Source organism: Pantherophis guttatus, chromosome 4, assembly GCF_059756535.1.
Source record: "Pantherophis guttatus breed Tessera chromosome 4, ASM5975653v1, whole genome shotgun sequence".
Lineage (NCBI taxonomy): Eukaryota > Metazoa > Chordata > Lepidosauria > Squamata > Colubridae > Pantherophis > Pantherophis guttatus.
Genome location: NC_142066.1, coordinates 35,451,882 through 35,596,060, shown reverse-complemented (window position 1 = coordinate 35,596,060; position 144,179 = coordinate 35,451,882). Strand labels below are relative to the sequence as shown.

Below are 144,179 nucleotides of genomic sequence, written 5' to 3'. Positions count from 1 at the left end.
TGGTGCAGGACAGATTTCCTGCATGTTCCAGTTCAAGGACACCAACAACCAGGTGAAGAATTCTGGTCTCAGTAATGTCAAAGATATAGGTAAGAATTAAACTGCTCCAACAATCGAAATTGTTTTTTTAAAAAACTGGTGAAATAAAAATGTATCTTCCTTCCTTTACTGTTACACAATATAGATCTGAAGTTCATATTCTATTGGTACTGTTTAATCCTAAACATCAAGGTACACAACTTTTTCTGGGTCAACAAGGCCATTTTCTGTTTTAATATAAAATCTCAGACACTAGAATGCGTATTCAACATTTTGTTTTATTATTTTTTTATGCATTAAAATATAATTTAAATACAGGTAACATGATTGCTGTCCAAGTATGACTGTATTATTCATCTTTTTCTAACATAATAATAATGACAATTTGGTAATTATTACTAGTTTCTAAAAATTATATCTAAGATATTCAAAGACTATATGTGGCTTTGAAGCCTCTCTTTGTTTCTATGGAGAATCACTTCTGGATATGTATAACTTTTGTGAAGTATTTTTTAAATAAGAAATGTAACAAATAATAAGAAATGTAACAAATAATAAGAAAATAATCTCAAACAGGTATTTCTGAACAAACATTCAAACAACAAAAATTCGTTTATCACTAAAATTGAACTACATGTTAGAATAATTTTCAAATATACGGTAAATCAGTAAACAATAAACATTCATTTATTCATTCATTCATTTACTTTTCAAATTTACATAGCCACTGAGAAGCATACAACAAAGTTAAATGTGATACCCAAACAGCAAACAATAAAAGTTATAAAATGCAGCTAAAAATGAGTGAAGGGATATTATTAATAATGGAACTATCTCACTCATTTGCCAGTTCCCTGACATCCCCAGGCCTAAGGGCAGAGCCAGATTTTGAAAGACCTTCAGAAAATCAGGGACAATTGTGCTAGTCTAACCTTAGAAGGGAAGATATTCTACAATGGGGACACTATATACCCGTGATGGCAAACCTATGGCACAGGTGCCACCAGAGGCACGCGGAGCCATATCAGTGGGCACGCGAGTGTTGCCCTACTCTGGGCCCACCTGAAGTCGGGAAATGGGCTGTTTCTGGCCTCCAGAGGGCCTCCCGTGTGGGGGGGAAGGCAGTTTTCCCCCTCCCCAGGCTCCAAGAAAGCCTCTGGAGCCTGGGGAGGGTGAAAAATGGGCTTACTAGGCCCCCTGTGCTATCACATGCCAAAAGCGGGGGTAGTGCAGGGGGTGGTCACATGCGCATGCGTGGGGCACATTGAATTATGGGTATGGGCACATGCATACGCAATCCCCCCCCATGATCTCCACTTTTGGCACACAACAGCAAAAAGGTTAGCCATCACTGCTATATACTCTAGATTGCATTAATTTAATCCAGTTCTTATTTAATAGAATGAACTGATCTGGGACAATTTAGTATAGTAAAAATTGAAAAACTAGAACAATGTATTCCAAGGATGCATATTTCATGTCAAAGCCTTTTACACTTCATAAAGCTATATGGCAATTTTAGTAAAATGCCTTTATCTAGGATTTTTTTTTTTAACAGGAAAATCATTTTAATTTTTAAGAGAATAAAACCAACAAAAACGGACATGTTCTGAATTTATGATGTGCTAAATCTAATTAATGCTAATTCTATTTTATTTATTTATTTTATTTATTTTATTCAATTTGTATACCGCCCTTCTCCTAGTGGACTCAGGGCGGTGCACAGCCAGAACTAAAACACATACCAATACAAAATTTAAAATTTTTAAAAGAATTTCATGACTTTGGCCCAAAATTTAAAACATTCAAACTAAAACCCATTGACAATTTAAAAAACTTTAAAAGGGGGGGGGGGTTCACGCCAGCCCTGCTTGATGGAAAAGAAAAGTTTTAGGGCACGGCGAAAGACCCAGAGATCTGATATCCTTCGTATCTCCGGGGGCAAATCGTTCCAGAGGGCAGGAGCTGCCACAGAGAAGGCCCTCCCTCTGGGGGTCACCAGCCGACATTGCTTGGCTGACGGTACCCTGAGGAGTCCCTCTCTATGGGAGCGTACTGGTCAGTGGGAGGCTATCGGTGGCAGAAGGTGGTCCCGCAAATATATTATCATGTAAGCTTTTTGTGAATCCTAATAATGCAAATTCCAGGTTTTCCTTGCTAATAATATCTCTTTTCTTTTATAAAGGCATTCACCTTACAAGACAAGACAGCTGTAGTGCTCCAGGTGAGTTTTGCCCCATTATATTCCCTTATTATAAGAGAAGTAGTTCTTTCTCAAAAATTGTTTCACACTTCATTGTTTTACATTTTACTTACTATTTTCTGTTTTAATATTATCAAGCTCAAACACTAGAATGTGTATTGAGTACAAAATTTATCAATGTTTATGCATTTAAATTTAATTTAAATATAGTTAACATGATTGCTGTCCCGACATGACCTTATTATTTGTCTTTTTTTAGCATAATAATAATAATGACAGTTGGTAATAATTTACTAATTTCTAAAAAATTTATTTAAGATGTTCAAAGATCATATGTGGCTTTGCAGCCTCTATTTGTTTCTTTGGAGAATCACTTCTGGATGTGTATAATTTTTGTGAAGTTTTTTTTTAAAAAATAAGAAATGTATCAAATAATATGAAAATATACAATTGGAAAAATGAAGAACAGAATGAAACAGAAATGAATATCTATTATCATTATCTTCTATTTCTATCTGCTTCAAGATTCATTGAATCTTGAAGAGATTTGGTAGGAGTTATATGTCGTATTTAGTGCTGCTAGTTTTCATTGCTACAAACAGCTTTCTCAGTATTAGAAGGGGAGTAGATGTGGCTTTAGTCTCATCACCAGCATTTACCTGTGACAATTTAAAGTTTAGAATTCTATTGACCAATTTAGGCTGCTGAAACCATGACCCTCTATACCCTCCATTATTGGGGTATTATCCTTCATGGACACTTTGCTTTGGATGACAGGAGTGATTGGATACTGGATTTCTTCAGGGAACCTACCAACATTAGAGTTTGACTAGTTTTATGTGGACTTCTACATCTATGTGTGAGAGGCACAGATGTAATGGTGATAATTATTATGACAATATGCTTGAAGCTGAAAAAAATCAGGTTGTGACTTACATTAGATTGTTACTTTCATACCTATTTTCTACATTTGATAATGCCAAAGATCAAGTCCAATTTTTGGAATATAGGAATAACCAAATTTAAAGCAGAATTGAAGCTTGTTTTGAATTTGTTTCCTCAGAAAGCTATGCCCTAAGTGATTTTCAGTTTGTCTTTGTGAACATTGAAAATTCTATGTAGAACTTTAGAAATTAAGCACTTTTTTTGAAAAAAATCTGATATGGATGTTTATAAGATCTTATTTATGTGTAAAACAAAAGTAGAATTACATGTAAATATAATAAACTTCTGTTCAAATTACAGGTGTTAGATCACATGCTCTATGTAAGTTATTCTCACATTTTTATAAACTTGTATTTCTTCTGGCTGGATTGGTGTTTACTTTCTTGTCACAAAATAGATGTATTTCTAAAGATATCAGATCCTAAAGTTGGGGAATAATCAAATCCCTACTTATATAGGCGTCGGCTACTGAAAAGCATTGTCGTTTTTTCATCTTTTTGTGTCTTTTTCTCCTGTAATTTCTTTTGAATACATGAATTTAATTCAATGTGATTTTTTTTCTATTTTCAGACTTAGGATTTGGAATTTCAACTTCTGCCATTTTGATGTTGGTTGTAGTGTTCTACTTGTTGAAGAAAAGAGGTGATTTTTAATTCAGTTGTCAAATTTAAAATTAAACAGTGCTGTATCTAAAGAGTTGTTTGCTTTGAACAGCAGATTTTTCCCTTTGTTTGACTGGATGTAAAGTAGAGATGTCTCTGCAAAGGCTGAAGACATCATTTTAAAATATTTCTGCTTATTTTTTTAATAATTAAAGAGTTCAACCCTATCTATTCTAGCACCTCCAAAGGGATGAAGGTTGGTTGCACACTTTATACCTAATTTAATGTGCTGGAATTAGAGACAAATCAGAGATAATGCAGTGAAAAAATATTCTTTTCCTTTACCCAGGTGTAATAAAATGGAGATCAACCAGGTAAGTGTAATGAGAACCTGGAGCTCTTTACTTATATTACCAATTTAAAGACCATCTCCATTAAAATTGTATACAGATATAAATTAAAAAAGTATTTAAACATAAGAAAATCCTTGCTGGTCAAGTCAAAGGTCCATATCTTCTAGGATTCCATACCACAACGATTAATCACATCAATTTGCAAAGCTCACAAGCATGGGAAAAATAATAACTTGGTGCCTCTATTGTTGTTGTTGTTAGTTGCGGACCCATGTCCAACCCATCATGAGCCTATGGATAACTTTCCTCCTGGCCTTTCTGTCCTCTACCATCCTAAGATCATGCCTACTGCTTCATTTCCTCCATCCAGCCACCTCATTCTCTGTCATCCCCTTCTTCTTTTGCCCTCAATCTTTCCCAGCATTAGGTTCTTCTCCAGTGAGTCTTTCCTTTTCATTAGGTGGCCAAAGTATTTGAGTTTCAACTTCAGGATTTGGCCTTCCAAAGAGCAGTCAGTGTTGATCTCCTCTAGGACTGACCAATTTGATCACCTTGCAGTCAAAGGGACTCATAGGAGTCTTTTCTAGCACCATAGTTTAAAGGCCTCAATTCTTTGACACTCAGCCTTCCATATGGTCCAACTTTCACAGACATTCATTGCAACTGGGAAAGCTATAGCCTTGACTATACACACTTGTGTTGGCAGGCTGATGTCTCTGCTTTTAGAATGCTGTCTAGATTTGCCATAGCTTTCCTCCCCAGGAGCAAGCATCTTTTAATTTCTTGGCTGCAGTCCCCATCTGCGATGATCTTGGAGCAGTAAGGATGCCCTGTAAAAAAAATTATCAGGATTTGTGTAGAATATGATAGTTTTAGAATATGAACAGATACATATATACAAATATAACATAATGGATATTGTTTTCTACTATAAAATATATTTTAAAACAGTCATTACATTTTACCTATTTATAAGAGAGGCAGTCCCCTTCATGGATTACTGCCTTGTCATGGCAAAGGGGCTTGTGTAGTTCAAGGAAGCTATAAACTATGCTGTACAGGGCCACCCAAGATGGACAGGTCATAGCAGAGAGTTCTGAGAAAACATGATCCATTGGAGAAGGAAATGGCAACCCACTCCTGTATCTTTGACATGAAAACCCCATGGACAGTACCAAAAAGAAAAAAGATATGATGCCAGAAGATGAGCCCCTCAGGTCGGAAGGTATCCAATATGCTGCTGGGGAAAAGCAGAGGGCTAGTACTAGTAGTGCCAAAAAGAGTGAAGTGACTGGGCCAAAGCTGAAAGGACGCTCAGCTGTGCATGCAACTGATGGTGAAAGGAAAGTCCAATGCTGTAAAGATTTTTTCTCCATAGGAACCTGGAATGTAAGATCCATGAATCAAGGCAAGCTGGATGTGGTCAAATAAGAGTTGACAAGACTGAACACCAACATCTTAGGAATCAGCAGACTAAAATGGACAGGAATAGGTGAATTTAATTCAGATGACCATCAGGTATATTACTGTGGGCAAGAATCCTTCAGAAGAAATGGAGTAGCCTTCATAATCAATAAAAGAGTAGGAAAAGCAATACTGGGATACAATCCCCAAAATGACAGAATGATCTCAGTTTGAATCTGAGGCAAACTATTCAATATCACAGTAATCCAAGCCTATGCCTCAACCACTGGTGCTGAAGAGGATGAAATTGACTGGTTCTATGAAGCCCTACAGCACCTTATAGAATTAAAACCAAAAAATGATATCCTTATCATCATGGGGGATTGGAATGCTAAAGTAGGAAGCCAAAAGATAACCAGAATAACAGGCAAGTTTAGCTTTGGAGTACAAAATGAAGGCACGGTTGATAGAATTTTGTCAAGAGAATACAATGGTCATAGCAAACACTCTTTTCCAACAACCCAAAAGACAACTCTACACACAGACATCACCAGACGCTCAACACAGAAATCAGATTGACTATGTGCTCTGCAGCCAAGATAACTGTTTAGAATCACATGAGCACAACTGAATGAGGGACTGTGAAATTCATATGCATCAAAAGGTTTCAGGTTATCTCAGAAAGTTTTCATAAATTTAGTGAGTTTTTATCATGCTACAATTGCTAATTACATGCAATGTGTATTAGTTGTCACCTTCTTCTGCATAACTATCTTCTCCCTCTCTCCCATCCTATCCTTTTGTCTCATCCTAATTTAAATGTCCCATCAATTTAGCCACTCTGCATCTGATGGAGTGAGCTACAGCTCACAAAAGGTTATGTTTTTGGAATTAGCCTGAACTATGCGGCTACTTTCCCCTCATATCAGTATTCTGCTCATTTGCAATTTGAAATTAACATTTCCCATCAATCTGACTTTCCATTCCAACTTCATTAATCTAATATTTACTTTTCAGAGAGCAACATGGATCCAGTACTGCCATGGAAATGGAAAACCAACTAGGTAAAGATGAATGATGAAATCCACTCTTTCTTCCTATACTTTTAGTTCACATTTTCAAACTGTTATTACACTATTCACAGTTTAAACAGGAAATAAACTTGTGAATTTCCTTTAAGTCTTCATCATGGGAAGACAGAAATATATTAGGCCCTGTGGTCACATGTTGAAGGCATAACTGTTTCTCAAAAAAGAAAGTGAAGATTGGCCTTATGATACAGATTCAGACAGAAGTTCTGTTTCTTGGAACTTAAAAGCTTGAAAACAAAACCCCTCATAATTTCGTTCAACTGGTTACTTTGTGGATGGAAATTTTTCTTTCTTTTTTTTTAAACAAACTTTATTAAACATAAAAAGATAAAATACCATATCAAGTACACACAAAATACATTTATATTAATCCAAACAGCATTACTTACTCAAAACAAAAAACAGAAAGAAAAAAAAGAAAAAAAAAGAAAAAAAATGAAGAAAGTGACTTTATCACTTTATCACATCCTTTATCTTATTGAGGGTGCCTGTTTGTTAATTTTATTGTTTTACAGAATTTTACATTTTCTCTCATTTCTTTGAATTATCCAATTGTACCATCTATTCTACGCCGTGTAATATTTTGAGTCTACCTTATCTTTTATCTCAAATGTTAATTTATCCATTTCTGCACAATTGTAAATTTTTTGGATTATTAGTTGATCTCTTGGCAATTGATCCATTTTCCAATATTGAGCTAGTGCCCGTCTGGCTGCCATGATTATATGTAATATTAAATATTTTGTTTCTTTCCTATGGTTTTCTTGGATCATGCCTAATAGAAAAATTTCTGGTTTAAGCTCTATTTCTTCTGCTGTTATTTCTGAAAGCCAAATTCTTATTTTTTCCCAGTATTTCCTAATTTTGGGGTAAAACCAACAGACGTGGAAGAAAGTGCCCTCTGCCTGTTTGCATTTCCAGTAAATTGGACTTAAATTCGGATACATCTTTGCTAATCTCGAAGGGGCCAGATACCATCTATACCACATTTTATACTGATTCTCTTTATAAATCACTGATTTTGTCATGATATAATTATTTTCCCACACTTTTTCCCAGTCCTCCAATTGTATGTTATGTCCAATATTTCTTGCCCATGCTATCATTTGTCCTTTTACTAAATCCTATGCTAAGTCAAATTCCAATAAGTATTTATAAATTTTTGAAATTAATTTTTCTTCCTTGGATTCTAAAAGTTTATCTAATCAGTTCGGTTTTAATTCAATTCCCCTTCCTCTTGATCCTTTTTGTATCTTGTTTTTATCTGTAAGTAGGGCCACCAGTCTATTTGTATTCCTTGTTCTCTAAGTCCTTCTTGTGTTTTTAGTATTCCCTGGGACTCCAATATTTCATTGTATCTTACCATTTTTTGGATTGCTAGCGTGTTGGGGTGTATTATTGCCTCCATTGTGGATAACCATCCAGGAACTTTTATATAATGTTTGTTTTTGATTTCTTGCCATGTACAAATTAATGAGTCTCTTAGTAAGTGATTACTAAAATATTTATACGTTTGTTCCTGGTGTTCCATAAGAAGGTGTGCTACCCCATCAACAAATCATGTCCTTCTAAATTTAGTAGTCTTTGATTTTCCAAGTTCACCCATTCTCTAATCCATGTCAGACTTGTTGCTTTATAGTATGTTTCCCATGCTGGCAGTCCAAATCCACCTCTGGCTCTATCATTCTGCAAAATACTTAATTTGAGTCTTGGTTTTTTCCCTTCCCATACAAATTTTATAGTTATTTTATTCAAATTAGTAAAGATTTTTTTATCCAATTTTACTGGGATTGTTTGAAATAAATAAAGCAGTCTCGTCAGAAATTCATCTTTATCGCTGCTATCCTCCCTAATAGTGATAATTTCAATTTGCCCCATTTTTCTAAATCTTTTATTTGTTAGACTAAGATTCCATAGTTATTCTCCTTTCTGGTTGCACATCTAGCTGTCAAATTTATATCTAGATATTTCACCTTTTTTACTATCTGTAATCCTAATTCTTTAACTAATTCCTCTATTTGTTTTCCTGTTATATTTTTCGTTAACATTTTGGTCTTATCTTTATTAATTTTTAAGCCTACTATCTTTCCAAATTCCTCTATCTCTCTTATTAATATTGGTCTTGTTTTTAATGGTTCTTCTATGAAGAATACAAGGTCATCCGCAAATGCTTGGGCCTTGCATTCTTCTCGTTTTACATTTAGTCCTTTTATTTTTTTATTTGATCTAATTCTTATCAATAAATTTTCCAATGTTAAAATAAAAAGTAAAGGTGAAAGTGGACATCCCTGCTGTACTCCTTTCGTTATTTCAAAAAATTTAGTAGAGTCTCCATTTACTAATATACTTGCTTTTTGTTTCGTATATATAGAGGCTATCATTTTTTCAAATCTCTCTCCAAATTTCATGTTTTTTATTTGCTGAAGCATAAATTGCCAATTGACCTGATCGAAAGCTTTTTGTGCATCCAGAAAAACCAGTGCTACCTGCCTCTCTGGATGCACCTCATAATATTCTAATACATTAATTACTGTTCTTACAGTATTTTTTATTTGTCTCATTGATAAAACCCGTTTTGGTCTGAGTGTATTCTACAATTCAATAATTTTTTCATCCTATTTGCCATTATATTCATAATCAGTATTTAATAAAGAGATCGGTCTATAATTTTTTATTTGTGTTATATCTGCTCCTTCCTTCGCTATTAGTGAAATGTATGCTTCCTTCCATGAGTCTGGTAGCTTTGCTTCTGTCAATGCTTCCTTACACGTTTCTAATAGTATCCAATTCAATATTTCTCCTAGTCCTTTATAAAATTCACTTGGTAATCCATCTGTCCCTGGGGTTTTATTATTTTTTTGTTTCTTAATCACTTCCTTTAGCTCTTCCATGGTGATATCCCTGTTTAATATCTCTTCTTCTTCCTCTGTTAATGCTGACATTTCCTCCCCACTTAGATATTGATTTATTTCTTCATCTGTCTCTTTATCCTGCTCATAAAGTTCTTGAAAAAATTGAGTTACTATCTCTTTTTTCTTTTCTAAACTATGTTGCATTTTATCCCTTTCATCCTGTAGTTGTTGAATTATTCTTTTGTCCCTTTCTTTTCTCAATCTATAAGCAAGCCACCTACCTGGCTTATTCGCGTGTTCAAAATGGTTCTACTTTATACATTTCAATGCCTTTACATAATTTTCCTGTTCTAGTATATTCAATTTATGTTTAGCTGCTATCCATTTGCCTCTAATTTGCTCAACCCCAGGATTATCTTGTAGTTTTCCTTCCCAATTTTTAACTTCTTCTTGCATATTATTATATTCTTTTTCCCTTTCCTTTTTTTGTTTTGTATTATAAGCTATTATTAATCCTCTCACATAAGCACATAAGTTGTGTCCCATAAATTCTGAAGAGAGCTGTGATATTTTGTATTATCTCTGAAAAACAACTTTAATTCCCTTTCCATTTGTTCTATATATTCCTTTTCCTTCGGTATCTGTGGACACATCAACCATCTACTCTTTTTCTTTTGTTGCCCTTTCCATATCAACATTACGGAGTTATGATCAGCCCAATTGTTTGACATTTTTTCTACTCTTTCTACTTCTTGTATAAGTATTTTGGTTATCCATGCCATGTCTATTCTAGACCAGAACTTATGAGGATTTGAATAATATGTGAAATTCTTTACCTCAGGGTTATAGAATCTCCAACTATCCACTAAGTTTAGTTCTTCTGCTAGATCCATAAAAGTTCTAGGCAGTACATTTTTCTTTTTTTACTGCTCTGATCACTTCTATAATCCTTTTTTACATCTGCAATTGCATTGAAATCACCAATCAAACATATATTCTCCATTTTTGTTCTATTATTTTTTCATATACTTTTTTGTAAAATTCTGTTTGTCCACTATTTGGCGTATATATGACCACCAGTAAAATATTTTTATATTTAAATTTTACCTCTATCATCATATTATTCCTACTGAATCTGCATACTTCAAGTTACTCTCTATTCCTTCTTTAATGTACTATTCCTCTTTTCTTTTCTTCTGCTAGTGTTACAAATGATTTGCCTAATTTTTTGCATTGTAAGTATTTTTCATCCTGTTTTCTTATGTGTACCTCTTGGAGGCACACAATATCCATTTTTTGTTTTGCTACTTTTCTAAAAATTTGATATCGTTTGGCTGGAGAATTAAGACCATTTATATTTAATGATAAGATTTTTAAATTTTGTTCCAATCCTTAGTGGTTGTCCTATACATTCTTTCCTATTACTTCCTCTCCTTTCTCTTCGCTCTTGTTCTCACTCCTTCTTCCTCTTTATCTCCCTCCTCTAGTACTTTTTCTTGTTCTTCTTGTCTCTGTTTCCCTTTAATTCTCCGTTCCGGCTCCTCCCTGTTACTATTTGCTCCTTCTATGCCCATCACTTGATCGTGTAGATTCTGTGCTTTATTTTGTGAGTCCACTTTTATTTTTTTCCCCTGCCACGACACCAATATTTCTTCTGTCGTTATCCATCTGATATATGCCGCTTGATTAGTAATGTGGCTAGGAACCAGTATTCCTTTCTCAGTTCCCTTATTCTCTTCGGGATTTGCTTTAATGTAATTATTTCCTTACTTCTATAAAACATAGGTTCATTTTTCATTATTTTATAAACAATATCTCTTACTTTTCATCGCACAAATTTTCCGTGGACCTCCCTTGGTAATTTATATTGTCTGGCGTAATTTGTGTGGACTCTATAAACCTCGTCCATCTCATTTATTATTTCATCCTTATCTTGTTGGAGAGCCTCTGCGATCACTTCCGCCATCACTAATGTTAGGTCCTCCTCTCTATCTTCAACCACGTTCTGAAATCACAGGTAGAATGCAGCTCTCTCCATCTCTAGATGTGCCACTGTGTTTTCCAGTTCTTTATTTAGTCCCATCATTTTCTGGTCCAGTGAATCCAATTTTGCTTCTGTTTATTCTGTTCTTTTTTCTATAACTGTTATTCGTTGGTCATTTTTTTGTATGATTTCTTGTATTGAATCCATCTTTTCATCTAATTTTTGAATATCACTTTTAACTTCTTTTTTGACCTCATCCATATTCCTCCTCGTTTCTTCATGATTCTTTGTCATATATTCCTGCATTTTTATCATAGTCTCTTGAATCGTTACAAGGGTAGCCTGCATGGTTTGCATACTCAAAGTAGGGAGTTGTTTTTCTGATAGGAACATCCCTTCTATTGTTCTCTGTGCTGCAGGGGAAGCCGCTGATCCAATCAATGTCGAGGTAGTTTTCTTTCCCGTTTTCACAGTAGTTGTGGTAGTGCTAGTCATTTCCTTTAGTATTCTATACTGTTCTCCTAAAATCCTATCTATCTTTTCCCAAATTACCATCCATTTCGTATTCAACTTCCTTTCCCTCTCTTCTCTCCCTATCTTCCACTACTAGATTGTAAAGTAGTCCTCTACCATTCACAATGTATTATATCTCAAAAACTTATTTTATAATGTGACTCTTACTTAATTAATATATTTTCCATTAAAAAGAAAAATTCATAAATACCTTAATTGATAGTCTAATTCCTAAAATTATTCCACTTTCAATAGTTATATAATTACTACTTAATCATTTAAAAAGATCTAATATTAACTTTATATATTTGTTTGAATATTAAGTAAACAAATCAAAAGGAGGGGATAGAGAAAAAGAAAAAATTGAAAAGAGAAGAGTAGAGTTAAAAAGACAATAAATAGTCAATGATAATTTGCTATTAATTAATTATAAATATAAAAATTACTCTATAAATAAATATATCGATATATAAATTATATATAAATATACACAATACTTTCAGTTCTTATATGTTTTAAGAGTTCAGATTTATGTTTAAGTGTTCAAGTATAGTCTTTCCTTTGAGGTTTAATCTCTCACTCAAAAGTTGGTAATCAACTAGTCCTTGTCTTCAAAATGGCGATTTCCAATCTGCCCTGTCACTTTCGTGCATTCTTTATTTTTGCCTGTCCGTACTTCTGTTTCCGTTGAAGCAGCAACTGTAGGGATAAACACCAAACCTCTTATTCAGTTCATCTCTCTTTCCCAGCTTTCTGGAACACTCACTTTTCTTCCGATCGTCTCCTTTTCCACTCCCCTGGTGCTCTTCTGCTGGTCTAAGGTTCGCCCATTTCATGTTTTGCTCTCCTCCTTGTTTGCCGCCCACTCACTTTCAGAGTCTTTCTTTCCTGTTCGCTGCCCCTTCGGACTGTTTTTCTCAAATAATCCAAAAACTTAAAACTTTTACTTTTCTGCTGTCACTGCCAAGTTCTGCACCTTTTTCACTTTCTGCTTCCTACTTTTCTCAATCCGGATGTCAGGTCTCTGGGTAAGCCATGCCAGCTGTCTTCTTCCGCGTCTCGATTGAGGGTCCTTCTTGGTGTGGTAGCATCTCTCCACACCTCCTCTGAAGTTTCCCCTCTTTCTTGCCGGTCCCTCCAGGACTGATCTTCCCCCTTAGGGGTTGCCAAAATGCCAGAAAATCAGCAATGGGAACGGAGCAATTTCCCCCCGTGCTGCCTCAACCCCACGTCACCTTCAGAAGTTCGGATGGATGGAAACTTTTCAACTGGAAAGTAGATGAAACAGTTATACTCAGAAGAGCCTTTAATAACTAAGCTATCTTTAATATAGGAAAAAGAACAACACCAGGAGAATTTCTAGTGACTCAAAGTAGATTGCTTTTCTTTAATATAGGATGGGACACAATGCAAATTGCAACTGTGTTGGACTTTTGTGAATGTCTTCCATGAGTTTTTGGAATCTCTCCCACCCCTCCTCACTTACTTCCTTTTTCAAAAATTAATGAAATATTTTCAAAAAGAAAAACTGCCACATGCCACAAAATGGGAAAAACACTCTGTAGAAAAGAGCTAAAGAGTTCCCTGACATTTTTGGATGATGGTGTTGGCAACCTTGCAGATGACAGAAAGAAATTCAAATGGCTGAATCCAACCTATTTTTTCTATAACAGCTTCTTCTAGGAATAGGCACCACACGATATACTGAAATTATTGATTCAAGGTCCTGGTGCAATTCCTCAAAAATTTCTCTGAATGCCATTATAAATTGCTTATCTTGTTATATCTTCAGTAGGAAAAATAAATATGTTTCCCACAAAAATGAACTTATTCTTTAAATTAATTTCAAAATTTTAATGTTCAAAAAGAAATATTCTAATATTTTAATCCATTTAAAATTTTCTGTAGTCAAATCTTGGCTAGATTTTTGCAGTTTATTTTAAATTCTTAAAGCTGGAAAAATTTCCATTTTTTTATACATTAAGGATTGAAGACACTCATTCAGTGTTTCCAGCCTTGTCATCTTAAAGGTATCTAACTTCTTGAAAGATGTTAATAAGCAATTTTCTAAAGTGATATGCAAAGGAAGTGCAAACAGTAAATTCCATCATCTCCTCTTTCACCCCACTCTGTCACCACTGCTTTGCAATATCCTTGTAAGGAGCAGCATCGCAGCACTGTAGCACATTGCATGTAATGTTATGTCCTCCCTCTCCAGAAGGAGAGGAAGGAGAGGAAGATCCCTTCAAAGGAAGGGATCTTCTCATTGGCTCTTTTTTTTAGCCATAAACATCAAGTCTTGTTGTGAGAAACCATCTTCAATCCATCATATTGCTGAGGAAATTCCTCACTAAAATGACAAATTGTGACTACATACGGATGACGGTGCACACACTGTATGAATCACATAATGGGAAAAGATGCATAGTTATATGTTTAAAGAAAGAAAATGTTATTTCAAAGCTTTTCCAAGACTCCAGATTCTATGTAATCTGGAATCTAAGCTAATAAAATGACATTAAGTCATACTATTTTAGGATGTACAACTAAGTATATGACTTCAGCAACACAGTGGTCGATGTCTGGAATGCACTACCTGTTTCTGTGGTTTCATCCCCAAACCCCCAAAATTTTAATCTAAGACTGGCTACAGTTGATCTCAGCCCATTCTTAAGAGGTCTGTAAGGGGTGTGCATAAGCACAGCAGCATGCCTACCATCGGTGTCCTAACGTTTCCTCTATTTGTATCTATTTTATGTATCCAATCCATCCTTATACAGAATAGAATAGAATAGAATAGAATAGAATAGAATAGAATAGAATAGAATAGAATAGAATAGAATAGAATAGAATAGAATAGAATTTTTTATTGGCCAAGTGTGATTGGACACACAAGGAATTTGTCTTGGTGCATATGCTCTCAGTGTACATAAAAGAAAAGATACGTTCATCAAGAATCAATACCTAATACATTCTTGACAAAATAAATAAAAATAAAAATAAATATTACAGTAGGTGATTGTTAATTATGTTCTGACTGGTTCTAAAATGCATTCATATTTTATTCTACTGTGAAAGAATTCAGATGACCTGGAAAACTTTTAAAAAGTAGCATACATATGGGATAGACTCTACAAATTGTTTCTTTTTCATTGAAAAAAAAATGATTTAAGAGGCTTAATCAATCATAAGGAATAAGTAAACAAGTTAAATGTTAAATTCCCATCAAAATGTTTAGTGTTTAGTGTTTACTAATAGACGTGCTGTCTTATTCTAGAGGACCAGCTAACGAATACTTTTGGTGAAGGTGATTTTCATGGAAATGCTCCACATACATATGCAGAAGTAACTTCCAATCAATTCAACAGTGCTCGTTCTCATGTGAGTACTATATGTGAATACTCCAGCATTGGTTTGTTCCAAAACTGATTACATTTGGGCAAGAGGCAAGAGTCATGTGTAATGGAAATGCAGAAAGCAGTCAGTTGACCAGAGGAGCAATCCCTAGTAATCCAAATCATCTACAGAGTTAAGCTACTTGATTAAGATCCACTGAAATGTTTTGCTTGTATAATTATCCAGGAAAAGTTGCTGGAAGAGAGAATTGTAAAAGCAACTCATTCAAGGCCTGGCAGCACAGAAGTCCAAGCATTAATGAGCTAAAGCAGATATGCAATATCCGCTACTGCTCACTTGGGCAATGGCTAGGTTACATAACCTAACATGACCTTTGTCATTACTGTACTACTCTAAGGAATCATCAAGATATTAGCCATTTTCTGGAGGAAGTGGGAAGTTTTATTTTCAGAATGAGGATTTTAACAATTAACATGATTGTGCACTGTCAGAATCATTAATAAAGCTATTTGATTGAATTAGCCTTTGACTAAATTAAAATGACACCCACTGCTGTATTTGTAACCTTCACCTTTGGATTTGGAGTTAGCAAAAAAGCCTGTAAGAAAGGAAATTGGAGGGGACTTCCAGCGGTGATGTCAGCGTGTTTGGAGCTAGAGAATGGGGCTCCGTTCTTGAAACTCCAAGATTCCCATCTAGGAAGCCGTTCCAGGCACTACTGATCTTGGAGAGATCAATAAATTAAGGAGGAATCTCCAAGGACCTCAGGGGGAAGGCAACCATCCCGAAGGTTCAGGAGAAACCCCCTAATTCCGGAGGGGAAAAAAACAGCCATTTTGGCTGGCCCGAAGCGTTGAAACCGCACAGCAAGAAGGCAAAGATCAAACTGAAAGGATCGTAACTGTATCCAGTTTAAATTGAAAGCAGATCGAGACAAAAGCAGAGTAAGTAAAGCACAGCAATAAGTGAAGCAGAGAGTGGAGAGCAGAGAATTTGAGACCCCAAAAGAAGGCGGAACAGCAACTAAAGAAAGTGGCGATGAAAGACGATAAGGGCGGAAGAAGAATTGACAGGAGGTGACTGCATGAAAAAGAGAGACTGCTTGGAACGAGAAATTTCAAAGGGATCTATGTGAAGGAGATTGAGACCAGGCTGTAGATTTGAATCCAATAGAGAAGAAGGGTGTTTGGACTGAATAAAGAACCACAGTGAACTAGACGGAAGTATCCAGAAAGAAAGAACAGGAAGACAGCAAAACGGTGAGAGTGAGAGTGAAAGTGACGGAGTGATGGAGGCCATTGAAGCCGGGAGGGTGACTGAAAACTGTGCAACAGATCGGCAAGCGGAGAAGCAGTGTTTTGAGAAAATAACCGAGAAGTCAATACGAAAACTAATTAACTGATAACGGTGATTGGGCTATATCAAGGTGCTGAAACTTGGACAGTTGGGCTTTTGGTGATTTGGATGCCCCTGGAGAGAGAGATATTAAGATATTAAAGACTATAAATATAAGACTTTGGACACAAGAACTTTACAAAAAGAACTGTATATTAACTGCAAAATAACTTTATATATATACCTGATTAATTTTTGTAAAACAGTATAATATTTTTTGATTGTGAGACATTTGATTAATTGATAATTAATTAACTAATGGATGATTAATTATGAACTAATTAGAATAAATAGTTTAAGTGGATATTAATTTAAACAATATTTAATTCTTACTTATATATTTACACTAGTGATATTTGATTTGATAGATTTGATTATTATATTATATTAGTTATATTGAGACTTAATGAAGTGCTAGAACTATCAGTTTTTCCCCACATCTCCTTCACCTTATCCTTCTTCTTCCTCACTTGAGTATATATTTATATATTTAATTATTTATTAGAGTGTTAAGTGTTAAGGACATCTATAGAAGTAACTTATAAATTAACAAGATTAACTAATATTTGAAGATCTACACAATATAGACTCTAAATACTATCACTGACAAAAATACTACTATAGATAACGAAACCGAAACATAATAAGAGTAGTTCAGTGCATGAAATTTTGGGAGAACTTACAAAAAATAGTTAAGATGACAAGTACCATAACAACCACTATAACCAAAGCAAGCAAGAAAATAACTCCAAATCAAGCCTCCCTTACAGCATCCCCTGCTCAACAGAGATCTACAGAAACGATGGTTGGAACAGAAAAAGAAAAGATAGGTTCCATTTCCAGCATACAAAATATCCAGTCAGTCTTGGCAATGATACAGGAAGCGATGAATAAAACTCAGGAATCAATTGCTAATAACCATGAGGAGACAAAAAGAAATCACGATGATTTGAAATCTGATGTGGGAGAGATAATTGACAACATAAAGAAAATGGATGACAAGATAGAAAAGATCCAACAGAACATTGCCAAAAATGAACAAAGGATTCAAAAGACAGAACTTAAAATGGAACAGACGGTCAAGAAAGTAGAATTGCTGGAACAACAACAAATGGCAAGTAATCGAGAGCTGGAAGACTCACTTACCTTCTTGGAAATGGAAAAGGCATCATTTTATTTAAGGTTCCAGAATATAGCAGAAACCAAAGAGGAAGACCTGGGAGAGATTATGACGGAGATTTTCGCTGAAACAACACAGAGAGATAAAGATGACATACGAAGGGATATAGATGAAGCTTACAGGGTGCACACTAACTATGCACGTAGGAACAAACTGCCAAAAGAACTGCACGTTCGATTCACAAAGAAAACAATAAAAGGAGATATACAGGAAAATGAGAGAGGAGGCAATCTTTTACAAAGGGACAGAAATAATAACATTGAAACAAATTCCGAGATGTCTAAGGGACCAGAGGAAAAACTACAACTTCCTCACATCACAACTAAATAAACACAAAGTGATGTTCCGTTGCCTACTATCCGAGGGCATTTTAATTTCATGGCAGCACAAGGAAGTCAAGATCCTGGTGGCGCAGCAGACTAATAGCCTGTTATTATCATTCAGCTGCCTGCAATTACTGCTAGTTCAAATCTCCCCAGGCTCAAGGTTGACTCAGCCTTCCATCCTTTCTAAGGTAGGTAAATTGAGGACCCAGTTTGTGGGGACAATAAGATGACTTTGTATAAATATACAAAAGTATGAAGGCTATTGCTTAACGCATTGTAAGCCACCCTGAGTTTCCGGAGAAGGGCGGCATATAAATCAATTAAAAAAGAAAAAGATAGGCAACCTGGAAGGAGCCCAAGAGTTTTTTGACCAATACTTTGTCCTTGAAGAGGATCAAGAATCCAGAGAGGAATCAGAAAACAAAAGTCATGAAGAACAACCCATAGAAGAAATAGAAGAGGAACAAGAGGAGAAGAGAAGACTGGAAAGAGAAAAAATGGAGAGAGAAGGAGCAAGGGGGAAAACGCAAAGAATAACAAGAAACACAAGGAAACTAAAGACAACAAATAGATAGGAAGAAAAATGGAACAGGAAATAAAAATGATTTCAATCAACATAAACGGATTAAACGCCCCAATTAAAAGAACCCGGACATTTACCAAACTACAAAAATTGGAGATGGACATTATTAACCTACAGGAAGTTCATATCAAAAAACAACACCAAAGGATAATAGAAAATACAAGATTAGGAAACCTTTACACCTCACTAACAGGACAAAAAAAAAGAGGCATTGCAGTTTACATTAGGAAACATCTAAAAACAAAACAGGTGTCAGACTTCGATGCTATCTCAAAATAAATGAATTTCAAAACTGCCAATCTTTAAGGAAATCTTTTCTTTAATTGAGCACAGCCATCGGATCATGACTCGATGCAGACAAGACTGACCTTTTGCCCCCCAATCCCTCCCTTTCTGATCCCCAAATCTCTGCTTCTCATTGGCTATCTTCCAAGTCATTCTTCAGACTTCTTGCCTCATCATTTCTCAGAAATGTCTCCCCCCCTCATTTCCACGACAACCCGACTTCAAAGGGATTTAGCAGGCAAAAGTTCAGAGTTTATCTCTCTCTCTCCTCTGCTCTCTATGCCAGCATTGAAGCACTGACAACAGGTATATGCAGATGATGAGGGAAGAGTTCTAATGATTGAAATACAAACAGAACTAAAAACAATATTATTGATCTCGATTTATGCCCCAAATGAGAATCAACGTGCCTTCTTCAAAAACATACATAACAAAGTAAAAGATCTGGATTACGAGAATATTTGTCTGGTAGGTGACTTTAATGCAATTTTGGACACAGAAAAAGACTATTTGAGTACTAGGAAAAATAAAAGTAGGAAAAAGACCCTTCCAGATACCTTTAAGGAAATGGAGCAAGAATTATGCCTTCAGGATGCTTGGAGGGAAATAAATAAAGAAAAAAAAACAGTACACGTTCTACTCCAATCCACATCTATCCTGGTCCAGGATAGATATGGCTTGGATAACAACGGATCTCAGGAAAGACCTAGAAGAAATAGAAATAATGACAAACATATGGGCAAATCATAGTCCGCTAAAAATAATTTGGAAAGGCTATCAGAAGAAGAAGACATGGATGATGAACACCGAAATCTTAAAAGACAAAGAATACGTACAAATGATAGAAAAAGAAATGAAAATATTTTTGAGATCAACAACAAAGAGCAAACATCCCTCCAAAACCTGTGGGACACGGAAAAAGCCTACATAAGAGGTCTGAAAATAGCATACTTGGCAAAGAAAAACAACAGAAAAACAACAGAAAAGAAACAACTTGTTGAAGGAACTCAAAGAGTATGAATCCAAGTTACAGAATGAACCTCAAAATAAAAGGATTAAAGAAAAAATAAATCTGACACGACACAAAATAAATTTGATCACACAAACAGAAATAGCCAGGAAAATTAAACTAGTGAAACAAAATCACTTCAAACATGCAAATAAGACAGGACGATGGCTGGTGTACAAATTGAAGAAAGAAAAAGAGAGAACGACAATACATCAACTACAGGATGACACAGGAGAGATACATTACAGGAACAAGGACAAAAAGAACATAGCAAGAACATTTTTCCAAAAATTATATGAACAGGAAGAGCCTTCAGAAGAAGACATTAGACAATACCTAAACGAAGCCGATATCAAAGAATTGGAAGAAACACAGAGAGACTTATTGGACAGGCCAATCACAATGACAGAATTAATAGAGGCGAGAGAAAAAACAGAAAATAAACAAAACCCCAGGACCGGACGGAATACCTGCAGAGTTTTATAAAAATTGCCAACACTCAATAGACGAAATTCTACTCGGAGTATTTAATGACGCAATTCTGGAAGCCACAATCCCTAATTCCTGGACAGAGGCCATTATTACATTGATACCAAAAGAAGAAACTGACCATACACATATTAAAAATTACAGACCGATATCACTTTTTTATTTTATTTTTTTTGCTTTAATTTATATGCCGCCCTTCTCCGGAGACTCAGGGCGGTTTACAATGTGTTAAGCAATAGCCTTCATATTTTTGTATATTTATACAAAGTCAGCTTATTGCCCCCACAATCTGGGTCCTCATTTCACCTACCTTTGAAAGGATGGAAGGCTGAGTCAACCTTGAGCCTGGTGAGATTTGAACTTGCAGTAATTGCAAGCAGCAGATGTTAATAACAGTGCTTTAGTCCACTGTACTACAGGCTCTTTTAAATGTGGATTAAAAATTATTTACATCGATTATCACAGAAAGAATTAAGAAAATAATTAATGAGTACATCTATTCGGACCAAAACGGTTTTATCCCAGAGACAGATAAGAAACAATATGAGATTAATAATTGATGTATTAGAATACTATGAAATGAATGTAGACAAACAATCAGCCTTAATTTTTTTAGATGCACAGAAGGCCTTCGACAATCTAAATTGGAAATTTCTCACATTACAACTGGAAGTTATGAAATTCGGCGACAAATTCATAAATATGATAAAAAAATTATTCTTCCCAAACGGCAAAAATAGCAATAAATGGTGACTTGACAGAACAATTTCCAATATCAAAAGGGGTGAGACAGGGGTGTCCACTGTCTCCCCTGTTATTCATACTAGCTTTGGAAACTCTCTTAAAGGAAATTAGACCAGATAAGGAAATAAAAGTTCTAAAAATAAAAGGGAAGAATACAAACTCCAAGCTTTCGCTGATGACATCGTATTTATTATAGAACAACCAATAACAACCGGCACTAAATTATTAGATCAAATAGAAAAATATGGGACAGTAGCCGGACTCAAAATCAATAAACAAAAAACGAAGATATTAACTAAAAATCTCACCAGTCAACAAGAAAAGGAATTAGAAGACGAATTAGGCATACAAACGACTAAGAAAGTAAAATACTTAGGAATATGGCTCACTAGTAAAAGTTCATCAATTAGAGAAGATAATTATGACAAGTTAACAAGACAAATTAAAAAAGATTTAGAAAATTGGACAAAGCTACAGCTGTCATTCCTGGGAAAGATTGCTTCAATAAAATGAATGTTCTACCTCGAATTCTATACCTATTCCAAGTGATCCCAATAAAACCAGGGAAGAATTTCTTCAAGGATTTCAATAAACTAATAGCAGACTACATCTAGCAAGGGAAGAAAGCAAGAATTAAAATAAAACATCTACAGGATACAAGAGAAAGAGGAGGACTGGCACTACCAGACTGGGAAACATACTACAAAGCATCAGCACTAATCTGGATCAAGGAATGGATGGAACTCAAAAATAAAAGATTGCTGAATTTGGAAGGATTCGAACTAGAACGAGGATGGCATGCATTTCTATGGGAGGGTATCGATAAACGACATGGATATTTCCAGAGGCATATGGTCAGACACGCACTATATCAGACATGGCAGGGCATTAAAAAAACACACTACAATAAAATTCCGGAATGGTTATCCACCATGGAAGCTCAGATCTACCCTAACGCCATGGATAACACCAAAATGAAAACCTATAAAGACTTGCTAAACAACCAGGGGGAACTAAGAACGAGACAAGAATTGAAGGAGATGGGTACAGACATTGACTGGTGGCCATACTTACAAATAAAATCAAGGTATAAAAAAGATTCAGCACAGTTTGGATTCCAAAAAGGCCAATACGAATTAGATAAAATTTTACAAGGACCACAGGACAAATTGATTTAAAAAGTTTATAATTATTTACGAGGATATAAATTAGAAGAAGAGGTGGTTAAAAAAAAACATGATAATTTGGGCAAAGAATTTTGGCTATAATATTGAATTAGACAATTGGGAAAAATTATAGAAAATAAATTATAAATTAACAATGTCTGTACCCTATAAAGAAAATCTGTACAAAATGTTTTATAGGTGGCACCTCCCACCAGCCAGACTGGCAAGAATGTTTCCTAACACTCCCCCAACATGCTGGAAATGTAAACTCCATAAAGGAACCTATTATCACATGTGGTGGACCTGCCAATTGCAAAACTATACTGGCAAATGATCAGAACACAAATAGAAGAAATAGCACATCAAAGAATAGAAATGAGGCCAGAAACCTTTCTACTAGGCATAATAAATGAACAATATGAAAAGGAAATAAAATACCTAATCATTCATATAACAACAGCAGCACAAATAATTTTTGCACAAAATTGGAAGAGTAGTGACATACCAACGAAATCTAGAGTAATTAGCAAAATCATGGAATGTGCAGAAATGGACAGACTCACAAAGGAATTACGAAATAAAGAGGGGCATATTACTATTTAATATGGGAAAAGTGGTGCACCCGGTTGGAAGATAGAAAAGGGAAAAAAGATTAGGAAGTAAGTGGAGTGACCTAATACAGAAATAGGAACATAAACTACGAATACAGGTTAACAAGGAATTACAAAGATAGACATAAGAGAAAGACCAAACAATGAGGAGTCAAAAGCACAAATAAGACCATACAGTACAGTTGCGATAAACTTGATATATATTTGAATTTTTGTTTATATGTTTACATGTTTTGTATGTTTTGTTTAGTTTGTATTTTAAAATAAAAAATGAATAAAAAAGAAAGAAAGGAAATGGGAAAGTAAAACATTCAGATTAACTAGAGCCTTGGTAGTACAGTGGTCTAAAGCACCCTGTTATTAAGACCAGCTGCCTGCAATTACTGCAGGTTCGAATCTCACCAGGCTCAAGGTTGACTCAGTCTTCCATCCTTTCTAAGGTAGGTAAATTGAGGACCCAGTTGTGGGGGCAATAAGCTGACTTTGTATAAATATACAAAAGGATGAAGGCTATTGCTTAGCGCATTGTAAGACGCCCTGAGTCTCCGGAGAAGGGCGGCATATAAATCAAATTAAAAAAAAAAAAACTTTGCCCAATAGGCTCAATTGAGCATAATCAAAAGCTCCATGATCTTTTAAAAATGCAAAGATAGCCAGAATGTGAAAAGAAATGAAATGCAAACAATTTAGGGATTGTTCTGGATTGTTATACAATAAGTCATACAATGGAATATATATGCAGGGACTGGTAATGGTGTTGAAAAGGGAGGGTGTATACACAAATAGAGATGACAACACAATTTCTACTGAGCTTTTCACCAGCATATGATAAAAGATAAAATGACATCATATACTGTATTCATTCATTTATATAGAAAACTTGAATAGCTGCCCATATTATGCACCACAATCCCAGACAGTTTATGAAATGATAAAAACAAAACAAGAAAACAGGCCCATGATGTCTTGATGACAGTGTATAAATAATGTAATCTGCATTAACTGTTGATGACACAAATAATATACAGATAGTCCTTGATGTACAACAGTTCGTTTAGTGACTGTTCAAAGTTACCACAGCACTGAAAAATGTGACTTATGACCATTTTCATAGTTATGACCTTTGCACCATCCCCATGATCATGTGATCAAAATTCACATTTTGGCAACTGGTTCATATTTATGAACTTTGCTGTGACCCAGGATCCTGTAATCACCATTTGCAACCTTCTGACAAGCAAAATCAATGGGGAAGTCAGATTCATTTAACAACCAGGTTAATAACTGCAGTGATTCACTTAACAATTGTGGTGAGAAAAGTCGTAAAATAGGGCAAAACTCACTTACCAGAGAAATTTTGGGCTCAACTGCGGTCGTAAGTCAAGGACTACCTGTACTGTAGGTAAAGTGTGTATTTTGAGCAATTAAGTTATTACACAACTAATGTTAATTCAGACCAACCCACTTACTTAGTATCCCCACAGAAGTCTATATTCAGCTGATAAAATGATTTCCTAATGTTATAAGCAAGAAATAATGAAAAATTCTAACTTTATTGGACCTGGGGTTCAACAAAGATAATTTCTTTGTGTAGACTGGGAAAATATCTACAATCCTGGTCTTGAGGAAATAATTCAAATTATTTGTTCTTTTTAAATTTTGTATTTGTCTTTCTACTCTAAAAAATGTCAATATGTTTATCAATATGTTTATAGTGTAAGGATTTATTTCTATATAACTATCATGTGGGTTCTTTTTTTCTTGAGTTTTTTCTATTCTATTTATCTTATTTTAATCTTATTTTTAGTATTTATTGTACTGCCATTATTGTATTTTTATTATACTTCCAAAACAACAAAGTAATGTGTGTCAGATTGTGAATGTGTATTAAATTATTTTCCTAGATTTTCTAAATTTATAGGGTTTACTATTACATATTAGCTACTGGTTTCTGTGGTTTGTTCTCTGATATACTTTTACATTTTTTTTTCCTTTAGAAGAAAACCCATCATATGACACACTTCTACACTAACATAGGATTAGCCTGTAAATATGTAGATTCATATAGTTATGGGGATGGTGTCTCCCATATTATACAGACCATACTTTCCCTCAGGTTTGCTTTGTTTTATTTGTATTTTTGGTTTCCAAAGTTTAGCCAAGGGGACAAACGCTCACTTGACATTTACTTGATTCATTTTAAGGCAGAGAAAACTCAAGAAACACCAGATCTGCTTTATAGTTCTGTAACAAAAGTAAAAACTCATGATGTTCCAAGATTCTGTGAGGTCAGTATAATGCACTGCAACTTTGAACTTGGTTTGTTACATTAAAGTATTAGGATCCTTAGACTGAAATTATAAAAATGTTCTTTATTTCATTATTAGTCAGACAGATGTTGGCTTTTGAATTTTCATCCACCTACCAAATCTTTCTCAAGAAACTGGGATAGGCAGATATTGTTTTCTGATTATATTGTTTGTTATTATTGTTACATATTAATTATGTATCATATATAATGTCCTTTTGTTTATTATTTAGGAAGAACAATGATTTTCAGCTACCTGGGTTCAATCGCATAATCTTGTGGCTATAAGAGGGCAATAGCAAACCTTTTCAAGTTTTGTCAAGAAAACCAGAAGAATATATTCAATAGACACCAGGATTTGAATTCAAGAGTTTTAATTTAATCCATTGCAACTCTAAAAGCTGGATTTACTACTAGATGACAAATGGAGCAGAGCACAAGGAATGCAAAAATCATGGACAATATGAGTAGAACAGAAAGTACCCCTTGATTTCTAATTTTAGCTAATGGCATTTATGTATGTGTGCATCAGTTATAAGACAAAGTTTTAATTTTAGATATACTTCTTTATAAAATTAGAGTACAATCCTATTCATATTTACTTTGAGTAACTCACTTTGAGCATTGTGGAATTATTTCTGTACAAATAAATTATTGTAATTGTGATTATCTGCAACTTTGAGTGCTTTTGTGTTTTTGATGGTAAGATAATAACAATAATTTCTTATTATTTCTTAATAATAATTAACAGTGCTTACTCATCTTGTAATATCCTCCTTCCTTTTGAAATTTCTTAGTTTTTGAATCACAACTAAAGAAACAATATATAATATTAAATATATAATAAATTTGCCAATTATATTTTAAGAAATTGAAAACTAAATAAGTAATTAATCTAATATACAACTTTAAAGAAAATGAAAACACTGTTTATTACATTCTTAAATTCGGTAGTTCTGCCAAACAATTTAATTTAACCTGCTGGGATACAGGTTGATGGGGATGTTGTAGATTCTTAAACTACTGCAATGCAATATAATGCACAGTTCAATTGTTGCTTAGTTTTTTCAACTCTTTCTGACCCAATGGGCATCATTTCAAACAGGCTGATTCAGATTTGTGTTATCAGTCACAGTATCTAATCTGCCTTGTCTTTTTTGAGGGCCTTCAATTTTTCCAAAGATGGAAAAGAGTCTCCAATGATTCTTGTCAATGAATTATGCATCCAAAACATTTAAACTTTAATTTCCTTATTAACGTATCTAGATCCGTTCCAGTCGGGCTTCAGGCCCAGGTACAGCACGGAAACGGCATTGGTCGCATTGGTAGATGATCTCTGGAGGGCTCGGGACAGGGGATGCTCCTCTGTCCTGGCCCTGTTAGATCTCTCAGCGGCTTTTGATACCATTGACCATGGTATCATGCTGCACCGGCTGGAAGAGTTAGGGGTGGGAGGCACTGTGTTGCGGTGGTTCTCCTCCATTCTCTCTGACCGGTCACAGTCTGTGTTGACAGGGGGGCAGAGGTCAACCCCGAGGCCCCTCATATGCGGGGTGCCGCAAGGGTCGGTCCTCTCGCCCCTCCTGTTCAACATTTATGTGAAGCCGCTGGGCGAGATCATCCATGGTTTTGGGGTGAAGTACCACCAGTACGCTGATGACACCCAGCTGTACATCTCCACCCCAGACCACCCCAACGATGCCCTTGAAGTAATGTCCCGGTGCCTGGAGGCCATGCGGATCTGGATGGGGAGGAATAGGCTCAGGCTCAACCCATCCAAGACCAAGTGGCTGTGATTTCCGACATCCCAATATAGTCAGTTGGTGCCATCACTGACTATTGGGGGCAAATCATTGGCCCCCACAGAGAGCGCGCAACTTGGGCATCCTCCTGGATTCGCGGCTGTCTTTAGAAGAGCACTTGACGGCCATGACCGGGAGGATTTTTCATCAGGTTCGCCTGATTCTCCAGTTGCGTCCCTTTCTGGATCAGGACTCGTTACGCATGGTCACTCATACCCTTGTCACCTCCCGCCTGGACTATTGCAATGCTCTCTACATGGGGCTCCCCTTGAGAAGCACTTGGAGGCTCCAACTGGCGCAGAGTGCGGCCGCACGGGTGGTAATGGGAGCGACATGGCGTTCCCATGTAACACCTCTCCTGCGCAAGCTGCACTGGCTCCCGGTGGTGAAAATAGAGCTTGCACCCCTCCTAAGCTTCGTTTTCACTGGCAGAATGCTAGCAAAACAAACTTGCTTGTCCTCCTCTGCCTAGAGCTCTGGACCGCCTATACCATTGTCCAGGGGTCCTCCACATGGCCTGAGAGGGACGGCAAGGCTCCTCTGGAGGACAAGGGTTTGGTGCTCTCCCTGGTTTTACCTTCCTCCACTGGAGACAGTGGATTCCCCCCAGACCCACCCGGGCCAGCCCACAGGCACCCCCGACACAAGTGACACCAAGCTGGCCATGTCCACCCCACCACATCCACCCTGGCCATTCTCACCTGGCCCCCCAAGATAAAACACAACCCTAATAAGGCCCATAATGAAATCAAGTTTGACACCCCTGGTTTAGGTACTTCCAGTCTCTAGATGACTCCAGATAGATATTTGAGCATTGGTGGCGCAGCAGACTAAAGTGCTGTTAAGTAGCACCAGCTGCTTGCAATTACTGCAAGTCCGAATCTCACCAGGCTCAAGGTTGACTCAGCCTTCCATCCTTTTGAGGTAGGTAAAATAAGGACTTGGATTGTGGGGGCAATAAGCTGACTTTGTATAAAAAAGAACACTGCTTAGGGGGGCCCGAAAGCCCTACTAAGCAGGCATATACAAAAGTACGAAGGCTATTGCTTAACGCATTGTAAGCTGCCCTGAGTTTCCAGAGAAGGGCGGCATATAAATTGAACCAATAAAAAATATTTTTAAAAAACCTTTTACTTTTAAAACCATTTTTTCTAAAATGCTTTTAAAAGCCTCTGACGATCCCAGCAGAGTTGCCTGTTCGTCAAAAGCTTTTTTTTCTTTTAAAAGCCTCTGATGATCCCAACTGAGTTGCCTGATCGTCAGAGGCTTTTTTTCTTTTAAAAACATTTTTTCTACAACTTCTTCTGCCGAAGAGGTTGTAAAAAAAAACTTTTAAAAGCCTCTGACGACCCCAGCTGAGTTACCTGATCATCAGAGACGTTTTTTTCTTTTAAAAACATTTTTTCTACAACCTCTTCAGCCAATTTTCTGTCAAGCACAATCAATGGGGAAGTGATCTGTCCCCCTTCACACACACACACAAACACAGCCAGCCGAGGGTTAAGAAAGTACTTGGCACACACACAGGTCGTTATCTCAAACTTGGCAGCAATATAAACACCGTCTGCCAAGAGCTTTTACTGCAACAGATAACACAAAATTACATACGCATTGCAAATAGTCCAGCAAAACAATTTCGGCAGCTTCAGACGTTGTTCAAGTGACTAGCCAAAGTTCGTTTTTGTTCGTCACGGAGTCTTACCAACCACCACCCTCTCTTATATAGTCTCTGGGATGTGGTCCAGTGACTCAGTTCTAATCCCTAGCACGCCTCCTTAACTGCTGCAACCGTCTATCACGCCTTCGTTGGCATGCATCCAGGAATGACAGCTCTCCTTCGCTCTCATCCGAGACACCTGGCTCCTGGCTAATCTCCTCTCCCTCGGCCGGCACCTGAGACAGTGCCAGAGGGGAGGGGCCTGGAGAGGGAGGCCTGGCTGACTCCTCTTCCTCCGATGAGATAGGCTCAGAGGGCGGAGCCACAACAGGGAAGCCAGATTTATTTAACAACCATGTTACTAACTTAACAGCTGCAGCGATTCACTTAACAGCTGTGGCAAGAAAGGTCATAAAATGGGGCAAAACTCACTTAACAAATGTTTACAACTGAAATTTTGGGCTCAATTGTAATCATAAGTCAAGGACCACTTCTGTACTCTAATTACTAAAGGATAAAATTAAAAGGTGTCTTTAGGACTGCTAGAAAGCAATTTATAGAAATCAATCTGTTTGTTTGGGCAATTTCTTTGTTCTTTTAAATTCTAAGATAACAATAGCACTTCCCCAATATGCCTCAAAAGAAATTTAAAATTGCAATGGAAGCCTTCTGCACCATTCAGAAGAAAAGCCATGTTATAGAAGAAACAAAAGAGATCTTTTCTGCTATGACACCCACTTTTGGATTGCTTTTACCTAAAAACCAGAAATGTGCCAACAATATATGCCATTCAATATCTGGTGAAAGTCAGATTTTGCACTATACATTGGTATATGGACATCGGAAACTAATCATATTTTTTATCCCTGATGTATCTCTGTTAGCATTATTTTTTATTACTGAATGTGCTCTAGAGTAAATAGGCAGAATACAAATCAAACTAATAAATACTGTGCCTGTTAAATTTGTAGTTTTACCTAATGCAGTGTTTCATTTTACTTGTATTATTATTCTGTTGTATCTGTTTTTATGTTCTATAACCCATCAAAAGATCCTATATATAATGGATGGGCTATAAGCATTTGCTAAAAATAAATTAAATAACTATATTTATAGACTAGACTAGACTAGTTAAGCCAAGCCAAGCAAAGCAAGCTACTTGTGAAGAAATACACATGCACAAAACATGTATTAATTGCTTTAATTGCACTAACTTTAGAGCTAAAAGATCAATACAGCCTTTGTACTTTAGAGAACAGGGTGTGGAATTCCACCTTTTCTCCACACAAGTATTAGAAAATGAAAGTCAGTACTTTGGGCAAGAGAGAAAAACAAATGAAGTACAGAATCTAAAGACTATATCTTGGACTTCTGCTTTTCAGGTAAGAAAAATGTGTTTTTAAAATTCAAAAACATAGCTCAGTCTTTCAGGAAAAAGAAATGTAAATATACTGTAAATGGATATATCACTGTGAAATATTTAATTAAGCAGTCTTCTCTGTTAGCAAAGAAATGGCATCTTCTTGATTGTTCATGTTATGTACTAGCAAAGCTTACATCTTATGCTTTCTCTCTGCCAAGGAATGCAGGTCACTATTCATTGTAGGTGGGTAAATTAATCATTAAAAGTACAAAATATTTCTTAAACAAATTGATTACTATTCCTCAATCCATAAAACTTAAAATTGTTTGAAATTAAAGAATTAATAACACACTCTTTGAAACTCAGATTTTTCATCTGCAGGAATCTCTTCACCTTTCCAATCTTGTGCAAATATTCTCTTTGTATGCAGTTGACATTGTTAACTTATAATTTCTATCCCATAATTGCTGCCATTTATCTAACTCTATCATATGTCCAATATTTTTTGCCCATTCTATCATTGTTCTTCTTCTAGTTTAATACTCAATAAATAACTCTCCAATTTTCTGATCACCCCCTCATCTGTTCCTGTTCCTGTTAATATCTTATCCAATTTTGTCAGTTCCATATAAAAACCATATAATTTTGCATCTTTTTCATATCTAGATTGTATTTGCAGTTGTGTATACCACACCATATCAATCCGTTGCTTTTCCAAATCTTGTTTCGTTTTAAGTTCCTCCTTTTCTGACAAAATATCCTTATATTTAACAATATTTCCCATATTAATATTTGAATGTATTAGTGCTTCCATTGTCAAAAGCCAAACTGGTATCCTCAAATAATGTTCTTTAATTTTCTCCCGTACCAATAATAAAGCATTTCTTATATAATGTCTTTGAAAATAACCATGTATCTTATCTTTCCCATACCATAAAAAGGCATGTCCCTCCAATGTCAATAGTCTTGTATTTCTCAATTCAATCCATTTTTTTCAACCATGTTAATGTGCTGCTTGGTAATACAATTCCCAGTTTGGTAATCCAAACCCTCCTCTGGTTCTTGCATCTTATAACAGTTTTAAGTTAATTCTCGCTTTCTTCCCCTGCCATATGAATTTCACTATTATTTTGTTCAAATTTCCAAAATAGTTTTTCCTCCAATTTTATCAGAATTGTTTGGAATAAAAACAATACTCTTGGTAACATGTTCATCTTAATTGGTGCTATTTTTCCTATTAATGATAAATGCAATTTTTTCCATCTCTCCAAATCTGTCTCAATTTGTTTTATTAGTGATTAAGAAAATATTGGAATGTGCAGAAATGAGTAGATTAACACTTGCAATTAATGGAAAAGAAGAATCTGATTATTACAATATATGGGATTTATTTTATCAACGGATAGAGAATATACACTGCTCAAAAAAAATAAAGGGAACACAAAAATAAGACATCCTAGATCTGAATGAATGAAATATTTTTAGTAAATACTGTACTTTGTTCATTACATAGTTGAATGTTCTGCAATGCGTGCATTTATTCTCCTATTATATCTGCCTAGCCACATACATTGGACAAACTAATAGGAGAATAAATGCACGCATTGCAAAACACAAGAATGCAGTCAGAAAAGAAGAAAAAACTTCCTCTCTTTTCCAGCACCTTAAAGCTACAGGACATGAAATTGATTTTGAAGAAACCAAATTAATCTCCAAAACTGAACACCTCAACAAGAGAATAATTATGGAAGCCATTGAAATAGAAAAACGCCCCCATAACATGAATAAACGTGACGATACCTCCCGCCTACCAGACATCTGGAAACTAGCCCTTGTCAATAAACGAGTCCCAGCACCCCAGACAGAAAAATCTACACCCCAGAAGCCAGACACACATACCCCAAGACCTCCAACCAAATCACATTCCAGCCAGCCACAAAGATGAAGCCCTGCCACCTGGTGGAGAAAAACTGACCATACACCCGAAGCCAAGCCAATAGATACAGACTGGGACTCCCAACCAATCAGAATGAAGAGATGGGGCCATCCCAGCAAAGCAGACTACCAGCACCAGATTTGAAATAGTAACGGTAGTTGCTGCAAAAGACCCCTTGCATAAGCTTGATGATGGCAGATGAGATTCTGTCGAAACATTGCCAAAGTGCTCTCAATCTTACTAGTTTTTTCTAGTCTGAAATCCCAGGAAAATTGCTATTTCATTTAAGGAGGAACTTTCTCACAATAATTAAAGAAAAAATAACTAAATTAATTCAATATATACCATGTTTTTTCAAAATGTACTTATTAAAATATCAATGAATTTTCACTATTAATGTATTATGTGGGCAGTGATTATATTAGCAGTTGAGCCAATGCATCTTGAAACATGGTATTTTATTTTACAGAATCACACCTGAAATCTTGTCTTTCTTTCTCCAGCTCCATGTATTCCTTCTTTTCTGCAGTTTGCATCTTGATACTTATACAGATCTCACATACAGCAGGTAAACAATTGGCTTGTAGAAAATCCATGGCAATGACAAATTTGATTTCAAGTAGCATATGAATGTGTTTCACCAATGGGAAGCAGCCTGAGGATGAATCTCCTTCTTGTTTATATTATACCACCTCACCTGGAAAATATGACAATGATTGTGAACAGGGGGTCATCACATCAAACTTCATTCCAGAATCTATTCCTGATAGTGTTTCATTCTTGCATCCCAACACTGAAATTCAATTCAAATGTGTGTTTTTTTTAAATTTTAGTTGTTATCAGTATTGTATTACACAATGAACCTGATATTTTAATCAGAACAAAAAGTCAAATTTCTCCATAGCAGTGAAGAACTCTGACCCTAAAATCAGTGGAGTAGTAGAGGTAGATGTTTCTTCCTGGGGAGCTGAGATACTGTCAAAGGGCATGGACTGGTTCACACTCCCTGAGTTGCTGGTTCAGAAGCTTGGGTGAACTACTCAAACTCTGACATCCTCTATTAGTTGAAGGCTAAGAATCCCAGAACCCAGAATCAGGCTGGGATTTTTTCCCCCTCCACTCTAATAGCACGTAAGAGTGAGAGGTGTCTCCATCCATTTTATGAACACTCACTGATCTGAAACCACTGTCATCACTGCTTGGAAGATTTGTTCTTCTATCCAAGCATCCCCAGGAATGTCAATCGTTTCACTTGATTCCATCTGGCCATTTTGTTCCTCACACCACATGATAATGGTGGTGGAGTCTATTTTGTCTCTCTCACTCATTTTTCTGGGTGTGGTCATCACTCTTGCAAAAGGGTTAGAAATAATTCTGGATGAAGCACCCACTTATAGCACTTCCCCCAAAAGTGCCACTGCCAATCAGGTCTTTCCATCCCTTTCACAAATGACCAGCCCAATCTGACCCAGACAAACCAACATACCTTGGAGGGAGTTACAAGTTTTAACTAAAATAATGACTGTTAAGATAAAAAACATCAAATCAAATTAAGAATCACAATAATATAAAATATTAAAACGATGAACCGAATGTTCCAAAGACTGTCCACTCTGGCCAAATGATCCCTCGCTAATCCTGTTGCCTCTCAGGCCCAGCAAGAAGCCCATCTACTTTTCCTCTCATGATAGCCAGGATATAGTTTCTAGGCTGATGGTAGCTGTCGTCTTTTTCCCTGGGCTGGCAAACTCAATCTTTCTTTCTTTCTGAAGGAGAGCAGAGTCTTTTTCTCATTGCAGCTTTGCTTCTTCTGTTCCCTGTCAGTCCTGTTTTTCCTCAGTTCCCTGAAGCTGTTTTTTACCCCCCAGCCGGGGTCTATATCTCCCAGAAAATAAAACTCCCTCAGGACCTCGGGCAAGGCCCCAACCACCCGGCCTGCAAACAGGGAACACTGCTAATAGAGCAGGCTATATTTGTATTTACCACATATATATTTTATTACTGTATTTTTTTCTATCTGGAATTACATCATGCATTTTATTTTTATTTTATATTATTGATATGGTCATAAGATTATACAATAGGTTCAATCACACAATAGAATCAGACAGAAATGCTTATTTCTGCTAATGCTATAACTCTTAAGACTATCTAGTCTATCTAGTATCTAGTACTGATACTATAACTCTTTAATTTCCATAAAATCTATATTTTTGTGTATAAACTGATGGTTAGCTCAAAAAGGCAAAAGCCAAGAAGGAAGACTTGTCTAAAACTTTTACATTTATAAACCCAGAAAAACAGTTGCCTGATTTTTAACAGTGTTGGAAGTAAAATCTGGTCCAGTTCCAAGCTGGGAGAAAGATGCAGGAGAAATGAATTGGAGGCAGGTTGAATTTGGAAAGGAGGTCTCCATTTATTTGGTAGCTGGAAACAACAGTGACAGCAGCATGTTTCTGGGGGACTGACAATGTGGTCTGAAGAGTAGATAGGTTTCTTTGTGATTTAGATGTCCAGGTTCATTGGGAAATTCACTTTAATCTATACAAGACTGTGTCTTTTAATATTCTAATTGTTGTCGCCTGACTCCTATTGTGGCTGAGAGGTCATGCCCTGTCCTAGGGGACTGTAAACTTAAGTGTCATTGTTTTAGTATCCTTAATCTATTCCTTGTGAAACCGCAGCTGGTAACACTTTGTTTATGAATGGGGCATTACCTCCCTGATACGCTCCTTCTCAAGGTTCGGGGAAGATCATCCAGGAACGGGTGGTGGTCTGCTTCTCTGCTTGGACACTGAGTCTATTTTTCTTGACCATGCCTCCCTTGCCTGGGTGCACCCCAGTTCGACGAAGGCGTAGCATCGATGAGGCTCATGACCTGTGAAAACAGTAACCTCTCCCAGATGCTGGACCAGATGGTCACCGGGGTGGGGCTGGATGATCTTCCCCGAACCCTGAGAAGGAGTGTATCAGGTAGGACCAATGCCCCTTTTCCATTGTGTCGGGGAAGATCATCCAGGAATGGGACTTACCAAAGCCGGTCAGTCATATGGGTGCAAACCGTCTGGTCCCAAGTCCCCCACTCAGCATGAGCCCTCCAGAGAACTTACCTGCCCAAGGTTGTCCCAGTCTGACAGAGGAGACCACACATTCAAAAGACCGAACTTGATTGGAAGGCATGCATTCCACACCACCAGCGTATCTGTGTGTCAGGTGGAATCACTGTGATATCTGAGGCAGTGGAAGGACCGGAATCCCACATGTAAGGCCATGTCCGTCTAACTACAACAGACCATAGCCAATGGATCGACCATGGTGTCGCTGGAGGACATCTGGAAGCAATAAAAAAGAACTCCATCCCACCAAGGAAGGAAGACACCGTTAGATTCAGAAGGTGAATTCCCCGACCAGTCAAGGATGGGGCTGCCAACCCAAAGTCCAGAGGCCTATGAAGGTCCTGCCAGGAGCCTGTTGAGTGCTGAAGCACCCTGGAAGGGAGCATGGTCACCTCGTCTCTGAGGTACCCGCAACCACCTGCCACTAGGAGAGGAAGTACCAAGTCATCTGGCAGTACCGAAAACCTGAGGCCCCCAGCCCCCTGAAGGGGCCAAGTACCCTCTCCGAGTACTATCACCCTGATAACTAGCAGAGGATTCCACCGACAGGTCTCTGCATCCCATGACAGCCTGACTAGACCTAGGCATAACCTGCTCCCATGGGAGACTGTCACCCCTAAGCAGCCAGTCACAAGCAGCAAGGGTGGCTATTACCTCTCTCTAGCTATTGCCCAGCAGATTAATTCGCCAGAAGCAACTGCAGCCAGTGCACAAATGGTGTAAGCCCACCTCTCATGCTATCACTGGGCAGACTAACTGGGAAGGCTCAGCAGATGGCACAATAAAAATGGCACCAATATTCCTGACATTTTACTCTCTTGCTGTGGCTCCAATAGCACAAGCGCATCTGCTGTGTAACCATTAGGCCACCTTGCTCAAAGGAAGCTCCCTGGTTGCGACTGCTATGGTGCTGGCCACATCCGCCCATTTACCTCCTGTAATAGGGCAGACTGGTCCGAAAGGGAATGCTCCTGCTGCAGCTGCTAGGCGCTTGGTGCTACCACCGAATTATCTCCCAAGATAAAGCAGTGTGGCTCGAAAGAGCTCTCCCATTGCGGCTGCCTTGGGGTTTTGGCACTTTTGCCAAGGTTTCCCCTGCTTATCTAGCCTACCGGCTTGAAGAAGCTCTCCAACCGCAGCCTCACTGGCGCTTGCCACTGCAGCCTCCACTATCTCTCCCTCTAGAAACTAATCAGAGTGGCTCAAAGGGTGTTCTCCTGCCACGTCTGCTATGTGCTTGGCGAGTTCTCTTATTTCCAATACAAGGCAGACTGGGTCATGGATGTCACAGCGTGTACAGTGCCGCCGATTCCTCCCTCTTTCACTCTGATATAAGGCAGACCGGCTCGAAGGTAGTACTCCTGCCGCGGCCACCATGGCACTTGGCGTTTCGGCTGAATAATCACTCTTTGATACCATGCAGACTGGCCCGAAAGGAGCTTCCCAGGAGCTGTCAAAGTGCCTGGCGCTGTAGCCAATTTACCTCATGATCGAGGCAGAGTGGCTCGAAGCTGGCCATCTGGAAAGGCCCTGACCATGTCACATAGTGGCAGAGAACAGCCTGGCTTGAAAGAAGCTCTCCTGTCATTGCTGTGATGTTACCTTGACAGATAGGGCAGACTGGCTTGCCAGAGCTCTCCTGCAGTGGCCGCAATGGCGCTGAGTGCTGGCAATGCCATTTCGTTGGCAGATGAGGCAGACTGGCTCAAATCGAGCACTCCTGCTGCAGCTGAAAGATGCTGGCACTTCCATGCTCGATAAACTGAAAGGGAAGCCGGTGATGCTTTCGAGCGCTTTCGCCGCTTCTTCATGTGGATTCTGACAGCCTGGCTCACAAGGAGAACTCCTGCGGTGGCTATGGTCATGTCAAAGGGGGCAGCCACTTTCCACTCACAAATCAGGCAGAGCACTATTGCTGTGGCTCTTGAGGCACTAGACACACTTACCAGTGTCAGTGTGCCTGGACGAAACCAAGTAGGGACTGCGTCCCTCTCTGCATTCACAGACAATTGCCAAAGGCTGCCCGAGGAAGGCAAACCCCCCTCTGTGGAATTGCAGGACTGGCAGGGACCTCTGCTGAACTCCAGTCTGGTAGGGAGGATTACCAGCGGACCGGTAACCTCCTGGATCGCTCTCCAGCGATTGCCGAACCTTGCTCACCACAGAATTAATATTGTCCTCATTGTCTTTGAAGTCATGAAGAATGGGTGAGCCTCATTTTCTCAGTCTCTACTCATGGAAAACCAAGTCGAACTGGGCTACACCCAGGCAAGGGAGGTGTGGTCAAGAAAAATAGACTTGGTCTCCAAGCAGAGAGGCAGACCACCACCCATTCCTGGATGACACAGTGGAGAAGAGCTGCAGTCAACAGCATTTGGTTTATGAAAGGGGGTGTCCAGATACTGAGTATCCATTCACAAGAAGTGCTTAGCCTTTATGAATGGATACATAGTATTTCATTCATGGGCACTTGGTTTATTTAAAAAAAAAACTGCTTCAGATTATTTCCCTGTTAGCGAGAAGATGAATTGGCTTTTATTTCATGGGAGTCTTCTTCCTATTTCAGGGAGACTGTTCCTCCACTGATTTTTCAGAAACCCCAAAAGAATTTCCATAATCGCCCATTTTGTGCTAATATATGGAAAATATTATAGAGACTCTAATCTCCATATAAAATTAGCAAAGCAGTAACACTTTGACAATAAATTTGCAACACCTCTGTCACAGAGACATCATCGAAAAGTGCATAGCACTTTCTTCTGTCTTCCTTCCAGAATAGCTAAGAGTAAAGTATTAAATCAAGCCAATATACAAGGAATATTGGAAACTGTGATGAAATTTAAATCTGATCAGAAAAGATTGACTGTTTAGGAAAATATTTCAGGACAGGAAGAGCTGCTGATGTCTCTCCATGTCCAGAATATGTTGTGTGAGTACTGTTTTGACTGCTTTGACTCTCTAAGAGAGAAGGACCAGGGGTGAAATGTTCCCAGTTCAGACCGGATCGCCCGATCCGGTAGCAATGGCGGCGGGTGATTCAGAGAACTGGTAGCAAACATCCCTGCCCCGCCCCCATGCCTAGCTGAGCCATGCAATCATCAGAGAGTTTTTTTTAATTTTTAAAAGCATTTTTTCTACAACCTCTTCCGCCGAAAAAATGCTTTTAAAAGTTAAAAAAAGCCTCTGCCGATCAGGCAACTCAGCTGGGATCGTCAGAGGCTTTTAAAAGAGAAAAAAGCCTCTGCTGATCAGGCAACTCAGCTGGGATCGTCAGAGGCTTTTAAAAGTATGTGTCAGATGTAAATGCCTTATTCTCTAATGTGTAAATAGTATATGAATGGGATATCAGGGGTTAACTTATTCTTCAATTCTTAATGTATTCATGATTCACCACTCCCACTTATAGCTCCACCCATTGTATATATAAGGAGCCACATTCACCCTTCTACCCCGCTTCTATCTGTGAATATTCAGTGAATATAGAATGCCTATTGTAAATAAAAGGAAGTATATTTGAATCTTTAATTCTTACTATCATTATTGAGTCTGATCCAGAAAATATTGCAACAAGCTGGTAGCAGAGGATGGTTAATTGACTCAATAAAAACTTAAAAATGTCTAAGAAAGATAGGCCCAACACCAGGGCCTACAGCAAAGAAATGGAAACAGAACAAGAAATGATCAATGAATCCACAAACGCAATTTCAAGAGAATCCGAAGAATACACCACTGAAGACGAAGATATAATAGATGAAAATGATGACCAGGAGGAAATCGAAATAGAGAATAACGAACTCAGGTCAGAGATATTAAAACTATTAAAAAGCCAGAAGAATGATGAAAGCCTCATCGCGAACCTCCAAGAAATGCTGAAGAACAGCGGAGCAGCGAGAGAGAAAAACATCACTAATGAGAAGCCTAAAGAACCAAAAACAGTGAGTGATATGACTACAGAGAAAGTCGTTACGAAAAAGAAAAAATGTGATCCCGCGCGAAATTTTGAATGGCAGCCATCTTGGTTTCAACGGACCTCCAAGGTGGGCGAAGCAGAGCCAATCAAAATGCTCGGTTCAAAATTTCTGGCGCGAAAAATGTTATCAGACAACGAAAATGAAAAAGAGGATTCAAACTCCTCGGAAGAGTCAGAATCAGAAAGTGAAGATGACTCAACAAAATCCCAAGTAAAGTCAGCGATGAAAACGCTTTTTGCTGCATTTGGGCCAAAACTAAAAATTACCAAAAAGCCACCGAAGAAGAGAGCGATTAAGCCGATACCTCAAGACCTGCCCGCTCCCATCCTGACTTCGAGAGCGACGACGCCCGAACCTAGAGAGCCTTGTCGATTCCGCCCTACACCCAAGACTGAAGCAAGTGACTACGCTCCCAAAAGAAAAAGAAGAGCAGCCGCCGCCGCCAGAACTCCCAAGGCCGATCCAGAGAACGACTCGTCTGAAGAGGAGCAGAGCGAGCGAGCCGCGATGGAGAGAACCTTCCTCAACGACGTCAAAGAAGAAATGGACAACGCGCATGCGCGAAACTACGCAGACGGTCCGGGAAGACATGAAATGGCGAGAGAACCACGCAGACTTGTTGCGAGCATCCCCATGCCGTTTTGCAATTTTCTACACTTGCGAGACCACGGACTACCTCAGGTTGTAAGTAATGGACAAAATAATATGGAAAATTTACCCGGTGACTTCCAGAAACTAAGGGTTGATGGCGTTAATTTGCAAGAATGGTATCAACAGATCCAGGTGGTCTTTATGAAGGAAAACTTACTATTCTTTATCACTAGTCCCCCAAAAAGACCTTGGACTTTAAAAATAGATTGTTTACACCATAGAGCTTTTTTCTTAATAATATCTAGTGTGTCTCCTGCAATGTATCATAGCATCAAACCAAATCAGACTGTTTCAGAAATTATTCAATGCATGTTTAATTTGTTTCACAGCGACAGTGTAGCTACCACCACAAGAATGTCTAAGGATTTCTTTTCATCTAGGGTAAAACCAGGGGTTTCCATAAGTGAGCATTTAATATCTTTAAACAAAATAAGAGCTGAACTGCACTTGAGGGGGGAGGTGATTTCAGACCAAACAATGAAAAGTGTTATTATCAACTCACTTGATTCATCATGGGATGGTTTTATGTCACATTTAGACACTATCAATCTAGGGTATTTATCCATAGAAAGTCTATCTAACAAATTGATAGCAGAAGACAATTCAAGAAAAAACCGTTCTAGCAATCACACAGAACACAAACCTTTTAGGAAAGTAGCTTTCCAAGAAAAATATAATGAAACATACAAATGTCACAATTGTGGATCCAGGGAACACAATAGAAGAGATTGCCCCAAAATTTCAAAGGAAAGACATAGGTCAGAATATAGGAACAAATACAATTATAGGCAGTCCTCCATAGATAGACATAGATATAGAAGCCCACCAAATTACAGAGAAAATAGAGGGGGCAGAGAAAATTCAAAGGATAGAAAATCTGGTTCACTGAATGGACTAAACAAACAGGACAACACAAAATTACAGCAAAATGAGAACAATAATTGGCTCATTGATTCTGGAGCAACTAATCACACCACTAATAACAAAAATATATTATCTTCATTTACAGAAGATAAATTTGTAATAAAGGTAGCTAACCAAGAAAAGGTTCAAGTATTAGGCAGAGGGAATGTAACATTGCCTGGTCTAGGAAAAATAGAGGGGGTATTGTTAATACCTGAAATACCTCATAACATACTAAGTGCCATAAAACTAAGTAGAGATTCTGACATTAATATAGTTTTCTCAAAGGGAAAAGCGACTTTGGAGAAGAATAAAACAAATGTAGGCACTGTAATGATTAAAGGAGGCCTACCTTATCTGATAACAAAGGAAGAATGGTTGCATAACATTGATTCAAATATAGAAGATTGTATTGAAGCAGACGATGAAAATATTAGCAACAGTGACAATGATGAATGTAAAATATCCCATGATCATACAGATGCACACGATAAAAAAAAAACAAAGATAGGTAAGCCAATTCATGATGAGTGTGCTCACATTTTACATAGGAAGTTAGGACATGCCAGTTTTCCTGTAGTACAAAAAATGACTGAACACGCAGAAGGTGTCAAAATAAAAAATTGTGAAAACTATTTGGAATGCTCAGTATGTAAATCTACAAAACTAAAAACTAGTCCCAGGCCAAGAAACTCTACTAGATCAACTAACAAAATTTTTGACTTAGTACACATGGACCTAGTAGGCCCATTAACTCCATCGATCACTTATAGAAAACGCTACTTCCTGACAATAGTAGACGATTATAGTCGTTATGGGTTTGTTTATACGTTAAAACATAAAGATGAAACTTTTCAAAAATTTAAGGAATTTTACAAACGCATAGAAACACAACACAATATCAGAATAAAGCAAATTATGACAGATAGGGGATGTGAATTCATGTCTAAAGAATTCTCCCAATGGTTAAAGGATAGAGGAATGCTACATTACACGTCTAGCCCATTTTCTGCGTTTCAAAATGGGATTGCAGAGAGGAAAAATTCCACATTACAAACCATGATTAGGTGCACATTGGAGGATGCTGGCTTAAGCAAACAATTTTGGTCAGAAGCCTTACACTATTCAAATTACACACAAAATAGAACCTGGTCCAGTATTGTGAATAAGACACCATATGAAGTAATGTATAATAGGAAACCAAAATTAGCACACATGCACATATTTGGAGTCACTGCAGACGTACACATACCTAAACAGTTGAGAAGAAAGGGAGAAAACGTATCCAGAAGACTCAAATTTATGGGATATGAAACTGGCACCAAAGGGTACAGATTCATTGATAATAATAACAAGTTTATAGTTTCCAGAACAGCTGTGTTCCATGAACAGGCCAACTGGTCTAAATTACATCTTAATGAAATATTTCCAAATAAATGCAAAGAAACAAAATCTCGTGAGGAAGGAACCATAGAAAAACAAAATATCGACAAACACAAAAGCAAAACCAAAACCTGGACAAATAGCCAACACAAAATAAAGACAGACACACTAACAAAAAAGGAAGCAAGATATTTGCATGATAACAATAGCAAACCTGAAAGAGTAATTAGGAACAATAGGAATCAAATGCCTAATAAATACAGGGATTACATAATGCATATGGATGGTGAACCAATAACACCTAACACATATGAAGAAGTGTTAAAACTTCCTCGTAAAGAAAAAGAAAAATGGGAACTAGCTATGAAGAAAGAGATGGAAAGTTTACAAGGATTAAATGTATTTACACCTGCAATTGCACCTAAAGATAAGACAATTATTGGTACCAGGTGGATATATAAAATTAAGAACTTAGAAGGAGGCAATACGCTATACAAAGCTAGATTAGTTGCACAAGGTTATGCACAAAAATATCCGGAGGACTATACTGACACGTATTCCCCCACAGTAAGAACAGAGAGTGTCAAAACAGCTCTAGTGGTAGCATCAGCACTCAACCTTGATGTATTTCAATATGACATACAAACTGCGTATCTACACGCGAAACTAGATAAGGAAATATATGTAAGAGCACCTCACAGTCAATACACCAACAAAAATGAAATTTGGTTGTTGAATAAGAGTTTATACGGATTAAAACAATCTGGTAAAAGATGGTATGATTGTTTAGTAAAAGTACTTAAGACCATGGATTTCAATGCTACCACTGCTGATAACTGTTTCTTTGTCAAAAAGGGTGATGATTACATTGAGTTTGTATTGATCTATGTAGATGACATTTTATATATAGGAAAACACAAAGAGAGAAGAGAAACTTTTGTAAATAAGTTAAATGAACATTTCTCGTTGAAATCCCTAGGTAAAGTGAACAAATATCTTGGTGTCCAAATTAATAAGACCAGAAGGGGATTCAAACTTACTCAGAGAGATAAGATTATAGAACTTTTAAATAAATGTAATTTAATCGATGCCAAACCCTGTGATACTCCTATGCAAACTGATTTTCTTAGAAATACTGATGAATCTTCTCCTGAATTCAAGGATAACACATTTTATAGATCAATCATAGGTTCACTTCTTTATATATCTAATTGGACTAGGCCTGATATCGCCTTACCACTCAATCTACTATCCAGACACGTCAGCAAACCAACTATGTATCACTGGGAAGCTGTTAAAAGAATTTTAAGATATCTGAAAAATACACTAGATTTCTGCTTAGTATTAGAACCTAGTGATAATAAAGAACCAAAGCTTGTATGTTACGCAGATGCAGATTGGGCTGGAGACACGTCATGCAGAAAAAGTACATCTGGCTATATTTTTCTCTTAAATGACTGTCCAGTTTACTGGTACACTGGTAAACAAGAACTTGTAGCCACTTCAACGACAGAAGCGGAATAGGTTTGTTTATCCAAAGCTGCAAATAACCTTGTATGGTTTAACGATTTAATTTCAGATGTTTGGAGAAAACCTGCTTTGCCTTTTGTTATGCATGAAGACAATAAAGCAGCCATTGAAATATCTAGATCCGATGCCATTGGACAAAGGTCCAGGCATATAGATATAAAATTTAAACATGTGAGACAATTGTCTCAGGATGGATTTATTAAAGCAGTGCACTGCGATACTTCAGAACAATTAGCTGACATATTGACAAAGCCTCTACCTTCTAAACAGCACAAATATTTGACTTCTAAACTGCATATCTTGTATTGTCCCGAATCTGAATGTAATTGGTGTTGTATAACGAATCGGCATTTAGAGGGGGATTTGTCAGATGTAAATGCCTTATTCTCTAATGTGTAAATAGTATATGAATGGGATATCAGGGGTTAACTTATTCTTCAATTCTTAATGTATTCATGATTCACCACTCCCACTTATAGCTCCACCCATTGTATATATAAGGAGCCACATTCACCCTTCTACCCCGCTTCTATCTGTGAATATTCAGTGAATATAGAATGCCTATTGTAAATAAAAGGAAGTATATTTGAACCTTTAATTCTTACTATCATTATTGAGTCTGATCCAGAAAATATTGCAACAGTATGTTTTTACAACCTCCTCGGTCAAAGAGGTTGTAGAAAAAATGCTTTTAAAAGTAAAAAAAAGTTGGCCACGCCCACCCAGTCACATGCCCCCCACCAAGCCACACCCACAGAACTGGTAGTAACAAATTTTTCATTTCACCACTGAGAAGGACTTCATAGGAGAAACCATAAGAATGCAATTTTCTATTACATTAACTCAGTGCTGGTATTCAATTTTCCCCCTTTTTTAAAAAAATTTTTTTTATTTTTTTCAGACACACAAACATAAAATACATAATTTCTGAACAGAGTATTAACTGAGTCAAAATTTCATACAGCTTATTTACTATATATACTCCAATTTCTGCCAATATTCTACTTCCTCCTTTTATCTATATTTTTATAAAATATATAATCAATATTACTATCGGCCCTCGCCTCTTTATCTTAACCTATCACAATTTTTTAATCTATTGAAACCTTTACTTTAAGCACAGTCATTCAAACATTTAGTTTTTCACAATTATTTCTTTAGTGTCCATTTTTCCCAAAGATGAACCAATATTTATCCTATCTTACTACTTTATCCATTATTTGACTCTTTTAAGTATATATTTCATTATATTTGTTTTACATCATCTTTATCATTAATCATTTTACCATTTTACCCAAAACAATACAATTCTTCCCATTTACTTTTATAACCCCCTTTTTAAGTAAACCTAACTTCCATTTCAAATGCATTCCAACTTTCCCCTTCAAATAATTCCTTTTTTATAATTCAATTTTTACAGTCCCAGTATTACTTCATCTTATTCAAATACTATAATCATCAATATTACTTCTATCATAATTATTTATATGGCTATTATTATACTTGTGTATAATTTCCCCTTCTAAATAAATCATTTTATATCAAATCAGATATATATTATCATTTGGAAAAAACAGTATTTTTAATTTTATTCATTTCCATTTCATTTATCAAATGTTCTCTTATTCAAATAATATAGTCACCCCGATGCTATTTAGCTGATGTTTCCACGTCCAAATCTTCACTCCTGCACAATTCTTATTCCAGATGCCCTGGTTTCATGGCGGTCGCAATGGCCGCCACGCCCCGCTGCCGGATCAAAGAGTTTTCTCTGGCTTTCTGAGGAACTTGCCTGTTCCTCTTTAGCTGTCTGATATGCCTCTCCTATTTCACCATCCCTACAGGACAGTTCCAGTCCAAAGACACATGCCCCCTCTCCCCTGACAGCGGTTCGTCTGGCTGAGTTTCGCCAGACTCATTAGAGCCAGTCTCACTGCAACACTTCTGGTCTGCTCCCTGCAAGAAGTGGCCAGCCAGGCAGGTGAGGATGGGGCAGCAGAGAAGCTGTTCTCCAGCTCCAGTGCTGGGCTCCAGGAAATCTTAGGGATCATTCTCGCCTTGCAATTCCCTTTGCCAACTTTGTGCCCCAGCTGCGCCTGGCTCGGTGCTTGGCTGCTGGCATTTTGGGGAGGCAAGGAGCAGTGCCGCCACCAAATTGCAACTCTTGGGAGGGGGGAGGGGGACTGACTCTTTTCTCTGATGGGTAGGGGTGGGGCAATGATAATATCTCTTCCTTTTTTTTTAACCTGCTTCCAGTTAAGATTACAAGAACACAGAGTTTTTAGTGCAGTTGCAGATTTGAACTCTCTCAACTCCCCCCTGCCCCCCATGATCTGAAATGACCCCCGGCTTTCTTTGCCTCCCTGGTTGTCTGACATGGTGCTTTGTTCAGTGCTCCTCCTGCCTGGCAGAAAAGTTTGGCCAAGTTTTCTAGCAGTGTTCCTGGTTGCTTCTCTCTGCTGCAGGATTTAACCTGGCTGCTTCTCTCCTCTTTCTCATGTTTGCTCTCTGTGTGTAAGGCCGAGAAGGAGGAGAGAATCAGCCAGATTAAATGCTGCAGCAGAGAGAAGCCAAACTTTTCTCCCTCTCTTCGCAGTGGAGCTGCACAGAAGACAGCTCCTGCGGTTGCATGTTTCATTACGATTGTCACCACACACACATATACGTCAAAGTACCTTAAAGGGACAGACTGTGGGGGCTGCCTTCCGAGCAGCTCCGCTGAGAAGGGAGGCAGAAAAGTTCAGCCAAGTCTTCTCCTCCGTCTCGGGCATACACACACGGAGCATGCACATATCTCATGGCACTGGTATTTTCTGTGAGGAGACGGCACATGGGTGAGTCCCTCCAGTGCTGTGAGATGTGTGTGTGTGTTTTCTCTGTGTGTGTGATAGACTCCTAGGGACAGCGTGAACGAGCTGTCTTCCCTCCAGGGCAAAGCCCTGTGCCACACCAGGAGTGTGGGAATTTCTTCTCCCCTCCGCTCCAACCCGTGCATACCTTGGCATCCTGTTTGTTTCTCTCTGTCCCGCTGTCCTGTTTCTCTTGCTGGATTGCTGCAGGGAGAAGAAGAATCTAGCTTTGCTGTCCATTGCAGCTAGGAATCTCAAAGTGTGTGTGGCTCAGGTGCTAGATCAGCCTGGCCAAAGTTTTGCTGATGTGCCAGGAAGATGGAGGGAGGGGCTGGCTGAAGCTAAGTGCCTGAAGGATCCCATCCTATTGTCAGGACTCCTGGCTGAGGCATGAGTGCAACTTCGACCAGGCATCTAGGAAGACATATAATGTATTGTTATGTTTGTCATGCTTTTTACTCTGTTTTTGTACTTGTTCTTTTTTTTCCTGTTTTTAACAGTAAAAAACTATTATAAACTTAATAAAAACTATTTTTTAAAAAAAGGAAGACAGGAAGGGGCCCTGCCTATCTAGCGCCCAGATTGCCTACAACACAAGTGTTCATTCTTGGCTTTATTTGAGATTCTTAGCTGCGATGCACAGCAAAGCTAGGCTTAGGACTGACTCCGGCTGCGGCTTCCAGCTCCAAGTCAAAATGGAGAGAATTGAGATCTGTCTTAGGCACCACCAGCTGGCGCAAATGTATCGGAATGGGCAGGGCAAAGGCAAGTTGCACTTCACTTCTGCACACTAAGCTTCGGCATCACTACGACTGCCTCAGTCCACCTGCACAACCATCCCTTACTGCATATATGCTGGGGTGTGTGCTGTGTGCCCAGATGGACCAGGTGCTTTCTGTTGGGCCTCCTCCCAGAGCTGGGTCTGAAACATGGCCGAGCCTCACTGTGTCCCTCCCCCCACATCCCTTTGGCTGAGCATGGTGGGCCTGCTCCCCCACTGTCAGCCTTACTTTCTCAGGCCAGATGAAGAGCGGCCACATGGGAGGAAGCTGGGTGAGTGAGCAAAGGAAGCCTCACCAGGCAGAAATCAGATGGGCCATGTGGTTGAGGCAAGAGCGGGAAACAGTCCAGACAGCAGCAGCAGCCATGCCGCTGTGCTGGCATGTCTCTAGGCAGGCAAAGCGCAAAAAGGATTGACTGGGTAGGCGAGCGAGTGGGTGGTGGTGGGGCCAATCAGAGGTCATATTTACCGGTTCAGCAAACCATTTAAAATCACTGTTACTGGTCCATGAAAACCAGTCCAAACCGGTCAAATACCATCTCTGCATTCACTTAGAACCAATGGATCAGTAAAAGATTCCAGTCTCCAAAACTGATTCCTGGCCATTCATATCTTACAAGTAAGGCAATAAAACTTGGAGGAAATGGGGGAAAGACAGCATATTTCTTCATCATGATGATCCTTTGATTTCTTTCTGAAGGTAAATACTCAATCAGACGACCAAATAACCCTGTAATTGGATACCTTGGAAAGGAAATAATCCTACCATGTATGGTAGAAACTCAAGAGTCACTTGCAAAGGCCAACATCAACATTCAATGGATTTTGGAAAAATCAGAAAAAATTGAAGTGAAAAACTATAACAGAAGCTATGGGGAAACACAAGACAGAAGATATCAAGATCGAACGGAACTCTTTGTTTCTGAGATTAATAAAGGCAACATGTCCCTACTTTTGAAGAATATAAGTCTCTTTGACCAGGGACTCTACACCTGTAAGATCTTCCTTGGCTATTGGTATGATAAGGTAGTGGTTCAGCTGGTTTTAGCAGGTGAGATGATTTTTTATGTTCTTAAAATAAGTCAACATTATTAGAATGCAGGGGATTGTGCTGCAAATAGGATAAACTCTTTTCATTGTCACATCATCATCATTGTCTCAAACCTGATATCTACTACATTGTGCCAAACAGCAAACACAGTGCACCCATTTTAATGTCCTTAATAGGTTTTTTTAATTATTCCTCTTCAATTTTATAAAATGTCTTTTATTCCTACTCTATTTTTTATGATCCTGTAATACCTTAATTTGGAGTAGAGTCAGGGAGAGTGGATGGAACTGAATGTTTACTAACCAGATGGCCTTTCTGATGCCACACCGAGTTTGGAGCAGATATTTTTTATTTGCTCCCTATGAGAGAAATATCTGCTGCTATCTAGGATTGAACTCTCAACCTCTGAATGGGCAGCGAGCATCTTCATCAGTAGGCCACCATGCTACTCATGCCTCTTATCCCTAAATAATATTTATTGACATTTTCATAAATGAGTTCCATGGGTTTATCTACAGCATGATGTAGCTGAGAAATCTTTCTGTGAGATCTTATCTCCAATGATTTTCAGTAATCCTGATATCTTAGTCTAAAATTAAAATCTAAGGAAAAACAAAATAGCAGTTACTGTTCTGTATTTCAAAAACATGAATATCTTCTATTATCTTGCAACAAATAAATAAGCTTTAAATCAGCAGCTGTTGGACTTGATAGGTAGACAAAAAAGACAAATCCAGTCTGAACATCTGGCTGAATATGTGACAAAACATAATAGTAATATACTTTCCCTTGGTTATTACGTTCAGTGCTTTAAAAAAAATTAGTTTTTTTAATACAATCGTCACCTTTTTTCTATTTACTTGATGCACGAATTGAAGATAAGCAGCAAGAAAAAATCACAAAGTACCGGGACTTTCAAATTGAAGTTGAGCGACTGTGGAAAAAGAAATCGTGTGTTGTTCCGATTGTAATTGGAGCCCTCGGAGCAATACCCAAAGGGCTACCCCGCTATTTAGAAATTCTAAATTTGCCGGACTTGAACATTTTGACTCTACAAAAAACCACCTTACTCAGAACAGCTTACATCCTCCGACGATACCTTAACAGTTCCTAGGTTCTTGGTTAGGACTCGAGCTGCTGAGCTATTAACCAGCCTCAAAAGCTGTGAATCTCACTAAAGATTAACCAATAAATAATAATAATAATAATAATAATAATAATAATAATAATAATAATAATAATAATAATAATAGTAAATACAATTATAATTAACTTTTTTTAAAAAGCCTAGTGTTTGGACACATTTTCCATATGGACAAATGCCATTACTACTATGTAGTTAGAAAAAATTCAGTAAGCTGCAGCAGACTGTATTGAGGAAAGGCTGGGGAAATGAAGTGAGGGGACTGTGCTGTCTCTGTATAAAAATCTGCCACAGTGCATGGGTTTGTCGAGAACAGTATTTTACGATCTTGAGCCCTAATGGCCCATGGGACTATCTAAAAGGTTTGATAAATGACTGGGGGTTAATGGATAGTCAATACATGATAGAAGGTCAATTGAGGTCAATTAATCTTTTGGCACCTCTGTAGAGCTTCCTGCCAATGCCTAGTTCTGAAGGTAAGGTGGCTAGTAACAAGAAAGAGTTAACCAGGATTGGATGGTCAGCTGACAGCGAGGATGACCTTGAGTTGACTTTACTGTTGTTATTGTCTATAGTACTATTAAATAAAGTACTATTTATTAACCTTATTTCTATGTAATAAATGTCTGGGAGTTGATGAACAATCTGAATACCATGAAAGTGTTGATGAGCTGGAAAGTTTGGGGAACCCTGGTCTAAAAAAAAGCAAACTGAATAGCAAAACTCAGGTTAGCACAAGCTGCAGATATGACAATGACATTATCTATTCCAACTTCAATAAACAGTTGGTGATTTTGTAATCATGGTGCACTACTCTGGCAAGTGGATATTATCAAGTCTGAGCCATTTGCAAGATTCTATGACTGCCCCTCCCCCCCAAAAAATAGATGCTTGCAGCAATGAGTATTTTTATTTATTTATTTCAAATTTAGGCATTACATATATGAGTACAGTTAAACAATTAAACAAATATAACAACAATGAAAAGCAATTTAAAAAACATAAAAATGTATCATAAAACCCAAAACTCATCATTTAAAAAATATAGCACAAAAACTTTACAATAATATACATTATATATGGACTATGTCATATATGAGCTATGTTAGTTTTCAGGTTCCTTCCTGAAGGATATTCTAGACCAGAGATTCCTAAATATTTTGCTATCATAGACCCTTCCCTAAAAATCAAAAAACCAAAATGAATGCAAATAAACAATAAAAACAATTCAATGAAACTTGTTTAACTGTGGATTCATTGTAACATTATAACTAAAGGGTTCATGACATCTCTCCTGGACTCAGTCCACCCAAAGGTGGTACACCTTACAGTTTGGGAAACCCTGCTTCAGACAATGATATTTTCTATGGCAGTCAAAATCTAACATATATTGTTTTGGTACAGCAAATGGAGGTGACCCCACTATTACCTTGGCAGAGTACAAAGGTGAAGGTTTTGGCCTCACCTGCAGTTCTGAGGGGTGGTACCCAACACCACAGTTTTTTTGGCTGGACAGCAAAGGGAAAAACCGGACAGAGAAGTCAGCTATAGCAGACATGAAGATCATGGCAGGAATCTTTTCGGTCTTTGCTTCCATTACGCTAGAACCAAGACTGGATAATGAAGTCTCCTGCAAAATCATCAACAATCTGGTAAAGAGTGAGAGAGAATCCCGAGTCCATATTTCTGGTGAGTGTGGGGATGGATCAGGGGCTGATTTTTAATAGTGGAGCTTACTTGGAATATAGTTTTTGAAAAAATATGTATTTGGTCATTGTTTTTATAAGATATGCTTCTTTTTGATAGCTCTTTGTAATGTTTATGTACAGGAAGATCACTGAGTTGATATGATGCTGCTGAATTTTGGTAGCACAATCTTGAGGATCTGCAGAGATCACAAAATAGGGCCTGGGAGTCTGCGTATTATATCAATTAAGTACTTAAAGGCCTTATGATTCAATTATGAAATATTTTAGCTAAAATTTTTGTTTTCTTTGGCAATTTTGAATTTCTTCAGGATAAATAATAATAACAATTGTAAAAGTAGGTAAGATTTCAATGTGTCTTTCAGATGTTTTTTATCCAACTCCTTCCCCTTGGATTGGACCTTTCATAATCATATTAGTGCTTTTCGGATGCCTGCTTGCTTTTGTGGTACATAAATTAGTAATTAGTAAGTATTATAAATTTGTTACTAGAGGAACTTGTGAAGTTATATCCACAAAATATTTTTGGAAATGCCTATTTTTCTGTGTTTGTGCTAATAAATGTGTTGTATGCAGTATAAACACAGAAATGCACCCAATTACATAGTACATATCTACCATGATATCTCTTCAAAAAGCATGATGATCTAATTGTATTTTTCGTAATAATAAATAATATATTCATTTAATGACAGCCATTTCCCAACATGGAGTTCGCCAGGGGGAATATAGTAGATATTACCAGTATGTGTTGTGTTGGAAGGTCTTTACCAAGAACTTTCAGTCCAACAGTGAAACATGCTGCTTTCTTGGTCAAAGATAGAAGTCTGGGGTCCTATGAAATTGACCAATGCCAACCCACCAGCTCCAGTCACACAGGCTGCTCATCTTTTGAACACAAATCTTGATGTTTTGTTTCCTATAAAATAATTGGGGATCTCCAAAAGTAAATATTTGAAAAGAGATTGTGTTAAAAATGGTTCAAAATCTGATGAGTTTATATTTCTCTACTTTATTTCAGAAAATTTGCAGGAAATATCTCAGCTCAGTAAGTAACTGTCAGCTGCATTTTTTTCACATTATAACAGTACCTAAAATAAAGTAGGCATCTTGTTAAAAAAAGGACAATGCCTACTTAAAAATGTATTCTTTTCCTTCCCCTCTCCCATAAAGAGGTGAATCAATGATGTTTATTGACATCACAGTCAATGAACATCACTGTTCACTTCACTGAACATTTCAGTTTTTCACTTTATGTTTATTTTTGCACCTACAATTGCAGTGCATGTTTCTCTCTAAACCTTCATTTTTATGTGCAGTTTCCTTACTATATTGTAGAAAACAAAGGATAAGACGTTAGGTATTTTTGGAAAATCGATGAAAGTTTACTTGTAGTTTTCAATAAAAGAGGCTGATATCTGTGTCCATTTAGAAGCATATATATTTCTCATTCTGGTGATAACACATTGAATGCAATATATCATTTCAGTTTTAAGGAATAATAATTGTATTACTTTCTGCAGAAAAAGAAATAAAGGGAAAAACAGATGGTAAGTATATATTCTATAATATAAAATAGGCAAAAAATATCTTGCATATCTCAGGACTGGTCTGAATTAAAGAGGAGAGATTTAGGATCCAAGAATAATGAATAAACACTATTATTTATTTTATTTATTTATTTTATTATATTTTTATACTGCCCTTCTCCTGAAGGACTCAGGGCGGTGAACAGCCATAATAAAACAATATATAAGACAAATTTAAAAACCATATTAAAATAATTCAATTTTGGCCGAATTTAAAATTCCCATTCTAAAACCCTTATAAAACCATATTAAAAACCCATATTTAAAACCCGACTAAAATTATTGTCCCATCAGACCGGCTTGTTGGAATAACAGGGTCTTCAGCGCACGACGGAAGGCACGGAAGTCAGGGATCCTTCGTATATCCGGGGGCAATTCATTCCATAGGGCAGGAGCCCCCACAGAGAAGGCTCTCCCCCTGGGAGTCGCCAGTCAACATTGTTTGGCTGACGGCACCCTGAAGAGGCCCTCTCTGTGGGAGCGTATCAGTCGGTGGGAGGCAGTCAGTGGCAGCAGGCGGTCCTGTAAATATTCAGGCCCTAAGCCATGGAGCACTTTAAAGGTGGTAAGCAACACCTTGAAACACACCTGGAAGACCACTGGAAGCCAGTGCAACTCGCGCAAGAGAGGTGTTACATGGGAGTGACAGTCGCCCCCATTATCACTCGCACGGCCACATTCTGGACCAGTTGGAGCCTCTGGGTGCTTCTCAAGGGGAGCCCCATGTAGAGAACATTGCAATAGTCCAGACGGGAAGTGACGTGGGCATGGGTGACTGTGTGCAAGACGTCCCAATCCAGAAAGGGACACAACTGGGAGATCAGGCAAACCTGATAAAAGGCCCCCCTTGCTAGGGCCATCATATGATCATCCAACAACAGCCATGAGTCCAGGAGGACACCCAAGTTGTGAGCTCTCTCTGAGCGGGGTAAGATCTCATCCCCAATAGCCAGTGATGGTTCTAGCTGGCTAAATCGGGATTTGGAAACCACTCAGTCTTGGAGGGATTGAGTCTGAGCCTGTTCCTCCCCATCCAGATCCGCATGGCCTCCAGGCAATGGGACATCACATCAAGGGCATCATTGGGGTGGCCTGGGGTTGAAATGTACAACTGTGTGTCATCGGCATACAGTTGACACTTCACCCCAAAGCCACGGATGATCTCACCCAGTGGCTTCACATAAATGTTGAACAGGAGGGGTGAGAGGACTGACCCTTGTGGCACTAAGATCTCACCAGTGTTCGGTCAGATTCGGCGTGGCTGGCCCTCCAATCGCTCTCTAGGCGTCCTTTCTGGCGCTTCATCTCCCTCAGCTCCTCGGCGAACCAAGGAGCTGATTGAGATCGGCACCAAGTCAGAGGCCGTAAAGGCATGACGCGGTCCAAGGCTCCAGCAGCCACCCTATCCCAGGCGGCCACCAGTTCCTCAGCCGAGTCGTGAATCAGAGCCTCTGGGAATGGCCCAAGCTCCGTCAGGAACCTCTCAGGGTCCATCAGGCACCTGGGACAGAACCACTTGGTCGGTTCCATCTCCCTGCGATGAGGGGAAGTGGTCCGAAAGTCTAGCTGAAGGAGCGAATGATCTGTCCATGACAAGGGCTTAATAACTAGGTCCCCTATTGTGAGATCATTCAACCATTGACCAGAGACAAAAATCAAGTCCAGCGTGTGTCCCCGGATGTGGGTGGAGTCATAAACTAACTGGGTCAGGTCCATGGCCATCATGGAAGCCATGAACTCCCGAGCTGCTTCCGACGTTTCACTGATGGATGGCAGGTTGAAATCCCTCATGACCAGCCTGGGGGTATCCACCGCCACCCCGGCTATTACATCGAGCAACTCAGGCAGGGCTGCTACCACATGGCAGGGAGCCAGGTACGCAGTCAACAAACCCCATGACCCCACTTCACAAGGAGGGATTCACAATGGCTATCTAAGGAACAGTGGCCTCCCTCGGACTAAGACTTTCCTTAATAATCACTGCTACCCCCCGCCCCTCCCCTGGGCTCTCGGCTGATGAAATGCACGGAAGCCTGGTGGGCACATCTCCACGAGGGGAACCCCCCCTCGTGGCCCAACCAGGTCTCCGTGATCCCTGCCAGGTCTGCATCCCCCTCCTGAACTAAATCATGAATGAGGGGGGCTTTATTAGTCATAGACCTGACATTGCTTAAGAGCAGCCGAAGGTTCGGGCCTTGAGACTCTGCACAACCTGGAATACAGGAGGCCAGAGCACACCACCGCTCATAAGCAGCAAGTGTGTACTCCCCGAACATGATATGGCCCCCTGCGCCTGCCATATGTGCTCCTCCCACCCACTATTTTGATGTAATAGCCCTTCACCTTGTCTCCCGGCTCCCTATCTAAACCCCCTCCCTCCCTCCTCTGCCGCTCTGAGGTTCTGTGGAACCCCCAGGTCCTTCTCATCCCTTCCCAAAACCCCTTAAAAACTTAACACAAGCTTTCGTTAAAAAATCTCTCTTTTTTGCTACATGCCACTTCTCGGGATTCCAAGACCCATCATCAAGGTAGGCCCTTAATAGAGTAGAGGGCCAAACCGGCAAGAGGGGGAGTCTCGCAGCTAAGGAGCTCAGCTGTCAAATACATCTGATACTGGGGGTAAATGATGGGCCATAACCAGGGGGTCGACCATGATGTTTTAGAAGACCAACAGAGAGAATATATAAATCTTAGATATTAGTACTTTTGGAAGCTCCGCTGCCCTTTCATGGCAGTGGGAGAAGTCTCAAGATAGTCCAAGACGTCAATGGCATTGATGTTGAGATAGCAGCCAGAAGCCCATTCCCTCAATACTCATATCCCAAGATATAACTCTCTGTCCAGTTAGGGAGAGAAGATGGAACAATGCCAATCCATGTGGCCAGGAACAGAAGTTAGTCTACGAAGTCAGTGCAGCGGCCATATTGGGAGATGGTAAAAGTGGAGAGTAGATGAAAAGATGGTAATTTCCATCAGACTGGACGTAGGCAGAGTAGCGAGTGACCGTCGTAGGCCTGAAAGAGAGGGGACAGAAGCAGCACAAAAGTGCCCGGGGGGGGAAACACCCCTTAGTCATGTTCCGGTCCCCCAAGTCATCCCCAGGTCTTTCACTGGTCACACCGCTCCCCAATTTAGCCACCACAAGGTCATTGTGGGGTCTCTGGGATGCTGTTGGGCCGGCCTCAAAACGGCCTAATACCTCATCGCGGCCTAGGACAATCCAGGATGGAAAACTGCTGGATTAGCTCCCGCCATCTCCCTCGTAGCCCTTTGGCTGCAGCCACCATCCCAACACCAGCCAGCGGCCACCATTACAGCCGCCTCTGCTGCTGCCGCCGTCTCAGCCACCATCAGCCTCCTCGCCCTCGTCCTCGTCTCCCCTAGCCCCTACGGACAACCTGGGCGTCCAGGGTTCCGATGAGGTACCCACCGAGGGTGCCGCATTACCACCGCCACCGTTGCCACCGCCCAGGCAGCCACCAGCTGATATAGGGATTGCCGCCGCAACCATCCGGGCCGATAACGCCACCCCGCACCTCCTCCGCAATGTGGCAAACTTCTCCTGGTCAAAGATGTCCTGGAGAGCAGGAAAGCTCTCAAACGGTCAGCAAGAGCCTCCTCTAGCAGGGTAGGGACCTTAGATGTTACAACTGGCCTCCAGAGACCCCCTGTAATCCCAACATTACCCTTTCGATAATCGTGGCTCAGCAAGGAGCCGCCATCTTGGGCATGCGCAAAAGAGTAGTTCTTTGATTTATGTGAACTCAGATATTCAAACAAAGCTCAGGAAGAAAGAAAATTTTGGGGTGAGTCCAGAAATAGTCATTGGCCATTCTAGCTTTGTTATCCCAAGTCATATTTGGAAGGATTCTACTAGGACCGTGATGGCGAATCTATGGCATGTGCCACAGGTGGTATGCAGAGCCCTCTCTGTGGGGAACGTGTGCCATCAGTCCAGTTCAGCTCTCTGTGGCGTTTCTTTCATGAGCTTCTGTTTCCCTCCAAATGACGAAACAAAAGCTCACGAAAGAAAAAGATCTTATCTCTGGCAGAACTGCTGGTGTTGGGATGCCCTGTCTTCTGCCGGCCAGCTGGTCTTCAGGTCTCTGCTGTGCATGTGCACATGTTTGCACATGCACATACATGTTCATGCATGCACACGCACCTTGCAGTTTGGGCATGGGCGCGTGGTTTGGGCACTTGATGCCTAAAACGTTAGCCATCTCTGTACTAGGAGGTCAAGGATCATTACATAAGATAGAGAATAATAGTTCCTGATAACTTAAGATTTTCTAGCATACCAGGAAGCCAGCTGTAGTGATACAATTTATTTTTGTCTTTAAGAAAAAAATGAGACTATCCAAGAGAACAGAATGGATCCTTCCTTATGTTGGGGAAAATAAGGTTTTGATTCACCATGTGTGCACTTATAGCATTGTAAATATAATGTAGATAAAACTATGGGAAAGTTTTACAAACTTCTACTTTTGTCTGATAACATTTCTACTCTTTTCAGAAAACTATTGTCAAAAAAATGCCACTGGTAAGACAGAAATATTTTCCTTTTATATATATATTTAAAACCCAATATATAGGATTGGGTTTTGTAGCTGGAAAATTATAATGTAGTTTTTTAAGCATAAAGATATTTTACAAACAGATATAGTTCATATTGCTGAGAAACCATAATCCTAAAAACATTTTGTACCATTCTCAGACATTTTAAGAATTTAGAAGAAGAGAGAAGAAACAGAGAGAAGAAATTTGTAGAGGAAAAACTCAATGCAAAACAAAGTTACTGATTATAAATAAAATGAGAAAAAAATAAACTCATTGAATGTAGGCTTTAAGAAAAAATTGAGAGGGAAAATAAGAGAAGAGAGGAGAAAAACACATACTGTATTAAACTACTTTTCTTGTGGTTTATTTACTTTGTGACACAGGAACCAATAGATCTAAGTTATGGCATGTTTCATTGAAGTTAATCTTAGATGTTCCACTTCCATTCAATCCAAACAAACTGAAAATTGTATGTTTTTTATGCACAATCACCTTCGAACACTTTATCTTTCGAATTTTACCATTTATTGAGGGTTACCACAACTGAACTTTATCAAATTATAACTTGATAACCAATGCATTCCAAAAAGTCCCTCAATGGATGAATGGCTGAAAAAACTGATAGCAGTAGCAGAGATGACTAAATTAAAATCAGAGAAAATAAGACATCCAAATTTATTTCTACTTGAAAACTTTTCATAGATTTTGTGCTTGAGATGACAAAAAAAATATATGAAACTTTGACTTTGGGTTTTGATGGTTAGATAAGTATGTTACAAAAATGGCTGGTACATATAAAGTATGTAAAAGTAAAAACTTGAAGCTGTATGTCTTATTGTACTGTGCTGAAAGAGTCAGAATACTTTTCTTTCCTTTTTCTCTTTTACCCTACTCTTCTCTTACCTCCTTTCCCTTCCCCATTTTCCCACTATTTTTATTTGTATATTATACTTTAATAAATGTAATAAAATTATTCAAAAAAACACAATGCATTCTAAAAATTGTATTCATTAGTATAAAGGCAACAACTCTAATAAATATAATCTTTGTTGTAGAAATGGAGAAAAACATGTTTGAAACAAGTAAGTGTCCTTTTACGTAATGAACAATCACAGTATGCTTGTTTTATTCACCAAATATGAACATGGGTGCATACAAGTTATGAGTACTATCATTACTAATCAATTATCTTAAAAAATACTCTTGGAAAGTGGAAAAAAACTAATCCCATTGTGGTGAAAAAGAAAGGGTACAATCAAAAGATAATAGTAAAATGTTATAAGAGGATAGTTTAAAACCATAACTGGTTTCTTTAATTTTATCTCTTCCATTCATAATATCAAAGGTTTTCTGCAAATAGCATCCATTCCAGTTAAGAGTAACATAATTTCTATTAATTCAATAGATATCTGGTACTGGAGACCATAAAGAGAGTCCTTGGGTTAAGATGGCAAATGAGCTTATCAAGTTCAATATCATGTGACTGCATCACTTAGCAATGGCAATTTCAGCAGTCTTCTTTGCCATTGTTAAATGAGGATTGTGGGTCATTAAGCAAGGACTTCACGTGAACAGGACTTGTGACTTCTTTGCTTCTCCAACAAGCAAAGTCAATGGGAGAGCTGTGAGGAAGTTGCAAATCCCAAGCACAACAACCATTCTTTAGGCAGCTTGCAAGCAGGCAAGTGGGTGGATAAGTACTACACATTTCTACTCTGGAGGGTATTAAATAATATTCCCTTTGTTATAATTCCTTCAACCCTTGTTAAAAATGCTACATAGTGAGGATTGCTTATTTGTTTTATGAATGGGACAGTCTTCTTTTATTAATTTATATCAATGATTCATTATAGTAATTCAAATAATTGTTTTATAGGTCTTATTGTTATCCAAGAGCGTCAAGGTAAGAGGAAATATAATATATACATATGGACTAAAAGCTGAATTGAGGGATAAGAAGTAATAGGGATATAATCATGGCATTTTATACATATTGAAGAATTCATTTTCTTAATTTCTTTCAAGCTTAGTTCAAATAACTTTACTGTACAATTATATATGAGCCTCAGTAGTGCAGTGGTTAGGTTGCAGTACTTCAGGCTACTTCTGCTGCCTGCCAGCTGTCTGTGATTTGGCGGTTCAAATCTCACCAGGCTCAAGGTTGACTCAGTCTTCCATCCTTCCAAGGTGGGTAAAATGAGGACCCAAATTGTTGGGGGCAATATGCTGACTCTGTAAACCACTTAGAGAGGGCTGTAAAGCACTGTAAAGCGGTATATGTCTAAGTGTTATTCCATATATAACACCACAACTTTATCCTGTACTTCTTTTAAAAGTATAATCAATGTTGATACCTTTCTATTACAGAACGACTCAAGAGTGAATTAGGTAAGTTGGAATACCTTTGATAAAACATTTACAATTATTGATTTCTATATTTTTAAATACAGATTTATTAAATTAAAAAAAATAAAATAGAAAATGACTACAAAGAAGGAGGAAAGGGGAATTAAAAAGAGGAAAAGTTAAAAAATGAAAAGTAAAGTTAAAAATGTAAAAAAAAGGGAGCGGGGAAAAAGGCTTCCAACTTTCCTGCAGATGCAAATATATAATCAAGTAACCTCTTATTTTAAGTTGGACATAACACAACCAATATCTAACTCTAAATTTAACAACATATACCTTATTTTATAGTCTTATAAAATAATAAAATCATTAATTCAAAAGTACCTATCCATCAATATCAAGATTGTAAAAATAATATCTAGTTTAAAAGTCAGTTATTTATTTCTATTGGAAAACAATTCGTTACACCTTACTAAGGTGTATTTTCTGCTGAGCAATATTTCTTAGAAAACAATACTGTACCAAACCTCTTGACAATTTTACAGTACCAGAATATGGTACAATTTTAACCTATCTGGTTCATAACCTTCTCTGGATCATATTCAATATTGCAAAACCCTTCAATTTAAGATAGAATTAGACCAGTACAATTTCCTTTTTTACATTACAAGTTCAAAAGGAACTTGAGATGTTAAAGAGACAGAATATTTTGTGCAACTTCATTCAAACTCAGATGCAGTAGGGATTAACCAATGAAGGTATCAGCAGTAGTTTTGTTTTGGTCTTTCAGATCAACTTTGCATTTGAGAGAGAAGTCTTCAAGGGTCACCTGCAGCAGTGACTCCAAAATGATGTCAGTCACATGGTGACATCAGCATGCAAATGACATTATAAATTTGTTTTTTGACACCTCATGCAAGTACATAAACATATGTGTGATGACATTACCATTTCATTTCCCCCAATATTCAGTTTAACTACAGAATAAGAGAAAGTAATTCTTCACAACCACTACAGTACAATAATGACTTTTAAATATAGCAGAAACCACACAACATTGGACTAACTGATGCTTACTATTCTCTTGCAATTCAGTTTTTCTTGCTGCCAGATATTATAGTTTATTTATATGGTGTGTATGTGTCTCTGTGTGTCTGTGTCCTCCATCAGGCTGCAGAAGCGAAGCTCAAAACTTTGAGATCTCGACATTATTTCTCCAGCCCAACAACAGGAGTTCCCATCCCTATATGGAAGGAATGTGACCACTTCATTGAACAACTGCAAACCTGGCTCTCCTACTTGCAGTTGTTAAATAACTGGAAAGGGTTGTTAAGTGGATGCAGCAAAAGAGCTGCCTACTGAAGCAAAATTGCAGATTCCCATTTAGTTTCTCCAGTCCAGAACAGGAGTTATCTCCACGCCCAATGTGGAAGGATAATCATACATTGGACTGGGGAAATGGTGAGGATCTTCGCAATTTTGCTTCAGTAGGCTGTTCTTTTGCCACAAGAGTTCCCTTCTACCCACATAAGGGAGCTGCCGGCCACCTTTGGCAGACAGTTAAATCATTCTGTCCACTTCTGCACACTTTCTAAATGACTGCAATTGGAAAAGCTGGGATTGTGGTTATTTAGAGAAACAGTCATGTGGGCCTCTCACTTAATGTAAGGTGACCAGACGTCCCGCTTTTGGCGGGACAGTCCCGCTTTTGAACAATTTGTCCGCGTCCTGCGGTGTTTTAAAAAAGTCCCGATTTTTGGAAAGAATGCACAGCGCAGTGGTGGGTTGCTCCCAGCTGCCTCCTGAGTCCCAGCTGATGGCTAGAGGGAAAAAACCTGTTTAAACTCTTGCCGTGGGGATTCAAAGGGCCGCCCTACAGCTGATCAGTGTTAAAAGAAAACAAATGAGTAGACTGATGCCTGCAAAAATAGAAAAAACAGCCCCTTAAAGCTTCAGCATAGGTTAATTAGCATAAGTTGACTACATCATTTTCCCGACTCTCAGCTGATTTGCTCTCAGCTGTTTTGCTCAGGGCTCTGTAGTTGCTAGCTGCAGAGTGCTGGAGATTTTTTTCTCCTAACTATGCTGAAAAAGCAAAACTGAAAGTAAAGCAGGGTCTTTGCTCCAACGTGGCAAAATGAGGCAGAGAGAGATTTCTTTTTCTTTTTCCTCACCAAAAAAGATAGGTGCAAAACTGCAAACAATGGGAAATTTAGGGCAAAAGAGGAGAGTTCAAGATTTTAAAACACAACAGAAAAAAAGCTCCATTTAACTAGGGAATTGTAATAATTGAGATACTATTAATTGTATATTGTGTTGAAAGCAGGAATGGTTAAGTTGTGGTTTGGAGGAATATATGGGGGAAATTATTTGGTTTATTATTATTGGTAAATATAATTAATTGATTTGTAAGAAATTGGATTGCATGGAAATAATTGGAATATTCATGTTCATATTGATTAATATAAAAAAAGATAGTTATATAACTAATTGATTTATATTAAAATGTTGAATTTGTATTAAACAACTGTATTACATAATGACATAATTAACCAATGTGAGGATGGATATAAAAATAGATGACAATGGGAAGGGGTATAATATAGAATAGAAGGGAAAATTGAATTTGATTAAGATTAGAGATGAGGATGAAGGGTAATATTGGTTTTTTAAAAAAAATAGATGAGGAATAAATATGGCAAAAAGGAAATACAGAAATTGTAAATTTAATTGAAATGACTAAACACTGTTTAAATTTGTGAACCAGCCAAATATTCTGTTCAAAGAAAATACATTGTATGTTTGTATGTGTGTTTCTAATTATTGCTATTTATTCATATTTGTTCTCTTTAATTCTTTAAAGTTTAACAATTCATCCTTTATCTTAATATCTTTATATTTGTTTGGGGTTGGCTTTCTTCCCTTTCATCTTTTTTTTTCTACAGCAATCTTTCTCCTCAAACCTACCACCTCTCTCTTTTCTTTTCTTTCCTTCTTACTTTCTCTTTCCCCCCCTTCTTCTCCTCCCTACTTCCTCTTCCTTTCTCCTTCTCTTCCTCTCTTCCTCCCTCTCTTACCCTCCCTCCTACTCTAATTTCCCTTCCCTTCCTTCATCCCTCTCTATTGCTGTATCCTTTTATGCATATGGACTACTCAGAGGGCTGAAAAAGTTATTTTTGACTGGTCTGGTCCTCACACTTTTGACCAGTCCTCGAACTTACGACTGTCCTCACATTTTACATTTTTGCCCTATCTTGTCATCATGGTGAAGAGAAGCAGTTGTGAAATGAGTGACATGGTTGTTAAGAATGCTGCACGGGCATAAATGTGAGGATGGTCATAAGTATGAGGACCAGTCAAAATTGCGAGGACCTGTCAGAAATGACTTTTTTCTATACACATAGCCATGGCCACCCAGTCACATGACCTCCAAGCCACGCCCACAAAATGGTGGGTATCCCGCTTTACCAATGTTAAAATCTGGTCACCTTAACTTAATGGTCACTTCACTCAGCAACTGATATTCTGGTCCCAATTGTAGTTGGAACTTGAGGACCACCTCTATTCTAATCAGCTATTGATTTATATTTTTCCTTTTTGTAGAATTTCGAAGAATTCAGAGTCATGCAGGTAAGAATGGTTAGATCTAATACATACAAAACTCTTTCACGAAGTTCCATGGATGTTGACTTATTAACAGTTGAGTAAATGCATCCAAGGACATGGACAAGGACCTAGATAGAGAGGAATTTTGGGGAGCTCTGCATTTTGCTTATGAATGTGAGCTCATGCTTAGGAGAAGATATATATTGGATGTATTCCTTTCCTGCATGAGAAGCTGGGAATCTGTGAATGTTGGGCTTCAGGTCTGCTTTTCATAACAGCAGTTAAACTGATTAGAGATAAATGGTCTCTAAATAAATAGATAAAATAGATAAAATAAATAGATAAAAGAGTATATCAGAAAAGCTACTCAGAATGAATTTACATGGAGAATATTAGGTTTGTCTAGTACAGGAAATATAGGGCCTCCTAAAACTTCAAACTAAGGCTGTGGGTTATTTCATATTATCAGATAAACTGGATGCTTTAAAAAGATGGTTTGTTTGGTTTTAAAAGTCAGGAATAACATCCTTAAAAGAATAAAGAGTGACAGTTGGGATTGGAAAGAAAGATGTGAAAAGATTTGAAAAAGAAAATTGGCTAGCTCAAGCTTCTCAAAAGACAACAGGATGAGAAGCAGAGAAGATACAAATATTTACAGGAAGCTTCTGCCCAGCAAAGATAGAAAAATAAATAATTAATCATGTCCAATCCTCCTTCCTGTGAAAATATCACTGAAGAAAATCTTGATTCATTTGAAAGCATTATAATCTTTTTATTAGGAATACCATATAAATAAAAACAGTGTATCTATTTTTATTATTTTTCATTAAATTACAATTATTATTTGGGACACCTTGAAAAACTACAGTTACTTTACCTTCAGTTGTATTCAGTTTGTATCAGAAATACAATCAAGCCATTTATATGATTAAACACTTTTAGTAAAGCCTACTTAACATATTTACTCTCTGAAAAGTGTTTCTCTCTTCTACTGTTCCCTCCTTTTTATTTGTAGTTGCCATTCATTTGGATTCAGACTGTAAGCATCCAGCCATCACCATCAGCAATGGTGACAAGAGAGCCTCCATTAAGGACGCTGAAAATGCAAAATCTACTATGGGGTCTCTAGTGGTTGTGGGGAAAGAGGGTTATGTTTCTGGGAAGCACTACTGGGAGGTATGGGTGGGAGAGAGGCTGGATTGGGAGCTGGGGGTGCTGAGTCAGACTCAAAGGGACAGAGCCAGAAAGGAGAAATTTTCTGTACCACTTGGAGAAGAACACTGGGCACTAAGAAGTGTCAGAGGAGATTTGTTTTCTAGTCAAAATAAGGAAAAGGTTGAAAAAAAACCAGATTTCTCTTATGCAAATATTGGCTTGTTTCTGGATCAACAATCAAGTAAAATGTATTTCTATGAAGTCCATATATGGGCACCGCTACTTATAACCACCATTACCCTTCAGTCAACTGAGAAATTGTACCCTTTTTTAACTTTTGGTGAGTGTGCCATAGATTGTGCTGAAGGTGCATTAGGTAATTCACATGAAAATCCACTTCCTTCTAATGAAAGAGAGGATGGGCTCCATTAGATTTTTTCTGAAAAATATCTCAACCTACCACAAAGAATATAAAATCATTAGTATCAAACATTCCATAAAAATCATCTAAATGGATTGTTTGCTTTGGTTTACAATTGTAAAAAGTATGGGCTATGTGTTGACCTGAGCCCTTTGATACAGAGGTTTTCCCTGAGGTTTTAAGTCCTCAGCTATGCAAGGCATCCTGGTATTTTGTCTCTCACATACAGATTAGTCAATCAATCAATCAATCAGAATAAAGTTGGAAGTCTTCTAGTCCAGCCCCCTGCTCAAGCAGGACACCCTATACCATTTCAGACAAGTGAGTGTCCAGTGTCTTTTAAAAACCTTCAGTGATGAAGCATCTACAACTTCTGAAGACAAGCTGTTCCACTGGTTAATTGTTCTCACTGTTAAGAAGTTTCTCCTTAATTCCAGGTTGCTTCTCTCCTGGATTAGTTTCCATCCATTGTTTCTTGTCTTGCCTTCTGGTGCTTTGGAAAATAAGTTAAACCTAAGGTCTGTAAGGGACGTGCATAAGCACCAGCGTGCCTTCTGTCCCTGTCCTACTGTCCCCATTTATCCGTACCCATTTTCTGTGTTCATATCCATGTTTATACTTATTCCTGTTATCTTGTACATGTTTGACAAAATAAAATAAAATAAAATAAAATAAATAAAGTTGACCCCCTCTTCTTTGTGGCAGCCTCTTGTCACCAGAACCAATACCCCCAAAAGGAAGAAAGCCTAAGTCCATAAACTAAGTGCAGAGTTTGGAAAACAAGATCCATAAGGTGCAATCCAGAGCCCGAATTCGCAAAGCAAGGTATTCAAATCAAAAGGCTGAAACATGATTTGAAATCCATGAATCAATGTTTCCAAAAGTCCGGGGTGTGCATGCCAAAGACAAACAGCTGTTCCTCAGGAATGGATCCTCCCCAGCCTCTAGTTAAATCACCCTCAGCCAGGTGTTTCTTTTGAGGAGGGGTAGGGTAGCCTCCTCATGAACAGCCTTGCAGAAGGCAAAGAATTTCAAATCCCAATGGGCCCTTTTGCCTTTAGAATTTGAACTGTTTCAGTGGGAAGAACAAAGTGGATACCTTTGAATATACCCTCACCTGAAAAGCCAAACTGGGAGAAATTGTGGAAACAGAACATCAAAATGACAAGAGCCATACCCTACAAAGAAAACCTCATAAAAATGTTTTACAGATGGCACCTAACACCAGCCAGACTAGCCAAAATATATCCAAACACCTCCCCACGCTGTTGGAAGTGCAAAACAAAAAAGGGGACATACTACCATGCCTGGTGGAAATGTACAAAGGCCCAACAATACTGGAAGGACACAAAGGAAATTATTGAAGAAATAATAAACCAACAAGTAGAAAACACTCCAGAATTTTTTTTATTTGGAATGATAACAACACAACACAACAAAGAGACAAAATACCTCATCATACACATCTTGACAGCAGCACGGTTACTGTTTGCGCAAGATTGGAAATCAGATCAACTCCCAACCAAAGACAAACTAATCTCGAAGATAACAGAATGTGCCGAAATGGATAGACTGACACTAGACCTCCAAGATAAAGAAGAAAGTGAATTCTATCTTGTATGGCACCAGTGGTATCAATGGCTAGAAAAGAAAATCAGTACAAATATAAATGAAAGAAAATAGGGTAGAAAAAATAAAACCGGAAATAAATAAATTAAGAGGAGATGCAAGATTATTTCCAATCTAAAACATCCAAATTGACAAAGTATTACTTATATATTAACTTATAAAGCAATATACATTCTGATGATGATCAAAACATATATGTAAAGCTTGGTGTGGGTAGGTTGGTGGTGGGAACTTGTTTGTCTTTGTAATGTCTTTGTATTTTTTGTATTGTCTTTATATCTCTGTTTAAAACTCAATAAAAAAAAAAAAAGAACAGCCTTGCAGAAGGCAAAGAATTTCAGATCCCAATGGGCCCTTTTGCCTTTAGAATTTGAACTGTTTTAGTGGGAAGTACAAAGTGGATACCTTTGAAGATACCTTTGAAAATACTCTCACCTGAAAAGCCAGTAAATATTAGATAGTACAGGCTGCTGGAGAAATGAAGAGATATCTGAAACTATACAGGGTTTTTAGAAGTGATAATTTTAAGACCAGAAATTGTTTCTTTTAATAAGTTGATAGTTTGAGACCTAAGTACCACAAGCCATAGCTCCTGACAATGTAGCAGTTCAAAAGTATGCAAATGCAAGTAGATAAGTAGCTACCATTTCAGGAAGGTAACAGCATTCCATACACTTCAGAATATAGTTATCCTAGCCACATGACCATGGAAGCATCTTCAGACAATGCTAGCTCCTAGGTTAGGGAACAAAGATGAGCACCACCCACTAAAGTCAGACATGACTGGATAGGGGAAATCTTTACTTTTACTTTTTATGGCCTCTGAAAAAACTTGATGGGATATGTAGAATGACAGTAGATTACTGTCAATTAAATAAGCATATCCCACCACTGACAATAGCAGTGCAAGATATGGTGATTCTGTTAGAAAATACAGAGAAAAATGATAGAACATGGTATGCAGTTATAGATTTATCCAATGCTCTTTCCAGTTGATTCATATTTTCAAGATGAATTTATATTTTCTTGGGAAGGCAAAGAATATAACTCTAGGTTTTGCCACAAGATTAATTGCATAGCATTCCTCTCCTTGTGCCACATGGTAATAACAGGGTACTTGAATGAAACCATTCTGAGCCCTGCTTTATGTCTTGATGAGATTTTAATCAAGCCCAATAGAGGATGGGATGCAATAAGGCCTAACTATGGTTGAGCATGTGAGTCCCCAGCCTAATGTCTTCAAAATAAGGTGAGGACAGGTAATGTTGCTTTTATTTCTTGCATGCATAACTATATCATACCAACAGCCCCAATTAACTGAAAGAGATGGCCAAAGTCCATCTGGAGATAAAGGAGAGGTAAAGTACATTATTACTCCAGGGATCAGAGGTTATATATTAAATTAGCCATTTATTGGATAAACAGAAACATACAAAACATAATGAGAATATGGAAGTTGAGTCCACTCCTATGTATGGAAATCCTGCAAGAATTTAGCAACTTAAAGCTTATATTTATGGTTCTGGGGGGTTTAGCTCCCTGGAAATAAAATAACATGAACCCTAAAAAAATATTTAGTTTAGTTTATTAACCTTAAAATGGTGGGGAGTGATCTATTTCCTACACTAGTGTAAACGTAATTATAACAAATGTTCTGAACTTTAACTCTTTTATCAGTGTCAGATGTAAATGCCTTATTCCCTAATGTGTAAATAATGTATATATGGGATATCAGGGGTTAACTTATTCTTTGATTCTTAATGTATTCATAATTCACCACTCCCACTCTTGGCTCCACCCTTTGTATATATAAGGAGCCACCTTCACCATTTTCTTTGCTTCTATCTGTGAATATTCAGTGAATATAGAATGCCTATTATAATTAAAGAGAAATATATTTAAACTTCTAACTCTCATTATTATTATTGAGTCTGATCCTGAAAATATTGCAACAAACTGGTAGCAGAGGATGGTTAATTGACTCAATAAATACCTAAAAATGTCTAAGAAAGATAGGCCCAACACCAGGGCCTACAGCAAAGAAATAGAAACTGAACAAGAAATAATCAACGAATCCACAAACACGATTTCGAGAGAATCCGAAGAATACACCACTGAAGAAGAAGAATTAATAAATGAAAATGATGGCCAGGAGGAAATCGAAATAGAAAATAACGAACTCAGGTCAGAGATATTGAAGTTATTAAAAAGCCAGAAGAATGATGAAAGCCTCATCGCGAACCTCCAAGAAATGCTGAAGAACAGCGGAGCAGCGAGAGAGAAAAACATCGCTAAAGAGAAACCCAAAGACCAAAAAACTGTGAGTGATATGACTACAGAGAAAGTCGTTATGAAAAAGAAAAAATGTGATCCCGCGCGAAATTTTGAATGGCAGCCATCTTGGTTTCAACAAGCCTCCAAAGTGAGCGAAGCAGAGCCAATCAAAATGCTCAGTTCAAAATTTCTGGCGCGAAAAACGTTATCAGACAACGAAAGTGAAAAGGAGGATTCAAACTCTTCGGAAGAGCCAGAATCAGAAAATGAAGACGACTTAACGAAATCCCAAGTAAAGTCAGCAATGAAGACGCTTTTTGCTGCATTTGGGCCAAAATTAAAAATTTCCAAAGCGCCAACGAAGAAGCAAGCGAACAAGCCGATACTTCAAGACATGCACGCTCCCATCCTGACTTCGAGAGCGACGACGCCCGAGCCCAGAGAGCCATGTCGATTCCGCCCTACACCGCAAACCGAAGCAAGTGCCAACGCACCCAAAAGAAAGAGAAGAACAGTCGCCGCCATCAGAACTCCTAAGACCGAGCCAGAGACCGACTCGTCTGAAGAGGAACGGAGCGAGCGAGCTACAATGGAGAGAACCTTCCACGACGACGCCAAAGAAGAAATGAACAACGCGCATGTGCGAAACTACGTAGACGGTCCGGAAAGACTTGAACTGGCCAGAGAACCGCGCAGACTCGTTGCGAGCATCCCAATGCCGTTTTGCAATTTCCTACACTTGCGAGACCACGGACTACCTCAGGTTGTAAGTAATGGACAAAATAATGTGGGAAACTTACCCAGTGACTTCCCAAAACTTAGGGTTGATGGCATTAATTTGCAAGAATGGTATCAACAGCTCCAGGTTGTCTTTATGAAAGAAAATTTACTATTTTTTATCACTAGTCCCCCAAGAAGACCTTGGACTTTAAAAATAGATTGTTTACACCATAAGGCATTTTTCTTAATAATATCTAGCGTGTCTCCTGCAATGTATCATAGCATCAAACCAAATCTAACTGTTTCAGAAATAATTCAATGCATGTTTAATTTGTTTCACAGCGATAGTGTAGCTACCACCACAAGAATGTCTAAGGACTTCTTTTCTTCCAGAGTAAAACCAGGGGTTTCCATAAGTGAGCATTTAATATCTTTAAACAAAATAAGAGCTGAGCTGCATTTGAGGGGGGAAGTGATTTCAGATCAAACAATGAAAAGTGTTATTATCAACTCACTTGATTCATCATGGGATAGTTTTATGTCACACTTAGACACCATCAATCTAGGATATTTATCAATAGAAAATCTGTCTAACAAATTGATAGCAGAAGACAATTCAAGAAAAAATCGTTATAGCAATCACACAGAACACAAATCTTTTAGGAAGGTAGCTTTCCAAGAAAAATATAATGAAACTTTTAAATGCCACAATTGTGGGTCCAGGGAACACAATAGAAGAGATTGTCCTAAAATTTCAAAGGAAAGACATAGGTCAGAATATAAGAATAAATATAATTATAGACAGTCTTCCACAGATAGACATAAATATAGAAGCCCACCAAATTACAGAGAAAGTAGAGGGGGCAGAGAAAATTCAAAAGAGAGAAAATCTGGTTCACTGAATGGACTAAATAAACAAGACAGCACTAAAACGCAACAAAATGAGAACAATAATTGGCTTATTGATTCTGGGGCAACTAATCACACCACTAATAACAAAAATATATTGTCTTCATTTACAGAAGATAAGTTTGTAATAAAGGTAGCTAATCAAGAAAAAGTTCAAGTATTAGGCAGAGGGAATGTGACCTTGCCTGGTCTAGGAAAAATAGAGGGGGTATTGTTAATACCAGAAATACCTCATAACATACTAAGTGCCATAAAACTAAGCAGAGATTCTGACATCAATATAGTTTTCTCAAAGGGAAAAGCAACTTTAGAGAAGAATAAAACAAATGTAGGCACTGTGATGATTAAAGGAGGCCTACCCTATCTGATAACAAAAGAAAGATGGTTACATAACATTGATTCAAATATGGAAGATTGTATTGAGGCAGATGATGAAAATATTAGTAACAGTGACAATGATGAATGTAAAATATCTCATGATCACACAGATACACACAATGAGAAGAAACCAAAAATAGGTAAACCAATTCATGACGAGTGTGCTCATATCTTACATAGGAAGTTAGGACATGCAAGTTTTCCTGTAGTACAAAAAATGACTGAACACGCAGAAGGTGTCAAAATAAAAAATTGTGAAAATTATTTGGAATGCTCAGTATGTAAATCTACTAAACTAAAAACTAGTCCTAGGCCAAAAAAATCCACCAGATCAACTAACAAAATTTTTGACTTAGTACACATGGACTTAGTTGGCCCATTAACTCCATCAATCACTTATAGAAAACGTTACTTCCTAACAATAGTAGACGATTACAGTCGCTATGGTTTTGTTTACACATTAAAACACAAGGATGAAACCTTTCAAAAATTTAAGGAATTTTACAAACGCATAGAAACACAACATAATATCAGAATAAAACAAATTATGACAGATAGGGGATGTGAATTCATGTCTAAAGAATTCTCCCAATGGTTAAAGGATAGAGGAATGCTACATTACACGTCTAGTCCATTTTCTGCGTTCCAGAACGGGATTGTAGAGAGAAAGAATTCCACATTACAAACCATGATTAGGTGCACATTAGAGGATGCTGGTTTAGGCAAACAATTTTGGTCAGAAGCCTTACATTATTCAAATTACACTCAAAATAGAACCTGGTCCAGTATTGTGAATAAGACACCATATGAGGTGATGTATAATAGGAAACCAAAATTAGCACACATGCACATATTTGGGGTCACTGCAGACGTACACATACCTAAACAGTTGAGAAGAAAGGGAGAAAACGTATCCAGAAGACTAAGATTTATGGGATATGAAACTGGCACCAAAGGGTACAGATTCATTGATAATAATAACAAATTTATAGTTTCCAGAACAGCTGTGTTCCATGAACAGGCCAACTGGTCTAAATTACATCTTAATGAAATATTTCCAAATAAATGCAAAGATACAAAATCTCGTGAGGAAGGGACAATAGAAAATCAAAATATCAACAAAAATAAAAACAAAACCAAAACATGGACAAATAGTCAACACAAAATAAAGACAGACACATTAACAAAAAAGGAAGCAAGATATTTGCATGACTACCATAGCAAACCTGAAAGAGCTATTAGGAACAACAGAAATCAAATACCAAATAAATACAGAGATTACATAATGCATATGGATGGTGAACAAATAACACCTAATACATATGAGGAAGTATTAAAACTCCCTCGTGAAGAAAAGGAAAAATGGGAACTAGCTATGGAAAAAGAGATGGAAAGTTTGCAAGGATTAAATGTATTCACACCTGCGATTGCACCTAAAGATAAAACAATTATTGGTACCAGGTGGATTTATAAGATTAAGAACCTAGAAGGAGGCAATACCCTATACAAAGCTAGATTGGTTGCACAAGGTTATGCACAAAAATATCCGGAGGACTATACTGACACGTACTCCCCCACAGTAAGAACAGAGAGTGTTAAAACAGCTCTAGTAGTAGCATCCGCACTCAATCTTGATGTATTTCAATATGACATACAGACTGCGTATCTACACGCAAAACTAGATAAGGAAATATATGTAAGAGCACCTCACAGTCAGTACACTAATAAAAATGAAATTTGGCTATTGAACAAGAGTTTATACGGATTAAAGCAATCTGGCAAAAGATGGTACGATTGCTTGGTAAAAGTACTTAAGACCATGGATTTCAACGCTACCACTGCTGATAACTGTTTCTTTGTCAAAAAGAGTGATGATTACATTGAATTTGTATTGATTTATGTAGATGATATTTTATATATAGGAAAACACAAAGAGAGAAGAGAAATCTTTGTAAACAAGCTAAATGAACATTTCTCGTTGAAATCTCTAGGTAAAGTAAACAAATACCTTGGTGTACAAATTAACAAAACTAAAAGGGGATTCAAACTTACTCAGAAAGATAAGATTATTGAACTTCTAAACAAATGCAATTTAAACAATGCCAAACCCTGTGACACTCCTATGCAAACTGATTTCCTTAGAAATACTGATGAATCTTCCCCTGAATTCAAGGATAATACATTTTATAGATCAGTCATAGGTTCACTTCTTTATATATCTAATTGGACTAGGCCAGATATTGCATTACCACTCAATTTATTATCAAGGCACGTTAGCAAACCAACAGTGTATCACTGGGAAGCTGTCAAAAGAATTTTAAGATATCTGAAAAGTACATTAGACTTTTGCCTAGTATTAGAACCTAGTGATAATAAAGAACCAAAACTTACATGTTACGCAGATGCGGATTGGGCTGGAGATATATCATGCAGAAAAAGTACTTCTGGTTATATTTTTCTGTTAAATGACTGTCCAGTTTACTGGTACACTGGTAAACAAGAACTGGTAGCCACTTCAACCACAGAAGCGGAATATGTTTGTTTATCCAAAGCTGCAAATAACCTTGTATGGTTTAATGATTTAATTTCAGATGTTTGGAAAAAAACCTGCTTTGCCTTTTGTTATGCATGAAGACAATAAAGCAGCCATTGAAATATCTAGATCCGATGCCATTGGACAAAGATCCAGGCATATAGATATAAAATTTAAGCATGTGAGACAATTGTCTCAAGATGGATTTATCAAAGCAGTACATTGTGATACCTCTGAACAATTAGCTGACATATTGACGAAGCCTTTACCTTCTAAACAGCACAAATACTTAACTTCCAAATTGTATGTCTTATATTGTCCTGAATCTGAATGTAATTGGTGTTGTATAGCGAACCGGCATTTAGAGGGGGATTTGTCAGATGTAAATGCCTTATTCCCTAATGTGTAAATAATGTATATATGGGATATCAGGGGTTAACTTATTCTTTGATTCTTAATGTATTCATAATTCACCACTCCCACTCTTGGCTCCACCCTTTGTATATATAAGGAGCCACCTTCACCATTTTCTTTGCTTCTATCTGTGAATATTCAGTGAATATAGAATGCCTATTATAATTAAAGAGAAATATATTTAAACTTCTAACTCTCATTATTATTATTGAGTCTGATCCTGAAAATATTGCAACAATCAGAATAAAAACTGAATTTTAAATGTTTTTGTAAATATCTTGCTCAACAATTGTTACATTAAGAAAAGGTTATGACTTCCTTTGAAAAGACCGAGGCAGTTTCCAAGAAGCAAAGTTTGTTTATTGCTATTGCTTATGTGTTGTGCAGCCCCCAAGAATGCTTTGCATTCTGTTTTCTTGTGAAAGAGACCACCATTCAGTCTAATGCAGGCTCTTGGAAGAGAGAGAGTTTGAGATAGAAAAAGAAAGAGAGGCTGAATCTAGAATAAATAAAAGTTAAGTTGCAGATGCCTCTTCTTATGGCAGTGATAAGAGGGAATCAGGAACGGAATGGACGATCAGCCTCCTACCCTTGGCCATGCCTCCTTCTCCTCCAGCCCATTTAGAGCCATATTTCCTCCTCTGCCGGCCCTCCCACACCATTGGCCCTGACTAATGGGCCTCTACCCTTTTGCCCTACACTCTTCAGCCCAGCCCATTCACCGAAACTCCGTTTTTTCCAGGCCTTTAGCCACACGGGACAGTTAGCTGCCAGCCAATTGGGTGGCAGACAGAAGCTATGCAAGTGTGAATGCCTGGTATTTCTGCCAGTGTGAATCACAAGGGCTGTGGAGCCATTGGGGAGGTGCATCAGTCGAATGGCAGAGGCTCATAGCCTCAGACCCTTGTTAGGGTAAGAAAGGAAGGGGAAGGAGGGAGAGCGCATTGCGCCCTGCCTCCTAGCCCCATGGAAGCCTACAAGAAGCTCCCATCTCAGCTTCTATCATCTCTCTTGTTCTTTTCCTTTCCAATGTCACAGCCTGCCTATATGTCTTCTCCCTCACTGCCCCTCTAGCAGCCTTTTGTGGTAATTATTTTTTCTTTTTTCAATCACTTTTATTTTCTTTTTGAATAAACCCTACATGTCAAGATTCAGCTCCTGCCAAATCCCCTGTACCTGATCCTGCCTGCCTGACACCAAACAGGTAGTCAGGGTCAACCAAGTGGCAGGGAAATGGAAAAACTCACTGAACCACTTTAAGGCGGCTTAAGTAAGTTTTACATCTATCCCAAATATCTCAGCCTCGCTTATGTGGTTGCATTTGTTATTGCGACTTCCTTCCTGGCTGCTACATGCATGTCAGCCCCTCCATTGCCAACCAGCATGTGCTGCTGTGGTTTGGTTGGAAGGGAAGGGCCAGGGGGGTATTGTTGGGTTGAGTAAGCTGAATGAGATCATTGGCAATGGCCAGCTTCATCAGAGGAGTTTCTGTTTGGGGTGGGTATCCTAGCCTTAGGAGGAGAAAGAAAAGGAGGAAAAGAAGGGGAAGGAGAAAAAAAGGGGGGGAGAGACAAGAAAGAAAAAAGAAAGAAAAGAGAGAGACAAGAAAGAAAAAATAGAAAGGAAGGAAGGAAGGGGGAAGGGAAAATCAAAGAAAGAGAAAGGAAGGAAGGAAGGAAGGAAGGAAGGAAGGAAGGAAGGAAGGAAGGAAGGAAGGAAGGAAGGAAGGGGATAGATAAGAAAGGGAGGGAAGGAAGGGAAAGAGAAAGAGAGAGAGAAAGGAAGGAAGGAAGGAAGGAAGGAAGGAAGGAAGGAAGGAAGGAAGGAAGGAAGGGGATAGATAAGAAAGGGAGGGAAGGAAGGAAGGAAGGGAAAGAAAGAGAGAGAAAGGAAGGAAGGAAGGAAGGAAGGAAGGAAGGAAGGAAGGAAGGAAGGAAGGGGATAGATAAGAAAGGGAGGGAAGGAAGGGAAAGAGAAAGAGAGAGAGAAAGGAAGGAAGGAAGGAAGGAAGGAAGGAAGGAAGGAAGGAAAAGAAAGAGAAGGAGGGAGGTAGGGAGGCAGGCAGGGAGGCAGGGAAGGGAAAGGAAAAGAGAAAGGGAAAGAGGAAGGAAGGAATGGGATAGACAAGAAAGGAAGGGAAGGAAGGGAAAGAGAGAGAGAGAGAGAGAGAAAGAAAGAAAGAAAGAAAGAAAGAAAGAAAGAAAGAAAGAAAGAAAGAAAGAAAGAAAGAAAGAAAGAAAGAAGGAAGGAAGGAAGGAAGGAAGGAAGGAAGGAAGGAAGGAAGGAAGGAAGGAAGGAAGGAAAGAGAGAGAGAGGGGGAGGGAGGGAGGGAAGGGAAAGTGACTGATATGGATGGATGGATGGATGGATGGATGGATGGATGGATGGATGGATGGATGATTGAGAGAGGGGAGGGAGGGAGGGAGGGAGGGAGGCGAAGGGAAGGGAATATTAATGAAATAGCTAGATACCCTTGTTTTCCCGAAAATAAGACACAGTCTTATAATATTATTTTTTGCCACCAAAAAAGGCACCAGATCTTATTTTTGGGGGAAGTCTTCCACTGACTCACCTCATGGTGGCCCCATCCAGCAGGAACCTGCTGCTGGCCCACTTCCGCGGCCACTTGCCACTGCTTGCACATGTCGCCCCTGGCCTCCATTTTGTCATCAGATGCCTTCAGGAACCTCTGAGATGAGAAATGGGCTCTAGATTGATGTGTGTGGCACCCCTGGCCTCCATTTTGCTATCAGAGACCTTCAGGAAAGGCCTCTGCAGCTGATAAAAGAGCTCTGGGTTGAAGTCCATGGGGAAGCCAGATTCACTTAACGACCATGTGATTTACTTAAGAGCTGCAACTATTCACTTAACAATGGTGGCAAGAAAGGTTGTAAAATGGGTGAAAGCTCACTGAACAGCTGTCTTGCTTAGCAACAGAGATCCGAGGCACATAACTCTCAAGGCTCATAAATCTTGAGGTTCATAAGTTGAGTGGACATAAGTCAAGGGGTACCCTTACCCTTTCATTATGAGTAAATCAATCATCGGTAATCTGGCAGGCCTTTGCTGTCAAGTTCTCAACTGGTCCACAGTGATTGCTGTCCACTGTTGGATTATGGATTGAATAAAATGTGGCAAAACTCACTTAACAATGCTCTTGCTTAGGAACCAAAATTTTGGAATTGGTTGTGGTCATAAGTTGAGGTCTACCTCTGACTTCCTCTGCATGGCAGCTTTGATCTAGTAAATGCTCTCCCTTTTCTGGGAATTTTCCTCTCTGTTAGAGGCATCAAAATAGCCCAGATAATATAAGGTCTACTGCTGGAGCAGGGGGTTGGACTAGATGACCTCCAAGGTCCCTTCTAACTCTGCTATTCTATGATTCTGTAAAGGTCTACTGCTCGAGCATCCATCCGTCCATCCATCTATATCATTTACTTTCCTGTCCCTTCCCTTCTCTTCCGTATTTATTTATTTATTTGTTTATTTATTTATTATTTATTTATTTATTTGTCTTTCTTTCTCTCTCTCTCTCCCTTTCTTTCTTTATCTTTCCCTTTCTTTCTTTCCTCCCTCTTTCTTTCTTATCTATCCCTTTTCTTCCTTCCTTCCTCTCTTTCTTTCCCTTCCCTTCTCTTCCCTCATCCTCTTTCTTTCTTTCTTTCTTTCTTTCTTTCTTCCTTCCTTCCTTCTTTCTTTCTTTCTTTCTTTCCCTTTTCATTTTTCTTTTTTTTCTTGTCTCTTCCTTCTCTCTCTCTCTCTCTCTCTCTTTCTCTCTCTCTGTCTTTCTGTCTCTCTCCCTTTCTTTTTGTCTCCTTTTCTTTCTCTTTCTCCTTCCCACTCTTGTTCTAAAGCTAGGATACCCACCCCAAGCAAAAACTTCTTTGGATGAAGCCGGCCATTGCAGTGATCTCATCCGGCTTACTCAACCAAGCAACACCCACTCTGGCTGTTCCCTTCCAAACAAACCTGGGGGTCTCATTGCAACAGCTCATCGTGGTTGGCAGAAGAGGGGCCAGTATACATGTGGCAGCCAGGAAGGAAGTTGCAGCAACAAATGCAACCGCAGAACTTGTGCAAGGCTGAGATGTTTGGGGTGGACGTAAAACTTACTTAAGCCTCCTTAAAGCACTTTAAAACTGTAGGGATATGGTGGATATGGTGGCTCAGTATCTAAAATGCTGAGCTTGTCGATCTAAAGATCGGCAGTTCGATGGTTTGAATCCCTAGTGCAGTGTAACTGGGTAAGCTCCCATTATTTGTCAGTTCTTGCCAACCTAGCAGTTCAAAAGCATGTAAAAAATGCAAGTAGAAAAATAGGGACCACCTTTGATGGGAAGATAACAGCATTCCGTGCGCCTTTGGCATTTAGTCATGCTGGCCACATGACCACAGAGACATCTTCGGACAGCACTGGCTCTTCGGCATTGAAACGGAGATGAGCACAACCCCCTAGAGTTGGCAACGACTAGCACATATGCGCAAGGGGAATCTTTACCTAAAGCAGTTCGGTGCATTTTTCCATTTCCCTGCCACCTGGCTGATCCCAACTGCCCATTCGGTGTCAGGCAGGCAGGTATAGGGGACCTTGGCAGGAGCTGGATCTTGACATGTAGGGTTTAGTCAAAAAGAAAATAAAAGTGACTGAGAAAAGAAAAATTAATCACCACAAAAGGCTGCTAGAGGGGCAGTGAGGGAGAAGACATGCAGGCAGGCTGTGACATTGGGAAGGAAAAGAACAAGAGAGATGATAGAAGCTGAGATGGGAGCATCTTGCAGGCTTCCATGGGGCTGGGAGGCAGGGAGCAATGCGATTTCTCTCCCTTCCCTTCCTTCCTTACCCTAGCAAGTGCCTGAGGCCATGAGCCTCTACCATTCAACTGATGCACCTCCCCAATAGCCCCACAGCCTCTGCAATTGCACACTGGCAGGCAGAAGCACTATGGCTTCTGCCTGCCACCCAATTGGCTGGCAGCTAACTGTCCCATGTGGCCAAAGGCCTGGGACAAATGGTGTCTTGGTGAATGGGCCAGGCCGAAGGATGCGTGGCATAAGGGCAGAGGCCCATTAGCCAGAGCTGGGTGTGGGCCAGTGGAAGAGGAACGCTGGCTTTAAATGGGCAGGAAGCTGGAGGAGGAGGTGTGGCCAAGGGTAGGAGAGGAAAGTAACAATGCCTACAGGACAAAATGGACAGAGAAAAGTATAAAAAGTAGAAACGGTCCTAAACAATATTTTATTATTTACCCAATATTTTAATTGTAAGCCACCCAGAGTCACTTTGAACATAAATTTAATAAATAAATAAGTCTGGAAAAAAGATATTAAAATTGGAGCTGAACCCTCCCATGTGCTTCAACAGGGAAAGCCATGTTATATAAGAAAGCAGTAGAGGCTTCCATTAGATTGCATCTACCTATAGAAGAAAGGTCTGTGCTAATAATCTGTCATTTAATGTATAGTGGCAATCAGACTTTGCATTATACATTTGGAACATGGTAATCAGAAACTTACCATATTTTTTTTTGTCCCTGGACACCTCTGATAGTGTTATTTTTTTATTTCTGAGTGTGCTCTGAAGTGGATAGGCAAAATACAAATCCAATCAATAAATATTGTGTGTGTTAAATTTATGTTTTTAACTAATGCTGTTTTCTACTTTACTTGTTTTATTATTCTATTGTATTTGTCCTTGTGGCCTGTAAGCTATCAAAAGTTCTATAGATAATGGATGTTATAAACATTTCTTTAAAAATGAAAGAAATACGTTTATAAACCAGACCCGAAAAGCAAAGCAAAACAAAGCAAAAACTTGTGAAGAAACAAACAAGAACAAAGCATGTATAAATTTCTTTAATTGCACTAACTTCAGAAGTATCTGTTGAGCTGAAACAATAGGGCAACCTTTGTACATTAGAGAAAAGTGGGTGGAATTGTGTCTTTTCTCTATAGAGTGCATTGGAAAATGAAAGCCAACGTGGGCAAGAGACAAGGATCTATCAGAAAATGAAGTACAGAATCTAAAGAATATATCGTGGAATTCTGCTTTTCAGGTAGAAAACCTGTGTTTTTAAAATTAGAAAAATAGCTCAGTTTTTCAATGAAAAGAAATGTAAATATACGATAAATGTCACTGTGAAATATTTAATTAAGCAGTCTTAGCAAGGAAATGGCATCTTCTTGATTATTCATATTGTCTTAAGTACTCAGATTTTATTTTTCTCATGCAGGTTTTTCGTTCCACAGGAATTGTCCTGTAGTTTTCATTAATATGAAATTCCAGAGAAAATGCTATTTCTTTTTAAACACGAATATATATAAAAAGCAAATGTAGTAGACCCAGTAAGCTGATATGAACTAATTTCATTTAAGCATTCTAATATACATTTATTTAAGTTATAATACATTGATCAATTTGGCAGATATAGATTCTAGAAATATCTTCAATTCTATTAATGCATGTGAATATTTGCATGTATCTTCTCAATACTCTACACCAAAGAAATATTCACTTATTCTGTAGTTTAAAAAGCTGAGAATACTACTTCTTTGTTTTCTTTTAAATATTTTATAACTTGTGATTCTAAACTTATTGTTTTTAGTGATGGTTAGCAAAGCAGCATTTGATGCCACATTCAGAAATAAAGCAATTGAATGTCTAGTTGTTGATTGGTTAATTGATTGATTGATTATGTGTTATCAAGCCAGTATCAATTCTTAGTGATCACATAGACAGATCTTCTCCAGGATAATCTGGCCTCCAGTTCTTCCAACAATCCACCGACCACCACTATAATTCTACCTTTCCCAGCATTGTCAAGGGAGCTGTGCCTTATTTTACTGAAATAAAAATATGCATAGTTTAAAACAGCAAAAGTAATAGAGATGATGATAGGAAAAAGAGCTGCAATAAATAGTGCATTACATTTTCAAGTGAGCTATTGTGGGGAAAATAATATATTTATATATATTATATATATTATCTTATATATTATATCTTAACAAATAAAAATAGTGAAATTAAACTCCATGGATTGCATAGGTTCAAGTTATATATTTAGGAAATATTAATACTAAATATTAGTGTATTCATTTGAAAAAAGAACGTTGGCAAAAATTTAAAAAATCAGAATTTCTCACTTCTCTTAATTAGTTGAGAAAAATTAATTAACTAAACGAAATTAATACATACATTCTACCGTTGGTTTTAAATTAATTCAACCATAGAAGACATTTTTTGATATTTATTTGTTATAAAAATATCTATGAATTTTTACTATTAATGCATTATGAGGGTGTTTAAATAGTAAGATCAACCATTCAACTAATGCAGAGGTGAAATGCTACCAGTTCGGGCCGGTTCGCCTGAACCGGTAGTAAAAAATGTTATTGGTTCACCGAACCGATAGTAAAAAAAGGTAAAAAAAAAAAAGTTCCGACGATCAGCTGAGCGAAGTGTGATCATCAGAACTTTTTTTTTTTACTTTTTAAGCACTTTTTTACTACCAGTTCTGGTGAATAGGTAGTAAAACAATGCTTTTAAAAAGTAAAAAAAAGGCTTGGGTGATCCCACGGCACAGCTGTGATCATCCAAGCCTTTTTTTACTTTTTTAAAGCATTTTTTACTACCTATTCGCCCGAACCGGTAGTAAAAAATGCTCTTTAAAAGTTTTTAAGAAGGTTCCCAAGATTGCACGCCACAGCTGATTCCCCCCCCTTCTGCTTACCTTCCCAAGCCTCCTTTTGGTGTGTAATGAGCATTTATGCATGCAGCATGTGCTTGGCGCACGGCGCACATGCGCAGCCAGCAAACTGGTAGCAAACCAGTTTAGATTTCACCACTGAACTAATGCAACATAAACTTAGTATTTTTTTCCCACAGAGTTGCACCTGAAGTCATTTCCTTCTTGCTCCAGCTCCATGTATTCCTTATATTCCGCTATTTGCATTTTGATGCTTCTGCAGGTCTCACCTATTGCAGGTAAACTATAGTTTTGCACAATGTCTATGACAATGACAAATTTGATTTCAAGGTACAGGTAATCCTCACCTTACAACCACAATTGGGAACATAATTTAACAGAAAAACAGTTGAAAAGGACTTTGGAAGTCTTCTAGTCCAACCCCTTACACAATCAGAAAACCCTATGCCATTTCAGACAAATGATTGTCCAATCTCTTCTTAAAAATCTCCAGTGTTGGAGCATTCACAACTTCTGGAGGCAGGTATTCCACTGATTAATTGTTCTAACTGTCAAGAAATTTCTCCTTAGTTCTAGGTTGGTTCTTTCTTTGATAGTTTATATTCATTGCTTCTTGCACATCATTAAGTGGTCATCAAGCAGTGATGAAATCCAAATTTTTTACTACCAGTTCTGTGGGCGTGACTTGGTGGGCGTGGTGTGGTGTGGCTTGGTGGGCGTGGCTTGGTGGGCATGGCAGGGGAAGAATACTGCAAAATCTCCATTCCCACTCCACTCTGGGGCCAGCCAGAGGTCATTTGCCAGTTCTCCAAACTACTCAAAATTTCCACTACCGGTTCTCCAGAACCTCTCAGAACCTGTTGGATTTCACCCCTATCATCAAGTGAGTAATGCTTGGTTTAAGATCTTTCTTAACACAGTTGTTAAGAAAATCCAGTTTTTCCTTATTTTTCCTATCTTATTGAAAGCTCACAAAGGTCATGAAGGGCTGTCATGTGACTCTGGGATACTACAACTCTGTCTTTTAGGTAACATATCAGTTTCAGGGGAAAATATGGCAGTAATTGGGAACATTATCACAGCACATCAACTTCATTCCAAAATCTATTCTCACTCTCATATTGCCTCATTGAAATTCATTCAAATAAATATATATATTTCAGTCATTGACCTGCATTGCACTATACAATTTAATCAGAACAAAATACAGGTAGTCCTCAACTTGAGTTTAAACTTCATGTTGCTAAGTGAGCTTTTTGCCCATTTGTTAAGTGAATCACTGCAGTTGTTAAGATAGTAACCCAGTTGTTAAATGAATCTGGCTTCCCCATTGACTTTGCTTGTCAGAAAGTTGCAAAAGGGGATCATATGACCCCAGAATACTGCAACAGTCATAAATGTGAGTCAGATGTCAAGCATCTAAAAGTAAATCACATGATCCTGGGAATGCTGCAATAGTCATAAGTCTGAAAAATGGTCATAAGTTACTATTTTCAGTGCCGTTGTAACTTTGAATGATCACTAAGTGAACTCTTGTAAGTCAAGGACTGCATATTGAACCCAATGCTTCTGGTTTGACTACTTTGTGTTCAATATGTGTTCAATCAGAATAAGACAAAATGTTCATTTCTGCTAATATAATAACTCTTATATAAAATAATGATTGCTATTACTGTAATTACTACTGGAGGTTATTTTTAAGCTGCATAAACCAAGAATAAAAACTTAAATCTGAAATGTTCATATTTTTATGAACACAAAATAGCAATTGTCTCTTGTCTAGCAGCATAAAGAAATTTGGCAATCAGTTCCAAAGAAATACAAATAAATAAAATTGTGAACTCAATTAGTATAGTTTGGATAGTGTATTAAATATAAGGAAATAAAACACACTCTAATGTCCCTTGAAACTAGCAATGCAGTAATAAATGGGCAATAGTTTCTGAATCCTCTCTATCACATGGTCAGTTTCCAAAGATGCATGGTACGTTCTTGTATCTCCTTTGTAGCTGAAGATTAAGCATTAAATCAAGGCAGAAGAAAGGCTATCCTCCCTTTGGAAACTGATGAAATTTATCTATCTTGCAGATCTAATCAGAGAAGAGTGACTGTTTAGGAAACTATTTCTGGTAGGAAGGACTGATCTTATTGTTTATCCAAATCCAGAACATGTATTAGTACTGTCTTGACTTGTTTATACACATACAGCAGAAGGACTTCCAGAGAGATATCGTAAGAATGCAATTTTTGGTTATGTTCACCTAGAACCTCTGGATCAGTAAAATATTCCAGATGATTCTGGGCATTCATATCCTACAAGCAAGATAATGAAATTTAGGGGAAATGGGGAGAAGATGGCAAAAGTGTAATTTCTGCATTGTGATGACTTCTTCATTTGTCTCTGAAGGTAAATATTCAATAAGATCACCAAATAATCCTGTAATTGGGTATCTTGAAAAAGAAGTAATACTGCCTTGTATGGTAGACATTCTGGAGCCACTTGCAAAGGTCAATATTAGAATTCAATGGATCTTGGAAAAATCAGAAAAAATTGAAGTGAAAAACTATAACAGAAACCAAGGGGAAACACAGGATGAAAGATATAAGGATCGGACAAAGCTCTTTGCTTCTGAGATTAATAAAGGCAACATGTCTCTGCTTCTAAGGAATATAAGTCTCGTTGACCAGGGACTCTACACTTGTAAGATCTACCTTGATGACTGGTATGATAAGGTGGTAGTTCAGTTGGTTTTAACAGGTGAGATTATTGTACATTTTCTTAAAATAAATCAATATTAGAATGAAAAGAATGGTGTTACAATCACAACAATTAACCCTAACCCTAACTCTTTTCATAGTAACTTCATCAATATCAAACCGTATAACATCAAACTGCACAGCTATGTTGCACCAAACTACAAAGACAGTCACATTATAATATCCTTAAATTTCTTTTGTGTTTTTTTTACCATTCTTCTTTAATTTGATGGAAAATGCCTTTTATTCCTAAAAAAATAAAAATTATTGAAACCTTCATAAATGGGTTCTTTCCCTCTACCCCTACCCATTTAAAAGGAATAAATGGGTAGGGATCAATGGGTGATTGATAAATGATAGAAGGTCAATCTTTTAGGGTCTCTGTAGAGCTTCATGTCAGTCCCAAGGTGGCTAGCAAACAAGAACATGTTACCCAGGATTGAATGGTCTGTTGTCAGTCTTCTCTTTATTACTATTATTACCTGTTAGTGTATTAAATTAATATTTAAAACACTATTTTCATATAAAAAATATTTCTTATATATAAGAGAAGATAAAGATTCCATGAAAAGCCACATTCACCCAAAAAAACTTGCAATGATAGTATTATATATTTATTTCATATTTAGGTTTTTTTTTAATTTTTTTATTATTAAAATATAAACACAGATATAAAGACAATACAATACAAAGACAAACAAAAAACCCACCACCTACAAACCCACCTAACATTTTACATTTACGCTTTTGTCATCAACAGAATATATGTCATTGAGCTTATGTAGTTTAATAAAGAGTAATTATTAAATGTCTAATTCCAATGTTATAACTTTTCACTACAAATTTACATTTCTTATTTATTTCATATTTAGGCATTTGCCCATCAGATATATATGATTTTAGTGTCCTCCAAACAATAAAACAAATACAAACACACACACAATGAAAAATACAGCAATTTAAAAAGAAAAAAATATAAAAATAACATGTAAAATCTATCATAAAACACATAAAATTCATCTTTTTTTAAAAATGGTATAAAAGTCAGACTTTTATGGCTGTGTTAGTTTCCAATTTTTTTTTTATTTGGGATTTTTTTTAAATGGGATTCCTTCAGAAGTTCAGTGATTACTAGGTATTTTGCCACTACACCTCCCTTTAGTATAACTTTAATATAGACACCTCCCATAAAACATCCAAACATCAAAATGAACACAAATGAACAATGTAAATAATACAATGAAAATTTGTATAATGAGGATTTTTTTGTAACAATGTAACTAAAAGATTCTTCACACTTCCCCTAGACTTAGCCAGCTATACCACATACTTTGAGAAATCCTAATTCAGACAGATTTTCTATGGCAGTAAAAAATTAACACATATTATTTTTGTGCAGCAAATGGAGGAGATCCCACTATTGCCTTGGTAGATTACAAGGGCCAAGGTATTGGACTTGCCTGCACCTCTGAGGGATGGTACCCAAGACCACAGGCTCTCTGGCTAGACAGCAAAGGGAAAAACCGGACAGAGAATGCAGCCATATCAAATACACAGGTCATGACAGGAATTTTTCAGGTTTTTGGTTCCATTACATTACAGCCAGGAGGGGATAGTGAAGTCTCCTGCAAAATCATCAACAACCTGGTAAGGAATGAGGGAGAATCCCGAATCTTCATTTCTGGTAAGTAAGGGACAGCCCAGGTTTGAATTTTAATCGAGCTTCCTTGAAAAATACTGATAGAGAATTAGATATATTATTATTGATTGAGTTTTTTAAAAGTATGCTACTCTTCAACATTTATTTGTCAGAATAATAAACAGTAAAAAGGAAATCTGATATAGTATCTGACAAAATGGATAATGCCAGCTGGGATGCATCTTCTTCAGTCGTGTCCTATATTTTAGGGCAGGAAGATCAGTAAAGAATTGGAAAATGCAGAGAGAGAAAACTGACAGATTACTGGCACTCTTTCAAATGCTTCAGAACATATAGTAATGTACTAGGCATATAGTAGTGTACAGGATAGAGGGAATGACCTTGAAGGAGATCAAGAAGAGCAACTACCAAAGCAACAGTCAGATAAAAGCGTTCTGACTAGTAGTGGGTTTCAATTTAGTTTGCTACCGGTTTGCTCATGCATGTGCGTGCAGAAGCGTCCAGGCGGGTGGGCGGAGCCTCCTGCCACCACCACTACCAGTTCACCTGATCCGGGGCGAATCGGTAGCAACTTACTATTGGTTCTGACCTCAGATCAAAAAAGTAATAAAAGTAACTATCTCAGTCAAGCAGAAGTGAAAGTTTTTGTTACTATAACTTTACAATGCAAACATTGACCTACATGGGATTGGTTTCCCAGTGTGATCTACCTTGAATGTACCTTAAACTGATACATAATGAATACTTGGAAAGGTATTGCCAGTGAAATCGTTGTCTTATCCAACATCTGTAATAATGTCATTGGCAGCACTCCATCTTCTCTGCTGCCATTTTCTCCAGCAGGACATGCTAGAGCATTATTTGTTAAGCTTCAAATCATTTTGGAAAATCTGTCTCCAGATAGGGACAATCAGGGGACAAAAGAACCAAATCAGCTTGTTGAACACTGGGAAAATATTTTTTTTTCTTTTGGCAATTTGGAATTTATTCTGGAGAAATCATCACTTAAATAAGATTGCAATCTGTCTTTCAGATGTTTTCTATCCAACTACTTCTCCTTGGATTGCACCTTTTGTGTTAATTTTGGTGCTTTTAATTTGTATCATTACTTTCGTGGCATATAAATTGATCAGTAAGTATTTTAAATACATTACTGGGTTATCTTGTGAATTATATTTACAGGAAAATGTCTCTTTTTCTATAATTCTCATAAGAGTGTGGCATTTGGCAGAATAAAGAAATGTACTTAGTTACATTATATACATTAGCTTGATTTCTCTCTACAATGCACATTGTACTTTGATCCAGGGATGGTTCTACTTACCTTTACTATCAGTTCGCAACAGGGCCGCGTACGCACGCATGCGTGCACTCTTCTGCGCAAGCGCAGAAGCTTCTGCACATGCGCAGAAGCATTTTGATGACATTGGGGTCGGTGAGCGGAGCCGGTTTTACTACTGGTTCTATAGAACCAGTGTGAACCGGAGGCAACCCACCACTGCTTTGATCTAATTATATTCTCTGAATAATAAATGGTAGATTTATTAAATGATAGTTATTTCCCCAACATGGAGTTAGCAGTTCATGGGAACACAGCAGAAAATGCTTATTCTTCTTCCACATCTTGATGAAGAATATTCAGCCAAACAGAATATGGTGCTTTCTTTGACAAGGAAAGGTAGAAGATCAGGCTCTGACAATTTATACAGAATTGACCAATGCAAATACTTTATCCCCTATATTCCCACTCAAACTGGATGCATTTCTATCACATTGATTTCTCTGGGCCTGAAGGAGATATTTTAAAAGTTTCCTCTGCAAAATAATCAGACAGAAGGAGTTATCAAAAAGCACTTTGATCTTTGACAAATTTCAATCTATTTCCCCACTTTGTTTCAGAGAACTTGCAAGAAGATTCAAAGTTTGGTAAGTAATGGTCAGTCATATATTTTATATTATAAAAGTTCTTGAAATTATGTAGATATATTATTAAAACTGAAAACAATACCTGTTCATACTGTAATTGGCTGTAACAAGAAGATAAGAGGAAGAAGAGTCTGAGCAACAATATCATCCCTGTAATAAAGGTGAGATGTGTTTTCCTTTAGCACTGCAAATTTAGAGTTTTTAAATGTTCCTACAAGAAGGAAATATGTAACACTATCTTCATCATCAAAATTACCATCAAGTAATTCAGTAGTGTTCCAAGTAGTGTTCCAAGAAAAGAGTGTCAACATGCAAAAACTGACTGCCTAGAAAATGTTTACTACTAAATGGAAATAAAACAATTTCTGAAATAATAAAATGAACTTTGCTTTTTCAATTTCATCCACACTGATTTCTCGTTCTGGAAATAGCATATTGAATGTAATGTAGTCTAGCCTCAAATGAATAATTACTACATTATTTTTTACAGAAAAAGAAATAAATGAAATGAAACGCGGTAAGTGCTTTTTTAAACAATGAATATATTTTTTCATCATATTCATAACTATCCTTTTTAAAGAGATGTTTCTGATAGTAGTACAACTTTCCTGTCAGCTTATGTATAGCATTCTAGTTTACTTTTAAAGAAATGAAAAATGTTCAGCTGAAGCATCAGTAAATATCTGACTCCAGAATAAAAATAAATATATATTATTTTAAAATTTATTGAAGGAAAATACAGAACTAATTTTACTGAAATTCAAAAAAATATGAGAGAACTCTTCTCAAATGCAAAACAGCACAACTGAGAAGGCTTTTCCAATTTACAAAGGAGCCCTATTCAGTTTCAGATTTATTTACTAAAGTTAGTTTAGCAATTGATTCTCAAGGAAAAATGAAAAGCAGTACTGACAAGTAGATCAGCTGATTAACCACTTTTTTAGTAATTAGGCACATTTTCAGGGGTGAAAAAGCAGAAACTCCTCCCCCCCCCTTTTTTTTTTTTTTTTTTGGTCTGCTAAAGTGTATCTATACTAAGCAACTTCTATCCTGTGCTGATGTCAGCTTTATTCTAAACTGGCTTAAAGACAATTCTGTCTGGACAGAATTTGGCAACAGCTTTCAACTTTTTTAGTTTGGATTGTTGTCTACCAGAATAACAGAGTTAGAAGAGACTTGGAGGTCTTCTTATCGCTGCTCAGGCAGGAAACTCTATACCATTTCAGACAAATTGTTGTCTACTCTCTTCTTTAAAAATCCCAGTGGTGGAGCATTCACAACTTCTGGAGGCAAGTTGTTCTGCTGATTATTTCTCCTTAGTCCTAGGTTGCTTCTCTCCTTGATTAGTTTCCATCCATTGCTTCTTGTCCTGCCTTCAAGTGCTTTGGAGAACAGCTTGACTCTCTCTCTCTTTGTGGCAATCTCTGAGATATTGGAACAGTGCTATCATGTCACCTCTAACCAGCAGTAGGTTTCACATTTTGTTACCACCAGTTCACTGCACGTGTGCCTTCCACACATGCACTTTGCAGTTCATCGCACATGTACACACCTTCCACATTTGTGTCTGACCTTCTGTGCATGTGCCCAGCCTCAAAAATAGGACGGCATAGAGCCAGGTGGGGCATAGAGCCGGGGTGGCCACCCACTATCTCCGCTACTAGTTCGCCCAAACTTTTTCGAACTGGTTGAATACCACCTCTGCCAAAGAATAGTTGCTGGACTTAATGAAAAGAAGGATTAAAGTTCCAGCAACTATTCTTTATATGTTTTAGCCTCCAGTCCAGTGGTGGGTTTCTACCAGTTCGCCCTGGTTTGGGCGAACTGGAAGCAGTGGCGGGAGGCTCCACTCATCTGCCCAGACATCATTATGGACGCTCTGTGTATGCACAAAAGGTGCACACATGAGCGCTCACCGTTCCGAACCAGTAGCGAAGGTAAGTGAAACCCACTATTGCTCCAGTCCCCTAATCATCTTTGTCGTTCTTTTCTACACTCTTTCTAGAGTCTCAACATCTTTTTTACATTGTGATGACCAAAGCTAAATGCAGTATTCCAAGTGTGGTCTGACTAAGGCATTATCAGCTACTTCTAAAACTAAAGTCCTATGGCATTTTTGGACTCCTACATAAATGGATAGCTGCCTTTCTGTCAAACAGACAAGAGGTCAAAATAGGAAACACTCTATCAAATCCTGTACCTGTTAACAGTGGTGTTCCCCAAGGCAGTGTTTTAGATCCAACATTTTTCATACTTTACATAAATAACCTTTGTTTATTTTCTACATAACCTGTTTTGTGTCTGAGTTTCCCTACTTCCTTACTACCTGTTTGATTAGTGCACATGGTATCGCACACACAATCAAAAGCTTGATTTTCCTTGACAGCAAGGTTGATATTCTTATCCACACAAACATCTATGTTACAAGTATGATAACCTCACTAATTTAGATTACTGAAGACAGAAATGTTCTGTATCAATAAACTCTCTATCACCATTGTTTACTTTAAATGTTTGTCCAGAAAATACCTGAATTTAATGCCAAGTAATTCAATCCCTTTCTTTGATGGATAAAAACCATCTCTTTTGTACAGCTTTTCATTAGACCACCTGCAGACATCATGACTAATATAACCAAAACCTTCCACTTTACACCACTCCTGTAGCCACATATTGAACTCCACTATATTTCTCCTTATATACAAGTAAAACCTCTAAAAAGGTAGGACTACAGCATATCCTGCTGAGTTCCTGTCCCAAACTCTGGAAATCATTCTGCACAGAGAATACATCTTTTTCAAGTGCCAAGATATACAGCAATAACCACAACATCACAGTCCTTACTAGCTTTCTTGAGTATCTTAACAACGCACCTCTTTTCTCTGCTGGCACTAGCACTAGCAGATAACTCATCTCTTTCAAAATCTCCATATCCTTTCCAGTGGTGGGTTTCAAATTTTTTTACTACTGGTTCTGTGGACATGGCTTGGTGGGCGTGCCAAGGGAAGGATACTGTAAAATCTCCATTCCCTCCCCACCCCAGGGGAAGGTTACTGCAAAATCCCCATTTCCTTCCTATCAGCTAGGACTCGGGAGGCAGAGAATAGATGGGGGCGGGGCCAGTCAGAGGTGGTATTTACCGGTTCTCCAAACTACTCAAAATTTCCTCTACCGGTTCTCCAGAACTGGTCAGAACCTGCTAAATACCATATCTGATCCTTTCTTAATTTGACATCTCTTACAATTGAATCACCAACCAGAAGATGGCTTCTCTTTTTAGATACCTTGCTTTTTTCACGTGGCTGATGTGTAATACCTGATTCACACTTTCCCCTATCAAAAACAACTTGATAGGTTTCAGACCATGATCTATTTGGGAATAGTTTTGTACTTTTTTAGCATATTGGTTTTTTTAAATGGGCAAATTATAACTGTAGAAACTATTTTAGACAGTGTATTGGTTAGAGAAAGGAATTAAGAATTCCTTTAAGGGATTGCTTTTAAGAAATGTAGTTTTACCTCACATCGTCACATCTGTGGTTTCTGATTGGTCACTGGGTCAGACCTTTGATTGGCTGCCAGGCTAACCTGCTATGTGTAGATTAGCGGGGTTTTTAAATTTCAGCCCAACTGGGAGTTGTTTGGCTCCCTCAACACTGGAACAAACTACCTTGTGTCACCTATGTGAATTGGGAACAGATTATATGCACTTCAGAAGAATCTCTTCAGTGACTGTGAGTTATTGTTTAGGGAATGCCTGAAGAATAAAAGTAATCTGCATTGAAACCCTTTCTGTGGGGTTTATCTGTTCTGTGCCAAGCAATCTGCTGTTTGAAACAAAACAGACAGAGAGAAACAAAATAATATACATTCTAAATAGCAAAAACAAATATCAATTTGGACCAAACCTACAGATCCAATTTCAATCTTGTTCCTGAATTAACAGCTTCAGGGAAATTAGCAAATTTTTGTATAAATTATTGGTATTGCTGGTATAAGTAGTCTTCCTTTGTTTTGTTTTCTTTGATTTAAAATAAGTACATATGTTTTAATAAATGATAGGATATCATAGATGAAATATCTTCCGGTTTTAGTGAACCTGCAAATGTGGGGAACAGCCACCAGGAAATCTATTCATTTATTTATTTTCTTCTCCTAGTTATGAATACCAAGCTTTCAATAAAAAAAAAAATCCTACAAGGGTTCAAATTTAAACTTTCATATCTACTATCTTCTTCCTATCTACTATTTCATTCACATCTACTAATCAAAGGGCTTAATAATCTACTAAGCAAAATGCTTATTCTAATTTTATTGCTTCTAAAAGGAGATATAGAATCTATTGGACTGAGTGATAAGCATGATTCAGTTGAAGGGGTGGTCCTTTACAAAGTAGCCCATGACATACTGAGATTAACATTCAGCTAATTGAAAACACTGAGCAAAAGGACACAGGAGCAATATAGGGAAGAAATGTTTACTTTTGAAACAAAACTAGAAAATATGCATAGTGAGGAAATGCTATATCAATAGACGATGAGCTCATCCATTTCAGCCCCCCAGAAAGAATTTCTAGTAAATTCTGGCAAGAGGTAAATCTTCTTCTTTCACTTCTCAGTGATAAAGAAACATCCAAGAACCAAGAATGACAGAAATATTTAGCTATCTTTTGTATCTTCAGAAAAATGAAATAGAAGTACTAAGGCTGAAAAAAAAAGAAACAGTCACAAACCTGCTAAAGGAGTGCATTCAATGCTAAGTATAGAGAGAGATTCAATAGAAATTAAAAGAAAACTATGACCTACTAGAACCTACATTTGGCCCATATTTATCTTAAATCCCATCAAAGTGATTTGTATTCATATTATCAGATTGCTTAACTCTACCCAGAAGCATTGCATCGTCTTAAGAAGCCCTAGCAGAGCAGGAAGCAAACTTGTTCATAAATAATTCATTTTGTACACTTTGACTTTAATAATGAAATGATTTTATCCAAAAGGTCAAATAGAAGGATTGATTCTTTTCCCGCTTTGGGAAAAGGTGAGTGGTTTTTATCTATCCCATGTACATATAAATATAAAAATGGCATAGCTAGAGGAACATTTTATTAATGTGATTTGATCTTATAACATTTCATTATTATTCTTTTCAGAACGAGATAAGATCAAATATGATATTGGTAAGATGAGAATCTTTTCCTTTCTCTTATTTCCTTTATATATGTGGATGGTGTTGTCTGCTATATTTGGAAGATTCTGATAATACTTTTTTAATTTTAAAAAAAAACCCTCCTGAATCAGGAGTCAAACTTCAGATGCATTTCAAATTGCACATTTACCATTATTAGAACATTTTAAGTATTTGGGAAATGTGTGGGGGAGGAGGGAAGGAGGGAGGGAGAGAGAGAAAGAGAGAGAAAAGACTATGAGACATAACAGATTTCAGCAGCAGCAGATTCCAGTATTACAAATCATGCAATTGAAATCTATCCATTTAATATGGTGTCATTTTCATGTGAGCTGATCATTTCCATTTATACCAGACTGATTTAGACTAATACGATTTCAATCATATACAATAATTTTGAAGTATTTGCATTTTCAAATTCTCCCCTTCCTGGGTAAGATCACTGACATTTCTTGATGATTAACACATTTTTACCTATTACCAAATTATTGCTGACAACCACGCCTTTTCAGAGAAGCTGGTTATAACAATAAAAATAAATTTTCTTATACATATAATTTTTGTTGTAGTAATTAACCAGCAGATAAATGAAGGAGGTGAGTATTCTTTTAAATAAGGAGTGATAAAATAATGTTTTATGTAATTATGAAACTTGAACCTTTTTTTAAACCTTAATGAGCCATTCTTACTAGTATTATTAAACAGCTATCCTTTAAAATACCCTTGGGAAATAGAAATGTAAAAAAAATTTTGGCCAGTTGTCCAGAAGATTCCAATTTTATTTCAAGATCATTTGCTGGGCAAACCTTGATTCAACTAGCAGAAAGTGATAAAGAAATATAAAATTAATTTACCAATTTCCAACTAAGAACTATGTTAGGGAATTGAACAGAGATGTCCAAATGAAGTCAGAGACGTTGATATGAACATGTAGTTTTATATAAATAAATATATTTACAGCAAATAAGATAATCAGGCAAACAGGAGCATCATCAGGTAAATCAGCACAGCAGGAACATCATGAAGTAAATTACAAAGCATTGAGGGCACACACAGGGAAAAAGGTGGGAAAAAAGGGAAACGCCACATCCACAGCAACCAATCACAGCACAGATTGCCTCATGCAGGAGCCAGCAAACTACAATCAACCAAACACATTCTGGATCACTACACAATCCCATTGCTCCAGCTATTAAATCAGGGGTAGTATTCACTTACCTTAATTTAATTTAATTTAATTTAATATTTAAATTTATATACCGCCCTTCTCCCGAAGGACTCAGGGCGGTGAACAGCCAGAAGTAAAAAACATCAAATACAAAATTTAAAAACAATTTAAAAAAAATTAAACATTTTGGCCCGACAGTTAAAATCCCCCATTAAAAATCCAAATTAAAATACACAATTGGAGAGATTAGGCCACCCCGACTTGATGAAATAAAAAGGTTTTGAGGGCCCGACGGAAAATACGTAAGTCCGGAATCGTCTGTATCTCTGGGGGGAGTCGTTCCAGAGGGCAGGTTCTCCCACAGAGAATGCTCTCCCCCTGGGGGCCACCAGTCGGGATTGTTTGGCCAACGGCACCCAGAGGAGCCCCTCTCTGTGGGAGCGTATTGGCCGGTGGGAGGTTCTTGGTGGCAGAAGGCGGTCCTGTAAATATCCAGGCCCTAAGCCATGGACCGCTCTAAAGGAATCGCACCCGGAGGACCACCGGGAGCCAGTGCAGCTCACGCAGGAGAGGTGTTACATGGGAGTGCCATGACCCTCCCATAATAACCCATGCGGCCGTATTCTGGACCAGTTGGAGCCTCTGGGTGCTCTTCAAGGGGAGCCCCATGTAGAGAACATTGCAGTATCCAGGCGGGAAGTGACATACTTTGTAACAAATGTAACATACTTTGTTAAGTTTGTATTCATTTCATTCAAATTCTGTAAATTTACATAACTGGCATACATTTGCATGAAATACATAAAAGGGCACAAATAAACTATTGTGGTATTACTTTGTTTCTTTGTAACAAAGTAAACATTTAATTTTCAAAATTATCCAACAGGAGAATAAATCTTATATGTTCTTTTAACTATATATACTGTTATTAAAGTTAACTAAAAACCAAATGTTTCATTTTACCCCTGTCTCACAATATTAGAACTCAAGGCCATTCTTTGAAGCAAATTATGAGATGATTAGAATCTATAAAAGGAAATATTTCTTTGTGCAATTCATAGAAACGGTTTTTATGCTTCTGTTTTACTCTTTCCCATTTCTACTGTGTGTGTATGTATATATATGTATGTATATATGTATGTGTGTGTGTGTGTGTGTGTGTGTATAGGTCTTTTGTTATTTGGGTTTTCGCCCGCGTAAAATTGGAAGTGCCTTGGCAACGTTTCAACGAAGTCTCATTCGTGTGGTGGATGTGTGGTGGATGTGTGGTGGTGACATCCTGTGTGGCCCTCGTGAGTGTGGATTTGGTGTCATTCCTCGTGTTAGGGATTCATTTGTCAATAAGGGTAGGTTTCCAAATGGCTCGTAAGCGGGAGCTTTCATCTCGTTTATTCATGCTGTGTGGGCGTTTTTCTATCTCGATGGCTTCTCTGATTATTCTGTTGTTAAAGTGTTCAGTTTTGGTGATAGTTCTGGTCTTTTTAAAGTCAATTTCATGTCCTGTGGCTTTAAGATGTTGGACCAGGGAAGAAGTTGGTTCCTCTTTTCTGACTGAGTTCTTGTGTTCTTCAATGCGTGCACTTATTCTTCTATTGGTTTATCCAATGTATGTGGCGGGGCAGGCGGGGATTTCATATACTCCTTGATTTTCTAACTCAATTTTGTCTTTGGGGTTTCTTAGGATGGTGGATATTTTTCAGTTTGTGCAGAATGCTGTCTTGATGTTGTGTTTGTGGAGGATCTTGCTGATTCTGTCGGTGGTGCCTTTTAGGATGGCTTTGTCGTTTTCTTGTTCTCTGTCTTGGATTTTAGTGGAGGTTTCTTTTTGGATTAGGTTGGTAATTTTATTTCTTTGGAATCCATCGGATGTTAGTACGTTAGTGAGAGTGTGCAGTTCGGTTTTTAGGTGTTGTTTGTCAGCTAAGCGTTTTGTTCTGGAGATGAGTGTCTTGGCTACGGAGTTGATCTGTGCTGGGTGGTGGTGTGAGAGTGCATGCAGATAGCGGTTTGTGTGGTTTTTTTTTCTGGTAGATGGTGTGTCCTAGGGAGCCACTGGATTTCCTGTAGACTAAGACATCCAGGAAGGGAAGTTGGTTGTTAGCTTCTGTTTCCATGGTGAACTGTATTTTGGGGTGTAGGCTGTTGAGATGTGTGAGGAAGTTGTCCAGTTTTTCTTTCCCATGTGGCCAGATTATGAAGGTGTCATCTACGTATCTGAGCCAGAGTTTGGGTTTGTGATCAGATTTTTCTAGAGCTTGGGTTTCAAAGTGTTCCATGTAGAGGTTTGCAATGACAAGTGAGAGGGGTGATCCCATGGGTGCTCCTTCTGTTTGTTTGTATTTTTGTCCATTATAGATGAAGTATGTGTTGGCTAGGCAGTGGTTGGTCAGATCTAGGATGTGCTTGGGGAGGTTATATTTGTTTTGGATAGCTGTCAAGGCTTCTTTGATTGGCACTTGGGTGAAGAGGGATATGACATCGAAGCTCACGAATAGGTCGCAGAAGCCAGACCACAGCTGCATCATTAGCCACTTTAAACCCCTCCAATCCATGCATGAAGCAAACTGACACCCACCATGAAGTTGTGGCACGACCACGAACGTGAAGCCAAACAACAGCAACGCAGCTCACCAGCTCAAATCCCCCTGCAACTCAGACTAACCCGAGCATAACCAAGCCCCTACCTAAACAAAATACACCCCCATCCAATCAGAGCACAGCCAAGCCCCAAACCAATCAGAACACATCTCCACCCAATCAGAACACAGCCAAGCTCCCACCCAATCAGTTCACACCCCCACTGGCAGGTAAAAGGAAGAAACAGCTGGAATCATACATTGCTCCTAGAAGCATGAAGCCGAAAACACCAGCCTGAAGATGACGAATGAGACTTCGTCGAAACGTTGCCAAGATACTTCAAATTCTACGTGGGAGAAAACCCGAATAACCAAAGACATATATATATATATATATATATATATATATATATATATATATATATATATATACATATACATATACATATATATATATATATACATACATACACACACACACACACACACACACACACATACATACACATACTTACAGAGAGAGAGAGAGATTCATTATATATAATGAATCTTGTAAATCTTAATGAACCTTGTAAAAAACCAGCACCTCATCATTATATGTTTATGTGTGTGTGTATTGTGTGTGTGTGTGTGCGTGTACATGTGTTTGTATTATATATGTATTATATATTTATATATGAAATTTGGCATAGTTCATTTTATCAGAATGATTTTGAAAAAAATTAATCGTATTCAAATTAACAAATTAATAAAAGAAATCAAAAGATAATTCAATGTCATCAACCCTTGTTATCATCCAAAATTTCAACTGCTTTAAATTGGTAACTTGTTTTCTATATGGAACAAAATCTTGGCTTAGGCACTTATTTTCTTTGTTAATTTATCTCAATGATTCATTATAGCTCTTGCTGATACCAAAGAATGTTCAGGTAAGAAAAAACTCACTATATACTTATGGTAAAGTGAATTTGCAGGTGAAAAGGAATTAGGGTATAATCACAACTTTCTTTATGGTAATATTATTGTATTGATATTGCAAGAAATAGTTCTTTGCTAATTTATTTCTGATCTAATTTATGTTATTTAAGTCTACAGTTTATATAACCTACAGATTATATATACCTCTATAATTTGTCCTTTACTCAAAAAAAAAAAAAAAGCATGTCTAATTGAAATAATTTTCTATTCCAGAAAGATTGTCAGGAGAACTAGGTAAGTTAAATTACCTTTTAAAAGTCCACATTAATCTAATCTAGAACAAACAAACAGTTATGGGACTTTAGAATTCAAACAGACAAACCCCTTCCAAATAACAACTAAGATTTAACAACTGCTGATAAGAAAGAGAAACAAATCTGGATAATGGATATTGCAGTACCTGGAATAGAAGAGAAAAAACTGGAGAAATCACAAAAGGCAAACACCTGAAAATAGAAATAGAATAATTGTGGCAAAAGAAAGCAAAGGTAGTACCACCAGTAATAGGTGCTTTAAGTGTAATCCCAAAATATTTGGAGCACCACTTGAGTTTCATCAGCACTGCAAAATCACCATCAGTCAATTGCAAAACCAGCTTTACTTGGAACAGTTTATATCATGTGACAATATCTTTCATACCATAAAGCAACAACTCTACCTATCCTTGGTCCTTTATGCAGGTCCAGGTCCTTGGAAAAAATTTAATAGGTGTACCAAAATTTAATCAATTACCTCATGAGTCGTGAAGTGTTCATAAAATGTTCATAAAATGATTGCCAAAGTGTCAAAACTCAATTTTGAATTAAAGCATAGTCATCCTGGAATATCTCTAATCAAGTCAAATTGTCCAACATATACTATCATGATGAGGTTTAACCATTTAATATTATTTGTATACTGTTGGATACCACAGTCTGGTATTTATTCTTTCAAGCCATTTCCTTTTTTAAGATTTTATGTCTTTCTTTCTTTAAGAATTTCAATGCCACATTACTGCAGAATAAATTTGAATATTGTTTATATACTTTACTAGAAGAGCCTTGGTAGTACAGGGGTTTAAGGCACCCTGTTATTAAGCTGATTATTAAGACCAGCTGCCTGCAATTACTGCAGGGTTCGAATCTCGCCAAGGCTCAAGGTTGACTCAGCCTTCCATCCTTTCTAAGGTAGGTAAATTGAGGACCCAGTTGTGGGGGCAATAAGCTGACTTTGTATAAATATACAAAAGGATGAAGGCTATTGCTGAGCACATTGTAAGCCGCCCTGAGTCTTCGGAGAAGGGCGGCATATAAATCAAATTTAAAAAAAAAAACTATTGCCAATTATTGATTTTGTTTTCTTTTTCTTTTTATAGTATTTAGAAGGTCTCAGAACCATGCAGGTAAGAAGTTACCATAGTTAGATCTAGTGGATACAGGTATAAAATCCTGATTTATTGAAATGGATTTATTGAAATGGAGCCTAAAATAATCTCTGCCTCTCTTTACAATCTCTCTACCAGCAGAAGAGAAAAATGGAAATGTGGTTGATCATATCCAATATGCATGAAAGTCTTCATATAGTTGATGGCATTGTGATCTTACTAATAAGAAGAATCATACAAATAAAATATTGTATTCAAGTGTCCCAAAGCATAGTTAATATTTAATGAAAAACATAAAGCTTTTCATTAAATATTAACTATGCTTTGAGATACTTTGAAAAATGCTGCTGCATTAGCTCCAGCTTGATGCTTGTAGCTGTGAACAAAAAATGTATTGCATCAGAGGTGCAATCAAGCCATTTATAAAAAGAAACATTTGTGGTGAAACTAATTAATATATCTACTTTTATGAAAGCTATTTCCCCCTGTCACTGTTTTCTTTTTTTTTATTTGTAGTTGCCATTTATTTGGATTCAAACTACAAGCATCCAGCCATCACCATCAGCAATGGTGACCAGAGAGCCACCCTTAAAGCTTTTGAAAAAGGAAAATCTACTAGAGGGTCTCTAGTGGTTGTGGGGAAAGAGGGTTATGTTTCTGGGAAGCACTACTGGGAGGTAGAGGTGGGAGAGAGGCTGGACTGGGAGTTGGGGGTGCTGAGTCAGACTCAAAGGGACAGAGCCAGAAAGGAGAAATTTTCTGTGCCACTTGGAGAAGAACACTGGGCACTAAGAAGTGTCAGAGGAGATTTGCTTTCTAGTCAAAATAAGGAAAAAATTGAAAAAAAGAGTTTCCCTTATTCAAATATTGGCTTGTTTCTGGATCAAGAATCCAGAAAAATGTATTTCTATAGGTCCTGTATGCAGACACCATTTCTTATAACCACTGTTACCATTCAGTCAACTGAGAAATTGTACCCATTTTTAAGTTTTGATGAGTGTGATTGATTACCCATATGAAAATCCCATTTCCCTTTCATTTTTTAAAAAGAAGTAAGAACTTAATCAGATTTCTCTGAGAAGTATGTTTCCATACAGTACCAGAAATAATTAGTACAGTGTCAAAACTTCCAGAAAGATTCATCCAAGTGGATATTTTGCTTGGTTTACAATTTAAAAAAGTATTGCCTTATGTGTTCATATGTTCAGTAATACCCTAACACCTTTCAGGATAGCTTTAGCTCTTTTTGGGATCTTCCAACCCTAAAACAGACATGGCTGCTTGGAATCTTATTATTCTTACTCAGATCACACCTAGGAAGAAAAGGAATGGTTTATGACTAGTCTTCATTACATATTTTCATCTAACTTTCCATTTCATGGCTCTATAAAATTTGTATGGATAAAATAAAAATAATAAAGACTGTATTATTGTTAATATAATTTGAGTAATCAATTGCAGCTCAATGTCATAACCAGGTGTAAAGAGGAAAAAGGCATGCTCAGGAGTCCTTCATTTCTGAGATAGGCACTTCTGTGGGCAAATGATAAATGAAAGATTAGGTATCCTTACTGCCACCATCCCTTCATTATAAGGGGACTCTGCAGAGAACTAAAGAGAACATCCTCAGTCACCACAGCTAAATGCAAAAGTAAAGCAAAACAAAAACTTTAGGAGTCTGTAGGTCAACCAAACTGAAGTTGGTGATAGAAGGCAACAAGATCAATTTCAAATTTACATAATATACATAAAGTAAATACATTTTAAAGAGCCTAATTCTGGGAAAGATTGAGGGCAAAAGAAGAAAGGGACGACAGAGAATGAGGTGACTGGATGGAGTCACTGAAGCAGTAGGTGTGAGCTTAAATGGTCTCCAGAGGATGGTAGAGGGAAGGAAGGCCTGGAAGAACGTTGTCCATGGGGTTGCAATGGATTGGACATGGCTTCGCAACTAATAACAACAATACAATTTTAGCTTAATTAAATAGCTTCCAACATTTCCTGAAGTAACCTTCTTCGGGACTGTAGTCAATTCTCACACAACACAAACAAACCTATTCCTTTTTTACTTAAATTTCCACAAGATTCCTTTTTTATTATTTGCATTATTTGTTAGACAATCAAGAAAAATCTAACAGAATTCCACTATAGTATGTGCAATCATTGTCTACTAATGCTTTTTAACAACCATTGGTGTTGGAGTTAACTTTTTCTTATTTATTTTATGAAATATATTTTTATTGGTCAGTATAGTTTCTGACTCTCTGTTCCACAAAACTCTTCCAGCCAAAAACATCCTTCTGGGCACATCAGGTTGGCATTTGATTTCCAACAGTAGGATAGTTGCTATCTACTCTACCAGCCTGAACCTCGAACTGAATATGGTCCAGATAATACACTTCATATAGAATTCTACGTACAGTAGTTCTGCTACCATTGCCTAATAACTTTTCTCAGAAATGAAAGGTTAGAGACTAGAACTAGCCATTTAAAATTACTGGATCAGTGCATCTTTTTCACTGTCCTTCGGATATTCTTCCAATGGCCTATTTTTCTTCCTAACTACCTGATGTACTTGCAATATTCCACACTATCTTGGTAAATAAAGTGTTGCCAAGGACAAACTGGTGATACTGTTTGGTGATAGTGAGTCTCCTTGAAATATTCCTCTCCTTTCCCAGTCTACCACTATTGGCCAGCAACTGTGCTTACATTGTTCATTGATCTTTACACAAAGCTTCTGATGTTTCTATTCATTCTTGTTATTTCTAAGTACTTAGTTATTCAATCATGTGACAGGGAGTCCAATGTCTTCTTGTAATCAATTCAAACTGGTCCAAGTTGGTCTTTCTTCTCCATAGAGTTTTCTTGAATCTTATCAATTAGAAGCTGAATTTTTTTTCTCTGCTATTTGGGCAGTTTCCTTTGTGGTCAGGTAGAAAGAGTTTGATGCTATTGGACAATCAGATCAGAAAATAAGATCAGCATGCGGAGATTAATAATGGGTGACTTGGGAGCAATCCCAAAACACTTTAACTTTAAAAAGGTAATAAAACTGCCTCATTTTTATCCCTGTGGTCAAGAATCAAACCTGGAAGTCTTCTAGAAGTGTTACCAATTGATGCTCCAAGCATCCCTTGGAATTTGTCTTCATTACTATCTATCTGCACAACTACAGTTAGTGTTTGTTTCTCACACTTACTGATTAGGGGATGTTTATAGCTATGGGATGAAACAGGGAAAATTAGTGTTCTCATTAAGGGAAAATGCTTTGCAATAGAAAGTCTCAGTTTTTTGCAGGACGGAGTGAAAATGTTTAAAGCACAGGCATGGGAAACTCAAGTCCCTTCGCAAATCCACTTCTACTTGCAATTTATAAATCACATTCAGAGTTCCCCCCCCCCGATAATAATGTCTTTTATTAAACAAAATAAGCTTTAACCAGAACATAAAATAGCTTAATGGCATAATGATTGTACATTCAAGCTCTAGTTTCTATGTTCACAAAGAATTCCTGACCTTTTAAAAATTCCAGTTGGGATCACATTTTACCAAAAAAAAAAAAAAACCATTGAAAACAGGACAGAAAGGCAATCAAACTATCAATATATTTATTGTGTACAGCCTAGACTAAAAGCCAATAGCCATGACTTCTTTTGCTATTGATGAATGCAGATTGTGTAAAATCTTACAATAGTCATTCAAAGAAGGTCCTACAGCACGGGTGAAATGCTCCTGGTTCGGACCAGATCACCCGATCCGGTAGCGATGGCGGCGGGTGGTTCGGAGAACCAGTAGCAAAAACCGGTAGTGCCCCCCCCATGCCCAGCTGAGCCACGCGATCATCACAACCTCTTCGGCAGAAAAAATGCTTTTAAAAGTAAAAAAAAAACTCTGATGATCGCGCAACTCAGCTGGGATCGTCAGAGGCTTTTAAAAGCACTTTTTCTATAACCTCTTCGGCCAAAGAGGCTGTAGAAAAAAAATGCCTTTAAAAGCCTCTGGCGATCCCAGCTGAGTTGCCTGATCATCAGAGGTTTCTAAAAGCATTTTTTTTCTGCAGGTTTTTTTCTCTTAAGGTTGTAGAAAAAATGCTTTTAAAAGTAAAAAAAAAAGTTGGCCACGCCCATCCAGTCACATTAACCCCCCACCACCAAGCCACGCCCACAGAACTAGTAGTAACAAATTTTAGATTTCACCCTGTCCTACAGCATTTTATTTTATGGTAGTATACTTCCATATTTCATTTCAAATCTGCCCGCAATCCTATTCCACTGATATTAGAAGCCAAGTTTTTGGAAGTACAGCTTCCAGAATGGACAGAATGCTTTATACCATTATTTGAATTTGAACAATATTTTGCAACAGATAGTTTCCTGAGAGTTTATAAATCTTTATACTATATTTTGAAATAAATGTATATAATTAAAACTACGGCAGTAAGTTTTCTTCATTAATAAGTTTCATTATCAATCATAAGGGATGGGTTCCTAATGTACAATCCTCACTGGTTGCCTGGAACATCATGGACCATTTTTAGATTCATCAGAACCTAAGCATCAAACATTTCAACATCTTTCACCTATGGATAGGAGAAAGAAATCAAGAAAGGCCATATCACATTTAAATCAATCTGTACAAAAAAAAAATCCCTATAAAAACAAGCAAGCATCATAGAGTTCTTCAGCTTATTATCCAAGGGATACTTTATATGAAGGGATATTCACTGGGCGAACTTCCAAATACATTTCATCCTTCCCAGGATTGAAAAATGGAAACATTTTCCCAGAAAATTTGGCAGGGATGGACTGAATGGAATACATTTGCTCAGCATCAAAAAATGAGAGTGTATGCTCTTCTCCATCCATGACCAGGTAAACACCTACAATTTTGCATTCCTTATTTTCACTGCTGATTATACTACTTTCTCCAGAACAGTAATATTGACCTTTGAACCATCTCATAGACACATATCCATCTTCCAGTGGCTTTTCTAGCTTCTCTTGTACTAGTTTGTTTCTTGCCTCCCCAGAAAGTACTCCCAGCTCCCAATCTGTTTTTTCTCCAACTTCCACTTCCCAATACATTTTATTTTTATCAAATCCCTCATTAGCCACTGCAATTGGAATTCCTTTAAGATCCTTTGATCCTGAATCAGATGGATGGAATCTGATTTTATTTTTGTCTTTAATGTTGAGCCTGGCATGTGTGCATTTAGGATCCAGAGTGATATTAACTAGAAAATAGGAAAACAGAATAATATCATTAATAGAAAGAAAGAGTACTATAATTCTGTAATACATTAATTGCACATAAGAATTTCTGCAAATTAGTAAACTGTTTACAATCATGCAATATGTCAGCATTTTTCATTCTCCCCTCAGAAAATTATTATTAATCATACATGGTTCAATGTACAATGTTATTAAAAGAGTTCTTTTACTGTTTAATGACTTATGTAAATGTTTATTTATTTAATTTATCTTATTTGTAAAGCCAGCCATCTCTCAAGAAAGTGACTATGTGTTGCAGGAGTGGGGAAACAGTTTCTCCAGTTGTCACTGAATTATGACTATTAGTATCCTTTTTCACTAGTATTGCCAATTGCTATTGCTGGGATTATAACACAGATCTGTTTGCACAGAAAAAAACCTCTCAATTTATATTAGTATGCAAGTTTTGGTGTATTCGGGTCTTTTCCCGTGTAAGATTGAGAATATCTTGCCAATATTTCGACGAGGTCCCACTCGTCATCTTCAGGCTGGTGCTTTCGGCTTCGTGCCTCTGCGAATGCAGCCGAAAGCACCAGCCTGAAGATGACGAGTGGGACCTCATCGAAACATCACCAAGATATATATTTGTTTTCTGAGGTTTTCGCAGGTGTTTGTATGTAGGTCTTTGGTTATTTGGGTTTTCTCCCGCGTAAAATTGGAAGTGTCTTGGCGACATTTCGACGAAGTCTCATTTGTCATCTTCAGGCTGGTGTTTTCGGCTTCGTGCTTCTAGGAGCAATGTGTGATCACAGCTGTTTCTTCCTTTTAACTGCCAGTGGGGGTGTGAACTGATTGGATGGCAGCTTGGCTGTGTTCTGATTGGGTGGAGGTGTGTTCTGATTGGTTGGAGGTTTGGCTGTGCTCTGATTGGATGGGGGGTTGGCTATGCTCTGATTGGATGGAGCTGTGTTCTGTTTAGGAGGGGGCTTGGTTGTGTTCGGGTTAGTCTGAGTTGCAGGGGGATTTGAGCTGGTGAGCTGTGTTGCTGTTGTTTGGCTTTGCATTCGTGGTCGTGCCACTTCTTCATGGTGGGTGTCAGTTTGCTTCATGTATGGATTGGAGTGGTTTAAAGTGGCTATAGATGCAGCTGTGGTCTGGCTTCTGGTTTGTGGTTGTGCCTCACGGTGTGGGTTTGCTTTTTGCGTGGATGTGCGGTAGTGACATCCTGTGTGGTTTTCGTGAGTGTGGGTCTGGTGTCATTCTTTGTGTTAGGGACTCGTTTGTCAATGAGGGCGGGTTTCCAAATGGCTGGTAGGCAGGAGGTATCATCTTGTTTATTCATGCTGTATGGGTATTTTTCTATCTCGATGGCTTCTCTGATTATTCTGTTGTTAAAGTGTTCAGTTTTGGCAATAGTTCTGGTCTTTTTAAAGTCAATATCATGTCCTGTGGCTTTAAGGTGTTGGACCAGGGAAGAAGTTGGTTCCTCTTTTCTGACTGAGTTCTTGTGTTCTCCAATGCGTGCACTTATTCTTCTGTTGGTTTGTCTGATGTATGTGGCGGGGCAGGCGGGGCATGGGATTTCATATACTCCTTGATTTTCTAACTCAATTTTGTCTTTGTCTTAGGATGGTGGATATTTTTCGGTTTGTGCAGAATGCTGTCTTGATGTTGTGTTTGTGGAGGATCTTGCTGATTCTGTCGGTGGTGCCTTTTTTGTATGGGAGGAGGGCTTTACCGTTTTCTTGTTCTCTGTCTTGGATTTTAGTGGGGGTTTCTTTTTGGATTAGGTTGGTCATCTTATTTCTTTGGAATCCGTTGGATGTTAGTACATTAGTGAGAGTGTGTAGTTCGGTTGTTAGGTGTGTTTTGTCAGCTAAGTGTTTTGTTCTGGAGATGAGTGTCTTGGCTACGGAGTTGATTTGTGCTGGGTGATGGTGTGAGAATGCGTGCAGATAGTGGTTTGCGTGTGTTTCCTTCTTGTAGATGGTGTGTCCTAGGGAGCCATTGGATTTCTTGTAGACTAAGACATCCAGGAAGGGAAGTTGGTTGTTAGCTTCTGTTTCCATGGTGAACTGTATTTTGGGGTGTAGGCTGTTGAGGTGTGTGAGGAAGTTGTCCAGTTTTTCTTTCCCATGTGGCCAGATTATGAAGGTGTCATCTACGTATCTGAGCCAGAGTTTGGGTTTGTGATCAGATTTTTCTAGAGCTTGGGTTTCAAAGTGTTCCATGTAGAGGTTTGCAATGACAGATGAGAGGGGTGATCCCATGGGTGCTCCTTCTATTTGTTTGTATTTTTGTCCATTATAGATGAAGTATGTGTTGGCTAGGCAGTGGTTGGTCAGATCTAGGATGTGCTTGGGGGGGTTATATTTGTTTTGGATAGCTGTCAAGGCTTCTTTGATTGGCACTTGGGTGAAGAGGGATATGATATTGAAGCTCACTAGTAGGTCGCTGGGCTGTAAGTTTTGTTTCTTTATGATCTCTATGAACTGGAGTTTTTTACGTGTGAGGTGATGGATTCTGCATAGGGCTGTAGTTGTTTGGCGAGAAATTTGGCTAGGTTTTGCAGAGGTGAGACTATGGAGCTGACTATGAGTCTAAGTGGGGTTCCTTCTTTGTGTATCTTGGGGAGACCATAGAGCTTAGGGCATCTGGATGATTTCTCTCTGGGAATGATTCTTTGCTGGATGTCTTCGCTGATGGGGGAGGCTTTTATTTTGGATCTAGTGGTTTTTTCCAGGTAGATGGTGAGATCTGTGTTTAGGGGTTTGTATGTGGAGTCTTGGAGTAGGTTGGTTAATTTGGTTTGGTAGTCAAATGTGTTCATAACCACCGTGGCATTTCCCTTGTCTGCTGGTAGGATTATTATGCTGGTGTCTTCTTTCAGGTTAAGTAGTGCTGTCTGTTCCTCTTTGGGTAAATTGCTTTTGGGTGGCTTGCTGGTGCAGAGGATGTTGGTGATTTCGAGTCTGATTCTGTTAGCATCATCGGGGTTGATTTTGGTCAGGCTGCTTTCAGCTCTGCATATAATGGTTTCAGTGGGGATGTGTTTGGGAGTGACTGCAAAGTTGAATCCTTTGGAAAGGACATTGGTTTCAGCTTTGGTGAGGATCCTATCTGAGATGTTATGCACTGTTTTTTTCATGTGTGGCTGTGAGGGGGGAGGGGTTTGTTTCTGGGGTTCTTGTAGTCTTCGGAGTTTGTTGGTGTGTGTATCTGTCTTGAGGGTGGTCTGTGTTTCGGCTATCCAGACGGAGAGTTGTTTGGATTTGTCCCAAAGTGCGGGATGGATCTTGTTGCTGAGTTTGAGGTGAAGTGTGAGGAGATCTTTGTTGATTCAGTCTAGGAGGAATCTTTTTGTGTGAAGTTCATTTCTGATTAGGGCCAATTCTGTTCTTTTCAGGATGAGTTTGGTGGCTGCGGAGTTGGAGTGGTATTTCAATTGGAAGCATGGGATTAAATTTTGATCACCGCAGTTGCATAGGAATGCAAGGTCACATAAAATGGAAGCTCGTTGGACTTCAAGTTTTTCATAGGTCCTGGTCAGATGGTGGATATCCTCCCCGTAGAGGTACGATATTTGTTTTCTGAGGTTTGCGCAAGTATTTGTATGTAGGTCTTTGGTTATTCGGGTTTTCTCCTGCATAAAATTGGAAGTGTCTTGGTGACGTTTTGACAAAGTCTCATTCATCATCTTCAGGCTGGTGTTTTCAGCTTCATGCTTCTAGGAGCAATGTTCCTAGGAGCAATGACGAATGAGACTTCATCGAAATGTCGCCAGAACACTTCCAATTTTATGCGGGAGAAAACCCGAATAACCAAAGACATACATACATACATACATACATACATACATACATACATACATGCAAAAAATTAAAATCTCGGGTGTTTTCCCGCGTCATGTTAAATAAGTTAGTTAAAATGTTTAAAATTCTAGTTAAAATCCTAACTTAAAATCTTCTAAAAATCCTTACAGAGCACTCTGCAAGTTTTAAAACCTTAGCTAAAATTCTCCCAGTACCTTAAAAGTTTTTCTTATAGCAACATTTCAACAGGCTCACAACCCTGTCATCTTCAGACTCTTATCTAGTTTAGAAGCTATGGGTGTGTTGCGAGGTCGGAGCTGTTGCTTTTCTATGTTTGCTCCTGCTGACGTATGCTGGTTAGCCTGTAACTCTATGTTGTGATTGGAGAACAGCAGTTTTTCTTCCTGCTTCCTCATCCTGGCTGTTTGGCTACGTGTTACAGACCCAACTTTCTCAGGTTCTCTATTATTATCTGTCTGCTGTAGTAATCTGTCTGCTGTAATAATAGAGAACCTGAGAAAGTTGGGCCTGTAACACGTGGGAGAAAACCCAAATAACGAAAGACACACACACACACACACACACACACACACACACACACACACACATATATATATGAACAACAATAATAATATACTTCACTAATAATATCTAAATATGTATTTTGCTAAGTTTTCTTTCTAATAAATAAAAATCTAGAAATCCATACATTTAAAAAACATTTTATAAATTCAATTAATCAGATTGACTTAGAATGCTGTATTTTTAAGAGTATCTTAGTGTTTTAAAATACTAATATTTTATTTTTAGCTGTTAGCATATTCCAAATTTTTACATATGTCCTAAACTTACTGAAATTATTATAATTAATACCAAATTCTTAAAGAAACAATAATATAGTGTAAACATTTTATATTATATTTATATTTATTTATATGCTGATTGTTACTTTTCCTATTCTGTTTCAATTAACTGTCCAATTACAACAAGTGTGATTAATATGTAGCCTACTGGCTTCATAGGACCACCACTACATTTGCACATAATCTGCCAAATACATAAAATATTTTAAGTAAAAATATTTCTTTATTTCTTAATATTAAAAAACCCTTTTTATCTTAACTTACTCAGACAGATTTTATTTGAAAATAATTTTAATCTAGAATCACAGTTCCAATTCAATGTAATATTGGAACCTCCATTACATTAAATCAGCTGGGTGAACTAAACTTAAGTATTAACACCTTGATTCAACAATTAGTTTTATGAATGGAAAGCATACTGAAGTTTTTCAAATAAACATTTTCTCTAATTCCCTTTAATTGGTTCTGAACTAAAATAAATGGTTGGGGGGTTTTATATCCTCAAGGTCTCTATTAATTGAGACTCATTAATACGAGATTAATTGAGACTCATTAATATGAGATTAATGAAATTATTGTGTAATTTCTTATTGGAATTAAGCCCAAATAAAATGTGATGGGGTGACTACTAATCATTTGAATTATATTTTTTCTTTCTTTTCCTTATCCAGCTATATGAATTTCCTCATTTCTCATATGCTCTTTCCATGTTAGCCGCTACATGCATTTTTAATACAGATTCTTTATAATTTTTGATAGGATTCAATTACTAGAGGTCTTATATTCACAAATAAATATACCTGCATTTGATGATGCCCTTCTGAAATCTGCAATATAAATCAATCAAATAAATAAGAATGATGAAATTTTCAAGGACTTCATATTTATTACCAAAGTATTTATATATTTTTTATATTTTATATTTATTTTTTTATATTTATTACTTGCTGAAACCAAGTAGGATCTATATAACTCACCTAATTCCATTGAATCATTTGCTGAAAAAGAAACATCCAATATTACATTGATTGTAATAGTATAATTACAATGGTTGTAAAAAGAAAAAAAGTATAATTATACTTGAAAAGCTTCTGACAAAAATACTAAAGATATAGCAACCAATATGAAGGATTTAGAATTAAAAATTAGCAAAAAAAGAAGTACTATAGGAAGTTTTGCTAAATTCAGTTAAACAGACTCTATTTTTCTCAATCAATGCTGGCGATGTAGCCTTAATTGTACTTTTAGAACCTCTAGTTTTGGGACAGCAGAGATAAAATATGTATCTTAAATCTTTGGAAGGGTTAACATGCCCATAATGCATTTTAAGAACTCTTCAATTCTCTCTCACTAAACTTTCCATTCAGTGACAAAAAGAGTAGAGCTTGCTATATGAAACATCATTATATGATATATTGCATGCATTCTAAAACTTCTGAATAGATCCAACTATAGAGAGAGGAATGTTTCTTCTGTCTGTGCCAGACATGGTTAAGACCAGTACTAATGAACAAATGCCTTTATTTATGTTTTTGGAAAAACAATTTGGAAGAACTACAATCAACTTTTACATATATCCAAACATATACACATGAAGATACCATCTTATTTACATACAAGTGTAGTTAGGGTTTCTTTTCATCATTTTCCTAAGCATTAGTGCTATTTATGTCATACGGAAATTAAATTTATAATGGAATTAAGTTAAGCATTATTCAAGATGAAGTCTGAAAATAGCTGGATATACTGTAATTCCATTCATTCGCCAACAACTGAAAATTACATTAGAATTTGTTCCCTTACCAAATTTCTCTTCTGCTTCTTTCAACTCTATAAATAAACAAATTGAAGAATCAATGAAAAACAGGAAAACTCCTTTATGTCAGTTTTAAATTGCTAGTTCCATTAAATACCATCAGGGATGATAGACTCATTAAAATATTTCAGATGAGGCATTTGATGGAACTTAAGTAATATCTTGTTTCTCTGTTAGCAATACTGCTGCAGACTTGGAAGCTCTGTGGAATGCAGAGATGGCCCAGAATAGACATTAACTGTTTTTTCTTCAATCTAGCATTGCTCAACTAGCATTTTGATTTGCCAGATAGCTCATAGCAATGGACATACAGTGGAACACAAATTAAGTTTTTCCCATCATGGATCAGACTAAATACAGAGTAGGGCCATTTCAGGCTTATCTAACATTTATCTCTATAGTAGTGGTTACAGTGAAAAAGGTGTCTTTGTCTCCCACTGTGTAATTTCACAGAAATAGCCTGCAATTGCCTTTTATACTTTGCAGTATTTCCTCTAACAAGAGATTGAGAGAGGACCTGGAACAGTCAGAAATTATTGGTGAGCAATTTTCATCATTCTTTGCAGAAAAAAAAACAGATTAGATTTACTTCAACTTGGACTCCAGCATTAGGACACTTCATAACACTGGTAAATGCTGGTCAGGTTCACATGGATTATTTACTGATTTCAGGAATGCAGAAAGGAAACATGGAGAAATATTGGACAACTCTTGTTTGGTCAGTTTTGCTCTTCTTGGTTACCATCCAGAGGTGAGTTTCAGCAGGTTCTGACCATTTCTGGAGAACCGGTGGCAGAAATTTTGAGTAGTTCGGAGAACCAGTAAATACTATCTCTGACTGCCCCGCCCACATCTATTCTCTGACTCCCGAGTCCCAGCTGATCGGGAGGAAATGGGGATTTTGCAGTAATCTTCCCCCCTGGAGTGGGGGGAATGGAGATTTTACAATATCCTACTCCTGCCATGCCCACCAAGTGATGTCCACCAAGCCACACCCACAGAACCAGTAGTAAAAATTGTTACTATTGACATTTAAAACTCTGAATGGCATAGGCTATAAAAAATCAAATCAACAAGAGAGACCTTTTTGAAGATATTCCAACCACCAGAAGTTGAAATATTAATTACTCAGGAAAGGATTTTTTCCTATGTTGGCTCCAAGGATATAAAATATGCTCCCTAAAGAGATGTCCTCTCCCCATTTAAGACAATAATAAAAGCAAGCAAATTTCACCCCAATTTTAATATTAAACAATTTAATAATTAAGTTTAGGTTTATTATTTATATTGATATTCTTACTATTCCTACTTACTATTCTATTGCTTTGAAATTGGAATAAAGAGGAAAGGAATTCATATATTAAATAAGAAATACTAAGCAACTATAAAATTACCTTTTTCAGATTTGTTTTTTTCACTTTCTGGGAGAAAATAGAGTAGAGTTAGCTACCTGCTGGTATGGCATTAATCGTTAAATAAATAATTATCAGATAGTATTCTAGATTTCATATGGTTCAAATCTCCATGTAAAATTCAATTCCATCCTATGGATGAGCATTGCTAAAATGTTACTGCAAACTTTGAACAAAATAGTTCCAATGTAATCCAAAATGTAATATTTTGACTTTATGGAACAAAGGAAACTTAAATCAAACCTGTTTCTCAATCATTGTTTGTTTGTTTGTTCTAAGGCCATAAGTATAGTTGAGGTAATAATCCCTGTTACATACCACACAACCTACACTTCTTATAACAAACTAGCTTTCTATAACAAACCAGCTTTCAAGGACATAATTAAACAAACATAGATCTTGAAACAAAATTCTCCATCCTGGTTGATAGGAAGCAGATATCACCCACTGAGAACTTTCTTCAATTTTCATTAACACCAAGGAACTTAATATTAGCAACTGTAACATTAAGAAATATTTCAATTATTCCACCTAACTATCAGCTTGCAGACACAATATTATCCCTTATGAAACAAAATGCCCCCTTTTACCTATATCCATTTATCCAATATTCAGAATAAAATTTCAAAACAGGACAATTGGGGTTTTTGATCTCCATGATGAATGTTTTATTCTAGCTCAGTTTCCGACAAAAGAAAGTGGATGATATTGCTATGAGACTCTACAATACATTATCCAATAAATTGGATTACTCAACCTTCAGAATAAAAGAAGGTTCTTACCTCGACCACTTTTAAGCTGTAATATTTCTACAAGAAATAAGATACATGCTATACATTAATAACAAGAGAAAATCCACATGAAAATACAAAACATCATATACTAAATGCCAGTTGATAGGAGGTGGATATTCAAAAGAGATTATACACATATTTCATCATATTAGGGAAGGAGGAAATTGATACATACATGCATACATACATACATATGGACCAGGGGTAGGTTCTACTTACCTTTACTACCAGTTCACAATGGGCCGTGCGTGCGTGCGTGCTTGCTTCGCTCACACGCGCACACACTCTTCTGCGCATGCGCAGAATATATCATGTTTGGTGGGTAGAGCCTCCCTCTGGTTTTACTACTAGTTCTATAGAACCGGTCTGAACCAGGGGCAACCCACCACTGATATGGACTATGCTTATATGTTCTATATACATACAGTACATCATAGAATTGGCTAAATATTAGGAGACTATTAAACAGTTTTAGCCTTAAATTGCAAAATACTGGCAGCTTTGAATAAATGCTATGTTCCCTCCCCATACTACAACTTTAGCCTAAATAAGGTATTTGCATGCATAAGAGTCCTGTAAAAGACATGACAATTTTATATGTGTATCACAACATTATGGTAGAGAGTAAAGAAAATGGCCTTGAAGGAGAAGAAAAAGCACTGCAAAGCAAGGCAATGGCTGCATAAAAGGGATTTGAGCCAAAGCCAAGAAAGTAACGTAAGTAAACATCTCAGATAAGCCTGTTCCTAGTTCACATGAAGATAAAAGAAGGAGGGAGCAGGTACATTCATACTTCCACAATTATGTTACTATAGCTCTACAATAAAGATAGTACTAATCTAGTTTACCTTTGAAGGGCCAATAGTTATTGAACAAATTATGTTAATTACATAATTTAAATTATTTGTGCAGTGATATCATGACATGTGTAACATCACTCCCTCTTGTACAAACATACTATGTTTTTACAAGTGTATGCATCAAAATAATAATAAACAGCAGCAATAGGAAGGAAGGAAAAGAAAAATATATAGTTACCATCGTGTAGAGCAGCCTTTTCATTTACTGCACATGAAGGATAGGAACAATAATCAGAACATGATTATTCATATTCTTTAAATCACTTTAACAGAATAACAGAGTTGGAAAGGACCTTGAAGATCCTTTAGTCCAATCCCCTGCTCAAGCAAGAAACCCTATATTATTTCAGATAAATGATTGTCCAATCTCTTCTTAAAAACGTCCAGTATTGGAGCACCTACAACTTCTAGAGGAAAGTCATTCCACTGATTAATTGTTCTGACTGACATGAAATTTCTCTTTGGTTCTAGGTTGGTTCTAGGTTGGTTGTCTCTTTGATTAGCTTCCATCCATTGCTTTTTGTCCTACCCTCAGGTATAATATAAAATTAGACTTGTCACCCAAGTTAGATTTATATCCCAGAACTTCAGAGTGTCCAATATGCATCATCTGATACTATATACAAATTTGCCTAGAGCCATTACTACCAGGTTTTATCATCATTTCCTACTGATGTCATCCCATTTAACATTCTTGAAAGATGATATTACAACTGACCTGCCTGAGCAATCTTCAGTTTGTCTCCTAGAATGAAAAACATGCCTTTTTATATAAGTACATAGAACAAAATATTTTAAACATCATGAGATAATGATTTCCTATATCCAATAAGTAATTTGATAAATTCAAAGGATTGTTGGTGTATATATAAAATTCTTAGAGGTGGTCTCCAAATTCTAGTATAATTTTAATCTGAGGTGGGTTTCAGCAGGTTCTGACCAGTTCTGGAGAACTGGTAGCAGAAATTTTGAGTAGTTTGGAGAACTGGTAAATGCCACGTCTGACTGGGCCCACTCCCATCTATTCTCTGCCTCCTGAGTCTGAGCTAATTGTGAGGAAATGGGGATTTTGCAGTAACCTTCCCCTGCCACACCCACCATGCATGCCCACCAAACCATGCCACGCCCCCCAAGCCACATCCACAGAACCAGTAGTAAAAAATTTTGAAACCCACCACTGATTTTAATGATGATTTTCCTTTCTTTTTTTAAAAAAAGGGGGTAGTTTCCTCTGACTAATCATGTCTGATTCTTGGGGGCGTGAACAAAATGAAGTGTTCATCTTTATTTCCTACCTGAGGGAGGCAGCATTGTCTGAATTTGCTTTCATGATGATGTGGCCAGCATAACTATATGCCAACCACAGGAATGCTGTTACCTAACCACCAAAATGGTACCTATTTATCTACTTGTATTTGCATGCAAGGTTGTCAGGAGATGGGGCAAGAATGTGAGCTCACTCAGTCACACAGTGCTTGGGTTTTGAACTGCCAACCTTCTAATCAACAAGCCCAGCATATTAACTGCTAGACATCGTGCCCATCTTTTTTTTAACTGATAATAAATAACTATATGCGATATACTGCTAAATGGTTAGGAGCTTTTTAAAACTTTCATTTTAAAATAAGACATTAGGTTTGGTTCATTATTTGACCAGGCAGATGTCCATGTGTCCATGTACTTGTCATATTCTAATAATATTTATGATAACACTTACTTTTTAATTTATATATAGTGCCAATTATAATAAGAATGCTAAGTATTGCAATCAGAAAAAAGGCAACCATGAATCCAGATGTGGCAGGGAAAAAGATATCTGTAGGTAGAAAGAAATTATCATTAAATTTGACCCTTTATTATCTTGATTTTTTTCAGTTGTTTCATGACCGGAAAGCTAAAGAAATAAAAGTTAGAGAGAGACAATTAAGAGATTTGATGTTTTCATTCTGGAGGTTGGTCAATCTCAGAAACTAAGAATTTTGACCTTCATCTACAGTTTCACTTCATACAAACTTCATTATTTTATGCCTACCTTTTATTAATTGGTAAATGCCATATATCTGTAATATCACAACACTTTAAACTGAATTAAACTAGGGCTGACAAAAAGAAAAATGAAAGCAGGACTATAGCAAATGATGGAGAATTTTGAAAGAGTGCTATTGGGCTCCACACAATGACTATTATCTATCTCTATAGAACTGTCCATTTGATTGTATCTAAACCTGGGTTTATAAAATTATATCATACAAGCATTAAGTTGTATGTATGACAGATATAAAAGAGAGTGTCTATTCTGTGGAATAGAACAAATATAATGATTAATGGGTTGGAGTAGGAACATAGCCAAATTTCATAGTATGGCACTTTCAGTGATCCAGTGATACCAGACTCATTGACTGCTGAAATTGTCGCTAGTATCTAGAAGAAGCAAAGAACACACCTACTGAATAAATAAATAAATAAATAAATAAATAAATAAATAAATAAATAAGATTTAAATTAGGTGTGATTAATGTTTATAAGTATTTTAATATGTATATACATACTATATAGATCCATGGTGGTGCAGTGGTTAGAATGCAGTATTGCAGACCCCTGCCAGAGTTCAATCTTGACTGGTTCAAAGTTGACTTACGTGTCATCCTTCCGGGGTCAATAAAATGAGGACTCAAATTGTTGGGGGCAATATGCTGACATTTTTAAATCACTCAGAGAGTGCTGTAAACGACTATGGAGTGACATATAAGTCTAAGTACTATTACAACATACATGTATACATACTGATTATTGTGTTTTCTAGTCAGTTTTTGATTCCTAAAATTGCTTGAACCCTGCAATTTTCTTGCCATGGTTTTTCAACAGTGCCATTTCCTCCTTCCAAGGGCTAAGAGAGAGTGACTGGCCCGTTGGTTTTGTGCCTAAAATGGGACTAAAAGTCACAGTCATTTATAGCCTGATGCCTTAACTGTTACACCAAACTTGCTCTCATCTAATGTAAGCATGATTAAAACTAGAATCAACCTATCATTTATGTACAACTCTAAAATGATGAGCATTTATTCAAGCTAAATGTAACTGTAAAATAAAGTACCTGAATTAATTTTTTTAAAGTTATGGTTAATATTAAGGACCTGCGAACAATAAAACTCAAGCACTTTCACATTAGCTATGAAGAAAAACCATGAGTCAATCTGTAAGATGGGAAAATGGATCCTCTCGTTAGTATTTCCTATTTTACAAAGTGATATTATATTTTCCAATTAAGCTTCACCAGGTAGGAAAATCATATCCATATGGACCTTGGCCCTAAGTATATATATTGTATATACTCTATTCAATATACAGATGCAGGACAATACATCTAATGCTATCCCCAAGCAGTTCACATAGCAAATAGGAAATAATACAAAAAAATTGTTCATAAGAATAACATCTCACTGTTTCTTATTCACCTTCAATGACAAGCGAGGTTGATCCCAATACTAGATTTGAAGATTTTTTGATAATCCTACAGGAGAGAGCATTGCCAGCACCTGGCTCTAGAAGAATATCCAGATTGGTGCTGTTATGAACGACTGGAGCAGAAGCAAGTTCCTGCCCTTTGCTGTCCATCCATGAAATCTGAAAAAGCTCAGGTGATTCTTCTACTTGAGTTTTACAGGTGAGTTTGATTCCACTGCCCTCATAGTGCTGAAGCATAATCAGTGGGCTTCTGAAACCTAAAGACAGAAGTTGATTTAATGTGAAATCTATAGATCCATCATTCTTTTCATCCATCCATCTATCATCTATCTTTCTATCTTTCTAACTATCTTTCATCTATCTATCTGTCTATTTATTTATTTTATTTATTTATTTGACAAGCATATATAAGATAACAGGTAAAAGTATAAAACATAATTATGAATAAATGAAATGGATACGAATAAAAAGGGATAATAGGACAGGGACAGTAGGTACGTTGATGCACTTATGCACACCCCTTACAGACCTCTTAGGAATGGGGTGAGGTTAACAGTAGACAGGTTAAAGTTAAAGTTATAGGGGTTTGGGTATGTAACCACAGAGTATGGTAGTGCATTCCAGACATTGACCACTCTGTTGCTGAAGTCATATTTTCTGCAATTGAGTTTGGAGCGGTTTACCTTAAGTTTGTATCTATTGTGTGCTCGTGTCTTATTGCAGTTGAAGCTGAAGTAGTCATTGACAGGTAGGATGTTGTAGCAGATAATTTTGTGTACTATGTTTAGGTCAGACCGAAGGCGGTGTAGTTCTAAATTGCCTAAGCCCAAAATTTCAAGTCTGGTGGCATAAGGTATTCTGTTGAGAGCAAAGGAGTGGAGGACTCTTCTCGTGAAATATCTCTGGACTCTCTCAATTGTATTAATGTCTGATTTGCAGTGCAGGTCCCAAACAGATGAGCTGTATTCGAGAATTGGTCTAGCAAATGTTTTGTATGCTCTAGTTAGTAGTAAAATATTGCCAGAGAAGAAGCTACACAAGATTAGGTTAACAACTCTTAGTGGCTTTTTGACAATGTTGTTACAGTGAGCTCTGTTATATTGATAATCTCTGATGAGATGTTCATAAACTGTGCTGATTTGCATCATTTGAATTACAAGCTATGTTTGTATTTCATGAGTCAAAATTCATAGGTTACTTATTACATAATGGAAGCATACATTTAGTGAAGACAAAAGCAGCAGTTCCCTTGAGGCCTGCAAATCCAGGAGATTCTTGCCAGGGCTCCAGTCTTTTTTTAAGGTATATTAGCTGCATAAGAAGAACCTAATTTGTATATTGAATTAGTACAATAGATGGAAGAGGGCCAGTAGGTAGAAATTGTACAGACCCACGCAAACTGCTGCTGCATCCATAAAGACATCAGGACTTGGACCTTTGAATCAAAGAGATTATAAATCTAACAGTAATTAAAATTACAGTATAGGGTAAAAGTGCAGGGTTTCTTTACAAAGCATTGAAACAGGAGAGTTATATTAATCTGTGCTGGAAAACAAATCAAAAGGAATTTGTCAGCAACTTTTCCAATTATTACATTGGAAAAAAATTATTTAAAAGTGTAAGGTTTTGTGAACTGCACTTTACCATCAGATATGAATCTGTAGCTCATAAAAATTTGGGGAACAAGATTTCTTCTGATATTTTTGTTACAAGAATGAAGGAGCTCTCTATTTTGATTTCTTTTCTTTTTTAAAATATTTTTATTAAACAGTTTGTCTTTAAAAACAACACAAAAAACAATCACACATATATAAAAACAAAACATGTCAAAACATAATGTATTGAACATTATATAACATTAATGGTAATTTTACAGCATTTCGTATCAACTTATGTACTTTGCTTTTGTAGTTCTCTATTCTATCATTTCTATTTACTACTCAATAGTAGAATAATAGCATTACTCCAACATATATATATATATACACATTATAATATTTATTTGTTCTTATCTACACATTTATATTCATTTATATTTATCTCTATTTAATGTTGTTCAGTTACTTTAATTTAATCAATATTAAGTTAAACATTTCTTGTTCTGATTTTTATTTTCGAGCCAACTGTACATTTTATTCCATATTTCATAATAGTCCAAATCCTCTCTCTCTTTCAACTCAATAGTCATTTTATCCATCTCTGCGCATTCTAGAATTTTCCTAATTACAATTCATCTGACGGTATATTTTTTTGTTTCCAATTTTTTGCGAAGGTGATTCTTGCTGTGGTAAGTATGTGCAATATAATGTATTGAAGGTTTTTATTCATTTTCAGGTCCAGTATTCCTAATAAAAACAATTCTGGGTTCAAATTTATTTTTTGCTTTGTAATTTCTTCCAACCATCTATTTTGATTTCTAAGGCTGAATTTTTCAGCAAGTTAGATTTTTGTAATGAAATTAATTTGGGGATGGGGACAATATGAAGGGGATAAAAAGTAGCTAGATGATCTGAAATACTACTACTGAAGATTACTAATGCTTAGTACTTAATCCTACTCAGTTTTTTGCTACTGAGCAGAAGCATTCATAGGGACAGTTTAATTAATATCAATTTCAAGGCAAAGTATTTCACAGAGTAAGACAACTTTCTTAAATATAGGAAGTATGATATTTTGAAGTAATAAACACATTTGGAAATTTAAAACATTATATGGGTGTATTCACTATTAAGCTATTAAGATTCATCATGCTAGTCCTACACTAATTTCTCTTTTTATTCTGGGCTGTCAGACTTTCCATTAAAGTGCTAAGTGATAGACTAAGTCAGGAGTGTCAAACTCAAGGCCCGCGGGCCACATCCAGTCCATGGGGTGCTTAAATCTGGCCCATAGGGCTGGCCTAGAAATAGCAAAGGACTGGCCAGGGTGTCTCTGGCAGCCAAAATGGGGTGTGGGAGGAACCACACACAGCCCTCCCATGCCCTGTTTTGGCCAGCAGGGTGTTGCAGGAGGACGTCTAGGCCAAAAATGGGGCATGGGGAAGCCACGTGTAGTTTCCCATGCCCTGTTTTAGCTGGCAGGGTCCTGCAGAAGGTGTCCATCCCATCTCTCCCCCTGGTCAGGCTGTGGAGGAGAAATACAAGCTGATCCAGTCTTCAGAGAAATCCAGTTTGATACCCCTGGACTAAGTGGTTACTTCTAGGCATGCTTGATTAGAACATAGATAAATAAGTCGACAAAGCTGAGACTAATGCTAAAAAAAATGAGTATATGACCAATTAAATTATACATTAATCAACAAAGTTTTAAGAAAAACATATTATCAACATATTTTAAAAGAATTGTTGTAACTGTAGCGCTACCCCCATAAGGGCCACTGGAGTCCGGGATCTCCTTGCCCTCTTGGTATGGCCGCCGGTCCACACTGGTCCCTCGCTCAGGCACTACTAGTGTCAGAGTGGTCAGTATCCTCTCAGCAGCCAGGTCATGTGGTGGGGTGATGGTCAGTCGTTTCCCAGCCGTGTGTCACGTGATGCAGGATTCATGTGACTGGTTGGCTCTTCTTCCTTTCTCTCTCTCTCCTCTCTCCTCTTGAATTGCCTGCTGAGCTCTCTTCCATCTCCTCTGCTCCTTTGTGGATTCCTCTGCTTGCCCCACAGAAGCTTCTCCTCTCTAATCCCCTTCTTTCCCTCAAGTTTGCCCCACAGAAGCCTCTCCTATCCTTCCTATTGCTTTCACTCTCTCTCTCTTTCTCCAGGCCTCTTTCTCTATTTCCCCCTTAAGCCTCTTTTCCTGTGCTTTCAGGCCTTCTTTTTCCCCAGCCTAGAAAAGATAGGATTCTCCCTATCCTTACCTTCTGGCCTTTTTTTCCCCAGACCAAATAAAAAAACCCCACCTTCCTTCTCTCACACTCCCTCTGTCTCCTCCTCTTCCCACCAAAACATCCTCCTCATATTCCCTTCTCCCACCCACCCCCGCTACATAACATTATTGAAAAAAGTGTAAATTACTGTAAATTAAATGTAAGTAATTTCATGAGCTTAATCTGCCATTCAGTAATAATAGGCCATCTTTAATCATTTCTTCATGTTTTAGAACAAAAAGTTAAAATAAAAAATTCATCTAATGTTCATTCCTTTTTCCATTAAAGTATAATTCCTGCAATTAACTGATGAAATTTATAGTTTTTAATCTAACAATTAAACTAGTTGATCTTTAAATAAAGCGCACACACACAAATATCACAAGTTCAATTTTTAAAATGCAAGACTTTTACCTGCTGTTGAGTAAGTCATCAACAAGAACAGTAGGAAATAGGCAGCCAACTTCTCTGAATAGGAGAGAAGAACTATACCAGGAAAAAAGCATAAAGAAAAATCTATGAGCCCCCAAGAACAGTAAATGAAATATAATTATAAACAATTCAAACTATCAACTATATTGCAATGTTATGAACATTTCTAACTGGGAATAATTTCACCAAATTAAATGTAACTCTGAATTGAGTTGATATGATTGAGTTCCATATCACAGCTTATTACTTCAGTCCCCCACTCCTCCTTTTCTGATGATATTCCCTGAATATATGACTTCAAAAAATAGCTTACCATTTAAGTGTAAAGCTTCCATGATTTGGCTTGAAGCAATATTAAATATGAAGCATAATACTGATACAGTATCACTACTTTTCTTGCCATAGATGTTCTTGTTAATTATTTACTATCCTCTGACAATGAAACACTAGACAGCATTGTAAAAAGATGGCTCTGACTCATTTGAAATCCCTGACTGAAATGGAAAGTGCCATTTGGTTTCTGTATCTGTTTTCGAGACTCTGAAAAGGAATTGGAGAGTTTAAGAAGATCTGGACTGCCAACCTTGGAATCCACCACCCAGAGATCATTATATCTTAGTACAAAGCTATCTTGTCTTCCAAGGGAGGAAAGTGTTCTACTCATTGTTTTATGAAACCTCAGTCATCAAAAAAATGAGCTTGCATGGTACTAAAGGTAGAGACCATTGGCTGATATTTTTTTAGCATTTATCATTTAGAGGGCTGTAGCAACTCTTTTTAGAATGTAACACTGGTTTCTAATCTCCAATGAATGTCTAATGGCATAACATTTTCACTGAAACTTCATTTAGTTCAAAAATCACATTAAGAGAATTGGAAGGGACCTTGTAGGTCATCTAGCCCAACCCCCCTCCCAATTAGGAGACCCTACACCATTTCTGACAAATAGCAATCTAATCTCTTCTTGAAAGCCTCCAGTGATGAAGCTCTCACAATTTCTGAAGGCAAGCTATTCCATTGATTGACTGTTCTCACTGTCAGAAAATTTATCCTTATTTCCAAGTTGAATCTCTCTTTGATCAGGTTCCATCCACTATTCCTTGTCTGGCCTTGAGGTGTCTTGGAAAATAGCTTGATCCCTTCCTCTCTGTGACAGCCCCTCAAATATTGGAATACTGCTATCATATCTCTCTGGTCCTTCTCTTCACTAGACTAGCCATGCCCAGTTCCTGTAACCGTTCTTCATATGTTTTAGTCTCCAGTTCCCTAATCATTCTGATTGCTCTTCTCTGCCCTTTTTCTAGAGTCTCAACATCTTTTTTATAGTGTGGTGACCAAAACTGGATGCAGTACTCTAGGTGTGGTCTTACTAAGGCTTTATAGAGTGGTATTAGTACCTCACTTGATCTTGATTGTATCCCTCTGTAAATGCATCTTAGAATTGCATTGGCTTTTTTGGCTGCCTCTGCGGGTCTAGGACTTTTTGGCTCCCACCCTTGGCCACACCTCCTTTTCTGCCAGGGTTTCTCCTCAGGTGATTCACCTCTGGCTTTTCTCCTCAGCTAACATGCCCCCATTCATTTGCCCTGGCTGATGGGCCACAGCCCCTCCATCCCACACTCTTTGGCATGGCCATTCACCAAAGACAGGTTTGTCCTGGGCTTTTCACCACCCGGGGACAGTTAGCCACCAACCAATTGACTAGCTGCCAATGCCAGCAGCCAGAAGCCATGGTGCGATCAATTGCAGTGATGGTGGAGTTTGGAGGAGGGGCTGCAGCCAAATGGCTTTAGGAAAGCCAAATGCTTGTTAAGAAAAGGAGAGGGAGTGGTGGAAGCTCTCCTGTACCTGATTGTGCCTCCCTGATAACAAACAGGAAGGGAAGAGGGGGCTGAGTAAGTATGCCGGCTTCATCCAAAGGAAGAGGAGAGAGAGAGAGAGAGAGAGAGAGAGAGAGAGAGAGAGAGAGAGAGAGAGAGAGAGAGAGAGAGAGAGAGAGAGAGAGAGAGAAGGGAGACAAGAAACAAAAGAAAGAAAGAGAAAGCCTCGAATCTCTGTTGGTCAGAGTGATCCTCATAGCCTCTCCATGGTCAGGTGTTCCAAATTTGGATGCTTGGCAACTGACTCTTACTATGGTCCCTAACCCTAACCCCACCTCCAGAAGAGAGAGAGAGAGAGAGAGAGAGAGAGAGAGAGAGAGAGAGAGAGAGAGAGAGGGAAGGAGAGAGAGAGAGAGAGAAGAGACACAGAGAGAGACAGAGACAGAGAGAGACTTGTTGATTGTAAACTTCTTGGGGCTGAGAAGAATTGCTGCAAAACTGAGTTTCCTGAAGTGGACCACTAGACTCCTGAATAACTGAAAAAATGATCTAGTAAAAAGATAAGTCAACCAAAAGAGCATCATGCAAACAAAAGCAAATAAAACACCCCCAGGAGCAAAACATGTATTATTGCAGTTGAAGCTGAAGTAGTCATTGAAAAGTAAGATGTTGTAGCAAATAATTTTCTGTACTATGCTTAGGTCAGACAGTAGGCAGCGTAGTTCTAGGTTGTCTAAGACCAAAATTTCAAGCCTGGTGGTCTAAGGTATTTTGTTGTGAGCAGAGGAGTGGAGGACTCTTCTTGTGAAATACTTTTGGACTCGTTCAATTGTATTATTGTCCGATATGCAGTGCAGATTCCATGCAGATAAACTGTATTTGAGAATGGGTCTAGCAAATGTTTTGTATGCCCTAGTTTGCAGTACAATATTACCGGAGAAGAAACTTCACAAGATTAGGTTAACAACTCTTAAGGCCTTTTCGGCAATGCTGTTACAGTGAGCTCTGGCGCTTAGATCATTTGAGATAAGTACTCCAAGGTCCTTGACAGAGTGAGGGTCATCTACGAAGTCGTATCCACCCAGCTTGTATTTGGTGTTCTGATTTTTTTTGCCAATGTGTAAGACAGAGCATTTGTTGGTTGAGATTTGGAATTGCCAATTGTTTAACCATTCTGACACATAGTCAAGGTCTCTTTATAGGCCAGCAGCATTGTCGGATAGTTTTACTTCATCAGCATCATCAGCGAAGAGAATACAGTTGCTTATAATATGATTGCAAAGGTCATTTATGTAAAGTATAAAGAGTGTGGGTCCTAAAATGCTGCCTTTTGATTTCAGGCAAAAAAATGTTGTAATGGTCTTCAGCAGTATTGCAGCCAGTAAATAGAATTTGCCAGTCAAGAGATGAGAGGTTGGTGTCTATGAGATCACAGTTGGCTTTTTTAAATTTATAATTGGGGATCCCATCATTATGATGATTTTTGTGAGGACATATGTTGAGACAAAAGTCAATCATGCTCTGGTCACTGTTGGAAAGGGGTTCTTTTATTTCTAGACCATAAACTGAGTTTAAACTGTTATGTATGTATGTAAATTGAGTTTATGTATGTACACATATGGCACATATACATAGGATTAAATAGTATATTTTGGATGTTCAGTAGTAGTAAATAAATAGACAATGAAATTGTATCTCATATCTCGTTGAGGCATTTAAGGCAAGGAGAGGCCAGGCAAAGTGCCCCTTGAAGTGAGTGATGTCAAGTTGGCCACACACACCCAATCATATACCAACCAGCCATGGCCACCCAACCACATGACCAACCAGCTACAGTCACCCAGTCACATGACCACCAAGGCACGCCCACAGAATCGGTAGTAAAAAAATTTGAATCCCACCACTGGTGATATTCTATCTGTCATTGGATTAACAATGTGTTTCTCCAGAACAATAGAAATGGAGCACAAATACCATATACAGTTTCCATGGCATTTCTCTGAATGGTCTCCAGCAAGAGCCAGGCACAAGGTTAGATAAAAATAAGGGTTCAGCTTAGTAAATGTTTAGTCTTATAAGCAAATAGTATATAATATTTAAATTAAGAGGACAGTATATTTTGCTTCTTTTAAAAATGCTTGTATTTAAGAACTGGAATATAAAAAACAAAACTGCAATATTTATTTTTTTAATGCATCAATCTTTATATATCTAAATGTGTGTTTCAATGAAGGCTATCAGTTTTGCATTCAATCAGGATTACATCATTCTCCTGTCATTCATCAAAATATTAAATATTTTAATCACAGGAGTTAGAAAGCTTTACAAGACAGAAACACATTTTTGTAGATTTGAAATTTACTCACCATTAGCTTTCCAGCCTGAATCTTTTGTAGCTGAAGCCCACTATAAATCACTTTATTGCATAATAAACCTTGATCCATCTAAGTGCTTCAAATTCTGTATCTTAAAAATGTATGTAAAAATATTTTAGATTTGTCCTGCATTTTATAAAGCCCCAGAATATCATGTGCTATTGACTATGTCTAGATCTTTGGCAGATTGAAACAAAATGTAGTGTTTTCCTATAGATAGAAGAATAAGGAAAGGAGTAGTTCCTTGCAATCACAAGAGTCAATTCAGCTCTCAGGTCTTCAGAAAAATATCTAAATTTCTTATGGTATCAGCACAGCTTAAAGTGTAGTAGAAAATAGAAATATTAATGTGTGTTATACAACACATCTTTGCTCCCTTTTAATTATTAACTTTTATAAGATCTTTCTCTTCAGTTAGGTCCCACTGTCAATATTCCTACTTCCTTCAGATTACATCTTCAAGCCTCTGAATTCTTTCTCACCAACAACTTCAAATACCATTGTCTCAATTGCTTTAATTTGCAATAAATATGAATAAAATGAGAATAAAATGAATCGGACAAAAACCCATTAAATCCAGCATCCCTTTTCTCCTGTTAACTATCTACAGACCTGTGGAAAATACCCAGATTGTGTCATTTCCAATATGGGTTTTCAAATTCTGAGCCAAATGTTCCTGATGCTGGAGACATAGGCTATCTATCAATGAACCAGATCAAATGTTCTGATATTTTACAGTAAGGTTTCACACCTGGATATCATTCATTCATTCTTTGAAGGTGATTTAATCCCTTCCTATGATGGAATCTCCCTATAGAATGCAGGGCTGGGGAGGATAAAGATAATAAATTCCAGATGCAGTGGAGCCTCCCAAGAGCCATTCTTTCTTACTAGTATTCAGTTGAAGTCAGTTGTCCTCCAACCAGACCCCAAAGCCTCCAGGCATGTGAAAGAATTTCCATAGCATTAATCATTTCACCTGGGATGGAGTTATATAACTGGATATCATCAGCATATTGGTGATACCTCATCCACTGCTGGCAGATGATCTTTTCAAGAAGTTTAATGTAGATGCTAAAAAGGAGCAGACAAAGCAACAGGTTCTATGGCACACTACGAAGCTGGGACCATGAAATGGACTTCCTGCTCCCTATTATCACTAATTGGAATTGACCTTGGATGAAAGAGGTGAACCAGCAAAGAACTATGCTACCATTCCCCAACTCTGTAAATCAGCCCCAAAAGATATCATGATTGAGGGAATTGAATGCTTCTTAGAAGTCAAGAAGAGCAAGAATGAGCCTACCATCTCCATTCCATTCCCACCACAGATCATACATGACTGTGACCGATGCTATTTCTTTTCCAAATATGGACCTGAAACTGAACTGAAAAGGGACTAGAGAATTCATTTCCTCCAGGATACTCTGGAGTTGCAAATTCACCATCTTCCCAACCACTTTTCCTAAAAACAGAATCTTGGAGACTGGATAAAAATTCTCCAGAATGATGGGGATCAGCAATTGCTTCTTGAGGAGGGGGCACACCAGTGGCTCTTCAAAAGGAACTGAGAACACCTCCTCCATTAAGGATTAATTCATCATTACTTGCAATCACCCACATGACTTCTCCAGGGTGGCATTAACCACCCATGTGGGGCATGAATCTAGTGCACAGGTGGTGGACTAGTTTAATTCTGAAGAACCCTATCCACTTCCTAAAGTCCAACAGAATCAAACTGTTCCCAAACCACTGGGCATGTCCACAGGACTAGTATCATGCTTGGCATTCAACTAGGAATGAATCTTGGTGATTATATTGTTCAGATGCATGGAAATTTTCTCTGCATGGCTATGCAAAGAGGTTCCTGAAGTTCTCTTTCTAGGGAGAGAGAGGATAATGCTAAAGAGGGCTGGTGGGTGGTATTCTACAAACTTAGTAAGAACAGAGATGTATTGGTACTTTGCCACTCTTACCGCCACAAGGTATACTTTTATGATGGCTTTAGCTTGTGTTTGGTTGAATTCATTCTTTGGTTACCTCCAGTGGTAGTTTCTTGATCCTTTTCAGTTTCCTTAACACTCCATGAATAGTTAAGAGAAGATATACAGGCAGGATCGTGTCCAGCTGTGGCTCACTCCCTATTCCAGAGTCTCTGCAGAACTATGTAGCAGATCAGCAGGTATTTCTTCCAGCTCCCTTTGGAACCCAATTGTATCCATTACCAATGGGAGTGGACCAATTGGATGGCTTTAATGCGGGGGGGTAGCATAAGGGAACCTCATAGTCACCAAGGTGTGATTAGATGTCTGCACCAGAGGAAGATCTTATAAAAGTTAATAATTGAAAGGGAGCAAAGGTCTGCTGTATAACACACATTAATATTTCTATTTTCTACTACATTCAGATCTGTGGTAATACCATAACAATTTTATTGAATTTTCACGCATTCCAAATAATATAAGAACATTTTTGTGAAGATCTGAGAAATGAATTGACTCTTTTGATTGCAAAGAGCTATTCCTTTTCTTACTCTGCTATCTATTGAAAAAGGCCACTTCTTTTTTCAAAAAAGCTGCCAGAGGACTTTACGTAGTCCTTAGACACATGATAGTCTAAGACTTTTTAAAATGCAAAACCAATCTAGAGTATTCTGTGTAATACTGTATAATACAGAATTTGGAGCATTTATATGAATCAAGATGATCTACATGGATTATGCAACAAAGTGGGCTTCATCTGCAAAAAACTCAGGCTAAATAGCTAATGGTGAGTAAAAGTCCATCAAATCTACAATGTTTAAAAAGGTGTTTCTATTTTCTAATTCCTGTAATGCAAAACTTTGATGAATGAAAGGAGACTGGTGTGCTCCTTACTGAATGCAAAACCCCTATCCTGATTTGAAGCAGATAGATAGATAGATGATAGATGATAGATAGATAGATAGATAGATAGATAGATAGATAGATAGATAGATAGATAGATAGAGAAACATCAATGCATTGAAAAAAAGAAATATTGCAGTTGCTTTTGTTTTTGTGCTCCAGTTTCTTAAATTGAAACATTGTTTTAAAGAAAATGAGACATATTTTCCTCTTACCTTAGACATTGTATACTATTTGTTTATAAGTATAATCATGTATAAGGCTGAACCCTTGTTTTATGGTATCTAACCATGTGTCTGGCTCCTATTGGAGACCATTCAGAGGAAAGCCACATGAAGTGTAAATGCTATCTACACTTCATCTTATTTGTGCTTCATTTCTACCATTCTGGAGAAATGCAACAATTGATTGATAATCCAATGACAGATAGAATTCCAAAGGGAGTATTAATAGTAATAATGGAGTAAAATTAGGGAACTCTTTTACAAAGCGCAGTATATAGGAGTCCCAACAGAATGTTTCTGGATATTTAACATAATGAATCTAAAATTAAGTTATTAGGGTCAATTAGATTGTTCTGTCAAAGCTGGGAAATATATTTTTAACATCAGAGTATATAATTAAATCACAGGAGTTAAGATTTTGCTTGACACCCCAGAGTTGGATGGTAAATAATTTTAAATAATATTACTATGCATAACTTTAATTCTGGAATACAGTAGAACCTCCAGTCACGACCATAAGTTGCTCCGTAACTTTGGTCAGAACATGATTTGGCTGTGACCTGAAATTTGGCATTTACCAAAAAAAAAATTTTTAATGGCGCAGAAGGGGAAATTGGCCGCAGCCACATTTGATTGTCACCTGAGTATGTGTTCACAACCAGATTCAAAACTTTTGTGGATTTTTTGGTTGAAACCCGATTTGGTCGTGGTCAGAAGCGTTCATGACCAGAGATTCTATTGTATGATAAAAATGTTTCAGGGATTAAAAGCAATGCAGATACTATGATAAGAACTTAATGTATTCTGAAAAAATCTACCAACTGATTGTCGCTCTAATATCAAGTAAAATTCCATCACTGTGACAAAATATTTTTTGTTTCTATTTTCAGCTTTCAGAGATTTTTTTGGTGCTATTGAATTCTTATTACTATGAAAATATTATTGAAGTTGAGTGTAGCAATTTTTCCCCTTCTTCATTTTGTGGGCGAGTGGTGGAAAGGTAAGAACCTTAACTTTCCCCAAGAATATTGAATTATCTGTCCTTTCAATCTTCAATGTATCCCTTCACGCTAATGTTCACTCATTTATGCACTAATACTAGAAAAACACTAATATGTTTTTCTATTATTGCAGAAAAATGGGTGAAATATAGAGCAGCATTGTGATTTGTTCAACATTTAAACAATGAGACAAGAAGTATTTCAAAAAAAATGATTTATAAACAAATTCCACTCATTCCAACAATGTAACTGTAATTATTTAATACTTTACTTTCTCCTTTATTTTTTTTAACACCAACTTTATTGTTTTTTTTAAAGATGTCAGTGTTGATTTTTTGTTAACTTACACACACACACACACACACACACACACACACACGATTCATAAATTAAATAGTATTTCTTTCCCACCTTCCTGTTCCCTCCAATTGACAGATGTTTCAGTTACATGATCAAGTAACCCATCAATCACCCAGGATGGGCAAAAAATTGTTTTTAAAAAATTTACTCATCCCTACAGGGTAACGGTAATCAGCATAGGTGGCAATGCATTTTTCAGTTGAATTTGTACAATGAATTATTTCCCATCCTCTCTTCTGATTCTTCTATTTTTATTTTAATGCATAATTTATTGTTACTTCAAAAGATGTCAATTTCTTTAGTAATCTCACACAACAATAAAAATTTTAAAAGATGACTCATAAAATAAATAGTATTTATTTCCCACCTTCCTGCTCCCTCTGATTGACAGGTTTTTCCATTACTGGATCAGCTAACCCAACAATCACCCAAAGCAAACATAAAGTGATATTATCCTGTGAAGTGAAAGGATGCACATCCTCCAATCTTTGGATTCATTTATATAAATGGGAATCCTTCAAAAATCAAACACTGTTTATCCACAATAGCAAAAGGCAACACAATATACAAGAAAAATATCCAAGAGAGAGAGATAAGAATGACTCACCCAAAGGAGAGTACAAGAATGGGCTTCTCTCTGTGGTACTTGAACAAGCTGAAGTAATGCACAGTGGCCAGTATGTCTGTGCTGGGATGTGTGATGATGTCTATGACGAATATAAAATCCAGTTGCAAATAGAAGGTAAATAATATTGTCCAGATTTATTTTCTTGGGATGAAAAAATTGGGTCTTTATTGAAGTTTAGGTTTTTATTGAGGCAGTCTATAATGCATATTCACAGTGTTCTTTGGCTCATTGTTATTCATTATAGCTACCCTGATTGTAAATAATCTTTTAACGGGGATAGTAGAGCCAAATTAAAGTGGCACAAATCAGAAACTTTCTATGCTGGATACTGGAGTTCTGCAGACCTTGGAAAGTTTTGCCATGATTCTTGGATTCTGCCCACTTCTGCCATCATCCAGTACTTTACTCTAACCCCACACTGACCAGCATGAATATTGAGCTAACAAGTATTGTCATTGTGCCCCCACTCTCATGCTACTTACTGTTATTACCAAATGAATAAGAAGTGTATAGTTGGGAGTATATAGTTGTACACAGAGGTGGGTTCTACTTACCTTTACTACCAGTTTGCAATGGGGCCACGTGTGTGCTCTTCTGCGCATGCGCAGAAGCATTTTGATGACATCGGGGTTGGTGGGCAGAGCCTCCCACTGGTTTTACTACTGGTTCTATAGAACCGATGCGAACCGGGGGCAACCCACTACTGATTTTACATTTTCTTCATTCTGAAAATGGTCAGCTGAAATAATCAGCTTCCAGTCCTCTTTTAGTTGGAATTTAATTTATTTCAGCTTGAAAGTTCTCTATAATGTTTTTCATGTAATCACTCTGACTAAATCGAGGTGGGTTTGCAGCATTAATATCTATTAGACTGACAGAAAATCCATTACATCAAATCCTCTCCCAGAACTCAACTTCTGTCCTGTAAAAGTGGCTCTCTCCCTCTAGATTTTTCATATGTATGTACATGTGTACACATACAAACACACATATATGCACAACACAGTGCATATTGACATCATTATCTTAGTATGTAGAGGGGAGAGACTAGAATAGGTGTTTGATTTATTTTTGGCCAGAGCTGGCCACTTAATCTTAACAGTAATAGAGTTGGAAGGGACCTTGGAGGTCATCTATTCCAACCCCCTGCTCACGCAGGAGACCTGTACCACTTTTAAAAAATGGATCATTAAAACAATCTCCTAAAATTCTGCTAGCATTTCAGGACTTTAAATGACACTTAGAGGACAGCAATTTCAACATAAAATAATATGAAAGTTTCATCAGTTTTTCCCAAGAATCCTAACTACTGTATATCCTGGACTACAGTTTACATAATTGTTGCCAAGAATAAGGAAATGTGCTTTATACTTATATATTGGAACTTAATGTATCTTTCTACTCAGCAGCATTCCAATTATAATAATATAGAATGTAATTGAGTAATTATTGACACAATTTAATATTTTCCAGGAAAAATTAACTCTAGTATTGGGGAAGTTGCTGTTTTCAGTTTCCAGCCATTTGAGACATACAAATTGTCCCACCTGAAACTGCTTTGGACAAAAATAGATTCTGGGAAAAGGCAGAAAATCTACTCTTATCTGTATCAGGAAGCCTGCCCAAGTATTTATTCCAAAGATATTGATATTCTTGGTGACAGATGCTCTTCTTCACATGGACCCATCATCCAAGAATGGTTTGCAAAAAATTACGAACAAAGGACTGTGATCTCCAAAGCTCAAATGCTTATGAGAAATATATTTTTATTTAAAGTAAGTAACATTCAGACAGAAGATGCAGGGAAGTACAGGTTTTCAGTGGAATCTCAGGAACTTCGCAAAATGGTCATCTTCACCCTTTCAGTGACAGGTAATGAATAAGACAACCCCTTCTGTTGCCTTTGACCAAGATCAGAAATGGGGATCCATTAAGATTTATAATGAAATTTTAAAGTGTGATTTTCATATTCATGATAAAACAATACTTTAGAAATAACTCTTATAGTTGTGTTCTAAGGTAACAAGCACATATGTGATTACAATGCAGATATTATTGAAGTTGAGTATAGCTATTTTTCCCTTTCTTAATTTTGTAGGAACTGGTGAAAAGATAAGAATCTTAATTTTTCCCAAGAATATTGAATGATTTCTTCTTTCAATTTTCAACCTATCCTTTCAAGCTAATTTTCATTAATTTATGGACAGATACAAAAACTGGAATGGGAGTTGTTGTTTTTTGTTATCACAGAAAAATAGGTTATCACACATAGGACAGCACTGTCACCTGATTAACATTTGATTAAACAAGGTCACAATTGATATTTCCAAAAATACATGATTTAAAATGAATTCACTCAATCCTACAGTGTATCTGTAATCTGTCAATAGGTAGCAATGTGTTTTCAGTTACACTTTGAATTTGTGCAATGAATTATTTCTCACCTTCCCTCCTGATCTCTCTACTTTTCTTTTAAATCTTTTAACATCCACTTTGTTGTTTATTTAAAAAAATATCAGATTTGAACTTTTGTTAACTTACACAAGAATAGAATTCTTAAATATGGCTCATAAAGTAAATAGTATTTTTTTCTCGCCTTCATGTTCCCTCCAATTGACAGGTTTTTCCATTACTGGATCAGCTAACCCAACAATCACCCAAAGCAAACATAAAGTGATATTATCCTGTGAAATGAAAGGATGCGCATCTTCCAATCTTTGGATTCATTTATATAAATGGGAATCTTCCAAAAATCAAACACTGTTTATCCACGATAGCAAAAGGCAACACAATATACAAGAAAAATATCCAAGAGAGAGAGATAAGAATGACTCACCCAAAGGAGAGTACAAGAATGGGCTTCTCTCTGTGGTACTTGAACAAGCTGAAGTAATGCATAGTGGCCAGTATGTCTGTGCTGCGATGTGTAATGATGTCTATAAAGAATCTAAAATGGAGTTGCAAGTAGAAGGTAAACAATGCTGTTCAGATTCATTTTCCTGGAATGAGAAAAAAAGGAAACTTATTGAATTTTGGATGTTTATTGATACATCTTGGAAAGCATATTCACAGTATCTTTTGATTCTATTGATGTTTATCGTAGTATCTCTGTGATCATGAAGCATCAATTATAATTAAACAACACTTTAGAAATAATTAAAATATTTGTAATAGTTTTCTAAAGTAGTAACCGAATATATGGGTATTTAGAGAGTTAGAAGGCAAATATTGTTGGGATTTATTGTTACTGAATTTTGGATATTAACTAGATACAAGTCTCAAGGCCTGTTCACATAGTGCTTTAATATCATTGCTGATCAATGTTTCATATATGTGCATATTATATACCATGAAATATAGGTTAACTATATTCAATAGTAGATAAGAGCATTAATCACTGTCTGATTACTACAGGTAGTTGTTGATTTACAACTACCTTACTACAGGTACTTGTTGACTTACAGTTCATTTTGAACGGTCATTTAGTGAACGTTCAAAGTTACAATAGAATTGAAAAAGTGACCATTTTTCACACTTTTGACAGTTCCAGCATCCCGTGGTCCCATGATTAAAATTCAGACACTTGGCACCTGGCTCATATTTATGATGGTACCTGGTGTCCGGGGTCATGTGACCACTTTTTGCAACCTTCTGCCAAGCAAAGTCAGTGAGGAAGCCAGATTCACTTAACAACCATATTATTAACTTAACAACCACAGTGATTCACTTAACAACTGTGGCAAGAAAGGTCGCAAAAAGGAGCAAAGTTCACTTAACAACTTCTCACTTAACAACAGAAATTTTGAGCTCAATTGTGATCACAAATCAAAGACTAGCTTATTTTAATCCGGTCTTGGCCTTCTTGATTTTCTTTCCACCTAAGTGGTCCCATTGTGCTCCCATGATGAATTCCATTATGCATAAGGGGAAAGGTTCCCACAAACTGAGTTCAACCCCGTAAGCCTTTGTGATATGGCTATTTCAACTTTTCCTCTTTTCCGTTTTTCTCTTAGGCAGCTGGTTTCCACCTGATTTCCTCTGGGTCCTTCTTCTCTTAATGATTTTTGTGGTGGTCTTAATAATAATAACTGTACAATGCTGTTCCAAATATAAAGGTAAATAAAACATAAGGCTATCTGATACATGATGGATAGATTATGGAGCCCCAAATCCCCCAAATAAAATATTACATTGCTCAAAAGAATAGATGAAATAGGTTTTGAAAGACTGCCTGCCATTACTACTCCTAAATTTGCCATTAGCTAAAGTCCCATTGAATAAGAAAAAATATGTTATGTTAGATAATTGTTACTTTTATTCCATTCGTTATGCTATTTAATCATTATTGTGTTCAATTGTGTTTATATCTATTGGCTTTATGATAATTTTTTTTTTTTGAGAAAAAAATCTGAAAGGTAGGTTTTCATAGATTGGAGGGAGTTAGGGTTGGTCAAGATGGTTAATTTAATTTTCATTGAATTTCTCTTTCTCTAATTATGAACGATATTCATTTCAGTTGCATTTCCTCTCCAATATACAAATCACTTGGTTATGAATATCTAAATCTATGCACTATTTCTTTTTAAATTTTTATATTTGATTGCTCAAACATATATTTTTGTGTGTACCTTTTCATACAAAAGATAAATCATAAACATTTTCTGCTTTCTGCTTTTTCTTTCAAAACATTGTTAATTTTTCATTTTCATTGCATACAGAATAAACTCTCAATTTGAATGAATGAATGAATTTTATTAATCCAACATTTCTTTTGCTGCCCCAATAGATCAGCTCCATAAGACTCAACTTGTCTCAAACATTCCCAGGTTCTGATCCATAGACTCCAAATAGCTGCTTAGCTGTGACTACTCTTCAGTGCACCGATACTGTATGCCATACTTGCAGTTCCTGAAATCACCTTAGAGAAGAATGCTAGCATTTAAACCCTAACAGCTCCTGCTGTCTCTTGCTCACTGATTAGAGCTGTAATTCCATTTTTCCCTCTAGACTCATCCCAAAAACAAGTAAATGATTTTCCCTACAAAGCAGGGTGAAAGACTGAAAGAGAGGTAAAAGGAAAGGATTAAGCCTTGCACTTTAGCTAGAAGAGAAAAGGGTTAATCCAGGAGTGAGATTCAGCAGGTTCTGACAAGTTCTGAAGAACCAGTAGTGGAAATTTTGAGTAATTCAGAGAACCAGCAAATACCACCTCTGGCTGGCCCCAGAGTGGGGTGGGAATGGGGATTTTGTAGTATCCTTCCCCTGGAGTGGAATAGGAATGGAGATTTTGCAGTATCCTTCCCCTGGAGTGGGATGGGAATGGAGATTTTGCAGTATCCTTCCCCTGCCACATCCACCAAGCCACGGCCATAGAACCGGTAGTAAAAAAAATTGAATTCCACCAGTGGGTTAATCCAATCCTTCTGTATTTTGTGACCAAGAACTGTAGGATCTAGGTTTTCTATCAGACTCTAGTCTAATGAAAAATAGAATTTGCATGAAACAACAGGCAAAATTCATTGTTTGCAGATGAGTCTAGACAAATTTACTACTTCTGTTAAATGTTATTCATGTATATTTACTAAGGATAAATATCATATCTATCACTAATGCAGTCCAAATAACAATTAAATTCATTTTTTCTATTAAATAATCAAACTGCAAAAAAAAATTCATGTTGGAGCTATTTTAAGCAAGTTTATACATCTTACAAAAGAAATGTATCTTTCTTTTCAGATCCATTAAGGACAGAAAATGGTAAGTCTACATACACAACATTATCACTTTTTGTTACTCTCTACATTTCCTTTTTCAGATAAGTATGTTCTTATTTCTTTTGGAATTAAAGTTATAAATACACTGTAATCTAAAATCATTTTACAAAACTTACTATTTGTGTCCTGTGAACTTAAATACTGGTTAATATAACAGAACATTTTGCTTTCTGTACAGAGAATGATTGAAAGGGATTACTACAATGACCTATTGTTGGACATGCCACTCAAACTCTTGAGACTAAGACTTGATGTTGAGATTGTATAGTGGGGTCATGTTCTATTAATATCAGTTTGCGGTTAATATTAGCAGGATTGTTAATATCATTCCAGATATAAGAACATGCATATGTTCTTTTTGCAATGTAAATTGTATCTATCATATTATTGTATCTGTCCCTTTCTGTGGATGAGAGTTGGCCCAAAGAATGATCATATGATGGAGAATATGATATTTTATTTGTAGGACTGGATTCTTGATGCATTATTTTCCAAAATTTGAAATAATATTTGTTCACAAAAAGGCAAGCAATGATCATTTCAAGTTTCATGATCCAAGTAGTGTCAGTGGGTCCTTCTATAGCATAATTTTCTATACCACTTTTCCTTTCCTTTATCTTACTATTCTTACAATGTTTTTATATCTGTGTCTAATTTTCATTCATATTGCTATATATACTCAGAGTTCTTTTTATCTTAACTAGCTTAGCATAATAAAATTAGTTAAGTTTAAAATTTTGTTTTTATTTAAAACTCTTTATTCAGTTATAAAATAATAGTGTAAAAATAGATGTGGATTCATAGTAGACATTTTTATTTTTCATTAGTTGATATAAACTTAGATCACCAGGTAGTCCATTCCTTCATGATAATACACACAATCTTATGTAAAAATTGTTTTTGAAACCATTATTCTTAATTAGTTCATTCATATGAATACCAATCTATCTTTCTTTTCATATTTATTTTATTTATTTATTTATTTATTTATTTGATTTCTATACCGCCCTACTCCTGAAGGACTCAGGGCGGTGCACAGCCAAACAACAAAACACATACATACAAAATTTAAAAGTAGAATTAAAATCAATTTAAATAGTTTTGGCCCAGACAAATTAAAACCCCAAACTATTTAAAACCAATTTTAAAATTTGAATATATAAAATACTAAAAGATATTAAAAAATTAAAAATCTTTTATAAAAGAGGGAGAAAATTAGGCCAGACCCGCCAGGTGAAATAATAAGGTCTTTAGAGTGTGGCGGAAGGTGCGCAGATCCGGGATCCTCCGTATCTAAGGACAGAACATGGTAGGTTTCATAAAATAATTTGGCATGTTCACACTGAGTTATATAAATTGAACTTTTACTCCAGTAAGATTTCTTGGTATACTTCAGCAATCATTTCCTTTACATTAGGTGACATGTTAGGAATAAGAAATTCTGGAAAAATTATATCAGGAATTTTAGGAATAGTATTTCCTGATTTTGGTTTGTTTGATTTGAGAAACAGTATTTTCTTGAAAAATGTATCACTAGACATGCGAAGAAAAGATCTGTTCACTAAACAACAGACCCAGAAAAACTATCAAAAATCATCATAGAGAAGATCTCATCTAAATTACTCCTACTCTTCATTTTACTTTCTTCCTAACATTTTCTCACAAGTGCATGGTCTACTTCATTTCTTTTTCTTTTCTTTTTTTTGGGGGGTGGGTCTTTTCTTTTTTTGGGGGGGTGGGTCATTTCTGGAACCCACCAAATGTTGATCCATTGATTGTGACAGAAATTGACTGATCAGCTTGATGCCCAAGCCTGACATTATAGGTTAAGAGAAAGACTGGCTGAAAATCACCCAGCTACCTTTCAAGTCCTAAGGGGGATTAGAACTCAGACTCCTCTGATTTCTAGTGTCTTAACTATTAGAACAAACTCCCACAGTATTTATCTTCTTGATTATCACTTTGTTTGGTTTGGTTAGGTTTGATTGGTTTATCATTGTTTATCATGACATGCTTCCTGGTTTCTATCAGATGACTGTTTCCTTGAGGACTTGAGCCAGTGGTGGGTTCCGCCCAGTTCGGCCTGGTTCCGCTGAGCTGGTAGCGGTGATGATATGACATCACAGAACCGGTTTGGTCCCATCATATGGTTGTCATACTTTGTGCTTATGTCAATTATTTATAATTATTTATAAGAAGATATTATGTTTTCTGCAGCTCCTTTATAAAAGTTAGGAAGTATACAGTACACTCAATATTGCCAGGTTAACCAGAGTCTTTCATTTAATAGCATATCTTTAAAATAGTTTTCAAATATCATAGGAACAGTTTTCTATTTGGATTTCTTCTTAATCTGGAAAACAAATCTTTTACTGCAGAGATCACAAAAAGTCAGCCTTCAAATATTGGATATTTTTAATGGGGGGTGTATATACTTTTACTACAAAAATCTTCTGTATTCTTTGCCACCTTTTAAAGATTCTGTATCACATCTGTGGCATTTTTAATTCAGTAATCTACTCATTCCTAAAAATGAAATTTCTTTCTCCATTGCTTTATTCACAAAATTCTCTAATGCCCATGTAGGTAATATAAAAAATGCAGGCAAATACATTTTTTAAAAAAGGGAGTGACATAAAGTATATTGTGTTTAAAGTACACAGTGTTGACTAATAACAGACAAAGATGCCTCTGAAATAAGGTTATTTGTACTTTCAGGTATTTTAATTTATTTTACATAATCTTGATGGTTCTTTAAGTATTCCAACTTCTGATATATATGGTATCAATGATCAATCCCAAAGGGTAACTGGGATAGTTGGGTAATTTTAATTATCTGCTCTTACAAGTGGGGAATGAAATTGTCTCTTTGTGAAAATAATTCTGGAGAAATACATGTGAGCATTCTGAATTTACAGCAACAAAAGGAGTCACATTCCTGAAGAAGGGTTCAACAATGGCTTTGTTAGCATTTAAAATTGCTGTTTGGTTGATTCAATGGTTTATCTGGTAAAGCTAGAAGTGGACATTGGAACCAATACCTAGAATTTGCCATTCCAAATGAGCACTAAGATAGTACAGGAGACAGGGTAGTAAATTCCCACCAGTAAATTACTTTAAAAGTGTTTGGTTGTTGTTGTTTGAAAACATAGCAATGTGTTTTTCAGCTATACTTTGAATTTGTTCATTCATGTGAAAATCAAATGTATGTTTCTTTTCAGATCAGTTAAGGGCAGAAAACTGTAAGTATCATGAAAGATTTTGGTATCAATTTGGTTTGATTACATATACCCCTGGAATATTTTAGTACTTCCTTTCAAACACTTCTGTTATATAATATGACATTTTAGGAATGTTGAGCGTTGAGACAATTTATATTAGTTTATATTAATTAGCTTTTAAGTTTTTTAAGCTTCATGGAATATCTTAATGTAGACATATGTTTCATTATCGTTAGAGAAATTTAGCAAAGGAAAAACTCAGCATTAAAAGAAGAAATACATTTAACACTTTTAAAATAGTTTTTTGCTCAAATTATATGATGAGTGGAGATTCAAAAACTTTTTTTTCCTTTTGGGGGGATTATAGTCAGTGGTGGGATTCAAAAAAATTTTATTACTGGTTCTGTCTGCATGGCTTGGTGGGCGTGGCAGGGGAAGGTTAGTGCAAAATCCCCATTGCCTCCCAATCAGCTGAGACTTGGGAGGCAGAGAATAGATGGGGGCAGGGCCACTCAAAGGTGGTATTTACCGGTTCTCCGAACTAATCAAAATTTCCACTACCGGTTCTCCAGAACTGGTCAGAACCTGCTGAATAGCACCTCTGATTACAGTTGACAATGGGATAGTTTTAACCAGACAATTCTGATCCAGAGAAAGACCCCTGTGGGTCTCCCAGATGTGGGAGAGGTGTGTCTGTAGGGCAATGGTCAAAAACAGCCGTAATTTAGATAAATCTATTATGCATCGCACATATATTAAAAAGAAGAGTGCTTTGATTGCAGGATTATGGCTACCATGTTGACCTTTTCCATGTGGATGATCATATTATGGCCTAATAAAAATACTAACAAAATCAGATTTTTCCTAAAATATGGACTCTCATTTTTATATTTAAAAAAATTAATATCCTTCATGGCTGCTTTAAAAATTCAAGTCCCCCACAACTCTTTAAATTAAAAATCCAATAGACCACAGGCATGGGTATCTTTGCATTAGTGCTTTTTAAACTGAACTCATTCTTTTTATATCAACACTACTCTTTTTTTAATTCCAGGTAAATTTAAAGAAGAATTGGGTAAGCTGTTTAGTGCTTTTTAACTTTTACACTAAAAGTTGATCTAAACAAAATATACCTCAACTGGGCTAACTTGTATCCAAAATCCTTGGCTTATGACTTCCATGGAATTGAAATTTAGCAAATTTTATAAAATATTTTCTGACATAAAAATTATCATAAAGCATTTAATTATATAGCACACAATGTCCTAAAACATTTTCTGTAGTCAACATCTGATGTATGATTGTGCTTATAATCCAACATGAGCTACTTTCAAGGAAAACACATCTCTGAAGATCTCCCTTAATTTTTAAGTACTTAAGTACTACTAAAGATCTTGTACATGTTGAAAATATTTTTATAGTTCCCAATTTTCATACTAGTATCTAGTACCTAATTCAAACACTTCAGCAAATAATCAAAAACTGATTAGCAGAATAAAACTTTTCATACACTTTCTCAGGCTCCTTTATAACAGTTAACATGCAGCTTTACATATTCTAAGGATTCAGCATTATCCATTTGAACAAAAAAAAATTGAACTAATGAACTACTTTTAAAATAGATTTCCAGTACCACAGAAGCATTTTTATGTTTCCATTACTCTTAATTTGAAAAAAAAAACCTCTTCTCTTTTTTTCAGAACAATTAAAGCCACTAAAAGGTAAGTCTGGTGTTATGTGTTTAGGTTTATGGGGAAATATTTAACCAAAAATATTATTTTAAATGTTTACTTTTTCATAAAACAACTCAGTATATTATTACCTCAATCATTTCTATTTGAACATCTTGTTTGTGTATCATTTGTAATTGATATATAGGAAACCTGCTTGCTTCCACTAATCTTCTTTATTGCTTTATTCACAGAATTCTGTGATGTTTGTTTCTATAGAGGTGAGAACAAAGACCTTCAAAAAGAAATAGAAAATTGAAGGAATGTTTTAGGATTGTTTTAAACACTAAGAAGTATGCAAAAAGAAAATATGTACACTGGAGTAATCTCAGTTTTCTGGTTTTTTTAAATGTTTCATATTGCTTGTCTTAGTAGAACACAAAATTCTGACCCATACTGTCAGTGCAAAAATATGCATTTCAGAAGATATATGTAAATCCAAAGCATTTTAGCTAACAGTTCAAAAAATGGTGGGGGGTGAAAGTGACCTCTTTGAAATATATTTCAAAGACAAAGAGAATGTTATTTTTAGGTTTTAAAAAAAACAGCTTTATAACATGTTCCATAACTGAACAATTAATTACATATCAATACAATACAAGGAATACAAATGCAATTACAAAATCTGAAAGACTAGTTTAGGGTTAGAAGCCAAGACAAGCTGTTTAATGGGGAAGCAAAACATATATTAAATTCTGATTAAAAAGTTAAGTAGCTGTTCCACTGCAGCTGTTAAAGGAATACATATGAGCCCTGTTTCTGGAGTGGTTCAGGGCAGAAACTTCAAGAATAACTAGGCTTCTGAGTAATTAAGAGGCAAACCATGATACCATCTTGCTACTTATCCAAGATGCTACACAACAGGAAAAAAAGAGAGAGGGATTACATCATACATCAATATAATATTGAAGCTCAGTATATGTACTTTTAAGTTTTTAATTTTAATTAATTAGTTAATTTAATTAGTTGATGGTATTGAGATTTTAAAGGACATTTCTCTGTACCACAAATAAGTCTATTAAAATCAAATTTACTGTTGTATAAAAACTCCTGACCTGCAGAGATAACATACACATCTAGATGCAGAAAATATATGGTGAATACCAATCAATCTATCTATTTATTACAGTGACAGACAAGCATTCAAATAAATTCATTAAAAACAATAGTAAATAAATAAAAATAAACGACAGAATAATATATATCAATTGTTGATGGATTATCAGTGGGCAGTTAGAGTTGTATAGTGAATAATGGTAGCAAATTAACTTTGTGGAATTTCAAATAGAATTTTGTGACCTAAATAATGGATGGGGAAAATATGTCTGGATCAGCTCTTTAAAAACTTGGAGAGATAAAACTTAACTGTGCTATAAGTTGATTTGGGAAGGCTCCATGAATTATCCATTCGATTGACACTCTTTGAAATTAGATTTGATTAACATTTGTAGAAAGTTGTACAGTATTCTATATTATTGCCATGGTAGATCTAAATAAAGATATGGATGCAGTTTACCTAGTTTCATAGATTTCTTTACAGAACAATATAAACCCATTCTTAGATATGTGTATTTATGACATAACATTTCCCTTTGCAGTTGATATAATATTTGACTCCAAGAAAGCTCACCCAAGACTGGAAGTGCGTGACACTGGGAAAAGTGTGATAGACACAGGAAATATTTCTATGATTCTTAACAGTGAGGACATTCCTAACCACATGGGGATCCTGACAACACAGGGATATTCCAATGGCAAATATTACTGGGAAGTAGATGTTAGCCAGAAAAATAAGTGGCACCTAGGAGTTGTCTCTGAATCGATTTGTAGAAAAGGGAAGATCACATTCTCTCCTCAAAATGGATATTGGGTCATTGGTCCTGGAGACAAGACAGATTACTATGCTTGGACAGACCCATGGACTTTTCTGAATGTAACCAGAAAACTTACAAGAATAGGGATATTCCTAGATATATTGGCAGACAAACATCTTTCTTTTTATGATATCCACAGCAAAAAGAAACTGTACACCTTTACCATCAATTGTTCTAAGAAGCTGTATCCATTTTTTTCTCTTGGCGCAATATCTGTACAAGAATATAAGTTACCAGTCAGAATTGTTTGAAAGAAGCAATTTTGCAATGAAAAAAATTAGAGGAAGAACTCTTTGAAAAAATATGGTTAACATAGATCTCTGAAACAGAATGCTTTTTTTATATTTATCTGGAAATAAATGTGAAAAATAAATGTGTTCCTTCTTAATAAGTGTTTTAGGATGTCAACCAGTGGTGGGATTCAAATAATTTAACAACCAGTTCTCTGCCCTAATGACCATCTTGATGGGTGTGGCCAAGGGACATGACAGCACTCAGCTTCCTGCAGCACTCTGCTAGTCAAATTGGGGTGCCGTGGTTAATTACAAAATGTGGGCTTGGCTTTGTGACATCCAGATCCAGAGAACAAGGAGTGTGAAATGCACAGAAAATATACTTTTGTTTGGC

At 37.1% G+C, this 144,179-nt stretch overlaps 1 protein-coding gene, 1 long non-coding RNA gene and 1 pseudogene across 2 annotated transcripts; 2 read left to right on the top strand and 1 right to left on the bottom strand.

Moving 5' to 3' along the window:
• The first annotated feature begins 37,176 nt into the window (after nucleotides 1-37,176).
• Nucleotides 37,177-64,970, top strand: LOC148113998 (butyrophilin subfamily 1 member A1-like; annotated as a pseudogene).
• A 16,763-nt stretch (nucleotides 64,971-81,733) lies between these two features.
• LOC148113997 (butyrophilin subfamily 3 member A3-like) lies at nucleotides 81,734-100,138 on the top strand. Its single transcript, XM_087893605.1, has 11 exons — nucleotides 81,734-81,794; nucleotides 83,924-84,274; nucleotides 85,673-85,957; nucleotides 86,967-87,090; nucleotides 87,833-87,859; nucleotides 92,859-92,899; nucleotides 93,012-93,038; nucleotides 93,616-93,642; nucleotides 97,693-97,719; nucleotides 99,123-99,149; nucleotides 99,648-100,138. Exons 1-11 carry the CDS (start codon nucleotides 81,734-81,736, stop codon nucleotides 100,136-100,138), a joined length of 1,488 nt encoding a protein of 495 aa, XP_087749731.1.
• A 4,099-nt stretch (nucleotides 100,139-104,237) lies between these two features.
• LOC132712419 (uncharacterized) lies at nucleotides 104,238-110,018 on the bottom strand. The gene is made up of 3 exons (XR_009623080.2): nucleotides 109,997-110,018; nucleotides 109,820-109,846; nucleotides 104,238-104,367 (listed from the first exon to the last, which is right to left on the bottom strand). It is a non-coding gene; the product is annotated as an uncharacterized LOC132712419 (long non-coding RNA).
• Nucleotides 110,019-144,179: the final 34,161 nt, after the last annotated feature.

What these genes read in the sequence shown, in the direction of transcription:
- LOC148113997 (XM_087893605.1), top strand. Translation starts at nt 81,734, where the DNA reads ATGTATTCCTTATATTCCGCTATTTGCATTTTGATGCTTCTGCAGGTC. An exon ending in GCAGGTCTCACCTATTGCAG is followed by an intron (nt 81,795 to 83,923) that starts GTAAACTATAGT and finishes TTGTCTCTGAAG; the next exon opens with GTAAATATTCAATAAGATCA. An exon ending in TATTTTAAATACATTACTGG is followed by an intron (nt 87,091 to 87,832) that starts GTTATCTTGTGA and finishes ACTTTGTTTCAG; the next exon opens with AGAACTTGCAAGAAGATTCA.